A 144,179-nucleotide genomic window follows, 5' to 3' on the forward strand; every position below is an offset into this window, starting at 1 on the left:
CGCATTTGCTGTTCACCCCGACCTTCCCTTCCTCCTCTCAAGATATCCTTCTCCTCTCAGAAACACACTTTCCTTCTCCTTTCAGAAACACATTTAAAACTATAGGTATCTCTGTATCTAAAAATAAACCGCGATTGTTTCCTAACTTACAATATAAAAATTAATTCTTAGGCACATTATGAATTTCATTTTATTTTCTCTTGTCACAAGCATTTATATTTAAAACAATTTCAAAAATGTTTTCTGATGCGCTGGAGAGATGACTCGGTTTGCAGAGAGCTTGCCACACACGTATGTGTACTTGATTTTGGTAATGTATGTAATCTCCAAGTAATGTATCTGTAATCTCAGTGCAGTGTTCAAGGGACACAGGCAGGAGGATCTCTGGACCTCACTGACCAGGCATAATAAACTCACTATTTAAAAAGTGTTCAATGGGAAACCAACACTCAAGGTTAAAACGAAAGAAAAAAAAAAAGCCTAAGATAGGGGTAGAGAAATATCTAAAATTAATCCCTAGCCTGCACATGAAAATACATACAAGTTCATGCACCTCAACATATTGATGTTTAAAATACTCAAATTTACATACATCACAGATATAGCCACATACATGCACGCACATATGCACACACACACACACACACACACACACACACACACACACACACACACACAGTCTGTTCCATTATTGTACCTGAAAATCATATAAGCAAGTAGTCCTTGCAGATCAAAGGGTTTGTAGTTAGGTTAGTGGTTACCTTTCTCCTCTTCCAGTGTGCAGCATACCATGAACACTATTCAGTAAAAGAGAAAGTTCTTGACGTGAATGAGCTTGACTTCTGAATGATAAATCAAACATGGAAATGTTGTCTTCAGCTATACCACCTCAACATAACTGATGGAGAAAAACAAATGGTCTTATCAATATGTCAAATTATTTGGAACTTTCTATTGGGATTTTTGGCTGCACAGGTACATTTCCATCAATCTCGCCACTAGCATTAAGTTCAAAGCTCTTCCCTTTATACCCCATCTTATCATTTTCCTCAATATACCTTCCTACTCTGTCCTTTCCTAGTCTTCTTCATGTCTATTCAGAACTAGATATTCAGTTTCCCCTGCCTTTCAAGATTCGTCCCACACTTATTGTTCCTATTTTAAACCTAACATTTGTGGATATACTGACTGTACTGTAATCGTTGAATACAGACTTAAAAACATTATATATTTTCACTGTACTTACATAATTGAATACACCATAAAATCTTGAATCTGTGTTATATTTGATAAAATCTATGATATCAATGTGTAACATAGGTTTTTATATTTGCATTTGTATCATTTGCAATTAATTATAACAAGAAGAAACAATAGCAAATTTACCAATGCAGTACAAACGGAGATGCTTTCTAATTTCTAACACACACACACACACACACACACACACACACACACACAACAGTGTAAACAATTCTAGTGCCCTTAATGTTAACATGGATCACAGGGTAAAGCTTCCTTCTATTTATGACTGCACTAAAAACTTCAGCAAATTCTGCTTAAGAGAATCTCAAAAATTTTAAGATACTGTACTTAAATTATAAAAAATGTTAAGTAGAAATACATAGAATATAATTAAATATTTTCTTTTTTCTAATAACATTGAAAAATGTGAGCAAAAAATATATGGTGGTCAGGGAGGTATTTTGGTTTTTGGCTTCATTACATCCCCAATGTTTCATCTTTGGTGATTTAAGCTGCTTCCTAAATCCTCTAGAGAAGGCTGTTTCTCTAATCAATTGTCTCTGTTCCTACATAACGCAAAGAACAGTCACAAATAACCATTCATGAAACTGTAGTTCTAAGGGGATTTCACTTTGAAATAATGACTACATTAATTTGGGAAGATTTAAACAGGCACATTTTAACACTTCTAGTATGTTTTGTTGATATTATTATGCATTATATCTCATTTAGGGCTTTAGAGCTGTGAAGAGACAATATGACCACAGCAACTCTTTAAAAGGAAAGTAATAATTTGGGCCTTGCTAACAGTTCAAAAGTTTATGAGTCCATTATCATGCCAGGATTCAAAGTGGCATCTAGGCAGACATGCTACCAGAGAATGAGCTGAGAGTTCTATGTCTTGGACCAAGGGCAACCAGGAGGAGGATGGTATTCCATGATGGGCTGAGCAGGAGCATGAGGAGACATCAAAGCCCTCTCTCATAATGATAAACTCCCTCCAACAAAGTCGCACCTTTTTCAATACAGCCACACCTCCTGACAATTCCACTCCTCATGGGCCAGTCATGGAAACACCTGAGTCTAAGGTAGCCAAATATGCTCATACTATCACAATGTCCTATTTTCATTTTACTTATTTTTAACCAGTGTTATATGCAGTATTGTCAGATTTTGTTTCCATGTTTTGAATAGAGCACATAATATTCTATTAATATTTTTCCATATTGTATTAGTCAGAGTTCTCTAGAGTCACAGAACTTATGGATAGTCTCTATATATCAAGGTATTTATTGGTGACTTACAGTCTGTAGTCCAGATTCTTAACAATGGCTGGCAACAGCTGTGCAGCTGTGAAGTCCAAGGATCTAGCTGACACTCAGTCCCACGAGGCAGGCAGGCAAAGCCCCACAAGGCAAACAAGTAAAGTCCCACAAAGCAGGCAGGCCGAGAAAGAGGAAGAGAGAGAGAGAGAGAGAGAGAGAGAGAGAGAGAGAGAGAGAGAGAGAGAGAGAGAGATTGAGAGAGAGAGAGAGAGAGAGAGAGAGAGAGAGAGAGATTGAGAGAGAGAGAGAGAGAGAGAGAGAGAGAGATTGAGAGAGAGAGAGAGAGAGAGAGAGAGAGAGAGAGAGAGAGAGAGAGAGAGAGAGAGAGTCTTCCTTGTTCCAATGTCCTTATGTAGGTCTCCACTTGAAGGTATGTCTCAAATTAAAGGTGTGTACCACCACACCTGGATCTGGAATTTGCTTTGTCCCAGATGACCTTGAGATCAGTGATCTCCTTTCCTTAGTGTCCTAAGATTCATAGCCTCTATGCCTCAAGATCAGGATCAAAGGTTTGCATCCCAATTCTGGATTGTGATTCATTCCAGATATAGTCAAGTTAAAAACCAGAAATAGCCACTACACATATCAAATTTATGGCTGTCACAGAATTAATTTATTCATTTGATTATCTGAATAGTTTCAGTTGTATTCTATTATGCTCTTAAATATGTTTCATGAACGTTTAAGCAAATTGGGAATGTAACTATATTTAGATCACTTTTAAATCCATGGGGAACATAAATATTGATGATACTTATGTGCATCAATCAATATTTGTTTTTCAAGGTACAAAGAGAGTTATATTAAAATCTCAGAGCCAATATTGAACTTAACAGTTTCCTAAATACCTCTTTCTATTTTTGTTATTACTCATATAAACTTTATGATTACTGATTATTTTATTAACTTAATCTTGTGATACATATATATATACATATATATATAGAATTTTTAAATGCTTGAAATAATCTTCCTTAATAAATTATTTGATAGGAACAAAGACACCCATGTAATTAGAGATGTCCTAGTATATCACCTTAAGAACTTTGCTTTACTTTTTCTTAAACATATTGAAAATGTGAAATATATATATATATACATATATATATATATACATACATACATATATATATATATATATATATATATATATATAGAGAGAGAGAGAGAGAGAGAGACTAAATTTTACATTTCATTTAGAATTTTCTTTTAAAATTGATTTTAACATTAAAGTTTAAAAACTTTGAAATTGATTCATTAAAAATTATTTTTTCATTTTTATTCAAAAAGTAGCTATCCATTGTAGTTTTATCTACAGTATATAAATCATTCCTTATTTGTTGATTACATGTATATTGGTATGTTAATGTTAACAGCTTAATTTTTACTGCTCCTATTAAGCAATAAAAATTCCCACCTTTTAATACACACAAAAAATAATTAAAATGCTGTTTCAGTGAACTGGGTGTTTTTTTTCCTTGTGTATTTTAGATACTAATCTGCCAGATGTATTGCTTACAAAACTTTTTCAGGTTTGTGTGCTGTGTGTTCACACTGCGAACATTTGTTCTCCAGAACAGACGCTTTTCATTCTATGAAATGCAACTAGTTTATTTTTGGTATCTTTTCTTGTGCAAACCGAGTCCTATTCAATAGGTCTTCCGAGTGCTTGCATCTTAATGTGTACTCTGTACTTTTTCCTTCGAAAAGTTTCAGAGTTTGGGGTCTACCATTGAGATCAAAGATTCATACGAAACTAATATATGTGTAGCCTCACCATCTTCTAGCATCATTTCATTGATGCTAGATTTTCACAGAAGACATATATTGTGGGGTTCACACATAGTCGGTCTGCTGCAAAAGTGCATCGTCTGATTGTATGCAGCACTGCATAGTGGAAAGATCAAGTGGCTACATTTTCCGTATCTGTTATTATAAACATTTTTCTGCTTTGCTAAAATATTTGAAATCCTGCAATTTTTTGAGTGTGACATGTGCAATACATTGTTATTGATAAGAGTTATCCTACCAAACCCATTCATCATCTAATTGGAGCATATTCAACAGATATTTATCACCCACACACTCCATTCTAACACTGATAAAATGAAATTACTTTTATAAAAGCTTATTTATGAATATACTAGTACCTTGTCTATTTTACTTTTCATAATGTCTTTTAGGTTCCTTGTCACACTGGCAATCTTAATGTTTTAAAGCCAAATAATAATCTTCTGTGTATATTTTATTAATCCACTAATCAGTACTATATACTGTAATGGTTATTCCTGGTTGTCAGCTTCACTATATCTGGAATGAACTACAAATCCAGAATTGGAAGGCTCACCTGTGACATAGGCATTTAGCGTGGAAAACACAAGTTTCTGACCTGCATCTTGGCATGGAGATCTTGAGTCATAGTGCCTATGAAAAGCTTAGGCCCAGGCAAGGTAGTACACACCTTTAATCCCAGGAGACTAAAGCAAGGAGATCTCTGAGATCAAGGTCAGCCAGGGACAAAACCAGTCCCAGTTACAGGCCTGTTGGTACATGCCTTTAATCTGGATCACACCTTCTGCTGAAGGCCTTCATAAGGACAGTGGAAGAAGAAAGATTTGTTTTGCATGCATTTACTTGCCAGCATACCTGTAGGAATCTACTGCTACAGAAGACCAGCTGAAACAACTAGCTTTGTCAGAATGAGCAACTGCTGGATTCTTGAACTTTCTATTCACAGCTGACCACTCTTGGGGTGTTGGAGGTGACTATAGACTGTAAGTCATCATAATAAATTCCCTCAATATAGAGAAACATTGTTTATGTTCTGTGATTCTAGAGAATCCTGACTAATACAGAAATTGGTATCGGGAATGAGGTGTGATGGCTTATATATAACTAGCCCAAGGAGTGACACTATTAGGAGGTATGGCCTTGTTGGAGTTGGCATATGTATTAGTTAGGATGAATTAAATGCAGTGGGTTTAATTAGACCCCGAGGTAACAAGAACCTGGTGGCAGCACTGAGTCAACAGAAACAAGGTGTTTGGAGTTATTACAATGGGAATTGTAGACAAAACAATGTTTATAATTATCTAGACCATAATGGTCAGCATAGGAGAAGTGAAATTTATAATGACAAAATTTATTCGGACCTTTGGAACTAGCTAATCAATCATGGAATTTCTAGACATGAAATATATATGAAGCCTACTTCATATCTATTTGACCTGTATAAGCCAAAAAGTTCTCAAACAAATGACAGAAAGGCTACATTCTATCTTGGCAAAAGACAATCTTGGCCAGGGAATCAATTTCAAGACATAAGCTAGTTTGCAGGCCCAGAATTCCCCCTTTTTTAATTAATTTTTTATTAGGTACTCTCTGTATTTACATTTGAAATGAAATCCCCTTTATTACCCAGCTCTCATCCCCCCTCTGCCTCCACTTGTCTTCAAAAAGGTGCACTCCCTCCTTCCTAATCACCCTCTCTCTCCCATTGCCTTGGCATTCCCCTACACTTGGAAAATGTGCCCTCCCTGGACCAAAGGCATCTTCTCACATTGTTGCCAGACACAGATATCTTCAGCTACATATGCAACTGGATGAATAGGTCTGTCAGTGTGTGGTCAATGGTTGGTGTTTTTGTTCATGGGAGTTGTTGAGGATTTGGTTGGTTGATAATGTTGTTCTTCCCAAGAGGTTACAAACCCTTTCAGCTTCTTCAGTCCTTTCTTTAGCATATTCATTTGGGTCCCTGTATTCAGTCCAATGGTTAGCTGCAAGCATGCTCAGCTGTATCTGTGTAACATCTCTAGCTGGTTCCTCCCAGTAAGTATTTCTTGGTATCAACAATAGTGCTTGTTTTGGTGGCTGCATATGGGGTGGATCCCCAGGTGAGGCAGCCTCGGAGTGATCTTTTCTTCAATCCTTGTTCCTTTATTTGACCTTGCATTTCCTCCCGTGAGGGTTTTGTTCTTCCTTCTATAAAGGACTGAGGCATCCCCACTTTGGCCTTTCTTCTTTTTGAGCTTCATAAGGTCTGTGAATTTTTTCTTGGGTATTCAGAGGTTTCTGGGGACTAGTGTCTGCTTATCAGTGAGTACATATCATGAGTGTTCTTTTGTGACTGGGTTACCATCAGGATGATAGCTTCTAATTTGCCTTGGAATTTCATTAAGTCATTGTTTCTGGGTAGTAATTCTAATATTTTGTCCTTATTGGAACACATACTCATTCTGGTTATGGATTTCTCTTCCTGAACATAATGATTCTGCCAAAACCACCATAGAAATGTATATTTAAATGATTATTCACCAGGAAGTTGAATGTTTTATATGAATAAAAGGATTCAGAGGTTTGATCTCATTGGAAGACGTGTGTCACTGGGGATGGGACTTGAGGTTTCCAAAGCCCAAGTCATCCCACTCTTGCCCTCTCTGCCTGTGGATCAGAAGAATATAAATCACACCTACTTCTCCATCTCCATGGCTGATATAGAAAGTACTTTTTATTCACCTGAAAAAATTCTCTGCCCTGAGTCTTACTGTTGAATAAGCTCACCCTCTTCAAGTCTTTCTGATATCTGGCTAGCTGATTCAACTCAGCTGTTTTGGCTCAAACCCCTCCTAAGCTGACTAATTAGAACCGCCTTCTGTCAGCTATTGGGTGAATTCCTCTAGATGTCTTCAAACTACCTCCTGCAATCTGTTCTAATATTCTGGATCCTTTTGTTCTCAGGCCTCAGGTGCCTCTGCAGATTTGCACTGACCAGCAAGACCTCTGAAATAAACTCAGCTCCACTCTTAGATACTCAGCAAACTGACTGACCACACTGGCTGACTGATCTCCACCAGCTGAACTGCCCTCCAATTAGAAGTCACTCACCAACATGGCTTCCCTTTCTACAAACCAAAACTACATTCATTGTTTGGGAATAAAGGTGTATCCTATGGGTTTGTTTAGATTCCAGCCTATGGAATTAGAGATGCTTCTTTCCAGATGGGCCACATATACCTAAAGGATCTTGGGAGAAGATCACTTGCCTAAGAAACTAGGCTGCTGGATTAAAATTCTACAGTTCTGAAAATGGATTAAGACTCTGAAACTGGAAACATGTCCCCAATTAAATTATTTCCTCAAAGGGTTGCCTTGGTCATGGTTCTTTCTTCACAATAATACAATAGCAATTAAGACACCACTCATTTCCCCTTTTATGTAGTGCTAAGATTAAAGCCACAGCACTCAGGATGTGTTCTCATTCTTCAGCAATCTTATATACCCATGCATAGTACCTAATTTTACCAGGGTGTGTTTTAGAACCTTGACATAGTATCTGAGCATATTTATATGTACACACAAACACACACACACACACACACACACACACACACACACACACACACAGATTCACGTTTATCCTTCTATATTGATGGCAATTAGCCCTCCTAGATTAAAGAAATATAGCATATTCAACAAATATAAAGGTGTATTGCATTTTACTAAGGTATTATTGAGGGATTGCCCACTATAAAGAATAATAATAGTAATAATACTAGTTTTCCAAGAGCCTTCAGAATTTGTTACCATTTGCATCTTGTAGACTCCATCTCTTTGGGGTAATGGAATCTCAGATTTATTTCAATGCTGTTAGAGGAGTGCAAAAAGCTCAGGCATTCCCAGAACATTTGTAATTCTATCCACAGGCAAACCTAGAGCTTCCCTTTCACTTAGGATTAGCATCCAGTAGTGGTCCTTGTCTACTAAAGTTACAGTAAGCAGCACTGACAACCAGCTGCTCCCTTCATACACCAAATCCAAACTGCCCCAAGTCCATCATGACTTGGCTTAAAACCTACTCACTAATGTTGAGTTTTGAATGCTATGATACCATTCTCTGAAAGGAAAATGACATTTACAGTTACAAAACCCACTTTTGGTGATACATGAATGAAACTATTAGTGAGCATTTAATTTGCTAATTTTGCACTTGAACAGTGACAGGAAGCAGTGAGTCATTTCTTTCTCCATGGTATTTGACAGCTTGAAAAATTGGGAAGCATTATCTGTCTCAGTTGTTACATGTCAAATACACTAAGCATGAAATTGACAGATAAAAGTGAGTGGAAACCATCTCAGCAGATGACCTTTCAAATTTTAGTTTTATTCAGACCTTAAAAAATTCAAGGTTTACTATGATGCCCTGATACACACTCACATCCCCTGAAAGAAGAGAGAAACCAAGACTGATTGTGTTTTCTTGTGAGGAATATTTACTAAAATATTAAACTGGGATACAGAAATAAACAGTAATTTAAGAGGGCCAATGGAGATTCTCGATCCACAACCTGACAACGTTTTCTACCTAAACTAATGAAGAAATACCAGTATGAATGATTTTAATACTGGTTTTTGTAATATAGACTCCAAAGGTATTGTTTCTTCAATTAAGTCTTTAAGAGATAAACACTTTCTATATCAAAAGCAGAAATGCATCGGGTAAAATAAAACCATGATCAGCTATGTCTCTAATGAAAGTATGGGTATCGTTGTGTGATAATTAGAAAATATTTCAATTTTAAAGAAATTTTCACCACATATTTTATAAAGATGCCCTAACCCTTCATATTTCAGATGAGGTTGTGGTGACCAAATTTTCTCAAAGTTTGTGCCAGTCCAACTGGTTTTATTCACATGTCTCATTGTAAAAGTGTAAGGAATTTTCTGTTGAGTTCTAGATTGACTGTTCTTCAAGTGGCTTTCTCATTTGAAAGAGCTGTAAACAGCAATTCAAGGATTTACAACAAGTTCAAGTACCAAGCAGATTTAAGCTCCTAAAACTACTTACATTACAATCAATTCAGAAAACTTAAAAAATGCAGATTTAGAAATGAGTTGAAGGCCTTTAACCTACCTATATTATTTTATTATTTGTGAAATCCCTTCCAGCATGAAAACGATTCTGGTTGCAAAGGAAGCTGCACTAGGAACCATAAAAGCAAGTACTGCAGTCATCAGGACAATGAATCGAAGAAGAAGTAAAATATCCTAGTGCATTCCCCTTCTGCAGGCCACACTATTAAACAATGAAGGCCAATTTTAGCTACCAGCTCCTTTTAGGTATTTGTACAAAAGCCACCAGTTCAGTGTTTTAACAGAAGCTCAGACCCTGTGCTACATTCAGTTGTTGAACAATTAACTATTTCAGATACAGTGCTTCATTCTAGTGAGGCACATAGGTAAACTTTTACTATAGTTAGTTTTGATTGTTCCAACAACAGTACTTGATAACTATTATAGTTGAAATATATGTAATATATATAATATGAAGGTGCTAGATGCTCTCAAAGACCTCATCAACCTACAGAGCATTGACTCATCTCTTGTTTCCTTGGTGCAGCTTACTCTGTGCTCCAAAGGCTTCAACACATACTACTGCATTCGAAACCTGGCCATGGGTGTGAAACTCACCAACATGTCCAAAATTCTAAAATGTGCTGGTAATGAAGACATCACTAAATTAAGGGCTGAAGATAATGCTGATAACTTAGCACTAGTATTTGAAGCACCAAATCAAGAGAAAATTTCAGACTATGAAATAAAGATAAGGGACTTGGATGTTGAGTAATTTGGAATCTCAGAACAGGAGTACGGCTGTATAGTGAATATGCCTACTGGTGAATTTGCATGTGTATGCAGAGACATTGGCCAGATTGGAGATGCCGTTGTGATATCCTGTGCAAAGGATGGGGTGAAGTTCTCTGCAAGTGGAGAGCTTGGCAATGGGAAACTCTAACCATCGAGATGAATGATCCAGTTCAGATAATGTTTGCTCTGAGGTGCCTGAACTTTTTCACAAAAGCCACTCCCCTGTATCCTATAGTAACACTCAGCATGTCTGCAGATGTGGCTCTTGTTTAGAGTATAAAATTGCTGACATGGGACACTTAAAATATTATTTGACTCCCAAGATTTAAGATGAAGAAGGATTTTGGGCATTGCTAGCTATTGAGAAAACTAAATCTTTGCAGATTGCTTCTGAGATGCCAATGTGTTCTGAGGTCTTTTCTGTAACCATGTTTGTCCCTGAGCATTCTTAAAGGTTAAAATATGTAGATATCTTCTGTAAATAACCTACTTTTTTCTCTTCATTCTCGACGATTTGGTTAAAGAATAAGCTCCAAAGTAAAATCTGGTATTGTTAACGTCAATGTTTCTGCTTTACAAATGCTGGTGATTTTCATAAATGATCTTGATGCTAAATGCAGTTTTAAGAAATAGTTTTCAATTTAAATAAAGATAACTGAATTTTAAAAAAAGAAAAAAGAAAGAAAAACAATGTTTGATGATATAAAGTGAGACCAAAACTAAAAGCAATAAAATGTCAGTCATGATTTTTTCTAGTAGAAAATAGATACAAGAATAAAAAGAAAATACGTTAAGAAAAAACTATAGCAAAGCATTATGTACTCTTAGTATAAAAATGTGTACAATGTAATATATTTAAATTTTCATAGTGATGTTGCTAACACAATTCATAGTAGATATGACTCACTTATTTTAATGAAAATTCAGAAATGAATATGCATATTTTGAAATAATGGGTAGCTACAATTTTCACTATTTAAATTAATCCTAAGAATACCAATATACTACTTAAACACATCCACACTAAAGTATATTTGAAACTAAGCACAGATAATTCAAATGTATATATAGATATATATAATATATATATATATGATAATATTTATAATCTTACATTATATATGTAATTGTTTATAGTATGCAATAAGTATAAGATTATCAATATACATAAATATAAAATTTTATTTTATTGTAAAATAAAAAAGTTAATATATAGATAGATAGATAGATAGAGAGAGAGAGAGAGAGAGAGAGAGAGAGTTAAACAGATAGATAAAGGTATACTGTTTGGATCACTGCTTTTTCTTTCTTATCTCTTTTCAGATCCTCTCCACTATCCCACCCACACAATCCCATGTTTTCTTTCTCTTTAGAAAATAATACGGAAAAAGAACATATCAAAGAAAATCAAATAAAATTAGTAGACACAGACAGAGTGATGCAGAGACAGTCACACAGAGAGAAACAGAAAGAGTAATGTAAAAGAAGGTGACCAGATACCCATGCAGAGTCACACACATATAAAAATCTATAAAATGCATGAACATTTGAAAACATATGCAAAATCCACTAAGGTATTAAGAGATGACCAAACAAAGCTTTACAAGATTTTTTTTCAAAAGAGACTAAAATACCATTGTGTATCTTTTGTGTTGTTGTTTATACCTGCCCTTAAGGAGCTTTGTATATACAAAGAGAGAGACTTCATTTCTTTTCCTTTGTGAGCAGTTTTCAACCAAAGATATCAAATTTCTTCACTACCCTTGTTAGGGAAATGGAAATTTTATTGCAAAGTTTTAATCACCGTGGGCAAGCATTTCAGATGTCTAATTTTAGACTTGCTTCTGATAGAAAACCAAGGAAAATCTTTACATAATCACACATATTTATGCAAATGACTAAGTATCATACATGTTTTTGTTTGAGGGGAAAAAAAGGAAGGAAGGGATACTCATCTTCAAAGTACTGGTTTTATTTCAAATCCCACTTTATATCATGAAAGAAATGCAACAATTTGTCTTTTGGAAAACAAGATTTTTGAACTTCCATAGATGTTTTGACTCTTCTTAGTTCCAGTATTTTGCCCTAATTTCAGCATTAGGGATAATTGTAAAGATGGTTAAGAGATGAACCATGTACCAGGTACCAGGATGGATAAACAATTATGACATTGTGAAAAGATACAAAACCCATGTTTTCTTTGATCTATCAGCTGAACACATGTAATGTTAAATTAAATATGCATCATCTGTGAACACTGTAAAAAGATAAAATACATAAATATGTACAATATAGAATTTCATGAGATTGTATGTAATTCTAGTGAAAGAAACTTAAAATAACTAATTGAGAACACTTTTTACTTCTGCTTGTTCAACACACAAGAATATTTCCAATAATCAACCTCATAGTTTCTAATGTTTTCTTCCTTATCTTTTAGAATATTATACGTTTTTAATGCATCTCTTTGGAAATAAATATTTTCCTCCTGGGATGCTTGAAGCTTAATTTTAGTTTGGTATTTCAGTGGCTTGAATATTGTAGTTATTACTTTTCCACTGTGATAGGACAGCTGATCAAAATTCAACTTTTTATAATATTTTTGTAGTCCAAATGTTATCCCCCTTCCCAGTTTCCCCTTCACAAGTCTCTTATCTCTTCTTTCTTCCATCCTTCCTCTATGAGGGTGCCCACTCACCCTCTCACCCACATCTACCTTAGCAGCCTAGCATCCCCTTATGCTGGGTCATCAAGCCTCCACAGAACCAAGGGCCTCTCCACCCACTGATGCCAGATAAGGCAGTCCTTTTGTGACACAGCCAGCTGGAGCCATGAGGATCCCTTGTGTACACACTTTGGTTGGTGATTTAGTCCCTAGAAACTTTTGGGAGTTTGGTTGATTGATATTATAGTTCTTCCTATGAGGATGCAAACCCCTTCAGCTCCTACCGTCCTTGCCCTAACGTCCTCGTTGGGGTCCCTGCTCTCAGTACAATGTTTGGCTTTGTACATCCGAATCTGTATTGGTCTGACTATGGCAGAACCTCTCAGTGGCCAGCTCTAGTCAGAAAGTACTTGTTGGCATCAACCAAGTTTGGTGTCAGCAAATGGGATAGATCCCTAGGTGGGGCAATCTCTGGATGGTGTTTCCTTCAGTTTCTGCTTCATTCTTTGTCCCTGCATTTCCTTTTGACAGGAGGAATTGTGAATTTATATTTTGAAATGGGTGGGTGGTCCCATTCCTCAACAGGGGACAATTCAACTCTTAAGACACAAGCTTGAGGTGATGACCAAGTTCGAGGAACCACTGAAACCAGGAACCTGATTGATCAGTTTTTCATCTCTACACAAAAAGTAGAAAGTAAACACAGGGTATAGGGCCAGTTTGTAATTTTCAAACCCAACACCAGTGACATGCTTCCTCTTCCAAGGCTCCCTCTCCGCCAGCTTTCATAATTGTCACATACAGCCCAGCATAGAAACCATAGTTCAGACACATGATCCTGTGGAGGACATTTCACATATCCACAATAGGTATGGGATACAGCTATTAATTATTTCCTAAACCTTTTCATGTGTTGAATGTATGGCCCTCATTATAATAGGATTAAGAGTCAATGGAAACTAAATATTAAGTTTCTAGTGGAAAGTAATGAAGTGACTGAGAAATATTGTTCTCCTGAAGTCAGATCCTGAGAGCCTAGGGAGACTGAAAAGAGAAATTCTGGCTTCCTTATCTTGTCTAGCGCTCAGTATTACCATGGGAGCTATTTCTACCTACATTGCAGCTAATGTTATTGAACCTAATGTGTGGGTGACAGATGACCCAAAGTTGTACCGATAACATCTGAAACTGTTAGGCCTTATTCACAAATTTAAAAAAAAAATGTGATTATCATTTCTACTTACTCTAACATTTCTCACATGATATATTTTTATAGCCTCTAGTACACAAAGCAATTTGCTTCTCTCAGCATTTCTCAGCTGCCTCTTGTGCTTGTCTGGATTGAGTTTCTTGTATGAATGGAATTCAGGCAGATGGAAGGGATCATGCCAACAAGTTTCTATTAAAAAGTAGTTCTATTTTTGAACATTTTAAAGAAGTAGTTGTCAGAAAAAAAGTACATTTTTCTGGGCTCTGTAGTGCTATGTGGTAGGGTCCAGCAACAACCCCATAAACCACATAGACTCTAATCTCAGTCAGTTATAAATGGTTTATTGAACACACATTCTAAGACTGATTAATCAGATGCAGCAGGGAGTCGTGATACAAAATTGCTGACCCAGGCAAATTCCAGGTTTTGATGTTATCCCAGGAATAAACAACAAAGAGGTACATTTGTGACATTTACACCATTTGCAACATATCTACACAAAGCAAAGCTATGGGACCTTGAAGCTGAGTCCAGAGGCCAGGAGGCAAGAGGATCATCAAAGACCACTGGAGTCCATGTAAAAGTACAAGTTATTTTGGTCATGGCAAGGAACAAGACACTAAGTTAAGGAGCTCTAAAATAAAGACTGAGGGAACATGGTAGAGATATTATCAAGTGTTAACGCGTCTCAGTATGCACCTGAAATCCCAGCTCTAGGACGTCTGCACAAATTGTATAAAGAGAAACATTTAAATAATAATATAATGGAAATAATAATTGTTATGAATTATACTGTTATAGAACTGAAGCTGATGTCACGTTGCAATTGCTAAAACCCACATTCCCAGTACAGGAAATAGAAATGAAGAAGATATGAAACCTTGAGTTTTGCTTCGTATGCTGTTTGTAGTGGAAGCCACATCATTGTAATGTAATTACTGCTTTCCCTACACAAAAAAAAGTTTAAGGTTCAGCCCCTACCTTCAAGAATACTTTGGTTAGAATATTATCAGCAGATAAAAATTGCAAACAAAAAAAAAAGACATTATGCTCAATCCTTACACACCAAGAAAACGTTGACTAATTCCGGGTTACATCCTGTTTTACATGTAATTTTTGCTCATTGTAACTAGTAAGACCTTAATGGAGAGTATCAAATCTTAAAAACAAAAAAAAAAGCCAAGCACTGACAAAAATGTATTTGTATACATTTATGCAAAAATGTTTAATTTTTTTTCCTTTTATCTTTGTTTTGTAAAATAAAGTTTAAAAAAAATTGCATTTGGAATACTATATGATCCTACCGAAGAACATATGTGCTCATATTAAAAGCATGTACCACCGTGGTCAGGCTCAACCATCAGTTTTTAAGAAGAGCCCAACTGGAGAAGGAGATGGGGAAATGGGAGAGGGTGGGTGGTGCTGAAAAAGATAGAGAAAGTGAGGCTGCATTCGGGATGTATAATGAATAAATAAAGAATAGCCGAACTGGACCACAAAGTTTAGGCAAGTTCTTTGAAAGGGTGCATTCCAGATAAGAACAACTCCTCAGTGTTTACAAGCTAAAACAACTTTAAAAAAATCTTTTCACCATCACAGTACCATCAATAGAGGTTTTGTGTGCACCAGTTGGAATAGACTAAATGTGTAGACATTAGACATTATGTTTGAACTAATAGAAGCTTAGGTTACTTTATACCGAATTCACCATGACTATTTTAAAAATCAAAGTGAGAAACATGCTCTAGAAAACAGACTGAGAATTTTATAGGCATTGGGTATAGAAATGTTTTTCCTTCCTTAAGTTGGTCTTTTGTATGAATTTAAATTGACTCTACATGTGGTCAAATCATCATGGCTGTTTTAGTCATGTATTTTGTTACATTCTCAGAAAATTCACTTATGTAAAACCAAAACAAAATACCACAGTCATAAAAATATAGAGTATTACTTTATGTGAATATCATCAGTCATACTGACAGTATTTATAAATCATTTTTAAGGAATTTTGCAGGGAAAATTCACATCAACAATCTATTTTCCTCATGAAAATTTAAAATAAATATTAACATGATTATGCATGACAAATATGCATTAGTAAGATATCTTAATATAAAATTATTGTAAATTTTCTATTTTCTTCCATGTAGTATAAATAATTTCAAATATTCAAATAGTTTATACTGTTTTCCATTTCAGAACACTGTTGCCTTAATTAATATCTGTATTTATGCCAATGATGTGATTCAGTGTTAAAGGGTCTTATCACAAAATATGAAATCATGGGATAGCACTCATGCCCACATAGTAGAATGCCCACAAGTTTGCTCATGTGTTCATATATACATAGACACACACACACACACACACACACACACACGCAAACACAGAGATGCATTCATACATTAAATAAAATTTCAAAATCTTTAAATTTCAAGTATAATAAGTTATATAGTAAAATTGAAGTTTAGTAAATTGTGCTGTTTAAGAGGGACTACAGCAAAATACTATTACATGCTGATTAATATGTAAAATTTTGTATTTGAACCCATTTACAAATATTAATTCAGGCTGTATTTTAAATGAATATATGACTATTACAAAAAAAGTTAAGCATACAATTAGAGATAATTTGATGATTAGATTAAATTTCCATACCTCTTTATCAGAAAATAACAGTCAGAATCAAAGAAAAAGTCTATTTTAAGGTGCAATCCTCACAAGTTTTCGGCCATCATGGCATAAATAGACAGAATCCACTCTGAGCTATGTGATAAGAAACTTCTTAAACAAATCAATTTAAAAAAAGTAAAAGCATCTGCTTTTGTGTGTGTTAAATGGGAACAGAAAAACTATTACTTTAATTTAGAGGCGTTGCTACCCTTGAATGAAGTGCATTCATATCTCTTTGCCCTGTTTTTATAGAGCTGTTTAGACTGTCTTTTTGTCCCTGAGACAGATTCTTTTCTGGTTTTCACAAACATGGATCCATCCATAAGTACTAACAAAATAAAATGTTTAAAATGTAGTTGGACCTTGTTTTTATTTTGTTTATGTTTTTGTTATTCCATACTATATATAGTTTGTATTTCAGATCATTGTTTGTACAAAAAAGTCTGCATGTTTTAATGAGCTAATTCTTTAGAGTTTTGAAGCATAATAAAATTATAATAGTTGAAATCTATGAGAGCAGTAAACAGTTGTTGAATTAAACTATAAAGAGAGCATAAGACTTTAGTCTTTGAAGGTCTGAGATAAAAAGAGGTTGTTAATGTCTTTTTTTTTTTTTTTTACAGCATGTTGGTGAGCAACATAAAAACATATGAAACCAATATATAAAAAGACTAAAAAAAAAGAAAGACTAAAAAACATTTTATTGTTAGTCTCTTACCAAATTAGGTGTTTTTAAAAATTTATTTATTGGATATTTTATGTATTTACATTTTACGTGTCATCCCTTTCTCCCCTTCCCCATCCCTATGCCCCCTCCCCTTACTTCAATGAAGATGTTCCCTCTCCCAACCACCCACTCCTAACTCATCTCCCTGGCATTACTCTACATGGAAAATGAGCCTTTACAGGAGATAAGGCTTCTCCTCTAATTGTTTCCACACAATGTTATCCTCTGCTACATATGCATCTTTGGCTATGGGTCTCTCCATGTGTGCTCAGTGGTTGGTGGTATAGTCCCTGGGAACTCTGAGGAGTGTGGTTGGCTGTATTGTTGTTCTTCCCATGCTGTTTGCAAACCCTTTCAGCTTCTTCAGTCATTTCTCTGGCTCCTACATTGAGGTCCATGTGCTCAGTCTGATGGTTAGCTGCAAGCATCCTCATATATATATATATATATGGCTCTGGAAGAGCTTCTGAGGAGACATCCATATTAGGCTCCTGTCAGCAATCATTTCTTGACATCAGTAATAGTGCTTGGGTTTGCTGGTTCTACATGGAATGGATCCCAAGGTGAAGCAGTCACTGGATGGCCTTTTCGTCAGTCTCTGTTCCACTTCTACCTGTGTTTCCTTCTGTGAGTATTTTTATTATTCCTTTATTATACCCAAGTTTCTTTTCCTTGGCTAACACATGTGAAACTTAACTGTTGAGCTCTCTGTATTCTTCATTCCTTCCCCATGTAATGCTTTCTTATCTGTTTAATAAATGTACAACAAAACTCTTTTTCTAAGGACTGAAACACAAGGACAGATGATGGATTCTTGGGGCAAAACTCAATCAGACTCAGATAAGACAGCCACAGGAAATCAAAGGGATACAAATAGGAAAGCAAAATATCACTATTTGCAGATGACATGTTAGTATATTTAAGTGACTCTAAAAATTCCACTAGTGAACTTTTACAGCTGATAAACAACTTCAGCAAAGTGGATGGATATAAATTAACTTAAACAAATCAGTAGCCTTCCTCGACTCAAAAGACAAACATGCTGAGAAAGAAATTAGTGAAAAGATACCCTTTACAATAGTCATAAACAATATGAAATACCTTGGTTTGACCCTAATTAAGCAAGTGAAGGACCTGTATAACAAGAATTTCAAATCTCTGAAGAAGGAAATTGAAGATCTCAGAAAATGGAAAGATCTCCCATGCTCATAGATTGGAAGGATCAAGTTTGTAAAAATGGCTATCTCACCAACAGATTGAATTCAATCCCCATCAAAATTCGAACTCAATTCTTCATAGAGTTAGAAAGAGTAATTTGCAAATTAATTTGGAATAACAAAAACCTAGAATATCGAAATTTATTATTTAAAAAAAGAAAACCTCTGCAGAAACCACCATCCTGACCTCAAGCTATATCACAAGGCAATTGTGATAAAAACTGCATGGTACTGGTACAGAGATAGGCTGGTAGATCAATAGAACAGAATAGAAAATCCAGAAATGAACTCTCACACATATGGTCACTTGATTTTTGACAAAGAAATTGAAAACATTCAATGGAAAAATGACAGTCTCTTCAACAAATGGTATTGGCTCAACTGGCAGTCAGCATGCAGAAGAATGAAAATAAACCATATCTTATCTCCTGTACAAAGCTCAAGTGCAAGTGTATTAAAGATATCCACATTAAACTGGGTACACTGAAACTATTTGAAGAAAAAAGTGGAGAAGACCTTAGAACACATAGGCACAGGTGAAAATTTCCTGAACACAACCCCAATGGCTTGTGCTCTAAGATCAAGGATCAAGAAATGGGACTTAATGAGATTGCACAGTTTCTGTAAGGTTAAGGACACTTTCAAGAAAACAGAGCAGCAGCCAACAGATTGAGTAAAGAACTATACCAATCTCGCATCTGCTAGAGGTCTAACATCTAATATATACAAAGAACTAAAGAAGTTAGATACCAGAGATTCAAACAATCCTATTAAAAATGGGGTACAGAGCTAAACAAAGGATTCTCAAATGAGAAATATTGAATGGCTGAGAAGCATGTAAGGAAATGTTAAACATCCCTTAGCCATCAGGGAAATACAAATCAAAACAACGGTGAAATTCCACATCACACCAGTCAGAATGGCTAAGATCAAAAATTCAGATGACAGCAGATTCTGGCAAGGATGTGGAGAAAGAGGAACATTCCTCCACTTTTGGTGGGGTTGTAAGCTGATACAACCACTCTGGAAATCAGTCTGGTGGTTCCTCACAAAATTGAACATAGCCCTAACTGAAAACCCAGTTATTCCACTTCTTGGTATTTACCCCAGATGTGTTCCAACATACAATAAAGACACATGTTCCACCATGTTCATAGCAGCCTTATTTATAATAGAAGTTGGAAAGAACCTAGATATCCTTCAATAGATGAATGGATACAAAAATTGTGGTATATTACACAATGGAGTACTACTCAGCTACTAGAAACAATGAGTCTATGAAATTTCTAAGAAAATGGATGTATCTAGAGAATATCATCCTGAGTGAGGTAACCCAGTCACAAAAGAACAGACATACTATGCAGTCACTGATAATTGGATACTAACCCCAGAAAGCTCTGAACACCCAAGAAACAATTCACACATCATATGATGACCCATCCAGCAGGTCCAGTTATTCACAGTCCCGAAGAGGCCTTCGTCCTGAAAGTCATGGGAGCAAGAGATAAAGAAAGCCAAGCACGCAAAGAATGACAAAAGTCAGTCTAGATGGTGTCAAGGCTTCATTGAGGGCTTAGTGCTTACAGCTTATATGGGCTGGGCAGAAAGGGGGAAGCAGGGTGCAGTGGAATTTTACAGCATCTACATGACCAGGGAGAGGGTAGCACTGCGGTTACAGATTAACTAACAGCCAGGTAATTGTCCCAGGATATCTTATCTTGTCACCTAGCAGCTAGTCTTGGCAGAACCTCATAGTGGTATTCCTCGGAAAGGTCAGGCTCTCACCGGTGGGGGGTGTAGGTACAGTATTGACCAGTTCTAAGGTGGCTGCTGTGCAGTCATTTTCTTAAGCATGGTTCTCAGGCGTGGCTCCCTACAATATGAAGCTCAAAAAAAGAAAGGCCAAAATTAGAAGCCTCAGTCCTTCTTAGAAAAAATACAAAGAAACAAAAAAACAAAACAGACAAACAAACAAAAAAACAAGTGCATAGCACCCTCTCAGAGTAGGGTGCACCTAGACTTTACACCATTAATAACTCAAGAGTTAAAAAGAGAGCCTTGAGGCAATTTAAAAATCATTTTGTTTAATCTATACACACCAAGAAAACTTTGACTATTTCCATGTTACGGTTTGTTTTACATGTACTTTATTCTTATGGTAACTAGTAAGATTTCAATGCATACTATCAAACCTTTAACAAAATCAAGTACTGACAAAAATGTATTCATGAAGTTTTATGCCAAAATGCTTTTAAAAGTCTGTACATGTATCTGTCTTTTTAAAATAAAGTTGTAAGAGAGAAAATTAATAACCTGTGTAAATTTGGCAGTGTAAAATCAAAAGCCAGTACAGCATGAGAAAAGTAACATATTTTAAGAAAGCCATTGAGTCAGATTGTGAGCCAGTACTGTGTCTGTCTATATATGTAATATTTTTAAAGAAAATGTCTTTTCCTGTTATCACAAAAGTAACTGTAAGCATGTAAACATTTTTAAAGCCAAGATTCTGAGTGTTTCTGATAATTGGATACTAGCCCCAGAAAGCTCTGAATACCCAAGAAACAACTTACAGATTATATGAAGCTCAAGAAAAGCAAAGGCTAAAAAGTGAAAGCCTCAGTCCTTCTGAGAAAAAAAATAAGTGTATAGCACCCTCTCAGAGTGTGGTCCACCTAGACCTTAAATCATTCATAATCCAAGAGCTAGGAATATAGCCTTGTGGCAATTTTTGGTATTCAAAAATCATTATGTTTAATATATACAAAACTCTGACCGTTTTCATGTTACATTCTTTTCTCGATGTACTTTATGCTTATGGTAACTAGTAGATTTCAATGCATACTATCAAACCTCTAAAAGAATTAAGTACTGACAAAAATATATTCATATAGTGTTATGCCAAGTGCTTTTAAAAATCTGTACATGTATCTCACTGTTTTATATAAAGTTGTGAGAAGAAAAAGGATTCTGAGTGTTTGTTGTGAACCCGCTCAAGTGGATAGCTCCTCTCTGTGTATGGGGCTATCTATAGCATTCAAAACGTTCTCATAGTGTCCCTCTCTTCTACATTATAGATGCCTATGGGGATACCTCAGTCTTGCCTGTATAAATGTTTATAAATGTTTGGTCAATTATTGTGAAAATTATACCATATGGAAAAATTATAACAAGCAGATGTTTAATTATACACAAAAATTAAAATTTCAGCATTCTTCTGAGAAAACACACAGCTTTCCAAGCTGGTAGAAAGATATAATGACCACAAAGAAAGGAAATCAATTTTGTAATTAGTTTGGTTTTTTTTAATGTATTATACTAATCTTAGTCTATTTTGGCACCATATTATACATCTTTGTTTCTTGATCAGTTGAGAAATAGATATTCCTTATTCCCACAAAAGTAATTCTAAGATACTTGTACATTGATTTTTTGCAAATCATTCCGAGCATCATTTTACAGTTTTTAAGCACCATCATTTAAAATAAATTTAAAATGAATAGCCATGTTAGCAAAGACTACTGTCTTTGGGAATATGTCTATACCTTTCTACACTGAAGCACCTTGAAACGCCGGATAATGATAAGGTTCAATACAAATCTTGGCAAGAATTAACATTTAAGCAGGCTTTAAAAACCTGGTTGTTAATTATTATTGTTATATTCAAATGGTACAAGTCATCTAATGTACAAGTAACATTTCTTTTTTGGTACAAGTAAATTTAATTGAACCTGTAAAGCACCATGTCATGTAGTTCTTCAAACATCTTGAGAAAATCAAAGGACTTTCTTTGCTTTATGCTTTAAAAATATAAACAAAATAGTAATAATTATTATTTCAAAGAAAATTTTTATTTCAGGAGCAAAGGTGCCATAATTGATGTAAACCAACAGCCAAATTCTGGTCTGCACCGAGACCAGTATAAAGGAGCTGAAACACCTTGAAAATTTGGTTCATTTCTGGCAAAATGTCAGTACACAAAGTCAGGAATTTCATCACTTGGCTTAGGTTTTAGACAAAGAATGTTAATAACAATATAAGCTTTAACTTCAGTAAATCCCTTTCCTCAAGACTTAGATATGGATGCAGACAAGGAGATAGAAAGATAGTAAGATCAGAGAAATAATAGATAATGTCTTTAAACTCATCAGGCTGATAATGAAGCCCACAGAGATGAGGCAGAACCCAGGAGTAAGCAGACCCAAGCCAAACATATGTTTACAACTCTGAGAGAGGGGTGAGAGAAAGAATAGGCAAAGAATTGTAGGTATAAAGAGGCAGGAGGTCTGGGAGGAGTTTGGAGAAGACTATATTGAATAAAATTGTTTATCAATAAAAATAACAGCAAGCAAAAAATAAAACCAAACATAGTTCAAGTATAATTTGAGAATTAAATAATACCTAGTGGAGTTGATACACTGAAGTAGTAAAGGTGAGTTTGCCAGCTCATGCCTCATGACCTTAGTTTTTAGTTTTTCTCTCTAGGTACTTTATAAAATTATATTTGACCTAAATCGTGGCATGTTAAAACCATTACATTTTTGAAATTTCAGGATAACATCTTATTCTAAGCACATATGCATAAAATCCAGTGGTTAGATTAGACGAACTGTACTGTTTCTTCTAAGTGCATTAGAAATAATTTCCTGCATTATGATGTCTAAGAAACTCAGTTGTCAACAGTTTGAGTTCTAATCCATAAAATACCATTTTCCACAAACTTCAAGCAGAATGTGAAAAGATATGGTTTGTCAAGAGCAATTCTAAGCATTTATTTAAATGGCATATATATATATATATATATATATATATATATATATATATATATATATATATACATATACATATATATATATATACACACATATATATATATATATATTAAATAAATGCCATATATATACATATATATATATGGCAACAGAAATATGTTTAGGTTTATTTTCTACCACTACTTGAGAATATGTTTGTTTTTCTTTCTTTTTTCTTTGAATGGGCTGTGATAAAATGAGAAAATTGTATGTTTTGCTGTTATTAGGGACCAACTTGGTCTAGACTCAAAGAGTATTTTTTTTCTTCACACAAACAGACTAAACTCACTCTGTTTTTTATATATGAAACACAACTATAGATCAACCAATTAAGAGATAAATTAGTCTGTGACAGTATCATTGAACATACATAATCCACACATCTCTCTAAGTAGTCTAGATGTATTTTTTTAATTTTAGAATTTTTGGTTTTATAAGTGAAATCACATTTGTTCCATGAAGAAGACATGTGTTCTAGAAACTTAGAAGAAAAAGATAGCTCTGGAGAAAATCAATGTACTAGTGAGATTCGCCACCATATTCTGTACCGGCAGATTGAGTAATTTACTGGTTATTGCACATGGGATATTTATTTCATATGTTTTTTGTAGCCATAGGATAAAACAATGATGCATGATATAAACTTAGTATTGTTTACATTATGTGCATTGAATTCATTTTCATTATCACCCTTCCATACCTTGTATTTAAATAAATTAGGCCTTATTTTCTTTATCTAAACCACAACGTGTCTGTCTATCAATCTTTCATAAAGAATTTTTCAAAAATAAATGAATTTGAGATGCAGCAACACAAAATGTCAACTTTTTGTAATCGGGGTTCTGCAGTTTCCTACAGGGAGGTGACAGTATTTGGTTGCTGTTTTGAGTGTCAAACAATGTAAAACTGAAATTATTTCAATGACAAAAGAAGTGCCACAAAGCCTAAGGGAATAATTAAGGCTGTTTCTAAGACTTAAGCAGAGTATGTAAAGTTTTCAGAACAAGAAAATTCTAAACACCATTCCAGGTGGCCAGCGCAGAAGCCTGATAATTCAATTACCTTATAAAATGGTGCTATGAAATATTAAGATGATAAGACTATTTTAGGATCAAGCTCTTGCAAATAATTCAATGCTCTTTTGTGTTTTACCTTTCTCATTCTAATTGCACGATTGGCTCTCCGTCATAAACATGTATGGATTCTCACTCATGGCAATCCTCCTGACTCAACTTTCTGTAGCTTGGTAATTAGCCATGCGTCACCAATGCTGAGATTATTTCCTGCTTTTCATTACCACTAGTTCATAACAGAAACTTAGGTAAATTCCATTAATAACATCTGTGCGTTATTAAAATATTGTTATTAATTAATTGTTACATTATAATACCTAATCGTCATTTTATAAGCCTTTTGAGTGAATTTATATGCTGCATGTCTTGCTCAGATGAGAACAGCTGTATTTACTTAGAATATGAATGGAATTATGGCTGATTTCCTATGAACATATGAGTTGAATTTCCTCCGATATATCTTATGCTTCTTTCGTGCCCATAGAGACATCTGGATGGTCATTAACACTGTAAAAATACCAACTGAAAGAAAAACAGAACAAACACACTATTATAATCCTGTAGAAAGGATGAATGCTATTCTAAACAATAAAAATAATTTGTAAGAGAAAATATTTTCCAAATGGTTTATAGTTTCTTATTAAGATCCTTTTATTGTTGTCTTAGAATATTAGATGTACAAAATTTACTTGAAGAATAAATAAAAATTTTTATGGAACTACTTCTATCTCTTGCTGTCTTCTCCTATTCTTACCCATTTGTCTCGCCCCTCCCCATTCCCTTTTCCCTTCTCTCTCTACATGTTCATGGTTAGCCTCTACTTCTCTACTCCTCTTCTCTCTCTCCTCTCTCTCTCTCTGCCCCTATTACCCTCTTAACTGCCTCCCATGCCCCTAATAAGCTTTTTTTTTACGTACATCACTCAGGTGAACAACATTTCTTTTTGTGTTAAAATATCAAGTTTTCAAGATTGCAAAATCAGCATTACCCAGGTCAGTTTAAAATATCTGCACACAGGAGGTAGCTTCTAATTAAATATTCAATCAACAAATACACTTCAATTATATTTCCTACTTTGAAATAAATTTCAGCTATACAAGTACAAATGGTAAAAAAAAATCAGCATTTTAATGCTAAAAATCACTCTAAAATAAAAATGTATACATAATATACTCTTGAAGATAATTCAACATTAGTGAAAGTAATTTGTTTTCATAAGCAATTTCTTCTACAGATGTAATCATGTTGATTAATTATCAGTAAATATTAAGATTACCTGGAAGTGTCTGTGTCATGACTGTGAAACTAATCCAGGATCCGATCTGTTAATATAAAATTCCACAGTTAACAGACACCTCTGGTTCATCTAGATAATTCAACACTTGTGGTCTTAAATATAAAGTTTGAAAGCTGAAAATTTTACAAACGTTATGTGTATAAAACATTGCACATAATAACTTTTATATGTGAAACATTAAAGACCAAAAAAGAATATTTTTAAAAAAATATTTGCTAAACTTAAAATTTGAATATATCACAATTTTGTTATTTAATGCTTGCAAATTCCTTAAGTGTAGAGATATTTGGGTAAAATACTGTTATATCTGTCAATATCTTTACAGAAGATATATCTGTGGATTGCACATAATATATTCAAAGCATAAAGTTGTGGCTTCATTATGTATAGAATGTAGTTCATTATTCACATATGTAAATATCATACCTCATAGGTATAATTAGGACAGGAAACCAAGAAAAACATCCATGTAAAGGGGTTATAACTTGGACTTGGGAAACAAGCGTTGCTCCCTAAGGAAAGGGAAAAAAGTTGGTTATGTTGCAAATACCCTTATTATGCAATACTTCATCTTGAGTACAATCATGCAACATATGAAATGTCATCTATCCATAGCAATTTACTTATACATTTCTCAGAGAAGCCCGTTTCAAATGCTCTGACCTTTTAATTCTGGCAGAATAGCTGCCACTTTCCAATATCTCTCCATCTATGTTGCTAAAAAAGTATATAAGTATATTCAACTACTTAAGAAATTAAGTGGCAATTGTAATTTTTCATACAAGACAACAGCTGCAACAGTTTTTTCTTCTTAAACTGTAAGTTATACTTTGGTAATCCACAGCTACTTTATCTCCTGCTGTCAAATCATCTGTCCTTGGCATTATAAACACCTCAAAACTCTCCATTAAAGAGTGAAAATCCAAAGGGAATTTTATAAAGATGTCATTTATATCATATGATTCTGATAGTAGCTTGAGGATTGTCCTGAATCAATATAGTTAATATTCAGAAATGCCACAGAAAGTATTGCAGCTAAGGATTCATAAATATTATTTACAACTTTCATTATATTTCTTCTCACACTATTGCTTGATTTTCATTAATTTTCTCCTAGTAAAATTTTTCTCAAGAAACCTTTTGGAAAATAAATTTATAATGATTTCAAGTTGAACTTTGAGCTGTGACACTTGTAAAAAAATATGCATCACAAAAATCACCATATTATATCTGTAGCAAAGTTTAATCAGAAAACAAATCACCTAATCTCATTTAGTTACAAGTGTAAAGTCATCATAAAATGTCAGTATGCTGTGTTCAATAATATGACTCTGCTTGAAATACCAAGAGAAATATGTATGACATAGCATGCTGATTTCTTTACAGCTGAATTTATGCCAAGGATGATTATCTTATAATGGACATAGCATAGTCAAAAGAAAGTTTATTTTGAAAACCAATTCATTGAGAAACCATTGCATTTCAGAGGGAAAAGATGTACACTAAACAATCTTAGATAAGCCTCTAGGTGATGAATTTGTAGCTCATTAGCATGGAACACTGACTAAGCATTCAAAAACCTGCTTTTGACTTGGCTATTCAGTGATTAGATGGTGACTATGTCTTATGAAGTATACATAATTATATTGGCAAAGGTATTTCGACATATATAGTTGCTGTTGATAATTACAATATGTAAGTGCAGGTGCTACTAATTAGATACCTTCTCCATTATTACTTTTCTCAAGTTATTATGGTAATCATTATTAAAGAAATATAGCAAGTTTTCTGTGTTTTCGGTAGGTCTGTGTGTTTGTGTGTGATCCCAGATTTAGATTTATCCTTTGCCATTCTCCATCTAATTCTTTTTGAGATAAGTTCTTTTCCTGAGCTCAGAGATTGTCAATTTGAAATATTTCTATGGCCAAAAAATACCAGGAATCCTGCTTCATTCTCACCAAGACTGAGATAAGAAACACATATTACATTAACGTGGGTGCTAGGAATTAGAATTTACTCCCCATGCTTTTGTAGTAACTGCATTACAGACTCTTCAGTTTCTCAATATGAAATATTTTTAATAGGAAATGCTACAGTCTTGAAGACTTCTGTTAAAATTTATTACTGCCAAAATATTCAGCTCTTAACTTGCCTGCTGAGGCTTTTTTGACCCAAAAGAGAAACCTATAGAGAGGTTATATCTACATTTTATTGCTCTTAACATAATTTTTTATAATTTTAAATTCATAATGTATTTCAGATCTACAATTTCTAATTATTCCATATTCAAAATGGTGAATGAAGGCATTTATTAAGACATTTATTAATCTCTAGTTTTATGGCATTTTCTTCTCCACATGCATGACATCACTTCCTGAAAAGAAATGTCTGCGTGTTCAACTCCTTCTCATAATTTCTATTCCAAGAAATCTACTCAGAATTTTTCCTCTAGGAAGTTCTTAAGATAAAGACATTAGAATACTCTTTTAGAGTTGAAGAAGTATTTCCGTAAATACTGTATTGTACTTAAATGAAATATAATATAATATTATTCATATAAGGAAGCAGTATAGATGGGTAGATGTTCACTAGTGATATGAGTGCATGCAGTAATGAAGAAAGGGCTACTTTAGAAAGCTCAATATAAGGAATAGAACTAAATGGAATTTAGGTAAATATAATTAATATACTGTATAGTTAAGATTGCAGGTGATACTGAAAATTTCAAAATAAAATATGCATGCTTCTAAGGCCTTATTGACAGCAAGTGTATCATAGCTATTTCCTCTAAAGTGAAATCCTTTTTTTTTTTTTTTCTTAAAGGCTACTCATAAGACTTAGGAAGCATTCAAACTCCCAAATCATCTGATCAAGGAACAGAAAGAGTAAGCAATTTCTAGGGAGCGGAAATATTCATAAAATTTTTCGGTTAGACCAAGTATTGCAGAATTTGTGAGTTCAAATAGGCTGAAGTGGGTTTTTCAGTGTTTCATCGGCTTAAGTCTCAAAAGGGCCTATATGTCCCCTCACTCGTGTGCCTGCTTGTTACTTCAATAAATTCATTGTTTTCCCAAGACAGACTTATGTGGGATGGTATCTTTGCTCTGTCATGGTGCCGCATCTAGGATAAACAGATGTCTATGATGTCTTCTAAGAAATGTCAGAGAGAACATGTAAAGAATGTTGATCACCTGTCATGAGCAGACAGATAAGACCTGAACCAGGACCACCATTAACCATGAAGTGCAACCAAGCCTGAGGACCACACAGCTCCAGGCAAGCATGGATGGCTAAGCCAAGTCACTGTTTAAATATTTTCCAAATATTTCTGAATTTCCAGAGTCCTTGAGACTACAGAGGTGACCCCATCATCCTTAGAAATTGTTAATATCCTCATTTCTAAAATGCATTCTAAAGAAAATTATCTTGGAAAAAATGGATACAATAAAAATTATACAAGGAGGACATGTAGGTGGGAGGGAGATGTGATGTTGGATCCCGGAAGTATTAGAAAGCATGAAACGAAGGATGATAAGAAATCAGTTTCATGGTCTATAATATAAACATTTTAAAGCAAAAATCAAGTAATTTTTAAATGATCACCTTCATCTTCCCTCCTAGCTTTTGTCACCAAAAGAGACTACAGCAGTTCAAAATCTACCTGACATGTTTCTAGGTGTACACTGTGGGTGAATAAACTAACTATAAAATCAATTGAAAGTCTGTTATTAATATAAAAGAATTAACCTGTGTGACTGGGATGAGCCAACACTGTGTTGATGAAATGATTCCCAGCTTCACACATCTGCAAAATATATTAAAGACTTTTGATTAACAGAAATTAAAAGTTTTTAATAAATAAAAACATTACAGATCTACCAAGAATTATTTTCAGTAAGATAGAATTTCCAGAGATACTGTTCACTGTATAGATAGCCAGGTTCCCATGTCTTTATTAATCTGTAAATGCTATTTTCAACATATTTCCTGGGTAATTTTTGTACCAAAAACTTACTGTATATGTAGCTAAAGATTGACATAATACCAATATACAGTCTAAATTCATTAACACACAAGAGCAAAGCTTTTAATGTAGAGATCACACCTTGAGACCCCATAGGTTTCAGTTCATTTTCTAAGTTAATTGCAAGAGAGAGCAGCATCTAGACTGCAGCATGGTAATTCTTCATCGGCATTAGCCTGCTTCCAGAATTTGAAAGCACAGCAATTGAAGCAGAACCAGGTAAGTGCTGAACGGTTTGGTTGGGTAAGTAGCAGAAAATGCAGCTAAAAATGAGGAATGGTAAGCACAAACATGAGAGAGAAGAGCCTCATCAAAAAACCAACCATTCGGTCATGATGAATGATCGTTTTGATGTGTTCTTGGATTCTGTTTGCAAGGATTTTGTTGAGAATTTTGCATCAATGTTCATAAGTGGGATTGGTCTGAAGTTCTCTTTCCTTATAGGGTCTTTGTGTGGTTTAGGTATGAGGGTTATTGTAGCCTCAAAAAATGAGTTGGGTAATATTCCATCTGATTCTATCTTTTGGAATAGTTTGGCAAGTATTGGTGTTATATCCTCAATAAATGTCTGATAAAATTCTGCACTGAACCCGTCTGGACCTGGGCTTTATTTGGTTGGGAGGCTTTTGATGACTTGTTCTATTTCTTTAGGTGTTATGGGGTTATTTAGATGGTTTACTTGGTCCTGGTTTAACTTTGGGACCTTGTACCTGTCTAGGAATTCGTCCATTTCCCCCAGATTTTTTAATTTTGTGGAGTATAAGTTTTTGTAGTAGGATGTGATGATTTCTTGAATTTCCTCAGTTTCAGTTGTTATGCAGGGATGGTTTAACATAAGGAAATCCATCAACATAATCCACCATATAAACAAACTCAAAGACCAAAATCACAAGGTCATCTCACTAGATGCTGAGAAAGCATTCGACAAAATCTAACACCCCTTCATGTTAAAAGTCCTGGAAAGAACAGGAATCCAAGACCCATACTTAAACATAATAAAAGCAATATACAGCAAACCAACAGCCAACATCAAACTTAATGGTGAGAAACTTTAAGCAATCCCAGTAAAATCAGGGACTTGACAAGGCTGCCCACTCTCCCCCTACCTATTCAACATAGTACTGGAAGTCCTGGCTGGAGCAATTAGACAGCAAAAGGAGATCAAGGGGATACAAATCGGAAAGGAAGAGATAAAAACATCACTCTTTGCCTATGACATGATAGTGTACTTGAGTGACCCCAAAAATTCCACCAGAGAACTCCTACAGCTGATAAACAAGTTCAGCAAAGTGGCTGGATACAAAATTAACTCAAACAAATCAGTAGCCTTCCTATACTCAAAGGACAAACATGTGGAGAAAGAAATTAGGGAAAACGTACCCTTCACAATTGTTACAAAAACTATGAAATACCTTGGTGTGACACTAACTAAGCAAGTGAAGGACCTGTATGAAAAGAACTTCAAACCTCTAAAGAAAGAAATTGAGGAGGATCTCAGAAAATGGAAAGATCTCCCATGCTCATGGATTGGAAAGATCAACATCTTAAAAATGGCCATCCTACGAAAAGCAATCTACAGATTCAATGCAATCCCCATCAAAATTCCAACCCAGTTCTTCATGGAATTGGAAAGATCAATGTGCAATTTCATATGGAATAACAAAAGACCTAGAATAGCGAAATCCATCCTCAACAACAAAAAAACATCTACGGGAATAACTATCCCTGACCACAAGCTATATTACAAGGCAATTGCGCTGAAAACTGCATGGTACTGGTACAGAAATAGGCATGTCGATCAATGGAATAGGATAGAAGAGCCAGAAATGAGCCTTCATGTATATGGTCACCTGATTTTTGACAAAGGAGCAGTAAACATTCAATGGAAAAAAGACAGCCTATTCAACAAATGGTGCTTGTCCAACTGGCACTCAGCATGCAAAAGAATGAAAATAGACCCTTTCTTATCTCCTTGTACAAAGCTCAAGTGTAAGTGGATCAAAGATCTCCACATTAAACCAGATACACTGAAACTATTAGATGAGAAAGTAGGGAAAACCTTAGAACACATAGGCACAAGAGAAAATTTCCTGAACAAAACACCAATGGCTCAAGCTCTAAGGTCAAAGATTAACAAATGGGACTTAATGAGATTGCAAAGTTTCTGTAAGGCTAAGGACATCGTCAAGAAAACAAAACAGCAACCAACAGAATGGGCAAAGATCTTTACCAACACCACATCAGATAGAGGCCTAATATCCAAGGTGTACAAGGAACTCAAAAAGCTAGACACCAGAGAATCAAATAACCCTTTTAAAAAATGGGGTACAGAGCTAAACAAAACATTTTCAGTTGAGGAACACTGAATGACTGAGAAACATCTGAGGAAGTGCTCCACATCCTTAGCCATCAGGAAAATGCAAATCAAAACAACCCTGAGATTCCACCTCACACCAGTCAGATTGGCCAAGATCCAAAACTCAGATGACAGCTGATGCTGGCTAGGCTGTGGAGAAAGAGGAAAACTTCTCCACTGTTGGTGGGGTTGCAAACTAATACAACCACTCTGGAAATCTGTCTGGCAATACCTCAGAAAATTGGATATAGTACTACCTGAAGACTCAGCTATTCCACTTCTGGGCATATACCCCAGAGACACTTTAATACACAACAAAGATATATGCACCACAATGTTCATAGCGGCTCTATTTATAATATCCAGAAGCTGGAAGGAACCCAGATGTCCTTCAGAAGATGAATGGATACAAAAATTGTGGTACATATACACAATGGAATACTACTCAGCCACCAGAAACAATGACTTAACCAAATTCTTAAGAAAATGGCTGCATCTAGAGAATATCATCCTGAGTGAGATAACCCAGTCACAAAAGAACAGACATAATATGCAGTCACTGATATTGGGATGCTAACCCCAGAGGCTTGCACTCCCCCAGAAACAACTCACAGACTGTATGAAGTCCAAGAAATAATGAAAACAAAAATATATATATATATTTACAAAACAAGACTTTTACTATTTCCATGTTGCATTTTGTTTTGCATGTACTTTACGCTTATTGTAACTATTAGGTTTTCAATGCATACTGTCAAGCCCTTGAAAAAAATCAAGTACTGACTAAAAAATATATTCACATGGTTTTATGTAAAAATTATTTTATTGTCTGAAAAAACAGTACTGACAAAAATGTATAATTTTAAGCAAAAAAATGTTTAAAATCTTTACAGTTATCTTTGTTTTGTAAAATAAAGTCGTTTAAAAAAAAAACAAAACCTCAAATGTTATTAAAATACTGTTTGATTGTAAAAAAAAAAAAAAAAAAACCAACCATTCATTACACATTGTCATATTGGTGACAGTGTCATTAGAAATCTAAAGTGTCTTGTTAAAGAAATTACATTTTACTCTCCATAGGAAGTCAGTGTGGCTATTATGAGTAGTAAATGAAAAGTCTAATGGTATTTACATTTGAATTTATTTTTTAAAAGATTTAATCATTATTTTGTAAGTTGATAAAATTTTTATTAGGTAAATTAATTATTTGATGTTAATGCTTGGTTTATTATTCAGCTGAATAATTTCAAGATACTAATTACTTGATAACCTATTATTTTGTTCAGTTACTATATGGATGAATATGCAATAGGAAACTGACAATCACTAAAGTGTAACCACATTGTTGGAGTTCTTATGTTCAGTTTTTTTCTGTTTAAAATTAAGCCTTTCTCATTACAATACTATTGTCAATCAAAGAGAAGAAGTGACTTGGGAGAAGAAGAAAGACAAAGGAAGAGGAGGAGGAGGAAGAGGAGGAGGAGGAGGAAGAGGAAGAGGAGAAAGAGAAAGAGGAGGACAAAGAGGCAGAGGAGGAGAAGCTCCAGTTTCTGTTATCAATGCAAAGAGAGCACTTTGGTCCAGGGAAGGCTCCTTTTCCCAGTGTAGAAGAATGCCAAAGTGCTGAGGTGGGAGAGGGTGGTTGGGAGAGTGAGCACTTTTATGCTGGCAATGGGAGGGGGAGGGAGGAGGGACTGAGGAAGGGGGAAGGATTGTGGGAGGGGGGAAGGTATGGGGGAAGGGGATGACATCTGAAATGGAAATGCAGAGAATATTCAATTTTTAAAAAGTATCTATTAATTTATGTTATTTTCAATGTATTAAAGAAAATAAATAATGCTTGTATTGTAAATGATAATTTTACTTTAATTAAATGCCAACTTCATTAAACAAATAAATAAATTTCAAACAAAGGAAGACTTTTCACTTTGGCTTCAAAAATCAACCTCATTATCATAGTTTTTACAATATGTCAATTGCTTCTAAATCCATCGTTTATCGAACTTTGTGGGCTTTGAACACCATTGAGTTTAGAGAAGCCAGAAGAAAATGCAATAAATCAGCCAGAGTGCATTAAGGGAAGAGTAGCTGATCAATGGGCAGCAAACAGCAGAGGACAGCAGTTTGACAAGGGCTAAAACTCTGAGCAATAACCAGAGGTGAACACCAACACAGACAGAAGCCAAAGTAAGTGCAAGCTGAAACAGATGGCTGGCGCTTTTGTTTGTGAACACATAATATCCTGTTCCAAATTTTTCTGAATACTTCATAGTTGGTCATAAAACATTACAAAAATGAATCTATGAACCTATTTTTGTATGAACAATGTATAAGTATGAAAATTAAATGTTTTAATGTGCTTCTTTTTGAAATTTAAAAATAAAACAATATGTCATATTTATTGAATATATATGTATATATACATATATATGTATGTGTGTGTGTGTGTGTGTGTGTGTAATTGTGTTCTACTGCGGGCACATTTGCTCACTTATAATATAAGAGTGAACACACAGTAGAAAATCCTCACAACATAAATACCTTGTTTCTTAGAGTGCTTTATTGAAACGGAAAGAAGTTCATGCACTCAGATAAATAATGAAATTCAGTACATAAGCATGTTTCCTTTTATGAATTAGTGGGAAAGAAAATATACAGTGAGCACACATTAGGAAGGTCCAGCTCCTGGTTCAAGGCTCAGCCCACTAATAAGTCAAACAGGTGCTGACTTTCTACAAACTGAGTCACTGAAATGATAATGAACATTTCTGGATAGTTCTCTATTATATTTGTGAAAGAGTGGATGTTAAGAAGGAGCGTGGATCCTAATTTTTAACTGTTTACTAGATTATAAGGAATTGTGGCTAACTGTTATAAGTGACAGCTAAATTTTATTTGGAATACTTAACAACTAATGAGTGAATTTTATGAACTTATTTATACATTATGCCATTTTATACGTATATGTGAAAAATACGGACATTATAAAATAGACATTTTCTCTTTAAAGTTTACTGATGTTTATGTTATATGCCATAGTGTTTTGCCTGCATTTATGTCTGTGTGAGGGTAGCAGATCTTGGAGTTATAGACATTTGTTAGTTGCCACGAATTGCTGGGTTTTGAAACCAGGTCCTCTGAAAGAACATTCAGTGCTCTTAACTATGAGCCATCCTTCCAGTCCTGAAATAGAAATTTATTTACATAGCTAAATACACGTTCTACGTCCTTATTTTTCTCAATATGGTGTATTTTGTGTTTTTATTCACTATATATGTAGACTATCAATAAGATTCAGTATATAATACATACCAAAAAATTGATAGCAGACACAATAATTTGCCTGTTTCCAAATGCTGTAAAGAAGAAAAAGAGGAGATGAAAGCTAATGGTCCTGTCAGGATTATAATAAAGAAAGACATAGCATAGCTGTATTTTCAGAATCCAACCATCTCTAACTAAAAAGGATTGCCATGAATTCAGAATATTTAATACTATTCCTTTGACTTTCAAAATGTTCAAATTCCTTTTTGTTTGCTTATGTACTTTTCTTGTATTGTACTAGTATCTAAACAACAAATGACACCTAAAATTGTTTAGTATAAGCTTTTGAGAAGCAGAGTGTATCTTGTTAAGGTCTCATTGTAGATACATATAGATATATAGAAAATGGCTCAGCAAACAACAGCACATCAGTACTCTTTTTGGTGTTTAACGATGCAAAGAAAAAAATCATATTTTTAAAAATTTTGTATTTTTTATATTTATTATGTTAATTTTACAAACTTTGAGTGTGCTTTATAATCTTACTATTTTAGGAGTGTCATAATTATCATGAGAACAAGTACAAGAGATGTGGCTTTTACATTTTAATTATATTTTAAATATATCATTTGTAGACAGTTCTACACCTATCCTATGCTGTTCATGTAGACTTTATATATGTACTTCTGTGTAATATATAATAATAATATGCATACACACATATAAAACTTATATGCACAAAGTACTATAAACAATGTGTAAATGTATAATATGCATTGTGTGTGGTGTTTTGTGTATAATATTTACTCATAGGTAAATATTATATATGTATACATTGTATATGTAATATATTAATAAATATATAATATATGTATATATATAATGTTTACATATGCACATAGACTGAAGTTTATTTAGTGCTGCTTATATGTACATGTTTTCAAGGCTGATGACCTATGACTACATAAACTATCAGAGGTCTCATTCCCAGGGAAAACTGAATCTACCTTTCTTAGCAACCATAATGAGGCAGTGTGTAAGCTTTTTTTAAAAAAATATTTTTAACACTTCACTGTCTCTCTTTTTGGACAAATAACTTGTAATTTTCTTGGAATTTCTAAAGAAAATGTCTATATCCATCAAATCTATTCTTTTAATATTAGATGAAAATTTAAAGATCATGATATAGATGAAATTTAAAATTGGTATTTTCATTAATCTTTGTTAAGTATAAGACATTCCCTTTTTATGTAAATAAGAGCTGAACTTGGATTTTAGCATTAAAAAGAAATTGTAGAAGTTTGAAGGGGTTTGCAACCCTTTAGAAAGAACAACAATATTAACCAACCAGACCCTGCAACGTTTCCAGGGACTTAATCACTAACCAAAAAGTACACAGGGGGTACCCATGGCTCCATCTGGATATGTAGCAGAGTTTGGCCATATCTGGCATAACTGGGAGGGGAGGGATGGTCCTGTGGAGGCTTGATGACACAGGATAGAGGAACACTAGGCTGCAAAGGCAGGAGTGAGTGTATAGGTAAGGGAGAACTCTCATGGAGGTGGGGGAGGGAGGAAGGTATAGTAGACTTATGGAGGGGACACTAGGAAGGGGTATAACACTTTAAAAGTAAATAATTAAGTAACCAATAAATATGAAAAAAAGAATTTATACATACATGGTGGTGTGTATCTTGGGTGATTAATATAATAAGCCATCCAAGAAGTGAATCCCCAATAAAATGCACAACCCTACAAATAAAAGAAGACAAAATAAAAGTTTAGAAATGACATAATAAACTAAACATTATTATCTAAATAACCACCACACATTTACATGCACACTGTAGTATCTTAAAATTACTTTTCCTGACTTTGCTATTTGAAAATGTTATACCTTTGTAAAGCGCATCTGATTACTGCAAACTCTCTTCTTAATCTCTCTCCTTCCCCCTTTATAAACCTGCTATTTGGCCTCCACGCTCCCTTCCTGTTGGATGTCTATGTGTGTGTTATCTTGCTGTAGGTTGGTTGGTTTGTTTGTTCCTCTTTTTGATACTCACTGAGTTTAACCAGGATAGTCATCATAATGTCAAGATCTCCTCAGTGGGCACAAATGCACAAAATGAATGTCTTTCACCAAAATCAATCAATGATCATTCCAGACAGAGAATCCTGGTAAAACAAACCAATGCCAGAGGAGGCTTTAAATTCCCAGGTGAAATTACTGTATTTGTTAAGGTAAACTGGCATGGTCCGAAGCTACTTTCTTTTTTTTTCTTTTTTTTTTTTTTTCTCTTACAACTTTATTTTTAAAAAAGAGTGATACATATACAGATTTTTAAAGGCATTTTGGCATAAAACTATATGAATATATTTTGTCAGTACTTAATCTTTTTAGAGGTTTGATAGCATGCATTGAAATCGTACAAGTTACCATAAGCATAAAGTACATGTAGGACAGAACGTAACATGGAAACGGTTTTCTTGGTGAGTATAGATTAAGCACAATTATTTTGAATACCAAATATTGCCACAAGGCTATATTCTTAGCTCTTGGATTTTTAATGATTTAAGATCCTTTCTAAACATCTATTTATTCCCACCGGAGAAATGTTACCCACAACTTTACTCAGAGTGACTTCTCTAACATACATGGATGAGGAGTTCAAGGATGTTGTTGGCTTTTCATTTCTGAACAGGACATATACACCAACCCCTCTAAGTCTCATGGAATATCACTGGATAGACTGCATTTGAGATGTATAAACTGGATGAGACAAAGACTGTCCTGTACTGCGTTCTGTTCATGGTACATACAATGCAGGAATGTCCTCATAGACCATGGACTACCTACAATGGTCTTAAACTGTACTAGGCCTATCATCCATCCACCTCCTACCAGGGAGAGGCTCACAGTACCTTGTCTCCCCCACTGGACTACTGGCCACTGCAGTTTTATTTTTTAATAAAATGCCCAAACTGAATTATGGAATGCTTCTACCCAATATAAAGCAGCAGCACTAAACACTAAAATGTGGCATCGTTAAGAAAATGCATAACTCAGTTGCAGGCTTTACATATTCACAGATATTTAAGACAAATTTCAATATTTTATAGTATATGATTTTTTATTAAGAACGATGATTTTCATCAGGATATAAATGTACTGAAATAAATGATCTATAGCAAAGTATTGACACTACATAGCACAGTGCCAATATAATTATTAGCACTAAAATCTGCTGATTGATTCTGAAAGGGTGTCAGACTTGATAATACGGGGTATAGCTCTCACCTTTCACAGTTACAAACAGGGCATTCAAGAGGTGGTTCTCTAAGCATTCTAGAACTCACTGTGTTTCCTTTTTTTTTCAGTTATTTGTGTGAAAGGAAATTTTTTAGAGCACATCTTGTTAATAATAAAAATTCACTAACAAGATAAATTACATTGAATTGGAATTAAAAATGTGAATTGTAGTATTTCCTAATTTACTTTTTTAATGCAGTGTTTGAAAACTGTCTTAAAATTTTTGGTAGTTTCTTGACCTTTGATATCTTCAGAGTCTAACCTTTTTCTCATGGCCAACTCTAGCATCACACAGGAAGCTACGATAACCACATAATGCTGTGTGGATTTCTTCCATTACAAATGGGTTTAAGGAATTTTATTCAATGACAAATGAATGAATTGCCATGTATGATCTACTTTATATTCTATGTTCCTGGAAAGTTCTTTAAGATTAAGTCACACACACACACACACACACACACACACACACATAAACAAGAAAAATGTGTGTGTTTATGTATATGTGTATGTTTTTATGTATATATGTATATAAATACATACATACATATATATAATCACAACTAAAAAATGAATGCCTAGTTTTAAGAAAAAAGTGATATAATATAGATGATAGATCTGTTTTGTTGTTTGTTTTCAAACTGACAAAAGCTAGATTAGAGAGAACCAAAATTAAGAAAGTGCTTTTTTTATTTTTTTGAAAAAGTGGTTCTATAAGATTTGAATGTAGGCAAGCTTTTGTGATAGTTCCTTGATTAATGACTGATGTGCAGGACCTCAGGTCATTATGAGTCAGAGCGCTCCTGTGCAGGTGGTCCTAGCTTGCATTTTAAAGCTCTGCCTTGGCTTCCTTCAGTCAGACATTTAATCCAGGGAAAATGATCCCTTTATTTCCCTAGTTGCCTTTGGGCCTATGGTTTTTGTTTGTTTCTTTTTTGCTTCACAGCTGCTGACACTGCAGCTAACACAAAGAAACAGTGCATATTATGTTTTAATATAAATCAAACCCATAATTAGTATTAATTCTCACCTTTATCAAGTTTTTCATAGGACTGTGTCTTGAAGAAACTTTGTGAACAAATAAAGTTTCCAGAAGATGTCGGATGTAGTGGATGCAATGGCAAAAGCAAGCCAAGCTGGAAAAAGAACAAAATTAATAGACAATTACCTACTCTTCCAGAACCCATCTTGCCATATTAAATAATTGTAAAAAGGTTATTTACATTTTAAGTTTTCTGGCAAGTATATATATATATATATATATATATATATATATATATATATATATTATATAATGAGCTACTTAGGACATGGTGCCCTCTAATTTCTGACCTGCTCTGCCTGCCACAGTAAATTCTTTGGTCCTACAGTCTTACTTACTTCTGCTTTCATATATATATATATATATATATATATATATATATATATATATATATATATATATTTGTGTGTGTGTGTGTGTGTCACATATATATATAAATATATATTGTCATACATAAATATATATAGTCACATATATAAATATATACTGTCATATATAAAATATATATAGTCATATATATACTGTCATATATATAAATATATATATTGTCATATATATATTACAAGCCTTAACAAATCTTAGCAAATATTTTAATTTTTACATATATCACAATAATGCATTAGCAAGAAATCTTATTTAATGCTAATTAGTCATAGATATTTACTTAAATTTATTCTAAACAATATACAATTGTATTTAATAACTAAATTAACTAATACAAACACATATAAATCACTTTTGATCATATCAGAAAGATCACATAATATCGATATGATTTTTTGTATCAAAATGTCCTAGAAAGCAGCATAAGAAGATGTATGAATATATTAATTAACAATGTGTTCATAAGAAATGGCCTGGAGATGGAAGTGAATAATGAGCAAGTTTAAAATTAGCCAGTGTCTATAATGAGAGGAGCTGACATTTTGCAATATTCAAAATTACTTTTTAATTGTCTGCTAGTGCTTTTGCAAGTGCTAGAACATTGAGAAGGTTTGAATTTTATCTTTGGTGCTGTCTTACTGCAACCTGTATTTGAGAGGTTTTGACTACATGACACATTGCTACATTTGTCTCTTCATATACTTGATTCCCCTGTATTTAAGGCTGCTCCTCTTGACATATTTATATAACTACTATTTCAAAAGTAAATGCCATATATCTATTTCCTTGGACTTGCAACTAACACATTTAACTATTTTATTGTAAGTGAAAGGTCAAATATTTATATTTTTGAAAAAGTATTTGCTGGTGTCTCTTGCCTTAAAGCCTTTCAGTTTGGTGAGGAAACATTCATCAATTGATGATCTTAGAGCTTGAAATATTTTTGTTCTGTTCAATAAGTTTGAGGTTCTTTTCCATGTTCTCCTCTATTAGATTCAATGTATCTGACTTTCTGTTGAGGTTCTTGACCCACCTTGGCATAAGCTTGTGAAAGGTGACAAATATGGATCTGTTTTTATTTGTCCTACATACAGACTTCTAGTTAGACCAGCACCATTTATTTATTAAAGATGCTTTCTTTTTCCACTTTATGGTTTTAGCATTTTTCTCAAAGATCAAATGCCCATAGATGTATGGGTTTATTTCTAGGTCTTCAATTTTATTCCATTGATCAACTTGTCTGTCTACCAATACCATGTGGTTTTCATGTGTATTGCTCTAGAGTATAGCATAAGATCAGAGATGGTGATTCCCTAGGAAGTTCTTTTATTGCTGAGAATTGTTTTGTTGTTGTTGTTGTTGTTGTTGTTGTTGTTTTTCCATATGAAGTTGGTAATTACACTTTCCCATTCTGTGAAGATTGTATTGGAATTTTGACGGGGATACTATTGAATCTGTAGATTGCTTTTGATAAAGATGACCATTTTCACTATGTTAATTCTACCAATCCATGAGCATGGCAGATCTTCAGATCTTCTGAGTTCTTCTTCAATTTCTTTTATATGAAGTTCTTGTCTTATAGAACTATCACCTGTTTGGTAAGATTTACACCAAGATATTTTATACTATTTGTGGCTATTGTGAGGATTTTGTCTCCTTAATTTCTTTCTCTGTCTTTTTATCATTTGTATAAAAGAAAGCTACTGATTTTTTTAGTTAATTTTATATTCTAACACATTGCTGAAATCGTTTATTGGCTGAAGAAATTTTCTGGTGAAATTTCAGGGGTCACTTATGAATATTCTCATATCTTCTGGAAAAAGTGATTCTTTGCCTTCTTTTTCAATTTGTATCCCATTGATCTACTATTGTTGTCTTATTGCTCTAGCTAGAGGGCTAATATCCAAAATATATGAGTAACTCGAGAAGTTAACCCAAGAAAAACCCACACAAAACAAATAATCCTATTAAAATGTAGTCTAGATCTAAACAGAGAATTCACAACAGAAGGCTCATATATGGATAAACATTAATTAAATAAAATTTCCCCTTCCTTAGTAATCAGAGAAATGCAAATAGGAATGATTCTGAGATGCCACCTTACACCAATCAGAATGTGTAATATCAAAGACTCAAATGACAACACATGTTGGTGAGGATGTGGAGAAAGAGGAACAGCCTTCCCTTGCTGGTAGGATTGCAAACTTGAACAACCACTCTAGATATCAGTCTGTCTGTTCCTCAGAAAATTGGAAATATTTTTATTTGCTATACCACTTTTCGGTATAAGCCCAAAAGATGCCCAACCATACTACAAGGACACATGTCTCACCTTGTTCATAGCACCCTTACCTGTAATAGCCAGAAGCTGACAATAAGCTAGATGCCCCTCAACAGAAGAATGGATACAGAAAATGCTTTTATTAGTCATTGGAATACTATTTAGCTATTAAAATCAATAACATCATGAATTTTGCAGGCAAAAGGAAGGAACTGGAAAATATTATGCTGAATGAGGCAACTGGGACCCAAATGGACATGAATGGTATACACTCACTGAAAACTAGATATTAGCCAAATAGTATAAAATACATAGGATACAACCCACAGACTGTAAGAAGTGTAACAAGTAGAAAGGCCAAAAAGTGAGGATGTTTCAATCCCACTTAGAAGGGGTAAGAAAATGATCATGGGAGTCAAGAGAAGGGAGGAACCTGAGAAAGGTGGAAGAGGGAAGGATGAGAGGAACAGGACCAGTTATTGTGGAGAGATAGGATAGAACCTCATTGTGCCAAAAGAATGAACCCTCCAGAGTTCTTAAGGACTAAAACACCAACCATTGAGCACACATGGAAAGACCCATGGCTCCAGTTGCATATGTAGCAGAAAACAGTGTCATCTGGAATCAATGGGTGGCCTTGGTCCAGTAAAGGCTCTTTTTCCCAGTGTAGGCGAATGCCAAGGTACTGAGGTAGAGAGGGTAGTTGGGAGAGGGAACACCTTTATGAAAGCAAATGGGGGGGGGTGGAATAGGAGCAGGAGGGAGGGGGTAACATTTGAAAAGTAAATACAGAGAATATTCAATAAAATAATTTAAAAACAGTGTCTATGATGAGATCAAAATATAAGGATGGAATTTGTTATCTTCTCCAGCACCCACAGGACCTCAATATTCTTTCTTTACTCACGTTATATGCTTTTAAGTCGTAGAATTTGAAGTTTGATTGTTTTCCAAAAACATATTTTTTTCACACTTGATTTTAGCCAAAGTCCTAGAATTAATCCTTTTAACACAATGTAATATTTTAAAGAATAACACCCATTTTCTTTAATGTACATGTCTTCTCAGGGCATGGAGATAGACAGGGACAAAGAATAAAGGATGCTTTGTTTTTTTATCAGACTAAATACCACAGTTACATAGCACATCTTGTTAACTCTTCTACATGGTACATAAACCAGAAACATCCACCTAAGTAGTACTTCATTCTGGGTTTCAATTATAAAAAGTATCAGTAAAATAGCCTTTACAAGGTTAGATCCTTTTATATCTCCTCATGTAGCATTGAGAATATTTTTAAGAATCTCACATTATAGTTTAAAGTATGTTTTCATGTTTTCAATTATTGACTTGGATTGTTTATTGTTTGCTATTGCTTGCTACTCCTAATTGAGTTACCTTGGAAATCTTGGGACTTATCAAATTCAAAGTGATCTATATTTTATCATTCACTAAAAGATTTTGTTCTACAATAGATTCTATACCAGTCAGTTTCAGCTCAATATTTGTGAGGACAGTACTTGCTTTCTAAGGAAGGTCCTGTTTTGAAGAGGATATGATTTAAGGTTTTTTTTTTTTTTTTATTTTTTAAACGACTTTATTTTGCAAAACAAAGATAAATGTACAGATTTTAAACATTTTTTGCTTAAAATTATATATTTTTGTCAGTACTGTTTTTTCAGACATTAAAATAAATTTTACATAAAACCATGTGAATATGTTTTTTAGTCAGTACTTGATTTTTTTCAAGGGCTTGACAGTATGCATTGAAAACCTACTAGTTGCAATAAGCGTAAAGTACATGCAAAACAAAACGCAACATGGAAATAGTCAAAGTCTTCTTGTTTTGTGAATATATGCATATTTTTGTTTTCTTTATTTCTTGGACTTCATACAGTCTGTCAGTTGTTTCTGTGGGAGTGCAAGCATCTGGGGTTAGCATCCCACTATCAGTGACTGCATATTATGTCTGTTCTTTTGTGACTGGGTTATCTCACTCAGAATGATCTTCTCTAGATGCAGCCATTTTCTTAAGAATTTGGTTAAGTCATTGTTTCTGGTGGCTGAGTAGTATTCCATTGTGTATATGTACCACAATTTTTGTATCCATTCGTTTTCTGAAGGACATCTGGGTTCCTTCCAGCTTCTGGCTATTATAAATAGAGCCGCTATGAACATTGTGGTGCATATATCTTTGTTGTGTATTGAAGTGTCTCTGGGGTATATGCCCAGAAGTGGAATAGCTGGGTCTTCAGGTAGTACTATATCCAATTTTCTGAGGTATCACCAGACAGATTTCCAGAGTGGTTGTATTATGATTTAAGATTATTGATCTTTATTATTTTTAACAAACTTCATTCATTTTTCTTTTTTGTATAAAAGCCCTTATTTGGTAGTGACAGTTGGACCTTGAGTCCTCTGAATGGAGATTCTGGTCTGGGTTTTCACAGATGGTCAGTGAATTCGTGATAAGGAGTTTGGTGTGCAGCCTCTGTCCAGATGTCTGAGATGTAAGTCTTGGAGATGGCAGCAAACATGGCCATCGCTATGTTGCCTATGGTGACAATTCACCCTGTAGACAATGAATAAAATCTTTAAGACTGGCCATCAGCAACACCATCATGGGCACAGAAGCAGGGATGGATCTGGTACTTCTGGAAACATTGAGGAGCACACAAACACAGCAGCCCCTCACCTTGCATGGTATAGAGTAAGGTTTTCCAGCCTTGTTTACAAAGTGGCCTCTCCACACAGGGATGATAGGAAGTTTGACCAAGACAGTGGCCCCTTAGATGGCAGTGACTATCGGCCATTCTTGGACCACTTATAACCAAGACCAGCATGGCTTTTGTAGTCCCTTGTGGCATCAAAAGTCTTGATTCTGGTCCCCTGCCCAGTCCAACCCAGCTTCTGTTCCAGCATAATTTTTAGAACCCCATTTTAAAGAATGCTTCCAGGAAAAAGTCAATAAGCTTGGATCCCTCAAGAGGCATGGAAAATATGTAGATCTCCTCAAGGGATTTGACTTTCATGTCCCTGAACAGGTGGCCCAGAATGGTCACAGAAAGGAACTCCTTGTCTTGATCTTTACCTCCAAGAGCCCCTCAGCTCTGATCTTGGTCCTTAAAACTGCTACAGAATCCTCCAAAAGAGCTACAGAAACTCTTGAGTCTGTTTGCCCTGCCAACACTTCACAGTTCTCCAAATTTGTTGCTTTGCAGAAAGAACATGGCTTTGTTTTTGAGACAAGCTCTTCTGCAGCCGTGACTGTGCTGGTACTTATATAGACCAGACTATCCTCAATCCCAGTGCTGGAATTCAAGTTTTGCTCCTCTGTACCAGCGCCTTTAACTCCATTATATAGAATCTAAATGACTTAAGTCTATGACCCTAGAATTTATTTTTCCTGTGCTATGCTGTATGGTTCCAATCTTCCTAATGTTCAGAGGCAGCTGTGACTCAGCCATGCATGTGATCAGCAGGTGAACAGCTGATCCCTTATACTGTGATAAGAGCTTAGATGAATTGGTCCAAAAGTTAGATTTACTTTAACTTCTGGCACACTTGTAATTGTGGAGGAATAGAAGTTTCATTATGAGGGCTGTATCTGTCACCCTTTTATCTCTCATGTGTCACTTACTGTACCACAGGGTGTCGGGGCCATCTAAAACTCTCTTTGACATCATAAATGTATGAGCTTCTCAAGTAAAACAGAAGGTATATTAACAGAGGTCCTGAGTATTCAGCCAAAAAGACCTGGAAATAGAAAGTAGATTTATATTAAAAATCGTTTTATAGTTTTATATATATTTTAAGATTCATGAGCATTTATGATCATTGATCAAATACTTGATCTGCTGAAATATATTAGCAGATACTGACTTTTTCAAAAACAGACTAGATAGTGCTGCAAATAAATATTCCTTAAAGGAATCTACTTAGAGCTCAGGAATAATGTCGACATAATTTAAAAAATGATTTTAAACAACTGTTTTATTGTAATGAAATTGCAAATTTAATCATCCAAAGTTAGATTAATGCAGCTACTTCCACAATCATTTGCCCAGTACCAAAGTCTGCACATCTTCATCCACCTTTATATCATAGTAATAGTCATTGTAGAGCAGCAAGTTTCATTTAAAGTTTCACATTGTCTCTGTTCATTACACTTTTAGTCACTTATCCATCCCAAAAGAAAAACCACCATTTCGAAATTAGAAAAGCAATAATGTTATATTCTCTGATTTTGAACTTAAGTAACAAATAGTGCAAAATCATCCTATCTAAGGAAATGCATTTAACTCTGTTTTATTTTTGCCCTGCCCAATCTATATTCTATATGATGTGCCCTATTCACTGAAGAAAGCACAGTTAAAGCATCTGATTTTCTTTTGTGTTATGTTCTTTATCCTTCACATATTTTGGTTTTTAAATCAACTAATGTTATCATTACTAAAAACCAAACACTAAGCCTTGTCTATTTGAAATGTTATACTTTAGAATACTTAACTATCAATTTCAAGGATGCATAATCTTCATTTACTTGGAAAGAATCTTAATGAGAAATTTTCTGTTTTCTTTTTATTAGATACTCACTGTATCTACATTTGAAATGTTATCCCTTTCCCCACCCTGCTCCCATTCCCCAACCGCCTCCACTTGTCTTCACAAAGGGGCACTACCTCCTAATCACCCTTTCCATTCCATTGTCTTGACATTCCCCTACACTGGGAAAACATGCCCTCCCTGGACCAAAAGCCTCTTCTCACATTGATGTTAGACACTGCTATCTTCAGCTACATATGCAGCTGGCCATAGGTCTCCAGTGTACTCAGTGGATAGTGTTTTAGTCCATGGGAATTTTGGAGGGGTTGGTTGTTTGATAATGTTGTTATTCCTGTGAGGTTGCAACCCCTTTCAGCTCCTTCAAGTTCTTTCTTTAGCACATTATTTTGTTCTGTCAGCATGTCTGTCAAGGATTATTTTATTTAAGTTAGTTGATCTAGAAAAGCCTAGCCTACAGTGTGAAATACTGAATTGAGTCAAGGGGCTCAGGGGTTAAGGCCAGCCTAGGTTATTGAATAATACTAAGTACTTACATCAATATATTATTACACTAGTGTGTAAATATATATTATATATAAAAATATCTAGGCTTAGATAATGAAATATGTAATATAATTATGTACTTATACATATATTTTTGTGTTTTAGTTATAATTCTGAATATACATATAAATAAATATGTAATTCAGTTATAATTCTGAATATATATTTATATATAAACAAAAGAACTAGCAATAAGAAAAACTGTAAAACATATGATTGTTTTTCTAAAACAAATTTCACATAAGAATTTATATTAATTTATGGCTTATGAAGTACCTTCTTATTGCAATGCGAACACATAATTTTGCTTAGCATCCTAGCTCCCAGTCTATGTGAAAATCCAGAAGGATGGGCCAGGAAAATTGCGATGAGTTTAAAGCCAGATTAGGTAAACTATGAGACACTATGTTATCAAGAAAGTGGAGAGAAAGAGAAAGGGTAGGGGGAGGTGAATGAATAGAGAAAGTGACATTGAGGTTAGTGAGTTATTAACCATTATGAATGTTTTATAATGTGTCAGATAATGTTTTGTGATGATAAGGCTGTTAGCTCTATATAAAAAATACTTTAAAAGTATATCCCAATGCCATCTGATTTAACAAATCAAATTTTAGCAAATTCTATATGATATACTCAGTATAAAATGTTTCAGATAATATTGAAATTTGATGAAAAGCCACTATAATTGGAGCTAATAAAATTTTATCAGATATTACAAATACAGTTCTTCAGAGTCATAGGGACTTTAACTGTTTTTTTCTCTTTGTCATCTCTTAAATGAAATTCAGAAGAGTATGCTCCCAGACATGAATACAATTTAGAAGTCAACATTTTATCACCAATATTTCACATGCAGAAACATAGCAGTCAAATGGGAGCTAGATGTGAATTATAAATCTTGAATAGACTAGAGAAAGGCTTTTGGACAACGTCTCAAAATATTCATTTGAGGCCAAATAAAAGAGAAGATAAAACATACTTTATTAAACTGAAAAAGTTATCAAAATTGTTTTATGATAAAAAGCAAGGGAGGCATAGATATATTACTGTGGTAGCTTACACAATGGAATTTGTGTTCTGAAAAAAAATAAAAAGAGCCCAGACAGATTTTTCTGAAAGCAGAAGTCACATAAGTGATAAGTACCCACAAAGCCTGGAAACTCCATTATAAACAGTAAGGACTTCCTTTTATTTTGGATTCATGAATTACACTTAAGTTCCAACTCGTTTATTTTATAGTGTGTTAAAATACTTTTTTCTTCAGGTTTCTCTGTATTACACACAAGAAATGGGTTCTTCAGGTGTTCTGAGTTTTTGTTTCTGAAATTATATGCCTTTATGCAGACAATGGAAGTCCTTTTGAACATTTGGAACTTCTCTGGAATTTTCATCTTGGTGAATTGCTTTCTTTTGTTATCAACAGAATATTGAATCTAGGGCCTCATAGTACTAAAACCTGCATAGCAAAGTTCCATATTTAAAACTGTGTAGTATCTACATAGAAAGTAAACAACTCTCTACACTCTAGCATCTTAGTTATTTATATTAGGTGATACAATCTACATGTTGTAGGAATCCTTGTACCTTGTATACATTTAAAGGTAAAAGAAACCATTTGTATGTGTTCTGGTTAGATATAGCTATGTTAGCTCTTACTGGAGAGTCAAATGCTGATAGATGTTAGCATGGGTCAATTGAGTACCATCAAATATGCAAGACTATGTGAATTTCAATAAGGAGACAGAAATAATGTTTCCATAAATATAAATTTAAAAACATCAGTTCTAAACTAGGTATATTTCTTTGTGCTGAAAGTTTCTTTAGTAAATGTATGATTGTTTTTGAATATTATCTTTACTTTTCTCATATTATGAAGTTGATTGTTTTTATTCTATATTTGACTTTACTTCTGAGAGCAAATTATATAGCATACCTCAGAATAATTGGAAATCAACTCTAAAAACACTGTGGCATTAAACAGCTGTTAAACGAAGGACAACCGTGAATTAAATTGTAGTTTCCCAAGGGTGATCATTTTGCATTAGTGAATACCATTTACTTTGGTATCATGGAAAACTATTGCTTTCTTTTCTTTGTTTTTAGAGTAACCCTCCTATGAATAATATACTATGTAAATCATCCATATGCACTAAGAATTTTCAATGAATCATAATAAGTTAAAATTAAAATAAAAATCACAGCGCTGTTTTAAGATACTAACAGGAGTGAGAAGCTCTTGAGTCATTACAAGCCTGGTTAATTTGTTATGTTATTATTGCTGTTTTTGTTACTGTTTTTGTAAAAATATTCTCTGGGGAAGTGATTGGTTATAGCTTTGAAGCTTTGAACATCATACAAAACAACAATAGCACAACTTTTCAATCATTTTTGTAAAGGAATATTTAAAAGCACAGATGCTATCTATCATGACTGAATATGGACATAAAATAATTGGCTCCATGGACAAAGAAAAATGTAAATAAGAAATTGTTTTGGTCACGGGTTTCAAAATAATTTCTAATGTCATTAGTGCTACTATTCATTAGGAATAAGTGAAATCGTCTTAAATTAAAATTTCTTCTTGATTTCCAGAAATCATTCATATTTTAATTTCAAAAACAGAATATTTAATGACTGAGATCCACTTAAAGAAATGTTCATCATCATAAGTCATTAGGGGAATGCAAATCAGAATGACCCTGAGATTCTACCATATATAATTCAGAGTGGCTAATATCTAAACTTAAGTGACAGCAAATGCTGGCCAGATATAGAGAAAGAGGAAAATTTCTGCATTGCTTATGGGATTGCAAACTGGTATGGCCACTCTGGAAGTCAATCTGTTGGATATTTTTTTCATTTTTTTTCAGTAAATTGGATATAGTTCTATATAAAGACCTAGCTATACCACTCCTGGACATATACCCAAAAGGTTCTCTACCATACCATAAAACAATTGCTCTACTGTGTCCATAGCAGAAGATGGAAAGAACCTAGTTGTCAACCAAAAAATGGACACAGAAAATGTCATTCATTTGTACAATGGAATAATATTTAGTTAATAAAAATGAAAACCTCATGAATTTTGCCTGCAAAAGGATGGAACTAGAAAATATCATCCTGAACAAAGTTACTCAGACCCAAAAGGACAAGCATAGTGTATTCTCACTGAAAAGTGGATATTAGGCAAAAAAGTACAGAATATACATGATACAACTCAAAGACCATATGATGTTTAACAAGAAAGAAGGCTCAAATTAGGGCATTTCAAGGGAAAAATGAAAAAACTCATGGGAGAAAAGGAGGGAGAGAAGAGGGTTAGGGAAAAGAGAATCAGGTCTGGGGAAGGGAAAAGAGGAGAGAAGCACAAAGGACTGGGATAATTAATATAAAAATGCGTGCAGACCAAACACTCAGGCCATTTGCTACCAGGAACAGCAGGGACACAGTGACACAGGCCTGGTGAGACTGCACTGCAAGTAGCCAGGGAGCAGAGAGGAGTAGAAGGCAAGAAATAATCAAACTCAGACCAGAATTTACCAAATAGGAAAAAAAAAAAAGAACCACTCAAGGAATCAACAAAACCAAGAGCTGGTACTTTGAGAAAATAAACAGGATTGATAAACCCTTAGCCAGATTAAATAGAGGACAAAGAGAGAGTATCCAAGTTAACAAAATCAGAAAGGAAAGTGGAGACATAACAACTGAAACTGAGGAAATTCAAGAAATCATCAGATCCTACTACAAAAGCCTATAATCAACAAAGCTGGAAAATCTGGAAGAAATGGATGAATTCCTAGAAAGATACCAGATACCAACCTTAAATCAGGTCAAGGTAAATTATAGTAATAATCCCATAAAACTAAAGAAATAGAAGAAGTCATCAAAAGCCTCCCAACCAAAAAAAATCCCAGGTCCTGATGGGTTCAGTGCAGAATTCTATCAGACATTTATTGTTAACCTAATACCAATACTCTCCAAACTATTGCACAAAATAGAGTCAGATGAAGCACCTCCTAACTCATTTCTTGAGGCCACAATAACCCTAGTTCCTAAGCCACACAAATACCCTACAAGGAAAGAGAACTTCAGTCTAATCTCACTTATGAACATTGAAGCAAAAATACTCAACAAAATCCTTGCAAACTGAATCCAAGAATACATCAAAATCATCATTCACCATGATCAAGTAGGCTTCATCTCAGGGATGCAGTGATGGTTTAATATACAGAAATCCATCAATGTAATCCACCATATAAACAAACACAAAGAAAAAACCACATGGTAATCTCACTAGATGCTGATAAAGCATTTGATAAAATTTAACACACCTTCATGATAAAGTCTTGGAAAGAACAGGAATCCAAGGCCCATACCTAATCATAATAAAAAGCAATATACAGCAAACAAGTAGCCAACATCAAACTTAACAGTGGGAAATTTGATGTAATCCCACAAAAATCAGGGACTCGACAAGGTTGCTCACTCTTCCCTTACCTATTCAACATAGTACTAAAAGTCCTGGCTGGAGCAATTAGACAGTAAAAGGAAATTAAAGGAATATAAATTGCAAAGGAAAAAGTAAAACATCACTATTTGCAAATGACATGATCCTGTACTTCAGTGACCACAAAAATTCCACCAGAGAACTTCTACAGCTGATAAACACATTCAGCAAAGTGGCTGGATATAAAATTAACTCACACAAATCAGTAGCCTTCCTCTACCCAAAAGACAAACATGCAGACAAAGAAATTACGATAAAGATACCCTTCACAATAGTCACAAAAACTATGAAATGCCTTGGTGTGACTCTAGCTAAGCAAGTGAAGGACCTGTATAACAAGAACTTCCAATTTCTAAAGAAGGAAATTGAGGAAGATCTTAGAAAATGGAAAGATCTCCCATGTGCATGGATTGGAAGGATCAACGCTGTAAAAATGGTCATCTTACCAAAAGTAATCTACAGATTCAATGCAATCGCCATCAAAATTTTAACCCAATGCTTCATAAAGTTGGAAAGGGCAATGTGAAATTTCATCTGGAATAAGAAAACACCTAGAATACTGAAATCCACCCTCAACAACAAGAAAATATCTGCAGGAATCACCATCCATGCCCTCAAGCTATATTACAAGGCAATGGTGTTAGAAACTTTATGGTACTGCTAAAGAGACAGGCATGTGGATATATGGAATAAAATAAAAGATCCAGAAATGGGTCCTCACATATGTCGGCACTTGATTTTGGACTAAAGTTTGATAAACATTCCATGGAAAAAAGACAGCCTCTTCAACAAATGGTGTTGGTCCAACTGGCACTCATCATGCAGAAGAAAGAATATAGACCCTTTCTTATCTCCTTGTAGAAAGTTTAAGTGCAAGTGGATCAAAGATCTCCACATTAAACCAGGTACACTGAAATTATTAGAAGATAAAGTAGAGAAATCCTTAGCACATATAGGCACAGGAGAAAAATTCCTGAACAGAACACCAGTTGCTTGAGCTTTAAGGTCAAATATCAACAAATGGGACTTAATGAGATTGCAAAGTTTCTGTAAGGCTAAGGACATTGTCAAAAAATCAAAATGGCAGCCAACAGATTGGGAAAAGATCTTTACCAACCTGACATCTGATAGAGGCTTAATATACAAGGTATAAAAAGAACTCAAGAAGTTAGTCACAGAGAATCAAACAAACCTATTAAAAAATGGGGTACAGAACTAAACACAAAGTTCTCAATTGAAGAATATCGAATGGCTGAGAAACATATAAGGATGTGCTCAACATCCTTAATCATCAAGGAAATGCAAATCAAAACAACCCTCAGATTCCACCTCACTCCAGTCAGAATGGCTAAGATTAAAAATTCAGATAACAGCAGATGCTGGTGAGGATGCAGAGAAAGAGGAAAACTTCCCCACTTTTGGTGGGGTTGTAAACTGGTACAACCAGTCTGAAAATCAGTCTGGTTGTTCCTCAAAAAATTGGACATAATACTACCTGAAGACCCAGTTATTCCATTTCTGGGCATATACCCCAGAGAATCTCCAACATACAACAAAGACACATGCACCACAATGTTCATTACAGCCCTATTTATAATAGCCAGAAGCTGGATAGAACCCAGATGTCATTCAGTAGATGAATGGATACAAAAATTGTGGTAAATTCATACAATGGATTACTACCCAGCAATCAGAAATAATGACTGCATGAAATTCCTATGAAAATGGATGCATCTAGAGAATATCATTCTGAGTGAGATAACCCAGTCACAAAAGAATAGATATAATATGCAGTCACTGATATTTTCATACTAACCGCAGAAATCTCTGAACACCCCAGAAATAACTCACAGACTATATGAAGTTCAAGAAAAAGAAAGGCCAAAAAATGATGAAAAATCATTATGTTTAACCTTTACACACCAGGAAAACTGACTATTTCCAGGTTACATCTTGTTTTACATATACTTTATGCTCATTGTTACTGGTAAGACTTTAAGGCATACTATCAGACCTTTAAAACAAGTACTGACAAAAATGTATTCATATACTTTTATGCAATAATGCTTAAAATTTGTACATTTATCTTTGTTTTTTAAAAAAATTTGTTCAATTAAAAATTCATTTTCTGGGTGTAGGTGGTAGGAGACTCTCTAGAAAACCTCAGAAACCCAAGTTCTGAGAGATTGTCCAGAGTAAATGGGTGTGTTCTTAACCAAAATGCACCACAATGAGAAGAGGGAACTTCAGGAGTTCTTCTCCAGTAGATAGACAGACCCTCAATTGGAGGGACAGGTTACTAACCTACCATCAACATTTCTCACTCAGAATTATTCCTATCTAAAAGAACTGTAAGGGCAAACATGAGAAGAAAAGTGGGTTAGTGACTAGCCCAACTTGGCATGCATCTCATGGTGAGGAACAGAGGCATACTATGGTCTGATACTGTTATTCATGCTTTGATGTGCTAATTCTTCTGTGTATAAACTAAGTGTAGGAGTCGAGATAAAACACTGAAATTATGTCTTCAAGACAATGTTAACCCCCCCTGTACTCAATCTCAACAATTTTTGAATGAGGAGAAATTCATTTTAAATCATACACTCAGAGAAAGGAACTGTGGAAACATTTTAAAAATTCAAGTGGTTCTCAAATAATTAATTATGTACACATATAATAGCACCATTGAAATCATTGAAGACTGTCAAATTTCCAATGACCTTCATTATAGATATATGAAATTAGTTGATGGCAATTAAATCAAACCTAGTATTCATCAGCCATCAAATCCAAGGCAACAAGACTTAGATAAAAAGTAGATATTTCCCCCAAACCTATGTGATCTCATATAAAGCATTCTTAAATACATAAGAAGTAAATTGCAAAAAAAGGTCAGTTGCTTCATAATATAGAAACTGCTAATCACTCAGAAGTAATATGGCAGAGAAGCAACTTCATGGTGATTAAATAACTTTGTATCTTTAATTGTGTAGCCAAATCTAGAATATATGTAAGAGATAAATAGCTAAGAGCTATGAATGTGTACCCACAGACAGATGAATGCGAAATTGATGAAAATTTGAATTTTTAGATGACAGTGTTTGTGTGGTGAAAAATAGGTTAGTATCTTAAGCATTCATCAAAGTCATTTAGCAAAGTAGAATCGTTTTATTTGTTGACCACCATAATTTTTTATAAGATGCAGTCAAACTATAATTTTATTTTGCTACATCTAACAGTTTCTATGGACTTTACAAAATGACTTATTGTTCATATGCATTTGGATGTTTTATAAATGTATATAAAGGTTACACAGGGTAATATATGTCCATTGTACATTGTGTACTTAGGGGATACAAAGTAGGTGTGGCTGCAGTGTTTAATTTTTAGCACTTGGTAGACTGACTCCTTTAGGGAAAAAAAGAACCATAAGGTTGACTTCAAAGTGTCAACCAATTCCTAGAGCCCTCTTTGTCGCTTTGATGACATTTTTTCTCAAATAATATAATTCTCTAGTACAGTTATCAAATAATTCTATTTTACTGTTTCTCCTCTTCATTGCTTAACCTGTTAATGCAGCTGGAAACTTCAAATATTCTCAGGGCTGATGCCTCTCACCTTGACACAATCCCTGTGCAGAAAATTTACTCTTCAACATATGTTTTCTCAAAGAATCTTCGAATCTTTGTAGGTCAGATCTACGTATCTGAAATTTCTTTAACTAAGCACATTTAAGCTCCATATTAAACATTATATATATATATATATATATATATATATATATATATTATAAATGCATGCAACAGTAGTTTTGTCTTAACATTCCAATGTTTCAGAACAATTAATATGATTTTAAATGTTATTTTTAGCCTAACAATTTGGTATTCAATATTCATAGTGTTTGGAAACTAAAATAAATCTACAATACCAAATACCCCACTATAATAACCCCACTATAGAGGACCTCATTACTAAATATAAAAGGGAAATAAATCTTAAAATTAACTTGGAATGATAATTAATATGGAAGAATTTTATTAATAAATATAAAATAAACTTATGCCTTAGAGAAGGTTTTTAACATATAACTGAGTATGCATATTTATTAGTTTTTAAAATAACCATTTGTTTATTTTGTGTCTATGGGTGTTTTGTATACACACATGTTTTACATTATAGGCATGTAATGCCTGTGAAGGCCTGAAGAAGGTCATGTGACTGAGAATAATGAGAAGTCAGGTGGCTTCTGAGAACTGAACCTGGATTTTCTGCCAGCCTTAAGTGCTGTGCCGTTTCTCCAGTCCCCATATTTACCAATTTTAAAATTGATTGCATAAGGAAACTGTTCAAAACATTATGAGTGATAAAACTAATTTTTGTGCCAATAAAAATCCATTTGATTAGAAAAAACTAATTAAAATTATTACAAATATAGATTATATTGTGACACAAAACACAAATGTTCATATTTAAAGATATTGCATAAAATATGCCCATTGTGGAATGAAAATGACAGAAAATGCCACATTCTCTGCATATATTTGCAAGAATTGGTTATCACCTTTGATTTTTTAAAATTTTATTAGATTTTCTCTGTATTTACATTTCACATATTATACATTCCCCTCACCCTCCCCCAAAAGAGCTCTGAAAACCCAAGAAATCATCCACAGAACTTATGAAGCTCAAAAAGAAGGAAGACCAGAATGTGGGTGCCTCAGTCCTTCTTAGAAGGGAGAACAAAACAGAGGAGGAAATACAAGGTGAAATAGAGGAGCAGGGATGGAAGAAAATATCTACAGAGACTGCCTCACCTGGAGAATCACCTCACATGCAGCCACCCAACCTTTCATTTTCTTTGCACTAATAGATCTATGGAGCTCACTCTGGCTCTATAAACTGTTCTATTAATTGATTGCATCGATCACTAGTAGTTCAATCTCTTTAAGTGGTTTCAAAAATGCCCCCCTTTTGTTTCCATTGGTGTGGTCCTCCTGTTTCTATGTCACGAGACTCAGAGGTAGCAATTTTAAGAACTATAATTGTTACCATTCAAGAAAAGAAGGCAAGAGAAAGTACCCATAAGCCCAGAGCCAGAGCAACACCACTCAATAGATAAAGAATTAAGAATAAAATAAACAAATAGACTCTTCTTTTTGAAGCAGAATAATATGAAGAAAATGCTTTCTTTCACTACCCACAAAAGCTATTAGTTTAATAAAACTTTGTCCAATTATTTCAGTGTAATTACAGTAGAATTTTACTTATCTATGAGGAAGTTTATTTGAAATGTGGTAGTCTTCAATGATTTATTATTATGTATTATTTGTGTACATAATTATTTAATTACTTTGGACCCTCTTGAACTTTTATACCTCTCCATAAAATCTTCACACAATTCCTTCCTAAGTATATTATTAAAATTAATTTCTCTTCAGTATGCCAGAAAGTCTTTGGTTTGAGTGCAGGGGACTTTAACAACATTTTCTGAAAGACACATATGCAGTGCTGAATTTGAATATAAACGGCTTGAACAGAAATAGTCAGAGATTAACCTAACTGATTAGGACAAGGTATTTCATCCCCATCACTTAAATAAAATAAAGCCTAAAGTACAAACATAAAATTTAAAAAAATGTATCATAGGTCCCGACACTTACTGTGGTCCACCCGACTTGCTGTCCCAAGTCTGTAAAATACAGTGTGATAATTGAAGAAGCTGCGACACTTTGAACTGTGACATAATCCTTCAAATACGGCCCACCTAAAGTCAAAGCCATAAGAGAATACTATTTTAATATCATTTCATGACACAGGGACAAAGAGTTTCTTAGTATGAAACTGGTAACTGCTTAGAATTAGCTTTAAGCCATCTTTGTATTATATGCCAAATCTGAATATTATCACACGTGAACCATTTTATTGGAGTAACTTATGTATCCACCTTCCTGATGCACAGTTTTCCAAAAGCATCCACAGCAACATATAGTCTTCAGCATTAGTTAAAAGAAAGGAAATTACTCAAGAGTTTTTCTAGGAAACTTCAAATCAACCATTACTAGACTTAAACTTAAGTATATCTTAGACAGAAAAGCAAGAGAGCATATATATAATGCATTATGTTTTTATAGATAGTAAATGAACATTGCTCTTACATTTCATTTTTTGCTAACTTATTATATAACAACAAGGAGTGAAAATGACATGAGAAAATTGAAATCAAAATGGTCAAGATTACTATGACAACCCTACCTAAGATCATTGAATGTTTGTGAGATCAAAAATGTGGATGTTTTTGTATTTTCTTTTCTGGATTTGTATATTATTGGGTTCTTTAAAAGAGAAATAAATGTGTATTCTAGTTTCTTGGAAAACATAGTAATAAAACATTGAAGTATATGTTTTTAAATATATTCTCAGCAACAGGACACTCTGAAAAGAAGCCAGGAATATAATAAATCATGTGAATCTCTGTCTTTGTCTTCTGTCTGTGTCTGTCTGTCTGTCTGTCTGTTTCTCTCTCTCTCTCTCTCTCTCTCTCTCTCTCTCTCTCTCTCTCTCTCTCTTTCTCTCTCTCTTCTCTTTCTTTCTTTCTCTCTCCATATAGTCAATAAACTACAACCAGATCAAAGAGCCACCGGTTAAATGAATGTTTGCTACTTAGTACATAAAAAATTATACTAAGTTTTCTGTTTAACAATATACATTGGATGAAGAAATTAAGATTAAGATTATAATGTCACGAGGCAATTGCTCATTAAGCAAATTACACTGTCAAATGTTTTCAAGGAGCACTTCTCCATAGTCATGGTACAGATTTTCTCAGACTCCTTTTCCTCTTCTACAGTAGTACTTGAAGCTCAGCTATTATAGATTTATCAGAAAAAAAATTGTGTCTGTAATATAATCTTATTTCACACTTTTAAAATTTGATAGACGAATGGGACAGCAGTGGTGGCTCTGTTTTTACACAAACTGGCTGCTTTTCTGGAAGCTCCATGTATGGATGCCGCACTTAGGCTGAGTAAGACTATATGTAACTTTAGCTCTAGGAGATCCTGTGACTCTTTTGGCTTCTACAGATTTCTGTATAAACATCACACACTCGTACTTGGATGTGCGTACTCGGGCATCACACACACACACACAAAGATACACACAAAGGATAACAATAAATATTTACTGAATTTGTTGTCTTTTGTTGTTGGCTGTACATAACAATCAATGTCCCATATATAGGTAAGTAGAAGAGTCAACTAAAAACGAAGGTAAGTAAAAGAAACTTATTTTCACAATACACTGCTAACTTCAGTTAAATTATTTACTCTTTCCCTCAAAAAAAAACACTTAAATTTATATCCAAACATACTCATATTCTTAGAAGTTTTGTTTTGCTGAGTCTATTGCCTGGTCCCAAGTGTCTCAGTCACTAGAAGACTTGTACAAACACATAAATCCTTCAGTCCCTTGGAATATGCCTAAAATAGACATTCTGTTTGACACTGATGCATGGGGGACTCTTACACAGACTTTTTGTGTATCTTAGGAATTTGTTCAAATAATACAAGCATTTCATGTAGTATAAGCCATACATTGTGGAGGCCCATAGAAAAAGACAATGCTTTTGGTTCCTTGGCTCAATGAGGAAGAATTTGACTTAAAAATGTAATGATGATTCGGTTTATACTAAGCCTACATAGATTATAAAAATATAACAGATTTTTATAATTTTAACATAGAGGTTTGAAAGAATGTATATACATATATGTACATATATTAAAATGATAAACTGAGTATCTTTCAAACATTTAAAGAAATAGAAATTTGTCCCAAATTCTAGTGAAATTTAAGACTGATGAATATTAGCAAAAAATAAAAAATTAGTGTCTGTTAAATGGCAAGTCCTTAATAGATGCTTTCTGTAAAACATTACTAAAATTTTAAAAGTATATTCTACACACTTTGCATAAATCCAGCTCTATCTGCAGATCTCATATAAACAGATGGTTTTAAATACTGGGTCCAGATCGTACTATTTATCAATAGAATTAGTTCTTAGGTAATACTCATTTTTACATTTATATTGACCTGTTGACATTTTGGTTTTATTACATTTGTTTGAGAATTCTGCATTTTTCACAGTTTATTAATTTTTCTCTCAGTTATTATAACAGTCTACTTATGAGATTAAAATGGAATTTTCGAAAACAATGTTCAATGATCAAAGGAAAAATAACTGGAGTGTTAGATTCAAAGGACATAGTATATATACAGTCATTAGTAATAAGTAAATTATTGACTTCCTTTTTTTTACTTGTTTAGTTCTTCATGAAACCATACTGAAATGAGGTAGAGAAAATACAAAGTTATAAAATCATAAAGGTATTGATCTCAGAATATTTGATAACCACTCACTGATAAGTTAGATACTTAAATGGTATTAGTCATTCAAGTTTAAATTTAGACATTGAATAAATAGTGTAAGTCATCCAAATTTAAAACTAGACATTGAAACACTTCCAGAAGAAGCAGGGTAAATTAAGGTAGAGAATTTCTAATATAAAATAAATTATTTTATATTATCAAATGTATAAGTCTTTGAAAATTACAAGGTATTGGCTTTGGGAAAGACAAAGATATGTTGTTTTGTGAAAGAACCTGACACATAGAAGTTGATAGTTAACACCAGAAGTTAGATTTCCAGAGACTATGCAGTTACTAAAATTTTCCCTTTCTTTTTTTTAAACTTTATTTTAAAAAAACAGAGATAAAAGAAAAAATTTTAAACATTTTTCATAAATATATAGAAATACAATTGTGTCAGTGCTTGGCTTTTTTTTTTTTTTTCTGTTTCTTAAGGTTTGATACTCTGCATTAAGGTCTTACTAGTTACAATGAGCAAAAATTACATGTAAAACAGGATGTAACCCGGAGTTAGTCAACGTTTTCTTGGTGTCTAAGGATTAAGCATAATGGTTTTTTTTGTTTGTTTGTTTTGTTTTGTTTTTTTCTTGAGCTTCACACAGTCTGTGAGTTGATTCTGGGGCAGTACGAGCCTCTTGGGTTAGCATCCCACTATCAGTGACTGCATATTATGTCTGTTTTTTGTGACTGGGTTATCTCACTCAGGATGATATTCTCTAGATGCAACCATTTTCTTAAGAATTTGGTTAGGTCATTGTTTCTGATGGCTGAGTAGTACTCCATTGTGTGAATATACCCCAATTTTTGTATCCATTCATCGACTGAGAGTTATTGATTTCTAAGGGCAAATTCTCAATGAGATTGGTTGAAATTGGTCTTACCATTTTCTAGTTGTAGGCCAATTCGAGAAGGGTACCATTTTGGACCTGTATTTTGAAAGATAACATTTAATTGTTAGTCACCATAGAGATTTAGTATTAACATACAGAGGGAAGACAGGATCCTTTCAGGGAAGGAAATAAAGCACATATTCAGTATCGAACAGAGGCACAGCAGCTCTCACTGGAAGAGTGATATCAGTGGTGTGTGGTAACTGAATGAAATTCTGACCTGACTATGAAGATGTGCTAAGGTTATGAGCATGTGCCCGTCTCGTGCTCCCAGAGAGCCAAGGTGGATAGTATAATTAATTCCTAAATAATAATGTTTGCATATTTATGCAAAATGATTACAGCTTATTTCACTGGACATTTCTTTAAGTCTGGCACCTGAAAATAATTCTTGTCTTTAGAAGTAAATGCTCTGTCAGAATAAGACCCACAGTCTTAGACTCTCCATTGGAATAATATCTACAGAAGTGATGAGCTCCATTAGAAAGATATGGATGATTGACTTGTAATATTGTGAATAAATCAAAAATTGTGGGAATAATGATTTAAAATGTCTTACTCAACAACCTATAAAAAGAGATAGAATAATAGTTTCTTTACAAGAAATTCTTAGAATTTTAATAACATTGCAGTACTGAAAAAGTATTTCCAAATTCAAAGTTAATATGTTTCTGCTAAAAACCAAATATATGCATCTATTATTTGTCTATTGAAGGAAATGTCAAACAATTCTAACTAGCCTGTGATTATCAATTAAATATTGTATAAGTGTATTTTCAAGGAAATTCTTCAATTATTGATTTTCCAAATAATACATTTTAATTATTGTTATTACTAACAGTGAGAGAAATTGGGGCACAAAATAATAGTACCATCATCTAGGAGACTCAAGCAGAATTAGGAGTGCAAAGCCAAGAATACCATTCTGTGTTGGAAAAGTACATACATTTTAAAAACAAATGTTTAATCAGAAGTGGTGAATTACTGAAATAAAAGAATAACATCTTCATGAATTTACATAAAATGTAACTTGCATATGATGATTATCATGGGGAAAAAATCTTAAGAAATAGTTAATGATGAACTTAAAGGGTTCTTAGGCTTATTCATAAACAAAATTTATTAATGATGATTAGGAAATTATGCACACATACTGTGACATCATTTTAGAATATGCTCTAGATAAAAGCATAGTTTTTAAAATCATTCTATATATTCTTTATCATATTAACAATTTATATATTCATTTAAAGTTATTTTTTAAAGAGTAACTTTTTCATAATCATTTTATTTACTTACATTTCAAATGATGTCTCCCTTCCTGGTTACCTTCTACAAAGACCCCAATCCCATCACTCCTCTCCTCTTTTCCCTTTGCCTCTATGAGGGTGCTCCTACACACACTCACACACTCCTGCCTTACCCCTCCACTATACCCCAATGGTGTGGTATTCAGCATTCACAGGACCAAGGACCTCTACTCCCAATGATGTCACATATGGTCATCTTCTGCTACATATGTATCTGGAGCCATGGCTTCCTCCAAAAAATTTGCTTTGGTGGGTGGTTCAGTCCCTGGGTAGTCCAGTTAATTGATAGCCCCTTCAACTCCTTCAGTCCTTCTCTGAGCTCTTCCATTGGCTCCTCCACTCAGTATGATGGTTGGATGCAAGCATCCCACATCTATATTGGTCAGGATCTGGCAGAGCCTCTCATTAGAAAGCTATACTAGGCTAATATCAGCAAGTTTTCTTGGCATTAGCAATATATGGGGGTTTGGTGTCTGCAGATAGATGGATCCCTATGTGGGGCAGTCTCTTGATGACTTTTCTTTTAGTCTCTGTTCCATTTATTATCACTGTCTTTCCTTTGGACAGGAACATTTCTGGGTTAAAATTTTTGAGATGTGTGGGTGGCCCCATCCCTTGATTTCTAAACTATTTATTGACAAAATTGAAAGTGAGTTCTGCTGCAGTATGATTTTCAGACAATTAAAATATGATGTAACAAAATACCACAGAAAATTCATCAGTTTTAATTTAGCATGTGGAACAATTGATATTGGTACAATCCATTTGATAAGCATTTTACTGATAGCAATTGAGCTCCTACTAAAGATGCACATAAATAATCGGGTTCTTTTTATTTTAATAATAATCATTAAAGACAACACGTTCTATAACAACTATATTGCAATCTTGGATGGAAATTCCAAAGCAAAAATAGCTATTGTTCTAAATATTTACATATATCTGTGCATGTATGCATATATATGTATATATACACATATGTATACAATTTTTTTATTTTATGTATATATACATAAACACATATAAACATACACATAGGCATAAACAAATACACACATATATAAATATATAATTGTATATATGTATTTATATATGTAGGAAGATTATAGCAGAAAATCATTTTTTTTTCAAATTATATGTGTGTATTGTGTATGCATAAAGGACTTTAGCTATATAACAGTTCTTAGCACATTTATATAGCTTGAAGATATTCACAAGGATGATATTGTCACAGTTAAATTATTATTCTAAGAGTCACCCTACTGATAATGACATCATCTGCAAGAGTAAATTTGCTTTACTTTTTTTTTCCTGAATCTTACTTTTAATTTTACTTTATTTTTTATTTTTTTATTGGAAATTTTCTGCTTTTACATTTCAGATGCTATCTTTTCCCACAAGTCCATCCCCCCCCTCCCCCTCCTATTGCCTCCATGAAGGTGCTCCCTCTCCCAAACTCCTTCTCCCACCTTGGTGTTCCCCTACACTGGGAAAAGGAGCCTTTGATGAACCAATGGCCTCTCCTTCCAATGATGCCAGAAATGCTATCCTCTACTGCATATGCACCTTGGGCCATGGATCTTTCCATTTCAACTCATTGATTGGTACTTTAGTCTCTGGGAGCTATAATGGGTTTGGATAGTTGATCATTTTGTTCATCCCATGGGGTTGCAGACCTTGTCAGATGCTGCAGTTCTCTCTCTAGCTCCTTCATTGGGGTTCACGTTTTCAGTCTGATGGTTAGCTGCAAGCATCCTCCTCTGTATCAGTGGCAGAGCCTCTGAGGAGGCATCCATATCAGGTTCTTGCCAGGAAGCATTACTTAGCATTACCAATAATGCTTGGGATTATTGGGCACATATAGGGAGTGTCCCCCGGTGAGGCAGGTAAACTTGCTTTATATAATAGCTATTGTATTCTGAACACACCTTAAAGATCTCTTTCTAAAATTATTTAATAACACTGTGAAAAAAGAGAAACTTGCCCCAAGTAAAATATATTTCATTACGTTACTTATCATTGATGATTCACTAGGCAAGTGAAGATAGGCAGAATCAATGTACTTACAACACTGTAGTGTCTTTTTAAAAAGGCAATGCATACTGAAAATCAAACTGGATAGACGAATAATTAAAGAGTATTCATTTTACTTTGAAATTGTATCATATATAATATATCCTCATACAGCATGTGTCCAATAACAGATTAATTCACCATTCACTACTAAAAAAATGATCAAAGGCAGGGGTGTGCCAGCAGTTGTTTCATTAAAAACACTTGGGCAAAACAATGGAACATCATCCTAATGTGTCTTATATACCATAAAATAAACTATACCTAATAATATAACATTAGAATTAAATAATGCAGGATGTTAGCAAACTAAAATTGAAATATTTTTACATATCTTTTCAATCTATGAAATAAACTTGACTTAATGTATGGTAACTCTTTAGATTTAATCCAAGTGAATGGAAATATGATTGAAAACCCATTGTGAACTCGAGAGTTGCCAGGTGCATATCTAATTATATCTTATTCAATGTAAACTTTCTAAGACAACCAAGTAAATTGAGAGCATAAAGCAAGTGTGTTAGCAGAGCCTCGGCATTATGAAGGGTAGGAAAATTTCTAAGAATACAATATAATAGACATATTGTGGTCATATTAAATGAAAATGTATATGAGGTCTCTTTGATCACTCAGAACGTACAGGGGGGTTAAAAATAAGACCATTTATAGGAAGCATGAAACATAAAAATCAGCGATGATTTTCATAATATTTTTCTGAAGCACAACATGTGTTCACCTGAAAGAGTAATGTTCAGAAATGAAAGTGATGCCTAACCCACCCCTCACAGTGTTAAACCAGGCAGGGTTATTTAAGAGAATAGCTAATAGCTTAATTGGAGAAAAGCTGATTTTTTATACATGGTAAGCATGTCTTCATACTAAAAATATTAGTAATTAGATTTTGCTTGTTGATGTGCATCACACATGTTTGATATAATGTGCAGTACCTTTCTAGATTAAATCAAAATAGTTGGAAAATGGATGTATCTAGAGAATATCATCCTGAGTGAGATAACACAATTACAAAGAAACAGACATACTATGAAGTCACTGATAATTGGATACTAAACCCAGAAAGCTTTGAACACCCAAAAACAACTCACAGATCATATGAAGCTCAAAAAAAGAAAGGCTAAGAAGTGGAAGCCTCAATCTGTAGTTAAAAAATAAATAAATAAAAAATAAACAAGTGTATAGCACCCACTCAGAGTGTGGTACACCTAGACCTTAAATCATTAATAACTCAAGAGCTAAGGAGACAGCCTTGTGGCAATTTTTGCTATTTAAAAATCATTATGTCTAATCTATACAATCAATAAAACTTTGATTATTTCCTTGTTATGTTTTGCTTTACATGTACTTTATGCTTATGATAACTAGTAAGATTTCAATGCATACTATCAAACCTTTAAAAATATAAAGTACTGACAAAAATACGTTCATATAGTTTTATGCCAAAATGCTTTTAAAAATCTGTACAGGTATCTATCTCTTTTTAAAATAAAGTTGTAAAAGAAATAGGTGGAAACCTGAATGAAAACTGTGTACTTTACAGTTGACAGGTAAGATTTTGATGACACCCTATTCAATATAATCTTTGGAAGACAAGCCAGTAAACTGAAAGCACAAAGCATGTGTGTTGGCAGAGATTCTGTAGGCAAAAGGAAGATGTTTTGCGAAATATAGGTGAAAATAGACAAATTCTCAAATTAAAGCATATGTATGTATCACACACACATATATACAAATCACATATGTATACATATATACATATATGTGTTTATATACATACACATCATATGCATATACACATGCATATAAACATATATATATAATTAGATGTAAAATCAAAACAGAGTATTCTCTCTTCTTCATATTTTTCTTGTTGCTTTTGTCTGTATATGCTTTCAATTTATAGCTATGTACCTTATAAGTACTTAAATAATATTTGGACTATCTTTGAATTTGAAAAATAATTTTTTTCTGTTAAAAAATGATCTCAGACATCATAGAAAAAAATAACATCATTAAGGAAATGTTGAGCAAATAAAGTTCCATATGTAATAATACCATAAAATTATAGAATAGTTGTTAATTTGTTTATGGAATGTAATACTGATTATAGTTATTATCTTTGTAAAGAACAGATGGGATTTAAAATAATAATTAAATAATCATTCAAACTCCGTGAATTATTCTCATTTTAACTAATACTTCCAAGACTTATTTAGGAAATATTGAATGATCTTATAGTTTAGAATGTGAAGCTGTTTTATTCAAAAGCAGCAAGCTTTCATCAAACTATCATTTTATTTTAACAAATAGTTCCTCAATAACTGCCATTGTTTTCTTTTTCTCGTATTGATAGCTGCGTACAGCTCAGCTTTCCTGTAGCTGTAAGCTCCATGGCAATGTGAAGTTTTTATTTTCACAAGATAAACTCACTACACAGAGATAACTAAGTTATAAAGAAAGCACAAAGGCAGGATGTCTTTTATATATTGTATATTTTGTATATAACGCAGATGCTATATTATTTTTTGATTCAGCACCAAAAGGGCAAAATGTCTGATGCTTTTTTGTGAAAACAAACCTAATGCATCACCTGACATGACTCTTTGATGTGTTCTAACCTCGGGCTTCTTCGTTAGTTTGGTAAAATAGTTGTTTCATTTGTTTGGAGTGATGTACTCACTACACACTTTCAGTATAACACATGTACTCATGGACAGCCATTTCCCTCCTGCTATATAAATACTACAGACATGATGAAGTCATCAAGCTAAACTTGACCATGGATCCCGGCAGACACCTCAGGTTTTAATAAGAGATGCCGAAGAGTGTTTATGAATCTGCAAGAAAAAAAGAAATGTTTGCCTTCTCCTCCCCAACAACTGAAACTATCTCATGCAAATCAGCACCGATAAAAAAGGAATAATTTTGCTCACCAAAAAAATGCAGTGTTGATGTTACACTTCTTGGGTAAGAAAAACTGGATAGCGTAGGATCATATAATCTATACTGCAGAGCAAAGGTTTTACAGAAAGAGAGCTCAGTAAACAAAGACTCTGAACTATAAAATAGGATATATAATAGGAAACATGAAAAATAAAACAATTTCAAATCTTCAACATGATTGTTCTCTGCAAGGAATTCCAGAAGGGGTCTTCCTATTTATTCTAGGATAAATCCTTTGTCTAAATTTTTGTACTATATTAAATTTTAAATTTTACCTATTGTTAAATTTTTTAAAACAACTTTATTTTACAAAACAAAGATAAATGTTCAGATTTTAAACTTTTTTGGTTAAAATTATACATTTTTTCAGTACTTTTTTTCAGATTTTAACATAATTTTTACATAAAACTATATGAATGTATTTTTTAGTCAGTACTTGATTTTTTAAAAGGTTTTATAGTATGCTTTGAAAACTTGTTACAATGAGCATAAAGTACATGTAAAACAAAATGTAACATGGAAATAGTTAAAGTTTTCTTGTATTGTAAATATTTTTTTGTTTTGTTTTGTTTTTTTTATTTCTTGGACTTCATACAGTCTGTGAATTGTTTCTGGGGGAGTGCAAGCCTCTGGGGTTAGCATCCCACTATCAGTGACTGCATATTATGTCTGTTCTCCTGTGACTGGATTACCACACTCAGGATGATATTCGCTAGATGCATCCATTTTCTTAAGAATTTCATAAAGTCATTGTTTCTGATAGCTGAGTAGAACTCCATTGTGTAAATATACCGACATTTTTGTAACCACACATCTACTGAAGGACATCTGGTTTCTTTCCAGCTTCTGGCTATTATAAATAGGGCTGCTATGAACATTGTGGTGCATGTGTCTTTGTTGTATGTTGGAGCATCTCTGGGGTGTATGCCCAGAAGTGAAATAACTGAGTATTCAGGTAGTACTATGTCATATTTTCTGAGGAACCACCAGACTGATTTTCAGAGTGGTTGTACCAGTTTACAACTCCACCAACAATGGAGAAGTTTTCCTCTTTCTCCACATCCTCGCCAGCATCTGTTGTCATCTGAATATTTGATCTTAGCCATTCTGACTGGAGTGAGGTGGAATCTCAGGGTTGTTTAGATTTTCATTTCCCTGATGAAAATGATGTCGAGCACTTCCTTAGATGCTTCTCAGCCATTTGATATTCCTCAATTGAAAACTTTTTTGTTTAGCTCTGTACCCCTTTTTTAATAGGGTTGTTTGATTCTCTGTGTCTAACTTCTTGCGTTTTTTGTATACTTTGGAATATTAGGCCTCTATCTGATATGGGGTTAGTAATGATCTTTTCCCACTCTGTTGGCTACCATTTTGTTTCCTGACAGTGTCCTTAACCTTACAGAAATTTTGCAATCTCATTAAGTCCCATTTGTTGATATTTGACCTTAGAGCTTGAACCATTGGTGTTCTGTTCAGGAAATTTTCTCCTGTGCCTATGTGTTCGAAGGATTTTCCCTACTTTTTTTTCTAATAATTTCAGTGTACTGGGTTTAATGTGGAGATCTTTGATCCACTTACACTTGAGCTTTGTACAAGGAGATAAGAACGGGTCTATTTTCGTTCTTCTGCATGTTGAGTGCCAGTTGGACCAACACCATTTGTTGATTAGGCAGTCCTTTTTCCATGGAATATTTATAGCACCTTTGTAAAAAATCAGGTGACCATATATGTGAGGGCTCATTTCTGGATCTTCTATTCTATTCCATTGATCCACGTGCCTATCTCTGTACCAGTACCATGCAGTTTTCAGCACAATTGCCTTGTAATATAGCTTGAGGTCAGGGATAGTGATTCCCGCAAATGTTTTTTGTTGTTGAGGATTTCGCTATTCTAGGTATTTTGTTATTCCAGAAGAAATTGCACAGTGCTCTTTCCAACTCTATGAAGAATTGGGTTGGAATTTTGATGAGGATTGCATTGAATTTGTAGCTTGCTTTTGGTAAGATGGCCATTTTTACAATGTTGATCCTCCCAATCCATGAGCATGGGAAATCTTGCCATTTTCTGAGATCTTTCTTGATTTCCCTCTTTAGAGATTTGAAGTTCTTGTCATACAGATCCTTCATTTGCTTAGTTAGAATCACTTCAAGGTAGTTCATATTTTTTGTGACTGTTGTGAAGGGTATCTTTTTTCTAATTTCTTTCTCCACATGTTTGTCCTTTGAGTAGAGAAACTCTACTGATTTGTTTGAGTTAATTTTAAAGCCAGCCACTTTGCTGAACTTGTTTATTAGCTGTAGAAGTTCTCTGTTAAGATTTGTGGGGTCGCTTAAGTACACTATCATGTCATCTGCAAACAGTGACGTTTTTACTTCTTCCTTTCCAATTTGTATCCCTTTGATTTTCTTTTGCTGTCTAATTGCTCTGGCCAGGACTTGCAGTACTATGTTGAATAGGTATGGGGAGAGAGGGCAGCCTTGTGGAGTCTTTGATTTTAGTGGGATTGCTTCTAGTTTCCCACCATTAAGTTTGATGTTGACTATTGGTTTGCTCTTATTATGTTTAAGTATGGGCCTTGGTTTCCTGTTCTTTCCAAGATTTTTAACATGAATGGCATTGGATTTTGTCAAATGCTTTCTAAGCTTTTAGTGAGATGACCATGTGTTTTTTTTTCATTGAATTTGTTTATATGGTGGATTACATTGATTGATTTTCGTATATTAAACCATCCCTGCATCCCAGGGAAGAAGCCTACTTGATCATGGTGAATGATCATTTTGATGTGTTCTTAAATTCAGTTAAGGATGATAAGCTTCAACTTCTGATCATTATTTTGTATTCTAAAATGCAGGGTTATTCTTTTATAGGAACATTGGCACTGACTCCGAAGACTGCACATTGTTCCTCCATTAAACCTTGTCCCATATGAAATGCCTGCTGCTCAAGTAGCTTAGACCAGAGCTCCCACGCTGCCTGCTCTCAGAACACTTCATGCCCTGCTTTGGACCAGCTTAACATGTGCAGCTTAGTCTCCATTCTCTTTGATTTCAATGGTTGACCTATGTAAAACATTTTCACATATGGCTGCTGTTCAATGACTATCTTTATAGCAAATGTTCCCTGGATGGTAGCTTTTGCTTCTTTTATACAACCAGTCTCCAGGCAGAAAAACATTCAAAAAATCACAGTGTGCAAAATTAACATCCCACTATGCTCCTTTTGAGAGCTATCTCTCCTGAACATATTCTCATGCTTGGCAAAGTTAATAGGACTTCAGTCCTTCTCAGTCTGCCCATTGCTTCTCATTTCTCTTTCTCAGGGTATATTCTTTGATACTCAATAACCTGTAAAATATATTTCAAGTAGGATACAAGAAAAAGCTTGTAAGTGCTGTGCATCAGTCTGCACGATCCTGCCTTGTACACATCTTAAACTATCTTCTTGTTCTCAAAGCTGTTAGCTACCTGGTCATCCCTTTATTGCAACAATGTAGATAGGCTACAGCAACCTTCTCCATATCCAGTGTTAGAACAGGAATCTGTGATTCATATCGAGTAACTCACACTCCAGTAAATAGCACTTGACTCTATCCTCGAAGGCCCCACAGTCTTTCCTAAAGTCCATAAGCTACCGAATGTGTCCAAATACTTCCATAACATATATTCAGGAGCAATGCGTTCTAAAAATTTTCTTTCTTGAGATCTAGCCACCTCTATTCTTCAGAAACTAACCTAGGAAACATGATACTACTAAAACAAAATGTATATTCAATGATATCTTAAAAAAATTCCTGTACATCATGCACAGAAGTAAAAAATAAATCAGCCTTACAATTATGGAAATGCACACACAGATATGCACACACACAGTGTGTGTGTGTGTGTGTGTGTGTGTGTGTGTGTGTGTGTGCTATGAGTATGCAAGCAATTCCAAGCATAATGGAATTCAGAGACATCACATTACCTGAATTGAAATGTTACTTCATAACCATAACCATAGTGATAAAGATATCACGGTATCACGATACTGGTACCAACAGATGTATAAACCAATGGAAAATAATAGAAGGCTCAGAGATAGATTTATTGAGCTACAGAAACCTAAGCTTTTACAAAGTATGCATGAGAGAACAAAAAGAACAGAATCTTCTCAGATATTGGAGTTGAGAACACAGCATATATACACTCAAAAGAATAAAATTAGATCCATTTCTCTTGTGCACAAAATATCTATTGATACAGGATCAGAGAACATAATTTAATGCACAAATCAGTTCTGTTGCTGAACAGAAAAAAATAGGAAACAGTGACATGGTTGCAGGTGAAAAAGAAAAGAAAGAATAGAACCACAATAGCAACGGATATGGCCACTGAGGTTGGTAAGGGAAAATACAGGAAATAAAGGCATCCTTAGAGAAAAGAAACCATTAACAGCATAAGTGGGCAGCCCATATAATGAGGGAAATTATTACACCTAGACAAAGAGGAAATGTCTATAATATTTGAAGACCAGAAAACATTAATCATCTAAGGAACAAAACTGCCAACCAATAAATGGACCAATGGAAGAAAATAGGCAACTCTCTGAAAAGAGCTACAAATAATTATTACAAAAATGTAAAAGCGAGGACTCTGGAGGCAGAGGAAGGTGGGTCTGTGTAAGTCAGAAGCCGGTCTGGTAGTCATAGTGAATTACACACTAGCTAGGATGATATAGAAAGAACTTTTCTAAAATTAAGTCTAAATTAAAGTAGTCAATAATGCTAGAAATCAGAGACTTGTGAATTATGCCAAATTTAAATGACTTTGAAATATCAACTTATAGAAGTGAAACCAGTCATTATCAGAAAAACAAGGTGAATGCCAAGGCACTGAGGTTGAGAGGGTGATTGGGAGAGCAAACACTTTTATGGAGACATGGGGATGAGGGTGGGGGATGGCAGGGTGAAGGGATAACATTTGAAATGTAAATACAGAATATCTAATAAAAAAAAACCTATGACTGAAGAAAATAAGAGGAACAACAAACACATATAGTTGGAGAGAGACTAAACCACATCTTTTACATGAATTAGCTAGACAATTTCTAAAACATTGAAACCAGAATTATCTTATGGCTACTTATACCACTTTTGACTCTTGGTCATGTAATCCAAGAATGCCACATCCTACAATGTATGTAACTCCAGGTGCATATACCACACTGTTCACTTCACAATAGTAAACAAGTAAGTTCCGTCTCTATATGTCCATCAACAGATGATAATGAAAATGTGATTAATACATTCAATGGAATATTTATGAGATATAAAATTTAAAAAAAAATTCTGTGATCATAGAGTATAATTTAAAAATAGTAATGTTTCAGTTCTTTCTCTGTTGCTCTGATAGAACATCATCATAATGCAACATAGGGTAAACGTGTTTGTGTTGGCTAATGTTTCCAGAGGGTTGGGACTGGTTGCAAGGAAACAGCATGGTGGCAGAAGGAATAAGCTGAGAGATCACATCCGCAGCCTGAAGCTCGAGACAGAGAAGCTAACTGGACCGGAGATATAGTGAGCCCTTTAAAAGCCATCCTCCGCTGACATACTTTGTCAGGTATGGTGGCATCATCTACAGCTCACTACGCAACGCCACCACCTTAGAAGTTCTACATAGTCACACGTAGCTTTAACTAACCAAGATCCAGAAAGGATGTTCACTTCAGTCTATAAAGAGACTAGATTCCCTCCCGAATAAGATACATCTGTGAAGAGTTCTAAGCGAACGGGGAGAAATTCTAAGCACAGATCCTAGGGAACATTGAACATTAGCTAAGATTATTCCTTAGAGACCTCAGAAAAATTCACAGCTCATTTCAATTTACTTTTGACTAAGTGACAAAGATGTTAGAAAAGTTGTCCAAGACACAGAAAAAATTCTGCGCTCTTGCTCGCTCTCTTGCTCCCCCCACCCCAGCTTGCCCCTCTTCTCCCCATTCACTTCTCTCACTCTCTCCATGTTCTCACGACCAGCCTCTACTTCTCTACTCCTCTCTTCTCTCGCTCTGCCTCTACTACCCTCTTAACTCCCACCATGACCTGAATAAACTCTATTCTGTACTATAAAAATATTCTGAAACCATTATATATGTTTTTAAAAGCCATATAACTTAAAAACTTACTTTCATTAATATAACATTTTCAAAATTTAACCAGTTTAAAGGTAAGAATTTTTTCCAGCAATTTCTTTATAAATACATTCTACTTCTCCAGGAATAACAAGGTCAACATCATCGAGTTGATATTTTTTTTCACAGTCAGTGTCTCTGCTCACCTATGATCTATTCACCAATGTTCCTGCCTCTCCCTTCTTCTGAGTACATCCTGGTTCCAGTCATCTCAGCCTCTCAACTATACTAGTTGTAGCAAACATTTAAGTAGCAATTAAAAGACCTAGAAACACTGATGTAATTATAAGTCACAAGGTAACAATTCTTACAAGAAAAAAATATGTTTAAATACTATGTTTAAATACAAAATATATGTTTAAAAACAAAAATAAATACCAAAATGAAATTTAAAAATCTATTCAGAACAACTATGCACATGGTATACCCTGGACATGAGCATCATAAATTGTCTATATGATGAACCATAACTAGAAACTATGTTTAAATAATAATGTCAACATTGTACTCATATTTTAAGTAGCATTTTTAAAGAAAACTACTTTTCCTTTAGAACATTGGGAGCATTTTAATTCTAGTCACACATCACCTAAAAATCATCAAAATTTCCATGCTTCCAAGGAGGACTAAATGTTCAGTGGTACTTTTTCTGTAAAACTTGCATAAATTGTATTAACTTAAAAAATGTCTACTAACTATACCTTGAATAAATTCCAGAAAATAAATTCAACAAATACCAGTGCTTTGTAGAGATAAGTGGTTTGTACAAGTTCTTTAATATTTCATAAGCTACTCAATTAAGGAGGATATCAGTCTTCAAATTATTTTTTCTATTTTAATCTTTAATTATAATCTAGTACATGAATTAATAATAGGTATTTCCTTCCTTCTGTGTTTTGAGTTATACAATGTTTTGAGACTGAATACTGAATTACAGAAACAAAATATAAATAAAGCAGAAAATATAAATAAAGAAGAAAAATAACCAGTGAATATATCTCAACTTTAAGAAGTTTACTGATACAATGTTACAGTCACTAACTCCCTTCTCCTATTCTGTAAAGGCCTGGGATTTAATGGTGAGTGCTCCAGGTCATTTTATAAAATTGGCTTTTTCTCTCTTTGTTCCCTTGGTAACTAAGAAACAGTAATATCTATAAAAATATTTGATTTTTAATGTTCATTTTCAGTTATTAAAATGTATTAATAGGAAATCAACCACATGAATTAATTCTGTGTCAGAAAATGTTGTACTTACCTAAGTGAAGTAGAAAAATATCCTTATTCTTAATCTAATAAAAAATATCTAATGTCTCTCACTTTCAAATCCCATGTACTTATTTCGAAATTCAGAAGTTATCACAATTTCTCTCTTATGTGGATAAGAATCAATAAACCTCAAAAGCAAAATTAAACAATTCAGCATATTATAAAACTTGAGTAAGAATTCTGTCGCTTCTATAGAAGAAAAGATATGACAGATTTATTCTGGCGTCAGCATAAGGATTCAGCAAGTAAATCTCTTTCACCTAAGCTTGACAACGAGAACTTGCATACAAAACTGGTCCTATGACCTCCACTGGCATGCTGTGATACATACGTACATACACATAAAAGTAAATACCAAAATGAAATTTATAAATCTATTCAGAATAACTATGTACATGGTATACCCTGGACAGGAGCATCATAAATTGTCCATATGATGAACCAGAATAAAATAAATAAAGAAAGTAAGGTCAGGAAAATGCATTCTAAGACACTCAACATAATTGTTACATTGGAGTTTTCTGGAAATAAAATATTTTCTTAAAATTAAATTTCATCAAAACTTAGACAATTTGGAGAAAAAAAGCAATATAGAAAGGAAAATTTTCCTAAAGCAACTTATAATTTTCGGTCCATTAGTAAAGCATAAAGTACTTAAAAATTATTGAGTGAAGTTTGCCTACTAGATGGTTGCAGAAAAGAGGAGCTTGTTTATATAATGGTGGAAAGGCACACACCACTGAGAAATGTCACACCTGCATCCCAGTATCTCTGATCTAGAAAAGACTATGTATTCTTAAATAATTGATAGGAAAACCTAACAATTGTTCTATTATTTTTAGACAGATACTCCTACAATAGAAATGTATTAATATTTTTATCTTAGAAGATTCAATAAATGAGAAGACTTTAAAGTCTAAGAATGAAATTCTGGAACTAATAGTGTCTGTTTTAAAATTTGTAGAGGAATTCTTATCCAGCTGCCTGCCTGGCTGCTCTGGCAATGGATTATATCTAAAAACGTCCTAGGTCAATATGATCAGGCTGGAATGCAGATATGGAATGCACACATGTGCTTAGTATACATCTTTAGTCCCTAACAATTAAGTCAGTTAATTTATACAAAGAAGCGCCATGTTTGAAAGTGATTACTAGTTCTTGGGTAGAAAAAGTGGTGAGTCTGAGAAAGATTTGACAGAATGAGCCAGAGATAGTACATGCTCAACTCTCATGAAAGCAGCTTCAGCAAAGAGAGGCTGCCTAAGAACAGTGCAAGGCAAGAGAATGGGCTAAATACAGACAAGCTGAGGGGTGTGATGTGTACACATGGGAGTTTTACAGATGCAGGTTGCAGAAAGAACAAGCTAAACACCGTGAAGCCAGAATGAGCCAGAGAATCAGAAGGACTCAGAAGTTTAGAATATATTGTCAACATTACTATGAGATTATCTTTATCTCAAAGAACTGTATAATTTGTTTCAGTAATTTGTAAATCCTAAGCTTTTATAAATTGAACTTGTAGTTTTGAAGGACCAGATCTAAGCATGTGAAAAATACATATGAATATGCATGACTTTTTCCTTTTTCTTTGTTATTTTATTTATTTACATTTCAAATATTATCCCTTTTCACAGTTTCCTCTCCACAATCCCCCTATCCCCTCTTTCCTCCCCCTTGCCTCTAAGAGAGTGCTCTGCCACCTGTCCATGCCTCAGTGGCCTAATGTTCCCCATTCTGTGTCATCAAGCCTCCACAGGCCCCCTCAGTGATGCCAGATAATGCAGTCCTCTGCTACATATCCAGCTGGAGCCATGGGTACCCCGTGTGTACTGTTTGGTTGGTAGTTTAACCCCTGAAAGCATGGCAGGAGGGTCTGGTTGGTTGATATTATTGCCCTTCCTATGAGGTTGAAAAACCCTTCAGCTCTTACAGTCTTTGCCCTAACAGTGGACACACTGGAGTCCTCGAGCTCAGTCCAAAGTTTGGATGTGTACGTCTGCATCTGTATTGGTCCAGCTCTGCGAGAGCCACTCAGAGGACATGTACAAAGCTCATATACAGAGTCCTCCCTGTGAGGTCCTGAGACCCTCTTGGGTCCCTGGCATTTGGGACTTTCTAGTAGCTACTCCAGGTTCCCAGTACACAACTGCTATATGCCTACTTTCAATTTCAGTAGCTGGATTTAGACCTGGGTGATATTAATTGGCAACATGTAGATATGATTATTTCTAAGGGTTTCTGTGGGTCAATTTCTTTATCTAGGTGGGCAGTTTACAACTTTGTCAACTGTTTGCTTATATATATTTTATTTATTCTTTTTTAGAGTCCAGACATCATCCCCCTTCTGGTCCAACCTCTGACTGTTCTGCCTCCCATACCTTATCCCCTGTCTTCAAGAGGATGTCTCCACCTCAACCCCCACACCACCAGTCCTCCTCACTGGGACCTTGAGTCTCTTGAGGGTTAGGTGCATCTTCTCTGACTGAGTACAGCCCTGGCAGTCCTCTGCTGTATATGTGTTGGGGGCCTCATTTCATCTGGTATATGTTTCCTGACTTTAGGTTTTTTAAAGTTTTTTTTTATTACTTTTATGTTTATAAAATCCAGCTGTTGTCCACTAACCACAGTTCATTGTTCCTTCCTTCCTTCCTGTCTCCAAGAGGATGTTGCTCAGCAACAACAGGCAGAGCTTTGAGTCTTTCTCAAGGGTTAGGCATGTCTTTTTTTTTAAATAAGTTTAATAATCATGCTAAATATTAGAACTATGCCCATGAAAAAATTAATTACATTAATTAATAAATTTGAAGTGTTATTAAAGTTTTTAAATCTTATCACTTCTGCCAATTGAATATTTCTCAAATTTTGTACAAATCAGTCTTACTTTTTAAAGTCATTTTCAAATGCTTGTTCACTTACATACTACCGCTTCCTCTGAATGTGTTCTTGTTATACGTTGGAGCAGCTTTTGGGTATATGCCCAGGAGTGATATATCTGTGTCCTCAGGTACCACTGTGGGGAAGACCAGGGTGGTGAGGTGGGAGGGCCAACATCCTCACAGAAGCAAGAGGAGGGGAATGGGAGAGGGGAGAACTGGAAAAATGGGTAATATTTGAAATGCAAATCTGTAAAATATCCAATAAAATGTAAAGAAAGAAAAAGAATTCACTTAGAAGTAAAACCACATATTTACAGACACTTGATCTTTGACATAGAAGCCAAATATATACAATTGAGAAAAGAAAGCAACTTTAACAAATGATGCTGGTCTAACTGTCAGAAAAATGAAAATAGACTTATATTTGTCACCTTTCACAAAGCTCCAGTCCACATGGATCAAGGACCTCAATATAAAACCACATACACTGATTTTAATTGAAGAGAATTGGGAAAAGAGACTTGAATTCGTTGGCACAGGGGTAAATTTCCTAAAGAGAGCTCCAATGGCTCAGGCTCCAAGATCGATAATTGATAAATGAAACCTTAGGAAACTGGAAAGCTTCTGTAAGGCAAAAGTCATAGTCAGTAAGACAAACCGGTAACCGACAGATTGAAAAAAATACCTGCACTAACCCCTCATGTGATAAAGGTCTAATTGTCCAAAATATTTTAAGAACTCAAGAACCTGACCACCAAAAAAAAAAAAAAAAAAAAAAAAAAAAAAAAAAAATCAAACAACCGAATCAAAAGAAAAAAAGGAGGGGTATAGAAATAAGCAGAGAATTCACAACAGAGGAATCTTGAGTGGCCTAGAAGCCCTTAAAGAAATGGCCAAAGTCCTTAGTGATCGGGAAATGCAGATTAAACGATCATGAGATTCCACTTTACACCACTCAGAATGACTAAGATCAAAACCTCAGGTGATGGCAGATGCTTCTAAGGATGTGGAGAAGGAGGAACACTACCCCGTTGCTTGAGGAATTGCAAAGTGGTACAACCATTCTAGAAATCAATCTGGAGTTTCCTCAGAAAATTGGAAATAGATCTATCTGAAGACCCATCTATACCACTCTTTGGCAGATAGCCAAAACATGACCCATCATGGCACAAGGCCATGTATTCCACTATGTTTACAATGGCTTTATTTGTGATAGGTAGATGTTGGAAACAAGTCAGATCTCCTACAATGGAAGAATGTATATAGAAACTGGTTTATTTACTCAATGAGTACTACTCAGCTATTAAGGATGAGGACACCCTGAGATTTGTAGGCCAATAGATCAAATTAGAAAATATCATCCTGTGTGAGGTAACTCAGACACAAAAGGATATGCATGGCATGTACTCACTAATAAGTGGATATTAGCTAAAAGTACAGAATAACCAAGATACAACCTACAGGACTCACGAAGCATAACACGCCGAAGAACACAAGTAAGGATGACTCAGTCCTACTTGGGAGGAAGAATAAAACAGTCACAGGGGGGGGAGGAGGATGTGCAGATGGAGTGAGAGACTTGGGTTGGAAAAGGGGCAGGGATGAAAAGGAAGAAACCAGATTAGGTATTACGAGGGGTGCAGCAATAAGACTGAAGCCCTGAAGCCCTGAGAGCCAGCAGAAAAATTGTAGTAGGTAACCTTTGGAGAGGGGGACCCTCTAGAATGTATCGGAGAACTGGGAGGTGAGAGGCTCTCAGGGCTCAAATAGAGGAACCTTGGATGAAGTGCTCTACAGTGGGAAGGGGGAACTCGTAGTGCCCACCTCCAGTGGAGGGACAGGATATTAACTGGAGGGGACTGGTTTGCCATCCCACAGTCAATAATAAGCTCTGAGTCATAATATTTTTCTGTATGAAGCATCTGCAGGGACAAATTTAGAGAGGAGCAACAAAGTAAAGAGGCCCAGTGACAGGCCCTAATTGGGATTCAGCTCAAGAAAAGGCCAGTGTCCTGACACTGTTACTGATGCTGTGGTGGGCATGCATACAGGAGTCTAGGCATGGCTGCCCTCTGCAAGCCCAACAATCAGGTGAAAATGTCAGATGCAGATTCTAGCACCCAACCAATGGACAGAAACCGGGGATTCCTGTGGTTGAATCAGGGGAAAAGTTGGCAGAAGCTGTGGAGGAGGGCAGTCCATGGGAAGACCAGCAATCTCAACTGACCTGGACTCCCGAGATCACTCAGACACTGAGCCACCACCAGGCAGCATACGCCAGCTAGTATGAAGTCCAGACACATATACAACAGAAGACTGCCTGATCTGGACTCAGTGAGAGGAAATGCACCTAACTCTGCAGAAAGACTTGAGGCCCTAGGGAATAGGGAGACCTGGTGGAACGGTATAGCAAGGTGTGGACAACTTGGAGACTGGAAGGAGGGTATGGAATGGGGAGTGGGAGGGCCAGAGTGGGAGATGTATGAAGTCTGGACTGTAAACAAGGATTAAAGAATAAAAATAAATCTATTTAAAATTTTATAAGTATAGAATCTAATGATATATCTTAATCCTCAAGGCACTGGCACATTATGATATATCAATATAGGTTTATAAATAATAAATGCACCATACTGAAGAAGAACTTTCATAACAGAAAGGAGCTATGCATAAAGGGAATCATCTATTTGGAAAATGTCTCTACCATTGATTTCTTAGTAAAATATCATACTTTCCAGTAATTTCATCTTCATTGTTTGAAAATTAGAATGACTTTCATTAGAAAAGCAAAATGTAAAGTATATATATATGTATATATATATATATACATATACATATATACATATATGTATATATGCAAAACATGAATACTTTCAAGGAAATTATGATTTTTTGTTCACACAATAAAGTTGCCCATCAATAATTTTAAACTATATCATTTATAGGTTTTTAAAAATATTTTTATGTAGAGTAAAATAATTTTATGTGGATAAGTAAACTTATCTATATGGAACAAAATTATTATTTAATGTTTTGTTCTATAATAAAATAAATAATGTTGCAGTTAACATCTTTATATATTAAAATGACTTTATTAAAAAGATGACTGAATTATGCATTAAAACAAATTTATATATCTTCTTTCATTGAAAAACTGGAGATTTTTCTTGGGATATTGATCATATTGTAAGTACCTGGCTCCTGAATATTGGCATGAATTTTCATGAACAGTACTGACAAAAACTTGTTGAATATTAAAGCATCAAAAATGTATGAAATTGCGAGTTAAGAATGACTAAATAGTAAATTAAATATACATTTCATGTGCTTGTTCTTAAAGAAAAATTTGAGCCATTTGTAAATATGTTAGCATACATTTTAATAAATAAAGAAAACTCACATGCTTTGTGAAGCTTCTGTTTCACATCATGAATAGTTGACGTTTGTGTTACCTGAAAAAAGAAAATTCAATTATAAGAAAAACACAATTGCTAAACAAATATTTAAGAAACATGTTGATATTGGAAAATGTTATTGAATTCATATTTTAATAACTTTTAAATTCTACTGTAATAAGTAAAATAAAAGTTAATAATATTATATTTGAAAATTTTATTTATATATAATAATAGTACTTTAAGTCCAATAAATATATTCCTCCAAAGAATATCTTTAAAATTTTCCTCTTTGCAAAATATTGGGTTTCTGTCTTCAACAATCAAAAGAATGTTGAGTACACAGTATGATCAATTAAAACCATGCAAAAGGACTTCAGGACACGGAGCGGAGCCTGGCCCAACTGCCAGCCGGAAAGGCGGCTCCTACAGGCTGAGCAACTGGTGGGTGGGAGACCTGGGCTGCCAGGGAGCAGAGAGATCTCTGCGGAGTGCACACGGAAAGTTCACCCGCTCCCTTGCCCTGCCCTGACCTGCCCGATCAAGCTACCAGGAACAGAAATTTCGAACTTCTGTTTCCACCCGGTGGCGACTTCAGGACACAGAGCGGAGCCTGGCACATCTGCCACCCAGAACGGCAGCTCGTAAAGGCTGAACAACTGGTGAGTGGGAGACCTAGGCTGCTGGGGAGCGGAGGGATCTATGCGGAGTGCACACAGAAAGTGCACCCCCTGCCTTGACCTGCCCTGTCCTGCCCGATCCAGAACCTGGAACAGAACTTAGGAACTTCTGTTTCCACCCGGAGGCGACTTCAGGACACAGAGCGGAGCCTGGCCCATCTGCCACCTAGAACGGCAGCTAACAGAGGCTGAGCAACTGGTGGGTGGGATACCTGGGTTGCCAGGGAGCAGAGAGATCTCTGCAGAGTGCACACGGAAAGTGCACCCCCTGCCTTGCCCTGCCCTGCCCTGACTGATCCAGAGACCAGGAATAGAACTTTGGAACTTCTGTTCCCACCCTGCGACTCTGAGGCATAGAACAGGGCTCGACCCATTTGCCACCTGGACCAGAGGAGATCCAGAGACACAGTCCAGATACAAGGAAAAGGCAAGAACATGTCACTGAATACAAAATGGCAAGAGGAAAACAAAAGAGTATATCCCAAGGAAACCAAGACAACCTGGCAACACCAGAACCCAGCTCTCCCATAACAGAAAACATCGTAATTCCAAACACTCCAGAAAAGGAAGACACAGACCTGAAATCATACCTCAAGATGCTGATAGAGATACTTAAACAAGAACGGGAGGAAAAGCAAAAAGACTCAGAAGCTTTTAAAGAGGAAACAAGAAAAACACTCAAAGAACTCAAACAACTAGAGGAAAACAGAATCAAAGAGATGAAGGAATGGAAGAGGGAATTTAAACCGGAAATTGACACAATAAAGAAAATGCAAAAAGAGATAACCCTAGAGGTAGAACACCAAAAAAAGAAATCAGGAATCACAGAAGCAAGCATTTCCAATAGATTACAAGAGATGGAAGAGAGAATCTCAGGGGCAGAAGACAACATTGTAAACATAGACAAAACAGCCAGAGAAGATGCAAAAAACAAAAAGCTCCTAACCCAAAATGTCCAGGAAATAAAAGACACAAGGAGAAGACCGAACCTAAGGATAATAGGAATAGAAGAGGGAGAAGAGTATCAACTAAGAGGCACAGTAAATTTCTTCAACAAAATCATAGAAGAAACTTCCCTACCCTCAAGAATGAGATGACCACGACCATAAAAGAAGCCTTCAGAACTCCAAATAGGTTGGACCAGAAAAGAAATACTTCCTGACTCATAATAGTAAAAACATCAAGTGCCCAAAGCAAAGAAAGAATACTAAAAGCAGTAAGGGAAAAAGGTCAGGTAACATATAAAGGCAGGCCAATCAGACTCACACCTGATTTCTCAACAGAGACTATGAAAGCTAGAAGAGCCTGGACAGACATCATGCACACCCTAAGAGAACACAAGTGCTGCTATACCCAGCATAACTATCAATCACCATCGATGGAGACATGAAGATATTTCAAGACAAATCAAAATTTACACAATATCTGACCACAAACCCAGCACTACAATGAATTATAGGTGGAAAACCCAATATAATGAGCGAAAATACAGCATAGTATAAACGAGAAAACTCCTAAACAAGAAAACTAAAAGAAGAAAAAAACACAGACGCAACTCAAACCACAAAAGCAATAATGGCAGGCAACAAAACTATTCCTTGATATCTATTAACATAAATGGACTCAACTCCCCAATAAAGAAACATAGGCTATCAGACTGGATACATAAACAAAATCCAGCATTTTGCTGCATACAGGAAACTCATCTCAGAGACAAAGAAACTATCTAGAGTTAAAGTGTGGGAAAAAAACTTCCAAGCAAACAGCTCCAAGAAGCAAGCTGGAGTGGCTATTCTAATATCAAATAAAGTAAATTTCCAACCAAGAGTTATCAAAAAAGATAAGGAAAGACACTTTTTACTCATTACTGGGGAAACCGGTCAGGAGAAACTCTCAATCCTTAACATATATGCTCCAAATAAAAAAGCACCCACATTCATAAAAGAAATACTACTAAAGCTCAAAAAATATATTTCACCTTACACAATAATAATGGGAGACTTTAATACCCCACTCTTACCAATGGACAGATCATGGAAACAGAAACTGAACAAGGACACTGCAAAACTAGCAGAGACTTTGAACCAACTAGAATTAATAGATATATACAGAACATATTATCCTAAAGTAAAAGAATACACCTTCTTCTCAGCACCCAATGTCACCTTCTCATAAATTGACCACATAATTGGACACAGAACGAGCCTCAATCGATATAAGAAGATTGAAATACTCCCATGCATCCCCTCAGATCACCATGGTCTACGGCTTGTCTTTAAAAACAACAAGGACAACAAAAGCCCACATACACATGGAAACTAAACAAAGCTCTGTTAAATGATAGCAGTGTCAAAGAAAAAATAAAAAAATATTAAGGATTTTCTAGAATTCAACGAAAACGAAAACACAACATATGCAAACCTATGGGATGCAATGAAAGCAGTACTGAGAGGAAAACTCATAGCCCTAAGTGCTTCCAAAAAGAAACTGGAGAGAGCTTACATCAGCAACCTGATAGCACAGCTAAAAGCCCTAGAACAAAAGGAAGCAAACTACCCGAAAAAGAGTAGACGGCAAGAAATAATCAAAATTAGGGCAGAAATAAACCAAATAGAATCAAAAAGAACCATTGAAAAAATCAACAAAACCAAGAGTTGGTTCTTTGAGAAAATCAACAAGATTGGTAAAACCCTAGCAAGACTAACTAGAGGGCAAAGAGAGAGTATCCAAATTAACAAAATCAGAAAGGAAAGTGGGGACATAACAACTGAAAATGAGGGAATTCAAGAAATTATAAGATCCTACTACAAAAACTTATACTCCACAAAATTGGAATATCTGAAAGAAATGGACGAATTCCTAGACAGATACAAGATCCCAAAGTGAAACCAGTAACAAGTAAACCATCTAAATAACCCTATAACACCTAAAGAACTAGAAGAAGTCATGAAAAGCCTCCCAACCAAAAAAAGCCCAGGTCCAGATGGGTTCAGTGCAGAATTTTATCAGACATTTATTGGGGATATAACACCAATATTCGCCAAACTATTCCAAAAGATAGAATCAGATGGAATATTACCCAACTCATTTTTTGAGGCTACAATAACCATAGTTCCTATACCACACAAAGACCCTACAAGGGAAGAGAACTTCAGACCAATCTCACTTATGAACATTGATGAAAAAATACTCAACAAAATCCTTGCAATCCGAATCCAAGAACACATTAAAACGATCATTAAACATGACCAAGTAGGCTTCATACCTGTGATGCAGGGTTTGTTTAATATAAGGAAATCCATCAATGTAATCCACCATATAAACAAACTCAAAGATCAAAATCACATGGTCTTCTCACTAGATGCTGAGAAAGCATTTGACAAAATCCAACACCCCTTCATGTTAAAAGTCCTGGAAATAACAGAAATCCAAGGTCCATACCTAAACATAATAAAAGCAATATACTGCAAACCAACAGCCAACATCAATCTTAATGGTGAGAAACTTGAAGCAATCCCACTAAAATCAGGGACTCTCCAAGGCTGCCCACTCTCCCCCTACCTATTCAACATAGTACTGGAAGTCTTGGCTGGAGCAATTAGACAGCAAAAGGAGATCAAGGGGATACAAATCAGAAAGGAAGAGATAAAAACATCACCCTTTGCCGATGACATGATAGTGTACTTGAGTGACCCCAAAAATTCCACCAGAGAACTCCTACAGCTGATAAACAAGTTCAGCAAAGTGGCTGGATACAAAATTAACTCGAACAAATTAGTAGCCTTCCTATACTCAAAGGACAAACATGTGGAGAAAGAAATTAGGGAAAAGGTACCCTTCACAATCGCCACAAAAACTATGAAATACCTTGATGTGTCTCTAACGAAGCAAGTGAAGGAACGGTAAGACAAGAACTTAAAACCTCTAAAGAAAGAAATTAAGGAGGATCTCAGAAAATGGAAAGATCTCCCATGCTCATGGATGAGAAAGTTCAACATCTCAAAAATGGCCATCCTACGAAAAGCAATCTACAGATTCAATGCAATCCCCATCAAAATTCCAACCCAGTTCTTCATGGAATTGGAAAGATCAATGTGCAATTTCATATGGAATAACAAAAGACCTAGAATAGCGAAATCCATCCTCAACAACAAAAAAAATCTGTGGGAATCACTATCCCTGACCTCAAGCTATATTACAAGGCAATTGTGCTGAAAACTGCATGGTACTGGTACAGAAATAGGCATGTCGATCAATGGAATAGGATAGAAGAGCCAGAAATGAGCCCTCATGTATATGGTCACCTGATTTTTGACAAAGGAGCAGTAAACATTCAATGGAAAAAGGACAGCCTATTCAACAAATGGTGCTGGTCCAACTGGCACTCAGCAAGCAAAAGAAGGAAAATAGACCCTTTCTTATCTCCTTGTACAAAGCTCAAGTGTAAGTGGATCAAATATCTCCACATTAAACCAGATACACTGAAACTATTAGATGAGAAAGTAGGGAAAACCTTAGAACACATAGGCACAGGAGAAAATTTCCTGAACAAAACACCAATGGCTCAAGCTCTAAGGTCAAAAATTAACAAATGGGACTTAATGAGATTGCAAATATTCTGTAAGGCTAAGGACATCCTCAAGAAAACCAAACTGCAACCAACAGAATGGGAAAAGATCTTTACCAACACCACATCAGCTAGAGGCCTAATATCCAATGTTTACAAGGAACTCAAAAAGCTAGACACCAGAGAATCAAATAACCCTATTAAAAAATGGGGTACAGAGCTAAACAAAATATTCTCAGTTGAGGAACACTGAATGGCCAAGAAACATCTGAGGAAGTGCTCGACATCCTTAGCCATCAGGGAAATGCAAATCAAAACAACCCTGAGATTCCACCTCACACCAGTCAGATTGGCCAAGATCCAAAAATCAGATGACAGCAGATGCTGGCGAGGCTGCGGAGAAAGAGGAACACTTCTCCACTGTTGGTGGGGTTGCAAACTAATACAACCACTCTAGAAATCTGTCTGGCGATACCTCAGAAAATTGGATATAGTACTACCTGAAGACCCAGCTATTCCACTTCTGGGCATATACCCCAGAGACACTTTAATACACAACAAAGATATATGCACCACAATGTTCATAGCGGCTCTTTTTATAATAGCCAGAAGCTGAAAGGAACCCAGATGTCCTTCAGAAGATAAATGGATACAAAAATTGTGGTACATATACACAATGGAATACTACTCAGCCACCAGAAACAATGACTTAACCAAATTCTTAAGAAAATGGCTGCATCTAGAGAATATCATCCTGAGTGAGATAACCCAGTCACAAAAGAAAAGACATAATATGCAGTCACTGATATTGGGATGCTAACCCCAGAGTCTTGCACTCCCCCAGAAACAACTCACAGACTGTATGAAGTCCAAGAAATAAAAAAAACAAAAAAAAAATATATATATAGATATATTTACAAAACAAGAAGACTTTGACTATTTCCATGTTGCATTTTGTTTTGCATGTACTTTACACTCATGGTAACTATTAGGTTTTCAATGAATACTGTCAAGCCCTTGAAAAAATCAAGTACTGACTAAAAAATATATTCACATAATTTTATGTAAAAATTATTTTAATATCTGAAAAAAACAGTACTGACAAAAATGTATAATTTTAAGCAAAAAAATTATGCACAATGATTTATTGAGAGACAGGTGCTGTATGATCATTTGACTCATATAGAAAATACATTAAAATTTATTGTACAGAGAACTGTCATAAGGCATGTTTCTTACACGATCTTATTAATCAATGTATGGTAAAATATTTCACAATTCTCAACTGAATATAATCATACAAGATGCATCATATGTGAGGTTTACCAAAATTTTATCTCTACTACAAACAATTTACTTACAAATGTATTTCAGCTTTATGCATTTACATTGGAAAATTACTAAAGCTTATAGTTTTATCCTGATACATCAAGCCATGTGACTTTCTGCTTACATGAATTTTCAGAGTTCAAAATTCTTTTTCACCAAATATTCCTTTCACTTACTTATGAATTGTTCTTTGATGCACATATTAAGATCACTAATTACAAATTGAATTTTTCTCCTGTAGGTTTAGGAGATTGGTGAAATATATGATAATCATGTGAGAAAATGTTTATGAAGATTTCTTGAATGATTTCTAAATATGGATATTTTTAAAATAATTAAAAAGACACATGAGAGATCATGTGCTAAATAGTAATTCAATTGTTTTGCATTGTATTACAACTAAACTAAATTTAAAATAAACAGATAACTTCAGTTCAATTTATCTTGCCTGCTTAGTGAGATTATGACCAATATCTCATTACTGTTAGGATGTTTATGTTACTAACATCTACCACCCTTGGCAAGGACCCAGGTATGCTACCTGTACTTTACTTCCAATCCTCCATTGTGACTTCCAGTTTTTTTTTTTTTTTTTTTTTTTTTTTTTTGGTTAGATACTCTGTATTTACATTTGAGAGGTTATCCATTTACCCTGCCCTGCTCCCATCCTCCCTCCTCCTCCATTTGCCTTCACAAAGATACACTCCTTCCATATCACCCTCTCTACCCCATTGCCTTGGCAGTCCCCTACTTTGGGAAAACATGCCCTCCCTGTACCAAAAGTCTACACCTCTATCTTCAGCTACATATGCATCTGGATCAATAGGTCTCTCAATGTGTGCAAAAAGGTTGGTGTTTTAGTCCATGGGAGTTTTGGAGGTTTTGGTTGGTTGATAATTTTGTTCTTCCCATGAGGTTGCAACTCCTTTCAGCTCCTGTGGTCCTTTCTTTAGCATCCTCATTGGGGTCACCAATTTCAGACCAATGGTTAGCTGCAAGCATGCTCACCTGTATTCATATGACTCTATCATAGTCCATGAGGACGCATCTCTATCTGGTTCCTGCCAGTAAGTACTTCTTGAGATCAGCTATATGCTTGGATTCGGTGACTGCATATGTGAGGCCCCTTCTGAGTGATGTTTTCATTAATTCCTGTTCCTCTATTTGACCTGGCATTTCCTTCCATGAGAAATTTGTTCTTTTTTTTTACTGAAGCATCCCCATTTGGCCTTCCTTCTTTTGAGCTTTATAAGGTCTGTGAATTGTTTCTTGGGTATTGGGTATTCAGAGCTTTCTGGGGCTAGTATCAATTTATCAGTTTATCAGTAAGTGCATACCATGTGTGTTATTTTTGTGACTGGGTTAACTCATTCACAATGATAGTCTCTAGTTCTATCCATCTGACTATGAATTTTATGAAGTAATTGTTTCTAATAGCTGAATATACCATTGTATAAATGTAACAGATTTTATGTGTCCATTCATATGTTGATGGACACCGGGATACTTTCTAGTTTCTGGCTATTGTAAATAAGGCTTCTATAAACATGATGGAGCCTGTGTCCTTGCTATATGTAGGAGCATCTTTGGGGTGTATGCCCAGGAGTGGAATAGCTGGGTTTTCAGGGCATGAGTACTATTTCAATTTTCTGAGGAACTGCCAGAGTGATTTACAGAGTGTTTGTATCAGCTTATAACCCTATCAGCAGTGGAGGAGTATTCCTCTTTCTCCACATCCTTGCCAGCATCTGCTGTCACCTGAGTTTTTTATCTTAGACATTCTAACTGATAAAAGGTGGAATCTCAGTGTTGTTTTGATTTGCATTTCCCTGATGACTAGGGATGTTGAGCATTTCATTAGGTGCTTCTCAACCATTCAATGTTTCTCAGGTGAGAATGCTTTGTTTAGATCTGTACTCCATTTTTAATAGGATTATTTGATTTTCTATAGTCTTTCCTGATTTCTTTGTATATATTGGATGCTAGCCCTCTATAAGATATAGAATTGGTAAAGATCCTATCTCAATCTGTTGGCTGCCATTTTGTATTCTTAATAGTGTCCTTAGCCTTAGAGAAGCTTTGCAATTTTGTGAGGTCCTATTTGTTAATTCTTGATCTTAGAGTATAAGCCATTAGTGTTTTGTTCAGTAATTTTTCTCCTGTACCTATGTGTTCTAAGCTCTTCCTCACTTTCCATGTACCTGGTTTTATGTGTAGGTCTTTGATCCACTTAGACTTGAGCTTTGTACAAAGAAATAGGAAAAGATTGATTTGAATTATTCTGCATTCTGACTGCCAGTTGAACCAACACCATTTGTTGGAAAGGCTGTCCTTTTTCCATTGAATGATTTTGCTTCTTTGTCAAAGATCAAGTGGCTATAGGTGTGTAGGTTAATTTCTGGGTCCTCAATTCTGTTCCATTGATCTACCTGCCTATCTCCGTACCAATACCATGCATGTTTTTTTCACAATTGCTTTGTAATATAGCTTGAGATCAGGGATGGTAATTTCCCCAGAACTGTTCTTATTCATAAGAATAGATTTCACTATTCTAGGTTTTTTGTTATTCTAGATACATTTGCAAATTTCTCTTACCAAGTCTATTAATTACTGAGTTGTAATTTTGATGGGGACTGCATTGAATCTGTAGATAGCTTTTCACAGGATGGCCATTTTTACAATATTGATCCTGCTAGTCAATGAGCATGGGAGATCTTTCCATCTTCTGAGATTTTCTTCAATTTTCTATTTCAGAGTCTTGGAGTTCTTGTCATACAGATCCTTTACTTGCTTGGTTAGGGACACCCAAATGTATTTTATAGTCTTTGTGTCTATTGTGAAGGGTGTCAATTTCCTAATTTCTTTCTCGGCCTGTTTGTTCATTGAGTAGAGCTAGGCAGTTGATTTGTTTAATTTTGTAACAAGCTCCTTTGCTGAAGTTGTTTATTAGTTGTAAAAATTCTCTGGTGGAATTTTTGGGTCACTTAAGTATACTATCATATAATCTGCAAATAGTGATATTTTGACTTCTTCCTTTCCAATGTGAATTCTTTTGAATTCTTTTTGTTGTCTAATCGCTCTGGCTAGGACTTCCAGTACTATATTGGGTAGGTAGGAGGAAAGTGGGCAGCCTTGTGAAGTCCATGATTTTAATGGGATTGCTTAAAGTTTCTCTCTATTTACTTTGATGTTGGCTAATTGTTTCTTATACTCCTCACTGAAAAGGTCTCACTCCATCCTCCTAGCCTGTAGTAGCTATTCCTGGTTGTCAACTTGACTATATCTGGAACAAATTCCAGATCCAGGTGTGGTAATACACACTTTTAATCTCGGACACACCTTCCGTTGGAAACCTACATATATAGGATATTGGAAGAAGGAAGTCTTGCTCTCTTAACCTGTTTGCCTTATGGGACTGAGCATCTGCTAGATCCTTAGACATCTGCTCAGAGCTGCTACTGACTATTGTTGCAGGAGTCAGAATATAGACTGTAAGTCACCAACAATTTTTGTTACTATGTAAAGACTACCCATAAGTTCTATGAGTCTAGAGAATCCTGACTAATACAGAAGTTAGTACTGGTAGTGGGGTTGTGTTCTAGAGATAGCAAAGGTTGTACCTCATGCTGTGGTTGGACTTGGTAATGTGTAAGAGGTTGAACAGGTTTTGAAGGAAAGAAGGAGTCACGAAGAGCAGTTGAGGCTCAGCACTGTGAGAGGCTGTGGAAGACTATTGATGAAGGTATAGCCTCAGTTGCAATTAATGCCCCAATACTGCAGGGGACATGCCAAGGAGTTGAGGCTTTGCACCATGAAAAATGCTTATGAGAGGCTATTGGTGAAGCCTAGTTGCAGCTAAAAACATCAGTGTTTTGGAGATGCCAGTACCATGAGATGACCACCAAGAACAGCAGTGCCAGTGTAGAAGAGGTGGCTGGAGCCAGGAAGACAAGGTGTGTGCTACAAAGGGCAGAGCTGGAGAAGTGACCCGAGCCCTGGGAGAAGGTCAGAAATTTGTGAGTGGGTTCCAGATGTTAGATGGTTAGAGTTTGATTTTGCTTTTAATTGTCACTGTGCCCTGATATTTTTCCCCTTGAAGGAATTAAGTGTTTTAGTGGAGCTCATAGTTAGGAGACTTTGAATTAAAAAAAAGACTTTGAAATTTGAAAGAGAATGGACATTTTTAATAGATTCAAATTTTAGTATGTATGATTTTCACAGACCTTATAAAGCTCAAAAAGAAGGAAGGCCAGAATGTGGATGCCTCAGTCCTTCTTATACGGAGGAATAAAACACTCACAGGAGAAAATACAGGGACAAATAAAGGAGCAGGAATTGAAGAAAAGATCATTCAGAGACTGCCTCACCTGGGCATCTATCCCATATGCAGCCACCAAATCCAAGCACTGCTGCTGATGCCAAGTAGTGCTTACTGGCAGAAGCTAGATATGGTTACCTCCGCAGAGGCTCTGCCAGAGTCTTATAAATACAGTTAAGGATGCTTTCAGCTAACCATTGGACTGAGCATGGGGTCCCCAATGAAAAAACTACAGAAAAAAAAAAAGAACTGAAGGAGATGAAAAGGTCTGAAACCCCATGGGAATAAAATTATCAACCAACCTAACTCTCCACAGCTTCCCGGGACTAAAACACCAACGAATGAACACACATGGAGAGACCCATGGCTCCAATTGTATATGTAGCAGAGGATGGGAGGAGAGGCTTTTGGTCCTGTGAAGGCTCATTTGCCCAGAGTAGAGGAATGCCAAGGCACTGAGTAGGAGAGAGTGGTTGGGAGAAGGAGGGCCTTAAATGGAGGCAAGTAGATGCCTAGTGGAAGTGGAGGAACAGGGGATAACATTTGAAATGTAAGTACAGAGAATATCCAATAAAAATATTTTGTAAAGACCATGGGACTCTTAAGGTTATCTGGATCTTGAGAATGAATTAAAAAGTAAGGGTCAAAGCTTAATAATGATGTGTTGTGTGTCAAGCTGACAAAGTATCAATTGTACTGGCTGGTTTTGTGTCAATTTGACACAAGCCACAGTTATCACAGAGAAAGGAGTCTCAGTTGGGAAATGTCTCCATGAGATCCAGTTGTAAGGTACTTTCTCAACTAGTGATCAAGATGGGAGGGCCCAGCCCATTGTGGGTGGTGCCATCTTTGGGCTGGTAGACCTGGTTCTATAAGAAAGCAAGCAGAGCAAGCCAGCGGAAGCAAGCCAATAAGTAACATCCTTTCATGGCCTCTTCATCAGCTCCTGCTTCCTGATCTGCTTGAGTTCCAGTCCTGACTTCCTTTGGTGATGAACAGCAATGTGGAAGTGTAAGCTGAATAAACACTTTCCTCCCCAACTTGCTTCTTGGTCATGATGTTTTGTGCATGAATAGAAACTATGACAAAGCCCATCCCCATCTCCTTGGGACTTGGCTGCCAATCTTAGTACAAAAACAGACTTCTATTGCTTTATGTGCTCACTTCCTCAGCTATTCAGCTCATTCTTTTGTGAGAACCCACTGTCTTTTATGGATCCCTCAGCTATCACTATTGTGCTAGAAATCAGTGCACACTATAACCTTCCTTTGTTCTATTCTGACTCCCTTAGGGTACCAATCATCCTGCCTTTACTGCCCACTTCATCCCATCCTCTCAAATAACTCCATTCCCTTGAGACTCACTGCCTCCTGTGGTAGAACATAGGTTACCCCTTGCTTCCTCTGTTCATTCAGTTCTCCATGGATCTGGATTCCAAACACTCCTATATAAACCTTACAGGTATGTACAGTTTCCCTACCAAATGCATTCATTTAACTAATCTGGGACTACTCTGAAAATGAACTAAGATTTCCAGCCAGCACTTCAGATTTGTGCCCAGTTGTAATCTAAACAACTAAATGTCCAGTGACCCCAACACTGAAAGTTATTCCTATGCTACTGATACCCGAGATTTCATATTGGATAAAGTGATCAAAGACCTGAACACCCATGCAGCATCAAGAAACATTATAGACATTTGAACTCCAGATACAAATATGCAGTCTCAAAAACCACAAAAAGAAACAAGACATCTTTTCCAGAAACCAGAACTCCTATTTGAATATTCTCTTAAAAACTATTTTAGCTGAAGTATAAGACAAGGATTTCAAAATAGGAATTGTGAATGCAGTCAAGGACTTCAAAGAGCTCATGAATACATAGCATGAAGAAAACATTATAAAAATGAATTAAGGATAACAATTCAAGATAGGAAAATATAATTTCATAAAGAAACTGAATCACTAAATGGCAAGCTGAATGAAAACACTCAAGAAATAAAGCCAAAAGCTCAAGAGAAGTCTTACCAATAGATTTAATAAAATGAGAGAAATAGTTTCAGGTTCTGAAGAGAAGGTCAAAGAAATAAATAGGAAGATTCCCAAAACAAAGTATGGAAACTTCTGACTTCTAAGTAAATGTTTCAGTAAAGTTCTTTGAGTGTTTACTAACCTTTTTCCCTTAGAGCCATATTCCAACAGTTTTTTAAAGGATAGCTGAACATCACATTAATTTAGTCATTGTCACAAGTCGCTATTATATATACAAAGAAAGAAATACTTGTGTGTTTGTACTGGCTGGTTTTGTACCAACTTGACACAAGCTGAAGTTATCACAGAGAGAGGGGCCTCAGTTGAGGAAATGCCTCTATGGGAGTCATCTTTAAGGCATTTTCTCAACTAATGATCAACTGGGGAGGTCCCAGTCCATTGTGGGTAGTGCCATCCCTGGGCTGGTAGACCTGGGTTTTATAGGAAAGCAGGCTGAGCAAGCCAAGGGAAGCAAGCCAGTAAGAAACATCCCTCCCTGGCCTCTGCATCAGCATCTGCTTCCTGACCTGCTTGAGTTCCAGTCCTGACTTCCTCTGGTGATGAATAGCAATGCAGAAGTGTAAGCTGAATAAACCCTTTCCTCCCTAACTTGCTTCTTGGTTATGTTTGTGCAGGAATAGAAACCCTGACTAAGGCAGTGTTTCTTTTCTTTTGTTTTTGTTGTGAGATGATACATGTGTGTGATGACCTTGACACAAAGAACTGGCATGATATGTATTCACTGAGAAGTGAATATTAGCCCCCAAACTCACCATACCCATTATTCAACCCACAGACCATATGGAGCTTAGGGAGAAGTAAGACCAGGATGTGGATGCTTCATCCTCTATTGAGGGGGTCAAGATGATAGTAGAAAGTAGAGGAAGAGGAAAGTGGATGTAGAGAGGAGGGTCAGGAAGTAAGGAAGGAAGTATCAGGTACTAGAAAGGATAAGAGAAAAGTACAGAGGGTCAGGAAATTTAACAAAAATGTAGCAATGAGGGATGAGGTACTGGGGCTAGTCACTGGAGTGACTCAGATGCCCTGGAAGTGAAGACTCCCAGGGACCATCAGGGATGGCTTCAGCTGAACTGCACAGAAAAGGGAAGATAGAACCTGCAGAGACCTCCTACAGCCCAGGGATAGGGACACCTAGCCATCTCAAAGTTTTTATCTCAGAAATGTTCCTGTCCAAAGGAATGACAGGGACACAAACGGAGCAGAGGCTGAGGATAGGGCCACCTAGAGACTGCCCCACCTGGGGATCTATCCTGTCTGCAGACACCAAACCCAACACTTGCTGTTTCTGAGAGGTTCTTGATGACAGGAGCCTGGTGTGGCTGATTTTTTAGAAGGTTCTTCCAGAAACTGACCAATGAAGATATGGATGCTTGGAGCCAATCATCAATCAGACTGAGCTCAGGGACTCTGGTGTTGGAAATGGTGGAAGGACTGGAGGCGGGGAGGGAAATTGACACCCCATAGGAAGAACAATGTCTGCTGGCCAGACCACCCCAGTGCTTCCAGGAACTAGATCACCAACCAAGGAGTGTATAAGGATGGATCGATGGCTTCAGGTATAAATGTAGCAGAGGATGGCCTTGTCTGTCACCAATGAGCCATTGGTTTTGTGGAGGTTTGATGCTTCAGCATAGGGGGATGGGAGAGGAGGGCATGGATTGGGAAACACACTCAAAGAGGCAAAGTGGAGGGGAGAGAGCAGAGATGTGGGATGGATTTATTGTGGATGTATAACCAGGAAGTGGGAAACCATTAGGGATGCAAAAATAAATGGAATGGTAATAAATAAGTAAATAAATATAAAGTTATAGGTAAAAGAAATACAAAGTCCCAACTGTAAACCTTAAAATGGTCTTCATTAATATTTCTTATAAGAAATCAATCTTAAACTAATAAGCGAGCAAGGTAAAGCTTTCTAACCGAATCAAGTACATGCATCTAAAATTTTGCAGATTGTACTCCAGGCTTGACTCATTGCTGATTTGCCAACATTTACATTGATGAAGGCAAAGTTTCATGCAAAAAAGAAATGAAAGTTGTGACTACGTTCACCATCTGTTGTGTTTTTAAAATTAACTATTCATATGAGCACTGCTTGCATAACAATACTTTTCTCATGTGTCCCCGAGCTCCTAAAAATAAACAATATCTCTGAATTACAGGCTACAGCATCTTTTTAGAAATGAAATGGTTAGAAAAAACTACAGCCATTTCAACTTGTTTGTTTTGAATGCACAATTTTTGATCAATTGTCAGTGAACATTGGGAAAACGTCCCACAAGTACAACAGAAAACATAATAAGATAAGTTGATAATAAATGATTAAATATTGAGATGTTATAACACTCCACAGAGGAACGCATAATACAAACACTCAAAGAGGCTTGGTTACTGGTAGGAACTGCCACTTGCTAGTTTTATAACAGGAGGAAGAACGTGGCCCCAAGAGTATCACATGCAGGATTAACATAGAAAAGAACAGCAACATCTGTGAATTTCTATTATACATTTTCAGTTTAGAAAATGGGATAGTAGGGAATGTGGAGAAAAAGTGTGGAGCAGAGACTGAAGGGAAAGCCATCCAGAGACTACCCCACCTGGGGATCCATCCCATATACAGTCACTAAACCCAAACAATATTGTGGATGCCAAGAACTGCATGCTGACAGGAGCCCGATATAGGTGTCTCCTGAGAGGCTCTGCTCTAATAAATACAGAGGCAGATGCTCACAGCCTACAGTTGGACTGAGAACAGTGTCCCCATTAGAGTTAGAGAAAGGACTAAGGAGCTGAAGGGTTTTGCAACCCCATGAAAAGAACAACAATACAAACTAACCAGACCTCCCCAGAACTCCCAGAGACTAAACCACCTACCAAAGAGTACACATGGACGGCCCCATGGTTCCAGCAGTATATGTAGCAGAGGCGAGAACTTTGGTCCTGTGAAGGCTCAGTGCCCCAGTGTAGGGAAATGCCAGGCGTAGAGGTGGAAAGGAATGGGTGGATGAATCGGGGAGCACTCTCAAAGAAGCAGGGAGAGAAGGAGGGAATAAAGGGATTCAGGAGGGGGAGAATTGGCAAAGGAGATAACATTTGAAATGTAAGTAGAGAAAATATCCAACTTTAAAAAATAAAAAATAAAACAACAGAAAAGAAAATGGGATAATATGTTAAAAATTAGCTTTAGAGCTCATAAGAATTTCTTAAGCAGATAATATTAAGTACTGAAATAAATTAAACCGCAGTTTATTTAAAATTTCATTTTAAATGAATGTTTACTTAATAATTAAAAAATAGTGGAAGAGATTCTTTAGCAAAACAGCTCTTTAGACACTGAATCCAATCATCAAAATTCTTACCTGGGTTGATCTGATCTATTACTTTGTGGCTTTGAATACCAATCATCTCTTAGGATTGCTTTGAAGATACAAAAGTCTATCTTTGGTCCCAAGCACTACATCCAATGGTGTGATGGATGGTCCTCTAACCCTAGTGCTTATAAACCGAAGGTAAAGGATTCAAACATTCAAAGAGAGCTTCAGAAACATTGCAAGCTTGAAGCCAGTCTGCCTTATATAAAATAGTCTCAGAAGACAAGATGTGGGGGACTTTACAGGAAATTTGCATAGTTTATTAATATTTCTTAATGAATTTAATATGAAAATATGATGTTCAGTATGAATTATCTGTTAAATCAATATATTGTTGGTTATATATTATTTCATAAGTATATGATTTTTCTATCATATAACATTTAAATATCATAGTAATCCTTCAATGGATACCAAATATGCTTTTCTATCAAAAGTTGAGCACTAATATGTGTGTTAACTTCTCTAAAACATGTGCCATAGAAATTTTAAAAAAATTATAGGCATCCAAATAAATATGATTATAAACAATACTAAAATAGTATTAGTAAGTTACATGAAACCTTTACCAGAAGTACAGGTTAAAACAAAAAACTAATTAAAAAAATATAAAAATAATTTTAAAACTTTGCAGTTTCCCCATGTTTAGAGTAGATTTAGCATCGCATCTGTATTGACTTAGGTTTAAACTCTGATAAAATGAAGTTCAGATTGCAATTGTTTTCATTCAGTGATGTTTATAACAAGTAGGTAATAAATCAATATTCAGTGATTTATCAACCTGTATAGACAAATATCTCGTCAAGAAAGCGACTTATCAAATGTTTGTTAGAAAAATTACTACTTACAATAGATTATAAGTTTCAAAATCAAATAATGGACAATTGTAAAATTAAAAGCCTTCAAACATGATGTAATTTTAAATGTTCATTTTAGAAAATTTCAGAGCACACAATGAAACAGATAAACAGCCAAAAGCAGCACAGTTCTTCATTAATTCATGATTTCCACACATTAAAAAAAGTGAACTTCATATGGTCTGTGAGTTGTTTCTTGGGTATTTAGAACTCTCTGGGACTAGTATCCAGTTATCAGTGACTGCATATTATGTCTGTTCTTCTGTGATTGGGTTACCTCACTCAGGATGATATTCTCTAGATGCATCCATTTTCCTAGAAATTTCATAAAGTCATTGTTTCTAATAGCTGAAAAGTACTCCATTGTGTAAATATACCACAGTTTTTGTATCCATACATCTACTGAAGGACATCTGTGTTCTTCCAGCTTCTGGCTATTATAAATAAGGCTGCTATGAACATGATGGATCATGTGTCCTTATTGTACATTGGAGCATCTTTGGGGTAGAAAGTGTGGTACACCTAGACCTTAATCATTAATAATCTAAGAGCTAAGAATATAGCCTTGTAGCTATTCTTGGTATTTAAAAATTATTATGTCTAATCTTTACACACCAAGAAAACTTTGACTATTTCCATGTTATGTTTTGTTCTACATGTACTTTAAGGTCATTGTAACTAGCAAGATTTCAATGCATACTATCAAACCTTTAAAAAAATCAAGTTCTGACAAAAATATATTCATATAGTTTCATGCAAAAATGCTTTTTAAATTTGTACAATTATCGCTGTTTTTCAAGTAAAGTAGTTTAATAAAAAAGAAAAGAGTGAAACAGAAGTACAACCCTCCTTTAACAGAAAGAACAATTCAAGAATCCCAGGTCCAATGGAATCCCTCAAAAAGAAACACCAGACTCGCTATAACATCACTCTCTGATTGGGCCAATCAGATCACTTCCTTAAAGCTTATTAGTTCAACAGAGATGATTCAGCTTCAAAGTACTACAACAAAACATAATATCTTAGTGGTTTGGAACCTAAGAAATTTCATGTGGTAAAATCTTAAGTGAATAAGAAAGTTGATTCAAGTTTCCCAAGTAAACACCTCTAAAGTGCCTTTTTAAAAAATACATGTATTATTGACATTTCAAATATCCCCTTTTCTGAATTACACTCTGAAAACCCCCTATTCGATCAGCCCCCACCCCTGCTTCTATGAGGGTGCTCTCCCATCTCAAACATAAGAGAACAAACAAAACAAATATCAACATAAAAATCACTCTAGTTGTACTCTAGTATCATGTACATTTCTTATTTAAAAAACTGTTATGTGTACTTGTGTCAAACCACCTGTGCATGTCATTTGCAATAATAGGAATATCCGAAAAACATGAAAAGTCTTTGGTTCAGTGTGACTTAAGCTAGAGTAGGAGACAATGCCTCCCTTCTGGGAAAAGCTCACTATGCATCCTCCCCTTACGTGGTATCCAGGAGTTCCTCACATATCCACAGGCACTGATGTTCAGATTTTAATACCAACTGAGTATGACGTTCACATATATCTCATTCTCTTCCTCTCACTTCCTTTGATCCATCATTCAGTTCCTTTAAATGCCAAATGTATGATACATGAGATGTAAATGATTGCTTTAGCTTACGCAGAATAATGACACCATCAAAGGTTCTAAATGGGTACCATAAGTGTACTGTATGTAGCCTTTTCTGTAATTCTTAATCTATGGGTGAGTAAATCTGCAATGAAGACCGCATTAAAATAGAAGGACGAATATTGGTATGAAGAGCACATTAAAGTAGAAGGATGAATATTGGTATGAAGAGCACATTAAAATAGAAGGATGAATATTGGTTGACAAAGAAGTGCATAGAAGCAGGAAAGTGGAGAGTAAAAAGGACATCTCAAAGGAAGGAGAAGATGAACATGTGCTGAAAACTTTTTTTAGGATTATGGTACTGCAAAGTATTTTTGAGTTTATTTGACAATAGCCAATTCAACAAACCTTAATGTATACCTTCATATAACTGGCCATGCTAACATGGGTAGGATTGTAGAAGGATTTTAATGCTTTTTGGCAGAAAAGGCTGTTGAGTGTTGAGATTTTTGTTATCTGTTCTGGGGAAACATTGGAGATGGAATGGCAAAAGCATTGGAGCCATAGGACCATGCGTGTGAAGTTTCAGAGGGAAGTTTTGGATTCTTTTCAGACTTCATTAGAGCTATTTGTATTTGAATGGGAAGACTGTGGAAGTGAGACCTTTATGTTCCTATCAAAATAGATGCTGGACTTATGAGTCAGAGACCAGCATCATAACGATGAAATCTTCTGGGAAGTACTTCCTTGGGGTCATATTATAGAAGAGATGCCCAAAACTTCTCCTCAAGCTGTCAAACAAACTTTCCAAGAGGTAAGCTTCTCCCACACAGCACTGGTAACATGGCAAAGATGGTTTATGCCTTAGAGAGCATATTACTCTTCTATGTGATCCTGGTTTGATTCCTAATATCCATGGAGGGTAGGTTATGGAACTCTACATGCAGGATTCTGACACTTTTGTGTCCACACACACTTGCACCTTCACCAATTTACACACACACACACACACACACACACACACACACACACACACTACTCACTCACTCACTCACTCACACACTCACACACACTTTGAGAGAGAGGGGGAAGGAAGAAAGAGAGGGAAAGGAAGAGAGAATACCTATGAAATTGATATTCATGAGAACAGAGGGAAGAATTGAGTTAACACAAGTAATGTTTTTTTCAAAGCGCTTCTAAAAAATAAAGACTCTTCCACAAGCCCCTCCTCTATTGATTGTTAAATCAGTTCCAGGCAGGATTTCCCCTCAAACCAACCATCTAATACTTTGGTCAATTCAGCAAAGGATATTTAGTAGAAATACTTATTGTATTTTCTAGTTGTATTATATTATTGTTACATGTAGGCACGATGGAAATGATAGTATGCATGCTGGTCCTTCTACTTGTCTATGCAAAAATGGAGAAACAAAACAAACAAATCAGTACAATTTAAGACAGTAAATTCTATCAATCCATGGTCTGGAGCTATTGAAGGACATGAACCAGCATCCTGTCTGCACCCTTCCTATCAGTCACTACAGTCAACCAGACATAATTTGTAGATCATCATATCCCTACTTTCTATGCATGCATTTCGCTATTCACTGTTGATCTTATCCATATAAATACTACATTTTCAAGGAGGGTCCCTTCTTCACACATTGTTAAGCCCTCCATGAGTACCTTGTCCTTCATTCTATAGATTTCCATGAGCATATAGCCAACGCACAGTTTAACTATACAAAAGTTTGCTCTTACATAGTAATAAATTTAAATACAAATGTATAGACATAACTTAGTAAAATAAACACAATAAAACTGTTATAAATAACTGAACATATGTAGACGGTCCCTTTGTCTTGTGGGTTGATGGAGAAGGGAGATAGTTGTTCTTCAATTAGGTAACTTAAATAGTCGTTAAAATTAAAAAAATTTGCAGGTTTTTCCAGATCAAGCAGAAAATACTTATTAAAGCACCAGTAGTTAAAAATAACTGAAAAGGGAGTTTTATTTTTTTCTATACAAACTTATGATCAGTATTTATCATATTGTTCTAATATATGTGTATATATTGCATGTTCATTTCATATATACAAAAGCATATTATCTATTGATATGCCAGTTTGCCTGATATACTATTCCACAATGCATACATCTTTCATAATATATAAATATACCCATAAATATACACTTGTGTTATGTCAAATAAAAATTCCATGGAACCTTAAAATAAAAATATGCTTTTCAATAACTTTTGGGTTTCCTTTTTAGTCTTGATATGAGGGATTTTTGCATGTCTTATTGTATTATGTTTATCCTTTCTGGCTGATATCTTAGAGACCTGTGCTTTTCTGAGGTAAAGCAGAAGAAGAGTGGAGATAGGGTAGGGCTGGGAGCTATAGAGAGGGGAAAATGTGGGTCAGGATGTGCTATGTGAGAGAAGAATCTATTTTCAATAAAGTGAATTGAAGGGATATTGAGTCTTAATTTACTGTTATACTAACATAAGTTTTATGTTTTATTCATTTTTACAACTTAACTAATGTTAGTTTATTTCACATAGACTACAGAAGATCCTTCATCTACATCAGTTAGTTGGGAAAATATAAATTTCAGTGTTTCCCATATTATAAGGATAAATGATAGTATTTCATTTCTAAAAAATAAGATATATTGGGCACTTAAAATAATAACTCAGTTTCCTAAAAACATTCTAGTATATCTGAATTAAATAAACATAAGCTGCTAGCTGGACCATTCTATATCATAGAGAATGCAAGAAGAAAACTAAGCAGAAAGGAGTAAGTGTGGAAGAAAAGGGGATACTGGCAAGATGTAGAAGAAACAAGACCTGTTAGTAACATAAAACTAAAATTTTGAAGTCTCTCTAAACAAATACATAAACATTTTCGATCACATAAAATTAATGAACTAACACACTGGCTATAACTTGCAAAACATATTTAAATCAGCGCTACTGAAAGCTTTAATTATTGTGTCAGAATTTTGGATAACGTATTTAAAGACATACTATTTAAGGTACTCTAATTCTAGTAGTATCTCTACATTTCTATGGCAGTAGGTCCTATGTGGACCCTTGGAGGGATGTTCTTGCTTTGTGCGTATGAGATATTTAGAAAGATTCTCTTGGGCAGAAGAGTAAACAGAAGAATCCAATAACTGCCATGTCTTTTGAGTAAAGATGAAGGAGAGGAGAATGGGAAGACATTAGTCTATCTATCACTCACAGTGCTTTATGCTTTTGTTTGTTCTTGACTCAGCAGCAGGCAGGCTTCTAAACTCAACTATAAGGGCTATGTTGATGATTCAGCGTTTTCTTAAAATTATTTTTATGCAAGATCTTCCATTTTGATGTTCCAGCAATCTCATCACAATAACATTAAACCATGTACTTTAAAATGTCTCATTGTATGATTGTTAATAACTTATTTTGCTTTAGTCAGTAGTGAAAAAAACTTAATAAACATTTCTAGATGATTCAAAAAGATTATGACAGCCTTCAACATCATTATAAAAGTTTCCTTCGATTAACTATATACTGATTTAAGGATAAATTGTATCCAACTACCTTTAAAATAAACACAGAGAAATCTTTCATTAATGGAATATTGTAAAGGAATGTAAAATAAATGAATAGATGTATGTCTCACTTAACCACAGCTAGGAAATCGCAAAATGTTTTATCCTGGTCCAATTTAAAACTATCATTTTAGAACATGTGAGCAATGTCCAGACTCTTGTCTTGGATGGATCTTATCTACTAAACACATAACCATTTAAACTGCCCCAGGGACTGATCTAAATGAAAAAGATGCTTAGAGGAAAGAAACAATACAACCTCTCAGTTTGGAAATCCAATATATTGTAATCGGACCAAATAATTAAAGGAAAAACAATGTTCTAAGGCAATGCTTGCAGAGCCTCTTGTGGAAAGGCACGTTGTAACATATTAAAGGCTCAACATTAGGAAGAGCTTTAGGGAAAGTGTGACAGGGAAATCCAAAAGCAAGGCAAGGCCTAGTTACCAGGTGGAGTGCATTATCTGACACAGCGTAACAGCTAGCTCTGGTTGCCATGTAGGGCATACACTGAAGGTGATAATGACAAATGCAGGCTGCAGATTTAAGCAAGCTGGCAGTGAAGATGACAGAGATTTGTCACAGTCTGGATATACTTTGAAGGTGTTGTCAAGAAGATGGATTGTGTGTGCAGCATGAGATTAAGGGATGAGTCATGACTCCCACGAGTAACTAGAGAGTTACTGGGAAGGTAGTTTCCATTTATTTACTTGGAGATCTCTAGGGAAGCTAATTAGCGGACAATCTACACAGAGCTCATGCCCGGTATTCGAAAACACTATTTTAAACTAAATATATCAACTATCTTGTCAAATTGTAAATCTATCATAATAGAATGAAGTATTAGCCTTTTTTTCTTAGGGTTTGTATGAACAAATGCTGTCCCTCCAAATCATGAGTATAATTAAAAAATAACTTCATTCACATTATGTTTAAGGCGCTGTCCTAAGATGTCTCACATATTATCAGCTTGAGATATGCTAAATTAGGCATGTCTAATAAAAGATACGGATACATAGAAGATGATGCAGACCATGATTGATGATAGACAGACAGATAGATGATAAGTTGGACTATAAATGCCTCATGAGTGGGATGATGATGAATCAACAGAGATCAAAAGTAAAAAAAAATACAACTAATTTTTAAAAAGTCAAAGGAGTACTGTAGTAGTAAAATGGTTTGGAGATAAAAACAAGTATCCTGAGAAGATTTTTAATTGATTAATAACAGAACATGCTGCCCACCCACTCTGAGTATGATCCTGAGGACTGGGTTTCGGCAGTTTTTGCCACTGCTGTTCTGGATTTGGCAAGCTCTAGTTTTGAACACTGAGGAACATAAAGGCCCCAGTGACTTGAATGTGGATAGAGTAAGAGAAGCAAAGAGAGTGACAAGAGGAAGACAAGAAAAAGTAATGAGAGAAATGAAACATTTCATATATACTTTATACTTTTCATGTGAGAGACGAAAAGTATAGAGCTAGCAAACAAAATCGGCTATCATGATGAAAACTTCAAGACATTTGAAATTATTAAAGAACAACCAAATTTATCTAGCTCTTTTCTTTCATGTGCTTCATCATGATGCAGCCATACGAAGACATAAAAAAAAGCAAAACCAATTGCAAAACAACTCCTCTTAACAGAGCAAAATCAGAGACTTCATCTCATATGTCAATATCTTATAGCATGATGTGTGGGTGTGGCAGCTTTTAGTAAGTAGTTGGCTGGGAGAGTATGAACTGTGCCCTGGGTTGACATAAATAAATAAAAAGAAAAAACAGTGGAACAATGGGTATAAAAGAAGAAAGGAATGAAAGAAAATTAAAAATAGGGTGGTGAGGAATTCAACGTCAACTGCTTATTAGGACAGTTATTTCTATAAAATGATACCAGTCAGAGTTGGGCCCCAGGATTTTTCCAGTTGATGGGGGCAATTTGTAAGACAGCAGCTTTCTATTATTTTCTTTACTTTTTTTTTTTCTTTTCAATTCAATTGATATCTATGAATGTGAACTTTATTCTCACTTCTTCAAGGATGGTATCAGACATGAGAGTAACAATTAGCAAGTGTTTACATTTCTTACTTTAAGGTACCAATTCTTACACTCTCTGAAATTTGTTACTTGTTTAGTTCACTCTTCTGAACTTTTTATCCACTCAGACATTTAGTACGAATATGTTTCAACTGTCAGATGTTTCTGGAGAAGACTCAAAATTATAAGAATTTTCTTATTCCTAAAAGTATGATTTGAAAAATCAAAAGAAATACTTTTTTATTACACAGAAAAATATTATATGGACCCTATACATTAGATGTTCTTTAACTTAAAACATTTTTCACTTACAGAAATATAGATGTATATTATTTGCAACCATGAACAAGTGGAAGACTGGAATCTCCTTAGTGTTACTTGTGACCTATATTGAAATAGGCCAGTTTAATATTTATTTTGTACCTAAAAGTTATTCATTTCATTCAAGTAGTAAATTATCACTGTCACCACAGTTAGTAAATTTGAAAATACATAATGTCTTTGACAGGTATGAAGACTCATCTAACAGTCCAACTGCAGCATGCTTAAATAGAGGAAGTGATTGGATATTCTGTTTTAACAAACAACAAACACCAGTTTTTCTATAAAAGCAAAATACATAACTTTTTTGAAAATATCAATTCTGTAATGAATTGAAGTTGCTGTCTTTTCAAATATATGAAAAACATTTTGGTTTATGATACATACCCTTAAATCTCCAATAAGCACATATTCATACTTCATTTTTCTAATCTAAGATATACAGATTACACCATTCTTTTTAAAACATCTGTGTGTGCAGATGCAGAGAGATGGGGAATTTAATAAGCTGTATTATTTAAGAATGTAAAGACTGCTGCTAAAAAGGTAAAAGCTTTAGAAAAGTAAACAACAAAAACAATATACTAAAATGTTTACAATTTTATTTATTAGATATTTTCTGTATTTGCATTTGAAATATTATCCCCTATGGACATACACTAAATACTTTAAATTTTTCATTTATTTTTTACTTCTGATTTTCTACAAGCACTTTTGAAATGGTGTATATTTTATTACTATAAAATCATGAAAAAAAACTTGATGTAATCTGTGTTCTAAATGTTTTACTTATGGATTATTGGCAATACAGCAGAAATTAAAATGGTTATTTATGGCAAATATGAAAATGAAGCAAATGTTCCTTCTTGATACAACAATAAGGTATCTTCTTTTTTATTCAAGAATTAAGCTTGATATTTAGAAATACATTTAGCAAAGCCCTAGCTTTTAATTTTGAAGTTAGTAATTTTGAGCCTAATGAAAAACATTTAAGAATATCAATAAAGCTTACCTTATCCACAATACATATCTGTTTTCTTGTATGCGCATCCAGTATTTCAATCTCAAAGTGGGTTGTTTTTGAGTGTTTCACTGCTGTGGTAGGTTTTAGCGGGCCTGCTGAAAGTACAAGCTGTGATAGAGAGTGGAAATTTCTTGTATTATTCTTCATTGTGGAGTGTGGAAGTCCCTGGGCTAACAATTCCCTCTTGCGTTCCAGGGACTTGTGCCTTTTGAACATTGTGTGAACTAGCAGGGGAATCTGGCATGTAAACAGGAGACACTTGCAAGTGCACTCACTCCCTTTGAGCCTGTTAAATACTGCTGTGGAGGCCCTGGAGGTCAAGTGGTATGCCATTCCAGCGCTCTAGTTTTATTTAGCAGGCTGGAAAACAATGACTGATCTGATTTCTATATATAACACGATGGAGAACTGCTGCAGAGTAGAGCGTTGCCTTCTGCATTTGAATTATTTCTTGCTTTCTCGTTTTATCTCTGCTACTTATGAGACTCTTATCTGAAATTCCAGAGGAGAAAAGAACAGAGTGCTTTCATTATCTCTCCGTTCTGGATACTGTAATCTTCAAACCTATTTCACACGGGTTCACATTCATGCATATTCTCCTCAGGCAGGTGACACCATATGGGGTGAATTATAAGGCTTGAAAAATATTGTATAGTATGTTTAAATTCCGTCTACAGTTAAGGTCATAACATGTATATAAAGTCAGTTTTACAGGATGAGGTTCACTTAGTGACAGAATTAGAACCATAGCCCAGAATGGGAAATTCTTTCATAGAGAAAAAACTGGCCAGTAGCATATATTGTAACCATGTGACCACATAAAAGGCTAACTGGGATATATTTTGAAATAATCTTTAAAAATGTAAACTTAATATAGACATATATATTTAATATATAAGCTCATATGTGCTCATATTTATAAGGTATATAGATATATCTGTGTACAAAATATATCTTTATCTATATATAAACTATATAAAGAAAAACACATATGAATGTATAAGCACACATACATCTGTGTGCATATATATATATATACATATATATATATTAGTAATATATATGAGAGACTCATATACATGACAGATAAAGAGAAAATTCTTTGTGTACCCTGTATTAGTAATGTTTGGACAAAAACATATTCAGAAAATTGATGAACAAGACATGGCATATGATTAATACAGTTTATCAGGGAAAATTATCAGTCTAGAAAGGGACTTAAATTAGAAGAAACTACACCAATATTAAATGTTAAAACTATTCATGATATACTCAAGCCAGAGAGATAATCCTGTGAGTAAAGGACCTTCCAACCAAGCCTGGTGATTTGATTAGGGCCCCAGGATCCACATGGAAGAATAAGAAAACTAAGCTTACATAAATGACCTCTGATGTTGATTGGCATCTCAACAACACACACACACACACACACACACACACACACACACACACACACACACACTAAATTAATGAATCCAAGAACACTCATCTCAGTGTTTGATAGAACTGTCTCCTGAGAGACTCTGCTAGAGACTGACAAAAACAGAGGCTGTTACTTTCAACCAACTATTGCAACCACACAGAAAGAACAAAACTATCAACCAATTAGACCCCTAAGAGCTCCCAGGGACTAAAACACCAACCAAAATGTACACATGGAGCGACCCATAAGTCCAGCCACATATGTAGCAGAGGATGCCCTTGTCAGACATCAGTAGGAGGGGAGGCCCTTGGTTCTGTGAAGCCTCAATGCCCCAGTGTAAGGGAATACAAGGGCAGGGAGTGTGTTTGGTGGGGGAGCACTCTCATAGAAACAGAGGGAAGAGAGTTTAGGATAGGGAGTTTTCAGAGGCAAAATCTGGAAATGGGATAACATTTGAAATGTAAGTAAATAAAATATCCAATAAAAATTATCTCAAAATGTAAATATGTCAGAAAATCCCACCTAGCAATATAATATCAATAATATCAATAGTAACAGAAAGGGAAAATAGTAGTGGAAGGTATAGCTTAAAGGATGAAAATCATCTACATTAATCTTTGCTACTTACTTGTTTAAAATATGAGAAAAAACTTATTTTGCAGCTAATTTTTATCATATATAAATGAAGAAATTATGAATGTAAAGTGTCTTCAGATATTTTAGTTGATTGATAACATTGATAAGTCAATTAATAGTAACTCATTATATACATGACTCTTGGAAATTAATAAAATTTGTAGTCATACAGCAAACCAATAAAAAAGAATTAGTGATGAACCAGAATCTTCATTTTAATAAGGTATAGTAATAATAAAATGTAAATGAGTTTTCAAAAGGAACATAATTTTTCTGCTCTTATTATTTTTGCCTTGTTTAAGTAAAAGAAAAAATTATTATTTCTGTAATTCATTTGGGTTCACTATTAATTTATGTTTATATTTATGTGTATATATGTGTGTATGTTTGTTCACATTTACACTACTATAAGTATCTGCAGATATCAGAAGATGAGCTGACTCTTCTCTGAGTGTGGTTTTTGACAAGTACTAGTTACTTGAGATGCTTAGGATCAAACTAAGTCCGCCGCAAGTGCAGCCAGTAGTCCAAACTGCTGATACAGCTCTCCAGAACTTCATTAGTTTAATTCATAAAATAATTAAACTTTGTACAGCAATGTTAATATATAGAAACAATTTAACATGATTTCTATTATTTTAGTTTAGCTTTTAATTATGAATATATATATATATATATATACATGAATAATTATAAATACTTGGGTATACAGGGGCAGAATAACAATAGGCTAGAATAAGAGACAGATCCTGAGAAGGCAGAGAGAGGTGGAGGAGTTGTGAACTGAGAACAGAACTCTAGTCCTCTGCAGGAACTCTGAGAAGGGAAAGGCTTCTGTGGGTACCAACCTGCCCTGGTGCATCAAGTTTCAGCAAGACCAGACACATCCTTTCCCACTGAGGCCAGACAAAGCAGCCCAGGTAGGGATAGGGACCTAAGGCGAGGCAACAGAGTGAGAGTTAGGACTCTCATGGAGAACAAGCTGCCTACTTGATACATATGTGCAGGGGGCGGAAAGATCCAGCCCAAGCCTTCTCTTTGATATATTATAATTAAAGAACCAACTTTGTTATAATATTATTAACAGATATTGATGGATAATTTTCAAGATCATGTTTTGAGTTTCAAATGCTGAGATTAGGAAAACGAATAGTATTCTGTTCACCCTAGAAGGGTATTTCATAGAATGACACGGATGTGAGGTGACTTGTATTCTCCATATATATTTCTTTGAGTCCTTGGTCACATTCCATTTTTCATGCTCAGCATATTTTTCAGAAACACTTCTTTTGAAAGTCACTTTCCAGTTGAAATTTCTGCGTATATTTTATTTACGAATTAATTTTTTTCCTTTTGCTTGGAATAGGAAAAATTATATCTTACTATGGTGTTTTTGTCTTTATGATTTTCTCTTCCTGTGCATCAGCCTTCAACTTGTGTCTCCATCTCCTGGTCGTCTCCTACTGACTTTCCTCCCATATATGTCTGTTAAACCCTGACTTCCCTTTTCAACACTGCTAGTTCTGTGAAGCGGCTTAGTATTATTGCATGACACATAATTAAACCTACCTATTCAAAGTTTGAGTGACTTGTAATTCATAATACTCCATGGTAAAGGTTAAACTTGAATGGTATGTTTAGAATTAGTTAAAAAACACCATATATATAGGTATGCATATATATAGTTTTATATATGTGTATGTATATATATATATGGTTTTCTATATACATATATAGATATAGATATATCTTGTGTGTGTTCCTAATTAATATCTCTACAAATTTGTACCCTTGTCTGTCTTTATTACATCTTAAGAGAGACCACCAAGTAAAACAATATTTCTTGTTTGTGCTTTTATTGTCCTTAGCTCTTTAGACCTCCACCCTGTAAGCATGGAGATTCTCTATTGAAAAGAGTGGAGGAAACTTGGAGTTAGTGATGTTCTAAGTAAATATACATTTTGACATCCTCATACTCTTGAAAAATTTGCCGATTGTAAACTGGCAAAACCATATTCTATATGGGCCAGTCTCAAAAGGGATGACAAAGGTTTCCTTGGCAGTCCAAGTATGATAGCTTATGGATGATTGTTCTGTGTATGTAAAGACTAGCAACCCAGCTACTGCCTTCTGGATGTTCATAGGCTGAGACTGCTCAACTATAAATTCTCTATGAAGACTAACTAGCACCTGCATTGTGCTTTATGTAATAAATGTGATGGGATTCTTGGCTGTGGTGGTTAGACACCCGTATCTGATACAGCTTCATTTTAGATGTGTCTGTGTCTGTCTTTTCTGCATTTGATCATTCCCTCTAACCAGGATTTTGGGACCCAAACTAGGTGGATCATGGAAGTCTATTCCGAACAGTATCATTTCTCCCTCTTAGCATACTATATTTTTTACAACTTTATTTTTAAAAAAGAAATACATATACAGATTATTAAAAGCATTTTAGCATAAATATATATATATATATATATATATATATATATATATATATATATATATGAATATATTTTTCACAGTACTTGAGTTTTTTAAAGGTTTGTTAATATACATTGAAATCTTACTATTTACCAAGGTCATAAAGTATATGTAAAACAAAACGTAACATGAAAATAGTTAAAGTTTTTGGTATGTAAACATTAAACATAATGGTTTTAACTACCAAAAAATTGCCACAAGGCTATCTTCTTAGCTCTTGAGTTATTAATGGTTTAAGGTCTGAGAAATTACTACAAACATATATTGACTCATACATGAAGAAAAGCACATAGAACAGCAATTTTCTCATCTATGTAAAACTTACTGGGGATGGATGTGGGGGCTCTCATTGTGTTCCTAGCACTGAGGCTGACGGATGAGGACTGCTCTGCTCTTCCAGCTACAGTCCAAGTAGACCATGTCTTCAGAACAGAGAACAGAGTCAAATGAGTATCAAATGCAATTAACAACTATTACATATTTTAAAATCTTTCTAAATTTTCATAAAAGCTTTTAGCAAATATATTTAACAGAATTATGAATACTCTGTTTAATGTACTCCCCCTGGTGGTCTCTCTCAGTTTTTACTAATCTAATTCCGAATTACATAGGAGAACATTTTCCAAATTTCTATGCACTGCGTCTCCTCCTGAATAAAATAAACCTCAGTCAGTGTCAGTATTACCTCTAAGTTTCATTGTTACTGAGTATATGAGAAAAGTTCCATGATTTATTCACACAGCTTTTCTCATAAAGAAAAATACTGAATAGAATATAAACATGAATATATATTAAGCATTACATATTACACACTATGTATTATATATTATATATAATGGAAAATAAAGATACTGCATGATATAATATAAAAAGTTGGGTAAGAAAAGTTTCTTGTTTAATGTATTAATAATACTCTATTTTAAAATTAAAATAGTAATAATAGTGACTGATCCAGAACCCAAAAATCTTCGGGGATTTTACTGTCAACTTATTTTTGTTTCCACAGTTTACAAGTGTTTTTTACTTAAGATATATTTTTTATTTTTATTTTTATTATTTTGCATTTTTCCTAGATATTTTATATATTTACATTTCAAATATTTTCTTTCCCCTTTTTCTGTTGCCCCCTTCTACTTCCAACCACCTTCCTCCTGCTTTTATGAGAATGCCCCCCCCCCGACTCCCACCTTAACATCCTGGCATTTCCCTACACTGGGGATATGAGCCTTCATAGCACTAAGGGCTCATCCTTCTACTGATACCAGACAGTGCCGTCCTCTGCTATATATGAGGTTGAAACCATAAATTTCCCTATGTGTGCTCTTTTGCTGGTGGTTTATAGATCTAAATTCTCAAGTATGCTTTTTATTTGAGTACAGAAATCACTAAAAGTTTATCTTAGTTTTTATTATATCAGAGAACCTGTCTGTGAAGAGAATACTGGAATGATCTGGGCTTTCAAGAAGGCCATAAAGAAATTAGTTGTTCTGATTCAAATGTTTTGACCACAACAAAGAAAACACTGTTTGTTTTTAGATAAAAATTATATAGTATTTTTGGCAATTTTATTCATAGGCATTCTCTAAAGGAACACCAAATTAAAAAACATAATGGATCAATAAGTCATGATTACAGAAATGAAATGAATGAAACCAAACACTACTTATGGAACACATAAACAAGTAGACAAGAGTAGTGTGTAAACAATCATTCACGGTACAGAAATACTTGTAATTTGTAACCTTAATATTTTTTAGTCATTTTGGGTAAGAGGATAATGTTTGTACACTGGCTGATGACCTGGTACCCTGAGGCCTCTTGTGAAGAAGCACCCAGCTTTTCTATACATATACACTCATATGACTTCTCATTGACATCAGAATTATAGCAGATCTAAGCAGCAATGAACAGATTTAGCAGGATGTGTTTATACATATGTGTGTTTGTGTATAGTAAAAATCCAAAGGAGTTCACGGTTTTAAGAGATAAATTCATGGAAGAAGTTGTTGTGGGAACAGAGAGCTAGATGTGATGAAAATTATAATAAATAAATAAATAAATAAATAGTCACAGATTGGGCTTCTGTTTATCTGGGCCAGGAACATAAAGGCTGCCACCCACTCTGAGGGAGGGTCCTGTCTTTTAAGTCAGCCATGAATGGCAGTGCTTTGCAGACTTACCCAGACTCTTAGTTGAGTGTGCAACCTGTCAAGGAGACAAACAGAGCTGGGAGCCATGCTCATACTCCCATCAGCTAAGGGTTAGTTAAACTGTCTACTTGAATACCTAGACATTGGGGTTCCAACATGCCCTCCATTCAAATTTAGTTTGCCCAGTCACAAGCTTATCCACACCTGTGTTCCTATTGTTTTTACTGCCTCAGGTTACAAACTCACCCCAGGGGTGAAGCTTCCACCTATGAGCAAGGGAATTTGCATACCTCCTTTGTAAGTGTATATCCTAAGAGCTGGAATTCACAGAGAGACATAAAGCAGTATATTTTGGTAACACCAGTAATTGGTCATGTCTTTCTTTCAAATCTTCAGGGCTTTGCCTGATTTGGAGTAGCTGCTTGTAGTGCAGGCTCTACAAGACAGGTCAAACATCACAGTCACAGTACTTAGTTGTATATTCTATTTCTCTTTGTACTTCTTCCTTCCTTCTTTCTTTTTTTCTCATTTTGGTCTAATTATAGAGTTTCTGAAAATAAGCAATATAAAGACTAAAGAGATGAATTGAAATTTTAATAAGTTCTACTTTACCAGCAACCTTTAGCTTTAATTTGAAATGGTATGTGTGTGCCACAATTGAAACCTGTACTCTTTGAAATCTATTGCTTTCAGCAATACCATGCCTCAAGTCTGCCTGTGTCCTGTGGTAACTGTTTCTTTCCTGGGTCCTTTTGTCTTCCTAAGCCTTCAATTTGTTGTGCTAAGTAAGGTGCTTTTGCAAACCTTGGCTGCAGATAAGCAAAAGTTGCCAAACTTTAAGGTGGTACAGATTTAGACAGCCATTTGCACCCCCTTCTGGCATTCAGCACAACCTCCATCTAAACTATAGATCTTGGCATGGGTAGTAAGAGAGATCAGCTTACTCTTCTAAATCAAGGTTCAAGGTCATGGTTTAAGACTCCAGCCAAGACCTCCAGACAGGGAGCAAGCTTGTGGAAACTGTATCATTTCAAGTATCAAGGGCTCCAGGCTGATAGCAGTTTTCTGGATCTTCCCCAGAAATTTATCTTTGAAAGGAGATTCAGAGTCCCATCTGTTGGATTAAAAAACCCAGTAAACAACTTAAGATAAAAGAGGTAATTTAATATAAATAAGTTAACATAAAGTCCTTCTTTTCTTTTTGTGCCATATCAGATATCTAAGTCATCCTTGGTTCCAATATCTTTGTTATTGAGTTCTTGATTCCTCAAATACTTATTAAGCCTCAAAGGAGAAGCAAGAGGTTCCCAGGACCCAAAAAGGATGACATTTCCAACAAAAGGGAGATAGATCCTTTGGAGACAGCCTCTTGTAGGAAGGCCAGGATGGAGGGATGGAGCCACCCACCCATCTCAAAACTTTTAACCCAGTGTTGTTCCTGTCTAAAAAAAAATGCAGGCACAAAAATGAAACAGACTAATTGAAAGGCCATCTGGAGACTGCCCCTCCTAGGGTTCCATCCCATCTGCAGACACCAAACCCCCACACTATTGCTGATGCCAAGAAGAGCTGCTGACAGGAGCTTCATATGGCTGTATTAGTACAAATGCGTATATTCATAGTCAATCATCAGACTGAGCCTGGGGACTCCGATAGAAGAGTTAGAGGAAACACTGAATGAGGTGAAGGGAATTGTAAGTCCATAGGAAGAACAGTATCAACTAATTGGACTACCCAGAGCTCCCAAGAACTAAACTACCAACCAAAAAGTATACATGGAGGCAGCCATGGCTCTACTACATAATAGTAGTGGAAGAGGATGGTCTTATCTGGCATCTGTGGGAGAAGGGGTCCTTGGTCCTGTGGAGGCTTGACTCCCCAGAATAGGGGGATGCTAGAGTGCTGAGGCAGGAAAGAGTGAGTGGGTGTGGTAGCACCCTCATAAAAACAAAGGGGACGGGGATGGGATGGAGGATTTTCAGGAAGAAACCAGGGAAGGGAGACAACATGGGAAATATAGATTTAAAAACAAACAAACAAACAAGCAAAATAAATAAATAAATAAATAAGTGACGTTTTCTGAAACTTTGCTTCTGTCATTTCTCAGAGTTACTAGAAGTAACCAACAATGCTACCCATCTCCTGAACTTTAGCTGAAACCTTTGTAACTTCTCCATTTTCTCAGCTCTTTTCCTTGGAATTTATTTTATATAGAAATCCCATTCCAGGTCTAACCAAGCATACTATTGTAGATTTGTAATTAATTATATCATGTTTTTCTTAAATGAGAATCCATTTGAATATGCAGTCAAGAAGCAGATATTTGAAGAAGACAACACTTGTTCATTATCGGCATATTTGCCTCTATGAAGACAAGAGTATCAGCAACTTACTCATTCTTTTTCCAAAGGAGTCTGTCCCCTTTCCTATTTATTATTGTCCTTGTCCTTCTTTTTCCCTCTTTTTGTTAAAACCTGATTTCAATATATTTTATTTCTGAGGAAAAAGAAGTATATGTTTTACTCTGAACATCATTTTCAGATCATTCTGTGGTCTGTTATTTTCACTCAATGGGTGATGTTGAACATATTTTAACTGTATGTTTTCACCTATTAGAATAACATTACTCTAAAGGCAGGAAGTACTTCACGTGTAAAAGTAATTTAGGTAAATATTAGAATACTTTGGTTTATTAATTTAAGTAGTCTAACATGTAAGTTCAAAAAGTATCATTGAGTTATTTCATTATATACAATTACTTTGTGGTGTGTTTCAAGATAAAGCAATACTAAACAAATTAATATAAAACAAATTTAACCTAGTTTAAAATTAACTATTTTTCTACAACAAAATTTAGCAGCTTGACTTTATTTTATAAGAAAATTAAATTAAAGAATGCTTTTCTGAGTACTGTTTACAAATTCAACATTTTCAAAATTCAGTATTAGGAAATGATTATGGCTTAAGAAAGTATAATCCTTATTCAATTAGTGCTTGTAATGTATTTAGAAAACATTAGCACTGCATATTAAGTTAATCTGTAATTCAATAAATACTTAAGAAACCTAAAATGAGCAATATATGAAATGATCATTAAGATTTGCTTTCCAAATATTGCCTATATTCAGCAGAAAAAGTCCTGAGACATTTTGATATGGAGAGATATTCAGGTCTGGCCTGAAGAGGCTCAGAATCCTGAGGTTTCAGAATAGCCAACAGCATGCTTTCAAGTATCTAAGATGGAGCCAACTTCCACTATAAAAGAGATGAGTTGATTTTACTTTTGGCTAGGAGGTGACTGTCATTGTCTGGGTTAGTAATATTTTCTCAGGTAGGTGCTGAGTTGAAAACAGACTGGAAAGCCAACATTGGAAGAGTAAGACCAATTAGAAGATACTTTACTTTTCTCTGTAAATATATATATATATATATATATGACTTCCTTACCAGGTGACAATCTTGAATGAAGAGAAAGTCTGTACAAATAGTCAACTGGAATTTCTGCTATGTTGTATATTGAGAACTAAGACTCCGAACTGAGAGAGCCTGCATTCCTAACATAATATGTAAACATTGTGGGTCTTCCTTCTCATTAAAGTCTTTTAATAATGAAACACTGAATCAAAGATATGTACACTCACATTACATATCTTTAACTTGCCCATGCATAATTTACTAATTTCTACAACCTTTAACACTGTGTTTAACTTACTATCACATTCCAATGAAATAGTTTGTTATAATAATTATGTGTAAAAGTGTGTCTCAATGGTGCTTTAATACTCTTAATAATATGTTTAAATTTACATAGCAAACTTAGTTTAAAATACTTGGCAAAATGTCACACAATTTGGCTTTTCACTTTTAAATATAACTTGCCATTGATTCTTTTATAGCTGTAATAAATTACTGTATACCAATTTGTTATTTCTTGTTTATAGAACATTGAATCTTCTCATTTACTTGAAATATTATTTTATACAAAATGGAAATCGAAATATGATAGGAAACTATCCTTACTATCATAATTGTATATCACAAATAATTAGTGCCACATATTTTTTGAAACAGAATATTTCATAAACATAATGGGGTAAATTATGAAAGTGTTATATGTTTATGAAATTTACAGTGTGTAGAATGCCATGTGAATCTAGCTTATTATACATCTCAAGCATTATTTCTGACAGATTTGTCAAAATCAAAGTTTATAGTATAGCACTTATTTTTAAATCAGACCACTTGAAATGTTTAATAATAATATGAATCTATCATGAAGAAAATTTTATATTAAATTTTATAATATGAAAATTAATTAGTTTCACAAAAATGCAACCATCTATGCATGATTTGTTTTTAATTTTACTGAATTTCAAGAGGTTCAAATTTACTCAGGGTTGAATGACTTATATGTCTGCTTGAGCACCATCAGAATCTTTTACTGCCCACAAAGTTTAACTTTTCTTTAATGCACTCCCTAAAATAGCTTATATCCATGGCCTTTGAAGGCCTCTAATAAATGTTCATCATTCTAATTAAAAAAAGTGTCCAGTAAATATACTGTGTCATGAAGATATATACCTAAATAAATGAAGGAGCCAGAAGAAGTATACAAACAAATACTTATTCTTTATGTAAATAAAAATTTGTTGTTTGGGATAGGATTGTTGCCAAGTGGTAGACTATGTATATGTCTCTAAGTCCAATATATAACACCAAAAGAAACAATTAAATAATTGAATTTATGCGTTATATTTTCGGGGAAATTAAATTACCTAACCATTTAATGATTTAGTAGTATTTGCATATAGCATATGCATATATAAACTATATATATGTTTTTTTAAGTATGTATATTCATACTTTGATAAATAATATATGTGTTAAAAGACACCTCAAATAAATATTCTTGGCATTAACATATAACATTCAACTAACAAAATGTTTCTCAAATTTTAATATATTGTTAGCAAAATTATGGTTTTGAACTTTTATTTATGACACTAAATACCTTAACTATTAAAAAAATCCTATAGCATAGCAGTAAGAATTCAAATGCCATAAGCAAATAGAAACTACACTAAAACTTTTGATTTTCTAAAACAACTTTCCTTGAAATTAAAAGCCAATGTGTTTTATATCCCTTTTCATATAAGTAACATGGCTGATCTAATAAAAAGTCAATTCCTTATCATCCCTATACAGTTCAGCATGCAATCTTAATGGGAAGTGCACCACTTTGGGGAATTAATTATATGTTAAACACTACCTAGATGCATATATTATATACTATTAGTATCGTTATAATTAGCAATTATACTCTGTCCCAGTAAAAATCAAATCATGGGGTGAAAGAGTAAGATTCAATGAGAATAGATAACTACACTTCTCTTTCATCAAAGACACTGTGGTTTTTATGGAGGCATCAGAATAGTGAAAAACATTTTCCTTCAGACAAAGAAAGCCAGTTGCATATTCCAACAGAAATTCACTCTACATGTGTCATGTTGGCTCATAAAGTTCTCTTTAAATTTCCTCCCATCTCAATCCCTTTTTCCGTTATCTGAACTTGAGTGGCCAGTATACCATTAGTCTGAGTTGGTGAAAGAGGAAATCAATATATACTAATCACATTTTAGATTGGTCAGATGATTCTTTTACATTAATCTTATACTTGTTCTAAATGACTTCTGAAACTATTTTAATATGAAATTAGATGAAAACTTGACACCATAAAAGAATTCAATGAAAATACAAATAGTGTCCAGAACTACAAAGAATCATTCCCAACATTTTCCAATATGAAATGACTTAAAGTTATTAAATATTGACTTAATGTTTAATTCCAAATATATATATATTTCTTGTTGGAAATGTATCTATATTTGGAATTAAACTTTAAGTCAATTTAATTATAATTTATACTTCTAGGACACAGGAAAAGAATGGAAATATCAAAAGAAAACAAAATTACCTCATTTATTTAACAATTCTTAAAAACAAACGAACAAGAACAAAAAAACCTGTTGTTACTTTATTGTTATTATCATAAAACACAACAGATAAAAGTAACAGCACAATTTATACCTTGTCAGCTAGTTATTGGTGTGTAATCATCTCTGAGACTAAACTATTCCACCCAGCATGGAAGCTTATTAAGCAGGAAGGTATACAACATAGTTAGAGGAAGTCCCTGAAACTGATCAGATGCACTAGGATGTTTTTTTCAAAATAAAAGTTGACAATCACTGTCAGATGAAGATGCAAAGAAGATTTTTAGATCAGACCAGCTTGTCTGAAAGAAACACAGAACAGCCAAGATGCTGGAAGATTAGATCAACTAAACCACATATAAGGGACATTCTCTACTCTTTTGATTATTATGTAAATTGTGCAATGAGCTCAAGTTTCCTTGCTTTGCGACCTATAAACCTGAATTTAGTGATACATCTGTCTTTTGATTATAGCATGATATTGGACACTTAAGGGCAACCATTTGCCATCATTGCCGCTCACTAGTTCACTACATAGTTAGTTTTCCTCTTGGGCTAGTTACACTCCACGAGTGCAGCTGACATTGGTGGATTACCACAGTCCTGAGATCTCCAATATACTAAGATGTCCATTACAATGGAGTCTTCATCATCACTTGTGGCTGATCAAGGTTCTTTTCAGGATTTCAGGACTGACCCTGCTTTAACTATGTACTATGATGATTTATGTTTTGAAACCATTAACACTTAGATTCCTCATACTTTGATGGAGTACTGGTGCAAGCTAAAGAAGTAGCCTGACATACTTGAACCACTTCCTTTGCTTGAACTGGAGGAAATACTTTCCTCTTGACCCAGTGGAGCATAGCAGAATAAAAGAAGACTACTCAGGATCCTAACCAGTCACAGCTGATCCTCTCAAATTGTTCATTTTAGTTTTGGCTGGATGGAACACAAAAAGGTCTTAGTGGCTTCTTATGTCTTTGAAATGACAGCTGATTCTTCACTTCAGCATCATCACCACGCACAGACTTTTACCCACAAATTGCACAGACAGCACATACACCAAGTCTCAGCACATGCTTTACTTTCTCTGGAAAATTTAGACATCTAAGTGATTTTATCTATCAAGCATTTTCTAAAATAACTCATTAAGCTCTGTGCACTCAGTGACATTTCCAGCCGAAGTTCTAAAATTGTTCACATTCCAACAACAAATCAACTTGGTCAACTTTTGTCATAGCAAGGACCTTACATCTCTGGCATCAGTTTCTATTCTGACTTCCTTTCAGTTCCTATGATAAAATTTCCTGGCCAAAGGCTTATTTGGCTTGCAATTACAGTTATTAATATCCACATTTTTTCTCAATTCTCTGTAATTTCTTTGAGTATCATCCGTTCCTTCCCAGTTTTATATGACTTGAACATGCTGGTCAGGTTCACCTTAGTGCTCAATATATATCCTGTGAATTTGTCAGTCACAAGGTCTGTCAAGCCACATAATCTTATACTGTTCATAACTCTAGAAATTGAAACATTCACACACTAATCTCATTTTTCCAAACTGTTTATTTTTACATCTTATTTTTATACTCATAAGATCCTATGTCCTGGTCCCAAAGAAATAATTTTCTATTGTCCCCACAAAAGGCATATAAATTCATCTCAATTGTATAGACTTATCAATCACCGATAACATTTGGCTGAACACTGATCAGCTTCTTATTATCACAAAAAAATGTAAAATGATCCTCCTCATCATGGTTTAGGGTAATGCTAGGGTAGTGAGGGGTATAGATGGGTGCGAAGGAGGGTATTTTCATAGAATCAGGGGGAGTTGAATGGGAGAGAGGAAATGTGTCAAGGAGATAATATTTGAAATGTAAATACATAAAATATTCCAAAAAGAAAAAAGAAGCAAAATGACAAGAGAGGAAAAATGCAGCCATAGTCCATATTGGTACTTGTTACTTGGATCTCAATTGTGATATATCATCTATATAAGCACTGCTTTGTAGTAGTATAGACATTGTTTGAATAGAAACATTCTTAGCAGACTCTTGGTGTTGACTTAGATTACATGACATTAATATAAATATGTAAAATTTACTGTACATAGCTTGTGTGTATAAAACAATGTTAGAGCATTTATAAATCGAATAAACTAAGCACAAAATAAAAATAATTTCTCTTTGCAATTTGATGAGACCATTTCAAAAAGCCACAAAGAGACAAAATGAGAAGAACTTCTAGCTCAGTGCATCACAACACTTAAAAGGGTGCTGAAGTTATTGATCAGGTTTAGTTCTTCTCAGGTAGAATTTTTGGGGTCACTTAAATATACTATCGTATCCTCTGCAAATGTTGACATTTTGAATTATTTCTATTAAATTTGTATCTCTTTGTCTTCCTTTTCTTGTCTAATTATTCTGGCTAGGAATTCGAGAAGTATATTGAATATGTAGGGAGTGAGAGGTCAGCCTTATGTAGTCCCTGATTTTAGTGGGATTGCTTCAAGTTTCTCTCCATTTACATGGATGTGGTTTGCTGTATATTGCTTTTGCTATGTTTAGGTATGGGACTTAAATACCTGATCTTTCCATGATTTTTATCATTAAGGGGTGTTGAGTTATGTCAAATGCTTTCTAAGCATCTAATGAAATGATCGTTTGGTTTTTCCTTTTTGAGTTTGTTTATATAGTGGATTACATTGATGGATTTCTGTATATTAAACAATTCCTGCATCTCTGGGAAGAAACTTACTTTATCATGATGGGTAACTATTTTATTGTGTTCTTGGATTCAGTTTGGGATAATTTTATTGAATATTTTTTGCAGCCAACCATTGGCCTGAACATGAGGCTCCCAATAGAGGAGTTAGAGAAAGGACTGAAGGAGCTGAAGTGTTTTGCAGCACCATAGGAAGAACAACATTATCAATCCATCAGACCCTCCAGAGCTCCCAGGGACTAAACCACCATTCAAAGAGTACACATGAAAGGACCCATGGCACCAGCCTCATATATAGCAGGGGATGGCCTTCTCAGTCATCAATGGGAGGAGAGGCTTTTGGTCTTATAAGGCTTTATACTCCAGTGTAGGAGAATGATAGTGCAGGGATGTGGGAAGGAGTTTGTAGGTGGGTGGGTGAGCACCCTCATAGAAGCACGAGAAGGGGGAATGGGATAAAAGAGTTCTGGAGGAGAAAGCAGGAAAGGGGATAACATTTGAAATTTAAATAAAGAAAATAACCCACTAAAAAAGTTTGAGGCTGTTGAATGATTGTTTCACAGAGATATCCTTAAACCATTATTGAACACATATATTTATATTATAATTCCTAACAGTATCAAACTTATTAAGGAGTAGCATGAAAATAAATTTTTAATTGTTGTTCACCACAACATGAAGAACTATATTAAAAGGAAGTTGTATTAAGAAGCTCAGAACCAGTGATCTTGCTCACTACAGGGTTGCCTGCCAAAACTGAAATATCACAGTGTAACCTCTACATATTCAGCTCAAGAAACATTGAATGTGTGAATTAATTTAATAGAAATTTGAAAGTATCTTGTATAAAATCAGACCTAGAATATTAAATGAAATAGACAAAAACTGCATGCAGAAAATTAGAGGAATATTATATATCAATAAGTGTGTGTGATTGTGTATAACTAAAAATAATTTTATAAAAATAAAAACAGTTTTCACAACTATATTCTCATACAAATTCATTTACTGGATATGGAAACACTGCTAAACATTTTTATGTGATTTTCAACTTTGTTTATTATAAGGTAACAATGATCAATTATGGTTAATCATAAGACTTTGTCAATTATATTAAAATAAAGTGCTAAAACTGATTTACCATGAATGTCAGGATGCTTATTCTTCAAGTTTCACCTTGAAAGCTAAACAAGGTTTTATCCACAGTGGTTTTATTTCATGATATCAAAATGAGCTAGAACAGTTTAGGGGATATCTGACCAACTAAATAAGCTTCGTCAACTTCAAATCAATATGAAACTCTCAACTTAAATCTGTCAAAAATTAAAATTGTGAACAGGATCCAGAAGAATTATCTTTTTTTTTTTTCACTGATTAATAGATTTCCTTTTGGGAGGGCAGGCAGGAGACTGCTTCAGAATTGCAATCTATGTAAATAATTAATTGGATAATCTTGTTTTTATCCTGTCTTGTAGGAATGAATAGGTGACACCTAAGCTTATGTAGGACAAATAGGATTCTTTTATCATCTTGCTAACATTTTTTTCTCTATTTTCTTTTCAATTACCATGCAAATGAAAGTAGCCTTGTTAATGCTGCCAACAGATTTTATTTCAAAAGAAAGATGTAGTAAGCACCATTCTAGGGTGTTTGACAAATGCTGCAGGTTCTATAGCTTGCAGAAAATAAACTGAATTTGGTATAATCCATCACCTAATACACACACTTACCAGAAACTCTACAACTCATACATTTCCATAAAAGAAGATTCTAATATAGATGTTCTAATATAGATGGTTGGTATTTTTTGGAACAGGTAACACAGAACCATTTTCAGTTAAGATTACAGGTGAGGTATAACCCAAACCTTGAGAATTAGATCTAGACACAAATACAATGAATTTAGTTTATTTTTATTTTATTTAAGATAGTTTTCAACTGGATGATGGAGGCAGACTAGTTTACCAATATAGCATTTGTTTATTATTTGAGTCAATATTTGTCATTTAATTTGAAGTCCAAAATTCAAATGTTTAAAAAATAAAATTTAATGTTCTTTTTAAACTATTGTGACTATTTGGTGAAGGTGCAACAGCCTCTGTGACAGTTGAAGACCCAGGTCAGAATGAATCATACAAATAAGTTGAGGCTTGGCACCATTCAGAGAGGCTATGAGAGGTTATTAGTGAAAATGCAGCCCGGTTGCAGCAGATGACCCCAGTGACCTACAGATGCCTATAGCATGAGATGACCACCAAGAACTTCAGTAGCAACGGAGTGGAGCCAGCCAGAGCCTAGAATAGAAACTGTGTAGCATCAGAGGGCAGAGCTGGAACAAACCTTTTGAAGGATTGTAGAAAATTATGTCTGGATCCCAGACATTGGGTACTGTGTTATTTATACTGTTGGTATTTGGCTTGGTTGACTGAGATTGTGACTGACCTGGTTATTCCTTCTTGAGGAACGCATGTGATTGTGTTTTTATTGTTACAGTAGCCCACATCTTGAACATTTAACAGCAATTTAAGGTTTGTAAGATGTTTTAGTCTATAATGAATATGAGACTTTTAAAGTTATTTACATTATTAATGTGAGATCTTGCTGATGAATAGAAATGTAAGGGTTGTGGCTTAATAGTGTTGTGTTTGTTTCTAGTTGACAAAGGGATAGTTGTGCTGGATGAATTTGTATGGCAATTTGACACAGCTGGAGACATCAGTTAGGAGATGCTTCCTTGAGATACAGCTGTTGGGTATTTTTCTCAACTAGGGATCAGCTGGGAAGAGCCCAGACCATTGTGCTTGGTGCTATTCCTGGGTTTGTGATGCTGGGTTCTGTAATAAGGCAGGATACAAAAGTCACAGGAAGCAAGCCAATAAAGAGCATTCTTACATGGCCTCTGTATAAGCTCAAACTTCCAGGTGTTAGCCCTGTTTGAATTCCTGCCCTGACATCCCCTAGGGATTGACGATGATTGGGAAGTATAGAGCAAATAAACCACTTGTTTATTTTTTGGTCAAGTTGTGACTAAGTTTTGCCATTATAAAATTTTCAAAACAACAGTTTTTTTTTTCATTTCTTGGGGTCTCATTGTTGGTTCTAATTCATTTTCTAATAAGTTTTTCAAATTTTGTTTGCAAGTCAAGCATTAATCTGGAACCACCATTGTGCAGGTATTACTTTGTTTCCAAGATGAGAATACATAGCTTGTAACTGTGTCATTGGGACTGTGCTGTGCTGTGCTGCTATTACTCAATTTTTAATTGTTTAACAATCATTATATCAAGAAATTTCTAGTTTCACTTAATTATCCAGAGCAGGAGAAAGAACCAGGAAAGTCAGATAGAGTAGAATAATTATGCACACCCAGGACAACTGAAAAGCAGTCACACACAAATGAAATCTATACAGTCATTGTCCAGGGCTAAGGTTAGCAGAAATGGGAACAATTATTTTTTATGAAGAGCTGTCATGGGCTACTTAGATGACCCCATCCTGGCCTACTGCAGGCAGTCCCTTATTTCGGATGGGTTGCCTGTTTTTCAGGGTCCCAGATGTCATACTTTTGTAAAAGGAGTTGCATTGGGCTTCTAAAATGTCACCATCCTGGCCTACTGCTGGCAGTCCCTGTCATAGTATGCTGTCCCCAGCAAGAAGAGAGAAAAATGAGAAGTAGAGAGACTGTATTAGTTTTCTCCTGCGGTAACAAAACAAAATGACCAAAAAAGCTTTTAAAACAAGCATTTAATTAGGCTTACAGTTCCAAATGATTATAGAGACTAAGATGGCTGACTAAAGGCATGGGGGCAGAAACAATTGAAAACTCATTTTATAAACTCTGTCCCATTTAGAGAACATGACCAACTCTTATAAAGGACAAAATTTAATTGAACCCGGCTTACAGTACAAGGGCTTCAGTCAATTATCATCATAGCTAGAAACACAGCAACACACAGGCAAACATGGCTATGGAGGAAACCAAAAATTCTACATTATAATCAGGTAGCAAGAAGAATGCTTTCCAATGAATTGGACAGGCTATGCATAAGAGCCTCAAAGCCCACTGCCAAAATAACACACTTTTTCTAACAAGGCCACATCTCCTAATAATGCCATTCTCTGAGCCAGTCATTTACAAACTCTCATAAAACCCAAGCATGAGGCAGAATTCAGACTGGGAAAAGCAGGAAGCAGTTGACTCCTCAAATCTTATGCTCATTGATACAATGGGTATTTCAAGGCCATTAAGACCATCAAGGCAACACCCCCTGGCCCTTCCTAAACATTTCCAATAGTTGAGGACTACGTATTCAAACAAACAAGCCTATGAAGAATTCCCAAAACATAATTTCTGTTATTAAACATAATAATTCCCAATCTTGTCTATAGAACATTGTATTTCAAATTCGTATTATGTTTTGTTAATATTCTATGCATGTTAGGTATTGTATTACACTATAAAATTTATTTAATTAGTTTGATATTTCTTTGATCTTTAAATGCCTAGCATATATTCATTTTATAATGTAATACTTTTCATTTTTGGAGGAAGTTTAATCCACCAACATGGCTGCTCTGGGAAAAGAACACATCCAAAAACTAACTGAAATGCAAATTTGAATTACAGTGTGATCTAGCTAGAATACAGTACACAGCTTTATTATCTAACCATGTAGGTAATTAAGGTTCATTTGTAGAAGAAAGCAATCCTGTTAAGGGCTAGGCAAAGTGATAAGTCAGAAATATTTGACAGAATGTGTCAGAGATTGAATAGTTCCAACTCTCATGAGAATAGCACAGGGAAGAGAAGCTAGTTATGAGAAGCACAGGGAGGGAGTTGGTTGTTTGGGAGACAGTCTGGTAAGCACAGTTCAGTTGAGTTTAATTCAGTCACACAGTGCAGGAAGGAGTTTGCTTGAATTCTGTTCAGAGCAGCTGAGTTAAGAATATATAAGTTCATGGAGTTGAGAGGCATTACTTCCAAGCACAGCAATTGAGTCCACGGCCAAACTAAAGCCAGATTGAAACAGTCTTCAAGAAGAGGACTTTGAACTAGAACAGCTGTTTTAAACCAACCAACAGAATTCAGAAATAACTAAAAAGAGTGAGTTTATGGAACAGTAAGCCACTAAGTTAACAATTACATCTGGGAAATAAAACTTACCTATATATTTCTTTAAGAATATTCTGTACATTGACCATATTAATAATCTATAACTTTCTCTTGTTATTGCTCCCATTAACTAACTTCTACCACAGAAAAAGTTATCTCTCTTCTCCCCACTTTCCTATGTACACACACACACACACACATACACAAACACACACATACACACACACACGAGGGGGGCTATCTTGTTTGTGGATAAATAATGGATAAATATAATCTACATATGGGGAAAATAGCAAGCAGGTTGGCTTACATTACTTAATATGATAATATTCCATTTCAATTAATTTCCTTCAAGTAATATACACAATTTTTCTATATGGTTTAATAGAATCCTTTTAGTATATCCAGCATGTTTTCCTTATATATGTGTTGCTCAGAATCTCTGGAAATGGGTCTTTCTCAGACCTTTCTCAAGCTTCATTGTCTCTCATTGTGAGATTACAATTACATGCATTGATTCTCTGATGATATTAAAACATTTTAAGGGTAATTGATGAAACTATGACTTATTGGTGCTTGTCTGTAATTCCATTACATGCTAAGGGAAGACAAAGGGACCATGAGTTCAAAACCAACCTGAGCTATGTAGCAAGTACCAAAATAACCTGGGAAAGAAGACAGTATCTAAAATAACAGACAGGAAACTAAGTGTTAAATTTAGAGTAGAAAATTGGATTCTTAGTATATAAAAGTTAAATGTTACTGTTACAAATGCAGGGTTTTTTTTTTTTTTTTTTTCGTAATGCAGGTTAATTTTTCTCCAGAAAAAAAAAAAAGGAATCTAGTAAGACCAACTTCCCCGAAATGCCCAAATGTTGCATTTATTTTTGAATAATTTAGTAGCAGTTCCAATGGGTAAAAATATCTCACAAACCTCTATAAGACATAGTTCTAGTGTGATAATCACAGCGCTTCCACGGTGGAACTGAGCGCATCAGGCTTAACCTGAGAATAAATATCTGAAACAGCGTGTGTGGTAAAATGTCCCTTTAATAGTCAATAAAGGTGGCAAGAGCCATTGCTCAGCACCTGATAGTTACTAGGCTTTCAAATTATAGAATTCATTTGTCACAGGCCACTTAGCATATCTATAACTTTCCCCCCAAAGAAATGCCATCTCTAAGTAGTTATTTTAATGGGTGAAGGATTAAATGCTAAAATAAGAGGCAATCGAAGGGAGAGTGAAAGACAATTATATGCTGTCTCTTAAGACAGAAATGAATTCCACCTGAAGGTGAAATCTGTTTTCTCTAATGAGTTTAAGAAAATACATAGGAACAGAGAAAATAAATTGCAGTCAACATAATAGAGACTTGGTTTCATCTGCATCTGCAGGTAAGGCTTTCATAAGGGTAAGGAGTATTTATCATGTCTAGTCTACTTCATTTTGCAGGACCTTTGAGAGGATTGTTCTGAGTCACTGATGCAGATAAGCACATGAACAATACAGATCTCAGCTTCTGCATATCCTTTTGAAAAGCAACCTGAAAATGTCTTCAATCACCTTACATCTTACTGGTATGCACTTGCTTGGCCAGTAATATTTCACATTAGACTTTAGTAAGTTGTGGAACTATGTGTTTTGTTTTAGATTGGCATTGTCATTGATTGGTCTCAGTATGGAAGAGAAATAAATTATGCTCCTAAAATAAAAATATATGAGAAAAAATTTAATAGTAAATAAGAATGTTCTGTCCAGAGTGACAGATGAAAGTACTTGGGACACCTACCATGACAAAAGTGTCATGCACTGATAGAAAATACCTTACATAGAAAGATGTAGATACCAGTTATGACACTGGAATGTTATTAGGTTTTTATACCATGTAAAGGTAGACAAAAATTTACTAACTAGTTCCTGTGTTCAACTTCCAATGGAGCATTGAATATGAAACTTAAAGAATACACAAAAAAATACATCTCTCATTGCATATAATGTCAAAATATATTTTATACAAAGTTCCTTTTCAAGTAATGATATTTACTTTTAATTTAATTAATTTACTTGAAATTTAAAAATAAATCCTCATGCTTATATTCTGGCCACCAAATTTTAGCAAGTGGCCTTAGCTATGAGTTTGTGAGAGAAGTGAGGGGGCATTTTTAGAGCCACTGGGCTGTTCAGCCCTGTTAAAGAACTGTTAAAATTAATTTTGGTGTTAATTATAGGATCCTTAGGATTCTATTCTAAGCTTTCTATGTGAAGTTCATTTTCCTGTAAATAGACAGATGCTGCAGATGGGCAATCTTACTTCCTAATCAGTGGTCATATTTTCCCTGCTACCCTAAGCAAAAGCATTATAGATCTAACGAGGAGACAGATTACACATACTCTATTGGTAGTTGTTTTGAACAATCTGGATACTTTGAGACCACAGTGCAAAGATTTGAGCTGACTTTCCTAGCTTCTAAACACAAAGTTACAACCAGGACTATATGGTAGAGTGTATAGCTGATTTTTGGCTGCTGACTTTCACCCTGCAATCATTCCCACAGGAGCAAGAAGGGAGAAATCTATGTTTAGGAATGGGCCTTGCATTCCAGATCTTTCCTAGACTTTTAACATGAAGGGGTATTGAATTTTGGTAAATGCTTTCTCAGCATCTAGTGAGATTATCATGTAACTTTTTTTTCTTTGAGTTTTGTTTATATAGTGGATTACATTGATGAATTTTCCTATATCGAACCATCCCGGCATCCCTGGGGTGAAGCCCACTTGATCATGGTGAATGATTGTTTTGAAGTGATCTTGGATTCAGTTTGCAAGAATTTTATTGAGTATTTTTGCATCAATGTTCATGAGGAGTATTGGTCTGAAGTTCTCTTTTTTTCGTAGGGTCTTTGCGTGGTTTGGGTGTGAGTACACTCAAAGAGAAGGATGGCAAGAGTGTGGATGCCTCAGTACTTAGAAGAATGAACAAAACACTCATGGGAGGAAATACAGGGACAAAGAGAGGAGCAACAACTGAAAAAAATCATCCAAAGCATGCCTCACCTGGGAATCTATCCCATATGCAGCCACTAAACACATGCACTATTGCTGGTGCCAAGAAGTGCTTTCTGGCAGGAACCTGAAATGGAGCCAGACTGATATAGATGAGGATGCTTGCAGATAGCCATTAGACTGAACACAGGGACTCCAGTGAAGGAGCTAAAGAAAGGACTGAAGGAGCTGAAAGGGTCTGAAACCCCATGGAAAGAACAACATTATCAACCAACCAAACCTTCCAGAGCTCTCAGGGTCTAAAACACCAACCAATGGGTACACATGGAGAGACCCATGGCTCTAGTTTCATATGTAGCAGAGGATAGCATTGTCTGGAATCAATGGGAGGAGAGGCCTTTGATCTAGAAAAAGCTTGTTTTCCCAGTGTAGGAGAATGCCAAGGTCCTGAGGTAGAGAGAGTGGTTGGGAGAGAGAGCACTTTCATGGAACATAGGGGAGAGGGAGCCAAAGGGGAGGGGAGGAAGGGATAACATTTGGAATGTAAATACAGAGAATATGCAATAAAAATGAAACTCAAAAACAAGCAAACAAATGCAAGACACCTGTATTAGGTGACTTAAACTCGAATTACAGCATTTCTGTGCTCAGGAATCCAATTAAAATGGAATGGTATGAATGCTTGGAAACTATTTAGACATATGATTGTATCTACTGTGTAGAAAGATTAAATAAGTCATATTCTATCAAAACGAGTGCCTATGTCACCGTGACCTAAATTATTATAGAACCGTGAGGCAATGGGACAGGTTCCTTGGAGCTGGGAAGTCTCCATTACTAGGTAGTGAATGGCAAATGCATTTCGTTAACACTTACCAGACTCCCCTTCACCTTGTCACCCTAAGTTGGCAAATATGATATGAAGTGCTGGGAAGTGGCAATAGAACCTCTGGAATTCCTCGGTCTCCATTGTCTTTGATGGCTCCCAGATGTTTAATGGACGACATGCTCTTCAGCAGTTTTCTATTCACTTCAGTCACAGCTGTCTATTCAATAACATCAAGTGTCCTTCACTGGCCTTCTAAATATGACCAGTTTTCTACCACCATCACTCTGAATGAGGACAAATAATGCCTAAAATGTGCTTAAGGCACCATAAATATCATGGACATAAACAAGCATGGCACCTTGAAGAAAATGCTTGTCTTCACTCTTGTCATGGAAAGCTATATCTCAGTAATGCCGAAGAGCATCTATCCTTGAAAAATAACACTAGACGGAGAAGGTTGACGGGAGGACACATTTCCTAGGAAATCAATGACAACAGCTTATTATTGTCTAAGTCCTGTGATTCATAACATCCACTTACACCTCCCTAAATCCACACCTGCACACTTCTCATTGTCTCCAGGGTACATTAGCAGGGAGTACAAACCTGAATATACTGATAAAGAATTTTAAAATCCACTACAAGCTGTACGGAACCACAAGCTGTTTAGCCATAGTCCCTGATATGCCTCTGTACTTGCTCTGCCATAACCACATTTGCTTGTTTTTATATCATAACTGTCTCCTATTTTTATTTTCATGCAGTTAAAGAAGATTTTTATTTTAAAGACTTTTCTCCTTATATTTCTTTTTTCCTCTTATTAAGAATAAATATAAAAAAAAAAATTCAGCTTCTTCAGTTCTTTTTCTAACCCCTCCTTTGGGGACACCATTCTCAGTCCAATGATTGGTTGGGAGCGTCAGACTCCATGTTTCTCAGGCTCTGACAGAGCCTCTCAGGACACAGCTATGTCAGGTACCTGTCAGCATGCACTTCTTAGCATCCACAATACTGACTGGGTTTGGTGGCACTATATGGGAGAGACCCCACAGTGTCTGGATAGCTTTTCCTTCAGTCTCTGCTCCAAACTTTGTCTCTGTATTTTCTCCTGTGAATATTTTGTTCTTCTTTAAAGTCCACAAACCACATGAAGCTCAAGGAGTTGGAAGACCAAAGAGAGGACGCTTCAGTTCTTTGTGACATTGCTTCTTAAGATGAGTTTTCTTCTTATGAACCTGTCCAACTAGAGTTGATTTTCCTAAAATGGCCTGCCTTGGTTGACACCTATTGTTTAATAATCCTTTAAAAGATAAGACACTTTCTACTCACATGTATGTAAGGACAAGATCAATATCAAACAACCAGTCCCCCCAAAACTCCCATGGATTAAACCACCAACCAATGAGTACACATGCAGAGACCCATGGTTTCAGCTGCGTATATAGCAGAGGATGGCCTTATCTGGCATCAATTGGAGGAGAAGCCTTTGGTCCTGTGAACTTTTGATGCCCCAGGGTAGAAGAAAGCTAGGGTGGTGAGGTGGGATTGGGTGAATGGATAGGGACATCTTCACTGAAGCAGGGAGATGGCGGATGGGATAAGGGGGTTTGCTGAGGCAAAACCTGGAAACGGGATAACATTTGAAATATAAATAAAGAAAATATTCAATAAATAATGTTACCCCAGCTGGCAATCTATCACTGTGTCTTTCTTGAGACCATTGATAAGGGAAATCTTTTTATTTACATATTTGGTACTTCTGAGAGAAATAGGAGCATTGATATGATGAAGCCGTGGGATTAAACAAGAATTGTTTTACATTTAAGCATGAGAAACTAAGGATTCCTAAAAATGGAATATGGGGGAGAAAGGAAACCAAATTGCAAGAAGACAACAATGAAGGAACCTGGATTCGTGCTTTCAACTCACACAAAGAAGGAAAACTGAAGAATGAAATTGTTTGCTTCCTCAAGTGCTACTGAACTCAGTCCTTATTTCTGTTTTAGCTTGACAGCATCGTTATAGCTCTAGATTATGATTTTCAGGCAAAGCCTGAATAAATGCAAATTATTTTGACTCTCTTAAAAAATCCCATTATCACAACCTAGCAGGAACATGTTCCTCCCACATACTCTAATTATCATTTAAAGACTAAAGTTTCCACTTAGAATGAAATGATAAATGGTTATTTTTAGTTTTTGAACCTTGTTTCTATAACTACAGACTTCTATTCAATTTTTTAGTAATTTGGTGCATTTCTCCATATATATAGAATATAAATAATATTGCTTAAAATGTAAGAAACTAGTTTAGCTTTACATCATATATTCAATATCACCCTAAATTGTTGGGGACTTAATGTTTGATGTTGAGAAAAATCTAATTTTACTAAATTACTGATACATTAGTATGTTTTAGTTAAATTTATTTGATATACCTTTTCTTCAAACCTGGGTCATCTTTGATCTTCTGCCTCTTCACATTGCTACATGCTGAAAGAAAGCAATAAAAAAATTGTGCAGTGGTAGTTGAATTTTTTATTATATGTCTTTAAATATCTTATAAAATCAAGCAAATGGTTTATCTCTTTTTTTCTTTTTTACCCCATTGCCCCTAATTCTAAGAGGGTGCTCCCCTCCCACCCCAGCACTCCCACCTCCCTCTTCTGGCATTCCCCTACACTGAGGAACAGAGACTCAGAGGACCAAGTACCACTCCTCACATTGATGCCAGACAAAACCATCATCCTCTGCTACATATTCTGATAGATCCAGGAGTCCCTCCATGTGTACTCTTTGGTTGGTAGTTTCCTTCTTATCTACTTATCTTTTTGTTCTTTCTCACAGACAAAATAAAATAAAGTAAAACCAAATGAACCAAAAGCAAAATATTATGATTAAAAACAAATAAAGTGAAATGACCATACAAATCATAAAGTCAATTTTGCCTCGGCCACTACTCACACTGAACTTGTCTTAGATTTAGTTGATATACCCATTGACTCTCCCTCAGAGAAAGCTGATTTTGCCTTTCCAAACAGATATATATATCAGTTGCAGATAGTTTCTTGTTTAGTACCTCCACTCTCTGAGCTAGGATTTCATAAGGTTTTAACCCATGCAGGTCTTGTCTCTGCTGCCATAATATGTGTGAGGTCTTTAGACCACGTGTTCCAGTCAGTCCTGTTGTGTCCAAAAGAAACAACACCCCTTACAAGAGTCACACATAATATAAAACACCTTGGAGCAACTCTAACCAAACAAGGGAAAGGTCTGCATGATGAAAAACTTAAAGTCTCCCCAGACAGAAATGGAAGAAAACCTCAGGAAATGGGGAGATCTCTCATACTGATTGGTGGTATTAACACAGGAAAAATGGCCACCCTACTAAAGACATATCTGCACACAAATCAAAGAAAATTTATACATTTAGTGCAAAATTTAAATTCTTAGGTAAACATGCTGGAAGCAGGGTAGTCAGGGAAAAATAATTTCATGCAGTTTTTCATGTGACATGTGATGTGTATCATTAATTCCCCTTTTAATTGTAAGGCATCACTAGGGAAATATATTTCACTACGTTTACTTGAAACCGATGAACTAAATATTTGAATTTGGAATTATGTCTAAAGAAATAAATGTGTTATCATTGAATCTTTAATTATATAAACTTTATTGACTTCATATTTAGTTTTCATTCACCAAGATTTGCATCTAGGGATGAAAAACACCCATGTTTGTCTGGGTATAAGGTAGGTTCTGACAGAAAGATATGCTGGTATGCAATTATAAAAGGAGATAAAACATATCCTGAAGGGTTTCCCTGGCCATATTTTAGGTTGGACCACATCCTGTGTTGCAGATAATGTTGAAGGAAAAATATAGATGCAAATGTCCCAGAAAAAGAAGAGAAGTAAGAACACTTAGGCACATACTGATCCCATTTTTGTTTCTGCACTCCTGATGTTGAGGTAGAAGAGAACATTGCACACTATTCTATTACATGTCTGGTTCAGAATTAAGAAAAATCTGGGGTATTCTGCGTATAACAGAGAAGTTACAGGCAGAGCAGCTTTCACCCAAAGGACATAATAGAAAATAACAAGGATGAACTTTTGAGCAGTTACTGTTTCATTTCAACCCTTCAAGTCACTAACAAGTGGAATCCCACAAAAATAGGAGAATATAAATTATAAATTCTTAAATTATTAGTTTATTAATCTCAAAATTTTCCAAGTGTCTTAAATATTAAATTAACATGCAAAGACATATCATTTCAGTTATTATACATGGTATGTAAAAACATATATGTTAAATATAACTACCTTAATATTTATTTAAGAGCATATAAAGCAGCTATAAAGTACTAATAGTTTTTATTAAAAGCAAGGAGGAAGAAAAAAACTGCTCCCCCTTTGGTATGAAGAACAACTTTAAGCAATAGCATACAAAGAGCTAAAGATAATACAGCAGAAGCTTTATTATCCACATGTTAAATGATCTGTAAAATAAACTCTAAACGGTGCTGCTCTTTAAAATCATAATGTTCTCATTCATAAGTTTCATAACTAATCACCTGTCATTCCTTCTAAAAATAAAACATAGTACTTATAGGATTTTTCAGTCTTTTCTCATTTTGGTAGCTAAAGCTGTCAAAAAGGGAATATTTATTATTAAGTTCTGACTCATTATGTATAATGTTTCTGAAAGGTTAGAAAGTCACTAGAAATATGGAAATTTACTAGGACCCATGTTTGTGTGATTGCACATATTTAAACATGTGTATTGATAGTGCTGTTTACAGTTTCCTTATGATTTTTCTTTTACCATATCTGTTTGTTTTTGCAGGTATACTGTTATGTTATTTTGTATGATCAGACTAGAATAATGGCCACTTAAATCTATTATTGTTGAAAATGAATGATGTTCTCTCCAGTGAAGCATTATTCTAAGAATAATTGCATTATTGCAAAAACATGTCAGTCGATAGCTCCAAGGTTAATTATCATGGACCATCCCCCAATGAATAACTAAGAGTTATCAAAGGGAGTACAGTATGAGTTCAGACATACCCTTGGCTCCTGTTGAGTACGTGCTGGCCTCAATTGATGCTATTTTTGCCTCTGTTCCTCTTCCCTGGCATCCACTGACCTGGTCATGCTGTCAACACTTACCCTCAGCTCACTCCTCAAAGCTCTGGATCGCTCAGGGTAAAGATATCCTCTGCTAACTTCTCCAAAAGACACATGTGTGCCATTGTCTCTTCCCCACAGACTAGAAAACACATTTTAAACTTTTAGAGATGTCTGTAAAGCATTTCACAAAATTCATGAATATCAACACAAGTGACTCAGAGAATGGACAAATATAATGTGGAAATGGAAAGCTGGCTGTTGATTACTTCACAAGAAAATATTAATAAGAGCATAAATTCAAACTAAATGAATTTAAGTACCTTGCTTCAGTAGTTTATTGGAAATGTGATATTTTAAAATCTTTATTAATTTATATCATTACTACAATGTCATAATGTTAATAACAATGATATAGCTAGTGATATTCATAAAGTAAATTCAATGTGTTTAAAGATGTTGAAAATTATATTGCCATATGCTTGGTATTTATAAAAAAATGAAACACTCAGAGAGCTATGTCAAATTAACAGCCTGAACTGTAATATAATTCTACCAAACTAATTAATACATTCTGTAGATTTTGTTCCTTTATAGACTGCCCTATTCAATATATTAAAATTGCACATATTTAAATTATAGAAAATTTATTGTTTAGCAAGTTGGTGTATTAGAAGAATGTAAGGCTTATTATCTTCAACATAGGATGTAATAAGGGTCTTATTATGCTCAATAAAGAGTTAATTTCTTAATATTTTTTAAGGAATAAAAAATTACTTTAAGTACTGGAAAGCCAGAGGTCTTTGTGATTGCAGTCTCATGCTAAGGATAGAGTCCTCTGCTGGTTCTTAAATTTATGAAGAAAAAATATTCCAACTATTGCTAAAAGTGGATTATTCATATATGATCAGCCTCAGAAACAGTAGAGAATCTCCAAGAGAGGAACAATTCCATACCACTATTCACAATGAAAAATAGAATTGAGTAGTAACTACTATGCCTCCATTGTTGTAACCTTCATTGTAAGCATGAGGTGAAGTCCTAGTAGACAAATTCTAAGCCAGTTGTATATGACATCACAGGCATTTGGGAAAGTAATAAGGTGTCATTCCTGCTAAAAAATAAATGTATGAGACTAGAATACATACAGAGTTGATAATAAACTGCTCTACCTTGAACTCAGTATTACATGAAGCATTTATGAGGATCTTGTATTATATACACATATGCACGTGCATATGTATTATTATATAAACATAAATAATAATTATTTATGTTTATACTTGTACCTAAATATGTGCAGGAATTTGTGTATGTACACATAGATAGTTACATATAAGGATTCTTTGTAGAATCGTAAGTAGTAAGGAAGGATGGATAGAAAGTTTAATGGAAGGTCTTGCAGAGATATTAACTTGCATTATTGTGGACATCATACATGTTTTACAGGGCAGACCCACAGCCTGGAAATCACAAGAATACAGGATGTTGCAATCTCAATGGAAAAGTAACTGGGAACAAGAATTTCTTCTTTGCCTGCACTTTTGTCCTACCTCTGTCCCTGTTCAGTCTCCAACCTATTCTAACAGCATATGTACAATGTGGAAGACCAATATTAAAATGTTAATTTTTATTTTAAAATGTGCCTTCACAGAATCATGCAGAATAAAGTTGGACTAAATATTGGAATATTGTACTAGACAGAGACAAATAAATCCAAAAGTCACACATTCCATATATAAAAATAAAAATATGTATTATTAAATTTAATTTGATCATATAAGACATAAAGTATATATTATATATGTATATGTATATAAAGCCTTGTGTATCTTTATGTGTTCTTGATACCATTCTCTATTTGAATAAGAATTATTCAAATTTATATAGTAATTTCTACATCAAAATGAAGCAAACTGCTCCATGTTAGACATTATTTATTGAACTTCACGGGCATTTTAAGGTTTCTATGTTTCAGTTGCTAATCATTTGGAAATTGTTTAGTTTATTATTATAATTATTTGGGACTGGAAAAGGCAGAGTAGGAAAAGACTAATACATCCATCCATCCATGGTGGACTTTTAAGTTGTTTTGTTTGCTTAAGTCATATACAGGTAATCACGACTTCCATGAGTTCATATGTTCAGCAGCCATGTCATATGTAAACTACAGGGTGTTTTTTATCTGTTTCCTCATATTCTGGCTTTTATATTCTTTATTCTTTTGTGATGTTTTCTAAGCTTTAGACTGTGTGTGTGGGGGGGAGGTTGACAAACGTATCTCCTCCACTCTATGTCTGAATGAATACTCACAGTCACTCTGTCCAGGGCTAAAAATTCTCTTTATTAACCACTGCATATTTCAAAAAGTAGTTTGATCAGTATTGAGAGCAGTTTTGGTCTATCAATATAGACCTAGTTCTATAGAGTGTACCTTGACAAGATGACCATCCAGCAAAACAGCAACAGTAAGTTTGCCATCAGTGAGCCTGACAATTTTGGCAATAGTATTTTGACCAAGGTAACCATTTCTACAATGACAAGCATATCTTTAATGATATAGCGTTATGCCTAACTTGTTTGTTTTCTTACATTAAAGCAAACTCTAGGAGTTAATTTTGACAAAACTCCTGTACTTTGAAGCCAGATACACCCCAGGCTTAGGGATGATGTCCACATTTAGGGTTTCACCTGTTTCCTAGCATAGTATGGCAAGTGACTCTTCTCACTTTGCTACTTTAAATAAAAAGTACTTTACTTCATTGTCTCCCATTGGTGACATTAGGGATTAGGGTCATGACAAGGTTTAGGGACATGACAAGGCTTAGGGTCATGTCAAGATTAAGGTTCACTTACAATTTACCACAATTTCAAAAATTAAGACATTTTGTCCTTTAAGGAAACCTAGTCAGTTTTAAAACCTACTACTCTGTTAGCAATACTGTATGAAAATAAGTGTGAATAGAGATAACCACTTGAGTAAAGTACACACCCTCTTGTTTTGTTAGATGGTCACGTTGCCAAAGCACTTTCTTTTTTACTGGTTACTTTTTTTTTACATTTCAAATGTTAACCTCCTTCCCAGGTTCCCCTCCACAGCCCTCTATCCTGTCCTTCCCCCTGCTTCTATGAGGGTGGTCCACCACCCGCCCACCCACTCCTGCCTTTGCAGCCTTTCATTCTCCTATCCTGGGTCATGAAGCCTCCACAGGACTAAGGGGCTCCTCTTCAGTAATGACAGATAATGCAATTCTCTGCTACATATCCAGCTGGAGCCATGGGTACCCCTGTGTATTTTTTGGTTGGTGGTTTATTTCTTGGGAGCTTTGTGGGGACTAGTTGGTTGATTTTGTTGTTTTGTTCTTTTTTTTTCTGAGGGTTGAGTTGGTTGATTTTGTTGTTCTTTCTATGAGGTTGCAAACCTCTTCAGTTCCTACAGTCCTAAGTCATAGACTAGAACCACTCTCAACATTGACCAGTGAGACTGTGATTACTCATAGAGTAGATAGAACACCTATATCAAAACCCTTCACTCCAAAACTCAGCAAATGCTACAGAAGAGAAGATAAAGAATATAAGAGACAGACTATTAAAAATGTAAAATTAAAAAGCCCATGAAGAGGAGATTAAAACATTCTTTCAACTAAGTGCACAGTTTGTTAATGGAAATGTCACCAGGAATCGGTCACCTACTCTTTATGCTTTGAGTGGTCCATTTTCCATTACAGTAAAAAAGACATACCCAAATTAAATTAATTTTACATAGAAAATAGGTTTATAAACCCAACAGTACTAGAAGATGACAGCCAAAGACTATAACAATGACTCTGTGGAGTTATAGAGTAAGTTTCAGGAAATGCTGGAACTTGCATGTGCAAAAGAGACCACTCCTTAAAACAAGAAACCAGACAAAGACTGGGGACCTGCAGTCCTTACACAGGGCAATACCCTTCTTGACTTAAGTCCTCCCTCTCCTTTTTTTAGGGCACAACAACTTTTAGTGCAAACATAAAATTTTTAGTGCAAGCACACTTTTCAGACCACTAATTCTCCACAAACACACTAAGCTCTTCCTGACCCACATAAAATCTACAGGTTTCTCTACATTTGGATAACTTCATTGATGACAATTGAAAAATTACAGCATTAGTGGTGACATAGGTCAGCATTTAAATATAAGTAAATTACCTATGCAACAAACACAGACACATACATGTACATACATGTACACATAGACACATATTTCTGTCATTCAAAAACACCTTTAAAATAGATATTTTTAATTTTCTGAGCAGCAGGTATCAAGTGTCTTTTCTTACTTATTTAAGCAAAACTATTATCTATCATATAATAACTGGCCAGATACATGTGTTTTAAATAATAAAAAATCTGTGTATAAATAAATATGTAGAAGTACCTTTTATTCTTCTGATGTATTTGTCATTTTTGAGGTTTATTGCATTAGTCTGCTTGCCTAGGCCTAGGTATGCCACCTTCTAAACTCCAAACAGTCTTTTTTTTTTCTTACAACTTTATTTAAAGAAGAAAGATACATATACAGTTTTTAAAAAGCATTTTGGCAATTCTTAAAGAGGTTTGATAGCATGCATTGAAGTCCTAATAGTTCCCATAAGCATAAAGTACATGTAAAACAGAATGTAACATGGAAACAGTCAGAGTTTTCTTGGTGTGTATAGACTAAACATAATGATCTTTGAATACCGAACAATTGCCACAAGGCTATATTCCTAGCTCTTGGATTATTAATGATTTAAGGTCCAGGTGTATCACACTCTGAGAGGGTGCAGAAATCTTGAACTTAGTCCTACCTGAAGATCCAGTTATCCCACTTCTGGGCATATACCCCAGAGATGCTCCCACATACAATAAAGACTCATGTACCATAATGTTCATAGCAGCCCTATTTATAATATCCAGAAGCTGGAAAGAACCCAGATGTCCTTCAGTAGATGAACGGATACAAAAATTGTGGTACATTTACACAATGGGGTACTACTCAACTGTTAGAAACAATGACTTTATGAAATTCCTAGGAAAATGGATGTATCTAGATAATATCATCCTGAGTGAGGTAACCCAGTTACAAAAGAACAGACATAATATGCAGTCACTGATAATTAGATCCTAGCCCCAGAAATCTCTGAATACCCCAGATACAACTCCATACACTCTTGTCTAGATCTAGAATGCTTTTTGCCTCTAAGACATACAGCTGAATAAGCTTGACTTTTCTTGTTCTTAATGAACTCTAGTTGGCTGGTTCAACTCAAGCTTTTCTGGATCAAACTCCTCTCCAAGCTGACTGTTTGAATATGGACTCTGCCTCTAGCTGAATTGCTCAGGTTGGCGTCATACTGACTTTGGCAATCTGTTCTAATCCTCTAGCTCACTCTCATTCTCTGGATAGTTCTGTCTTCACCTGTGTTTAGCTTGTTCTTTCCCTGAAACCAGCCTTTCTACAAGTATCCTGGTAGAACTGCCCCTGTCCCCCTCTGCCTCTTTCCCTCTCTCCCTCTCTCCCTCCTTCCCTTCCTCTTACTCCCTCCGTCCCTCCCTCCCCATCTCTCTCTCCCTCTCTTTCCCATGCCCCCCAAGATGCTTCCCTTCCCCTTCTCTTCTATGACTTGGGCATAGTCTACTATGTCATCTCTTTCTTGAATTCTTTACTTTGTTTGCCAATCAATTAGGCATCAATTTTAAACATGTGTGCTTCCTTCTACAAACTAACTTTTTTCATTGTTTAGGATTTAACATTACTAGTAAAAGTGTGTCTGTATTCCAAAAAAAAAAAAAAAAAAAAGGATTAAATGCATATGCACCTTTAATTAAGGGATGTAACTGAGAGTTTAAAGGACTCAGAACAATGTTTTTTTCCAATAATATATACAGGATAGCACATTATCAAGGTCTCGTTATCAAAGAGAAAACTACATCTTGCACAAAATCAAATTTAGATGTAACCTCATTTTCATAATAACTATGCATTATTTTCTTTAAGTGTTGACACCCAAAACTGATTTAATAAATCATGAAACTTAACAATAGCTATGTTATATACTTAATATACTACAAACTGGAAAGCATTTGCAATTAGGAAATACAAACATACAACCATTAAATTGGCTTCAAGATATGTGTTATTGCCTGTTTTGCAAAGCTTCGTGTTAATAGCAACCATTAAGAACTAGATATTCATTGTGAACTGTCAGTGTTCGGTCATTGAGAACCTCCCTCCTGTGCGTATATTCTAAGGAATGTCAAATCAAAATTGGGTTTAGCATCAGGATATTTGGTTGGAAAGATCACTTAACCCACATCTGCTTATAAAAAAGAAAGAGTGTCCAAAGGCTTAAGCAGACTTAAGCAATGCCTGAGAAGGTTGGCAGTAGTTCTGGGTGCAGGGATAGCTAGGTGGCCTCCCTTCAAGACTTGGCCTGTTTTCCAACCTCCATCAGTCTTTACTAAGGCCTATTCCATATGGGTATATCTATGAGCAAGCTGAAGTTTGTCATCAAAAAAATAAATAAATAAAATAAAATTAGACAGCATAGCAGCCAGGCTAGTACATTTTAACTTGAAGGAATTCTAGGTTACAGATCACTGATGGAAATACAAGCTAACTTTGGTATGATTGCAAGCTATGTTTTCAGGTTTTACTGAATAGAATAGATTTTATACCTTAGTCTGCAGTTCATATGATGTATGTTTTATTGTACAATGTTATATTATAGTACATTTTGTATCCACTACATTGTGATATGCTATATTATATGTATATATTATGTTTATAAGTTATAATATATAGTAACATTTTAAAATTTATCTCCTATATTTTGCTGATTATATTATTAGATATAGATATATAAATAAAGATATAAGATAGAGATAGACATAGAGGGAGATATACACACATACACATATGTATGACTAAAAACATTGACAAAGAGTATATATATATAAATATATATATATATATATATATATATACATATATATATATATATATATATATATATATATATATACTTACATATTCTGTTTCCTACATTCATATCAAAAAATATTCTACTTAGCTTTTAAAATTACATAATTTTTATAAGTTCCAAACTATGATATTGGGTTTACAACAATTAATATTTTCAGACAGAGTCCCCCATCTGCCCAAAGCAGCTGAATACAATGGGAGCCCGTTCTGACCACCAGAGCCTATCTGTCTAATTCAGTATCATTAAAATAACATGGGTTTTGTCTGAAAAAAAATTTTCCCCTTCATCTCTCTAACAGTTAAAACAGAATTCAATTAGAGCAGAGAACAGAAATCAGAAGTTCAAACAAAAGACAGTATTGTTATGAAGTTTAAAGGTGAG

At 34.9% G+C, this 144,179-nt stretch overlaps 1 protein-coding gene and 1 pseudogene across 2 annotated transcripts; one reads left to right on the forward strand and one right to left on the reverse strand.

The window, feature by feature from the left end:
• The first annotated feature begins 9,891 nt into the window (after positions 1-9,891).
• On the forward strand, positions 9,892-10,543 carry LOC308414181 (proliferating cell nuclear antigen-like; annotated as a pseudogene). Its single transcript has one exon. The product of its transcript is annotated as a proliferating cell nuclear antigen-like (transcript).
• Positions 10,544-24,981: 14,438 nt separating this feature from the next.
• TECRL (trans-2,3-enoyl-CoA reductase like) lies at positions 24,982-107,511 on the reverse strand (the record flags this gene model as incomplete). The annotated part of the gene is made up of 12 exons (XM_080909479.1): positions 24,982-25,109; positions 25,864-25,909; positions 26,311-26,396; positions 29,632-29,689; positions 35,577-35,620; positions 37,208-37,280; positions 39,869-39,974; positions 46,186-46,301; positions 57,822-57,925; positions 61,467-61,511; positions 81,533-81,584; positions 107,284-107,511. The coding sequence occupies 12 exons, from the start codon at positions 107,509-107,511 to the stop codon at positions 24,982-24,984; spliced, it is 1,086 nt and encodes a 361-aa protein (XP_080765605.1).
• Between the last annotated feature and the right edge of the window lie 36,668 nt (positions 107,512-144,179).

The sequence above is a fragment of the Micromys minutus genome (genome assembly GCF_963924665.1).
Source record: "Micromys minutus genome assembly, chromosome: 1".
NCBI classification, from domain to species: domain Eukaryota; kingdom Metazoa; phylum Chordata; class Mammalia; order Rodentia; family Muridae; genus Micromys; species Micromys minutus.